Genomic DNA, 122,064 nt, shown 5'->3' with positions numbered 1-122,064 from the left:
GAAATGATTGCCTCTGGGCGAATTTTGCATTCTGGCCCTTGCAAGAAGCAGACCCCCGGGGGTCGATGTGATCATCCGTTGTGTGGGACGCCAATACTAGTGACATCTCCAGTTGGTGAACCTGTTTCATATGTTGTTTCTCAAGATGGACCTCTTTCCCCCAACGAGGCAATTCGCTGCTGCAGAGACTGCCTAGCTGCTCTAAGAAGTGCCACAATGGCAAATGTCCAACATGGTGATATTTGTCCGGAAAACATAATTCGTGTCGTTGACGAACAAGGTTCAAGAAACAGTGGTTTCTACGTTCCAATATCATGGGGCCGTGCAGTTTTGGAAGACCGGGACAGTCCAGCTATAAACCTACAGTTCTCTTCATCTCATGCACTTCAGCATGGGAAACTTTGTCCATCATCAGACGCCGAAAGCCTTGTTTACCTTATGTTGTTCGTGAGCGGGGGAACAATGCAGCAGCAGGACTCAATCGAATCTACCTTGCAATGGAGGGAGACAAGCTGGGCAAAGCGTTCGATCCAACAGCAGCTGGGTGAGGTTTCTCCTCTCCTCAAGGCATTTGCAGACTACGTGGACAGTCTCTGTGGAACACCATATCCTGTGGACTATGACATATGGTTGAAGAGATTCAGCAGGGCCGTGGACGGCGTCGGAGATAGGGGTAAAATGATCGAAGAAGTGGCGGTAACGTTGAGATTGAAGGATGTTGCTGAGTCCTCAGGAACATGTGGAGGGTCCTAGTTTTTTTGGGAGGGAGTGTTTGGTTTTGTAATTACATTTGGTAAGAGGAGATTCAGCTGCATTTTGTGTTAGGGGCTCTCCGGGATGTCTGAGATCTTTACAGATTGGTGTCGTGCATGGCACTGTGATTGGGATGGACCGAGTGCAAATTTAACTGACTTGTTTTTGTGTTCGTAAGTTCTTGTTTTGTCTTTGGATATGAGATTATGGTCAGTTTCCGTTGGAAAAAAGGGTAATAAAGTAATTGCGCACGCAAAAGTAGGAAATAAATGAGTGGCTTTTTAGCCAAAATTGTTTTTGAGATTTGTTTAACTTCTTACTTTGATCTGAAATTTGAAATCAATAGAAGTGATATTTGAGTTTGTCCACCATCAATCATTTTGATAATTTCTTGAAAAATCTCCATCAAATAAGGATAAAATGACAAAAATGTTCTCAATTTTTGTCATATCATTTTGGCCCATTGTTTGTTAAATTGAGGGTATTTTTGTCATTTGATCATTATTTAACATAATTTTTTAAAGAATGACCAAAATGATTGATGGTGGACAAACTCATAAACCACCTCTATTGATTTCAAATTTCATGAACTAAAGTGATGAGTTATGCAAATTTCAAAGACCATTTTAGCTAAAGAGCCTAAATGAGTGATGTGCCATTTAACAAGGTTCATTTAGCAAAATGACACTTTTTAATATCTACCAAAAAAAGCAACAATTTTTTTAGTAAGAAATGGGGAAATTTTTCGAATTTGCACTAGAAAATTTACCCAATTTACAACTTGTCACGTGAATTTTCATTTTTTGATTTACAAATGATATTCTTTACTAATTTATTTAAGGGGAGAACTTTGAATTCGAGTGATAAAGTTAAAATTATAACCATCAAGTCATTCCACCATTTGCATCACTTGAATTACCTAATTAATTTCAAATTTTCGTTAAGTCATGTGTGTTGTACATGATTTTTTTTTTTACGCCAATTGAGGTAACCATAGGTGGCAAATTACACCTAACTCTTTATTCATGTGACACCTCTGCTGCAATATTTTGTCAAATAGCAATTTGAGAATTTCTGTCTTCATCATTTTCCCCTTTCACAAGTAAAACTAAACCATGAAATGACCATTTTAGCTTCATCATAATCCGAACCAGCATGTCAGCATCTAGCATCCAGTACCCAATCGAACCACCAAAACCCTAAACCCCTGATCTATGTTGCACGGACGCTGCGCAATTTCGAAGTATCAAAGTGTCGGACACCTCGATAGGCAAACACACTTTAGATACGGTTTGGACAAGTCAACAATTTGGACACAACTAAACACGATAAGACATTTTTTTTGTAAATATTAAAAGGCACTTTGAGGCAATTTTGTTTTTGTTTTTTTGTTTTTTAACATATTTAAGGTTTTTTTTACTATCATCTTCCGAAAAAGTTTGAAAAATAGAATGACTTGTTTACTATGTTAGTTTTCAACATTTTGTTCAGGATGTTCCTTTTGTTTTCGGTTCGTTACTGTCGAATCTAAGAATATCTTACCAATCTAGTCGTGTTAGGTGACATGAAGTTCTGCCAACTCGTTTGGTTTTGCACATTTTTCACTGTTCCTCGAGTATCTGTAGTTATTTTTTTAGGAATCCGGATCCCTTTGTCCTAATTCACCAAGTTCGAGAATCTGGATCATTAAAATTTGATTCAACGGCTAAAATTATTATAACTTTTAAAGTGAGCCCTTGTTTGTAGTCATTGAATCAAATCTCATCGGTCCAGATTCCCGAACTTGGTGGATTCAGAGGAAGGGATCAGAGAGGATCCATTTCCTTATTTTTTAAGAAAAACTAATGAAAATGGCTTGAAAACTTTGAGTTTCAACGATAAAGACAAAATAAAGGGTAAGGTGAATAGTATCAGGATTGACTTTTTAATATAAAAATATGATTTTTCGTTAAAGTGAACAGTATTAGAAGTTTTTCGTTAAATTTCCTTATTTTTTATGTGTTGGGTTCATCTTTTATTAATCTAGTTTTGCTTTTGAATCATCAAACTTGGACTTTTTTGGTTTGTTGTTGTCACGCGACTGCCTTCAATTATTGATATTGAAGCTGAGGTTGTGCGTGCTCCATGCAGAACTCTTGACTTTTACATTGTTTGGTACAATCGATAGCGTGAGGAGTGATGACGATAAATCGAATTTAAGATCTCGGTGATAAATAATCGTAACCACTTGAATTACGATGCGCTTGCATAACTGTTTATTTGAAGTGACTCAAATGATGCGGACAAAATGGTAATCCAGTGGGGTGGGGTGGTTTTGTCGGATTGTTTATTGTGATGACTTGGCATATTTATGCGGTTTGTTCTGAAAACTGCAACTTGGCTTGAATAATGTTTGCATTATTGTCATTAACTTTTAGTCTGCAGATTCCACTGCTCGAGCGGTCTTGTTTATCTTATCTACCATAAAATAATATACTGCCGTTTGTAGTAATATTTATTTTCGCTTATAAGTTAAAGATTTAGGTTTGATTTTAGTCAAAAATATTTTGAACCTTATAAATTATAATTTTTTTTTCCTATCTCATTGGTCCTTATTTACAATATCAACATATCGATTTACGCTTAGCTTATTATTTTTAGCCTAATATTTTTTGTGTTTATGGACGCATTCTGCATAAACCAACCTTGTGGAGTGCTACGAAAAACACCATCAGATTTCAAAGTAGCACGATCTAATTCAAAAATCTCACCCAATTGAGCACGTCTAGCATATTTTTTCATAGTAGCGGGATCATAAAAATTATTAAATTAATAAGGGCATCCCTAAATTATAGGAATTGAAATAGGGAATTGAAGAAATATGGGCTTCTTGTAGCAACATGCTATGGGGTGGTGGTTCAGCTTATGGGGTCAAATCAATACGTTCTAAGAAGATATTTGAATATCAATCTTATAGATGATATACTTGTTTGGAAGTACTTTTAAAATAACTGAAAACGTTTTTTGATGAAAATATTTTTGAAATCAATCATTAGTAATCAAAGTGGATACTAAAAACGCATTTGAAGTGTTTTTTGCAAGAAGCATGTATATAATGATTTCTTCTTTGAAACCGAAAATCAATTTATTATAGTTTTTCCATAACAATGGTAAATAATAATAATGGGTCTTGATTTTGACACTTTGACCGCTAGAGCCTAGCTTGATGGACCTCTTTTAACTTAAAAAGAAATGGCAAGGGAAAGTTGTTGACAAGATTCCAAATCTTGTGACTGGTTCACATATATTCTATCATTTCACACTCACCTTCAATACGTTAAACAGAACTCAAAAGTATCTAGCATTCCACAGTGCCTTGAGTGCTAAGCAAATTACAAGGGACAAGAGAGAGTAATGGGTTCCATGGAAGTAGTGGGTGAAGATGTCCAGCCGAGAAGTTACTGGAGATGCAGCAAACAAGATTTCCTGCCCGAAGAATCCTTTCAGAATTGGAGCACATACCGAGCGGCCCTGTCGCAAACAGGCCACAGGTTCAAGAACCGTCTCCTCAGCAGATCGAATGACAACGATGAGATTCGGGAGCTTCGGAAGCAAAGTGAGAACGACATGAAGCGCTGCCTCACGTGGTGGGATCTCATCTGGTTCGGGTTTGGTTCGGTCATTGGTGCAGGCATCTTTGTGCTTACTGGCCAAGAAACGCATAAGCATGCTGGACCGGCTATTGTCTTGTCCTACGTTGCGTCTGGTATCTCGGCAATGCTCTCTGTCTTTTGCTACACAGAGTTTTCAGTAGAAGTCCCGGTGGCCGGCGGAGCTTTTGCTTACCTGCGGATAGAACTGGGGGACTTTGTTGCATTCATAACAGCAGGAAACATACTTCTAGAGAGCATTGTCGGAAGTGCAGCAGTTGCTAGAGCATGGACTTCTTACTTCACAACGCTCTTGAATCGTCCTTCCAACTCGCTACGCATCCACACAAATCTGGCGGAGGGGTTCAATCTGCTGGACCCGATAGCCGTCGCTGTACTAGCAGTAGCTGCAACAATTGCAATGATCAGCACAAGGAAGACCTCTTACTTGAACTGGATAGCATCTGCAGTCAATAACGTTATCATTTTGTTTGTGATAGTTGCAGCGTTTGTCCACGCCAAGCCGTCGAATTTGAAGCCCTTTTTTCCCTTTGGGGCCAAAGGAGTCTTTCAGGCAGCTGCAATTGTTTACTTTGCTTATGGAGGATTTGACAATATCGCCACCATGGCCGAAGAAACAAAAAATCCATCCAGAGACATACCGCTGGGATTGCTTGGATCAATGACAATCATCACCGTCGTATACTGTTTAATGGCACTTTCACTGCCTATGATGCAGAAATACACAGATATAGACCCAAATGCAGCCTACTCTGTGGCATTTCAAAGTGTCGGCATGACATGGGCCAAGTACCTGGTAGCTCTTGGTGCGCTTAAGGGAATGACCACTGTTCTTCTGGTTGGGACACTTGGACAGGCACGGTATATCACTCATATTGCACGAGCCCACATGATTCCACCATGGTTTGCTCTTGTTCATCCAAAGACAGGAACCCCCATAAACGCTACAGTTTTGATTGCCATCTCAAGTGGCTGCATCGCTTTCTTTTCGAGCTTGGATGTCTTGGCGAGCCTGTTATCAGTGAGCACGCTCTTTATCTTCATGATGATGGCAGTCGCACTTCTAGTGAGGAGATACTATGTGAGGGAAATCACCCCACAACAACACCTCTGGAAGCTAGCAAGTTTCTTGCTGATCATTATTGCTTCCTCAATGGGGACTTCAGCTTACTGGGGGCTGAATCCCAACGGTTGGGTTGGCTACGTCGTGACAGTTCCTCTTTGGTTCTTGGGACTTTGGCGATGGCGGTGTTTTTACCTCAACAAAGGTCACCAAAAGTTTGGGGAGTTCCGCTGGTTCCTTGGTTGCCATCCTTGTCAATTGCGACAAACATCTTCCTTATGGGATCCTTGGGTCCTGAAGCTTTTGAAAGATTTGGAATCTGTACTGTGGTAATGCTTATTTACTACGTCTTCTTTGGTCTGCATGCAACTTACGATATGGCGCATAAGCAAGACACGCCAGAATCCCTGAAAGTTGATGGCGGCAATATCAGAGAGAAGGCAGAGCCTTGAAATCATAGCACTCTCTGAATGTTTGTATGAATGCTGCTTCAGTTTCTTTTCATGTTATGATGCAACGTGTTCCGAGTAAAAATTGTTCTTAGTGTAACAGTAAACAAAACTATACTACTTGCAGCAATATGATGATTACTTATAAATGAGTATCAAATGTCAGAATAATGCTGGAAATAGAATGCAAGCTGAACATATGAAAAATATGAACAAATGCATTAATCTGCGTACAAAAGTTAAAATATACAAGGCTGGGTTCATGGCATCCTTGGCACAGTAGGAAGAAAGAAGGCGCACCGATACAAATAGCTATGTGGAGATTTTGTTTGGTAATATGCAATCTACAACCAATTGACAGTTGAAGTTTGTTGTTCACTGTCGCTCAGTCTTCTCAGCAATGAAAGCGGTACAAAATAGTAAGAGAGAGTTAATTCTCAGACACATTTCACCACTAACCCAACGGTGTCACTACAACGCAAATAGATATTGGAAATTCGTTATGCTAGTAAAAGTTGTTCCACATTTTAGCATTAATACATTAATAGCCATCTAGTCTTAGACACAAAATGGAACAAAAAAAAAAGGAAAAAAAAAAAAAAAAAAAAAAAAAAAAGAAGAAATAAGAGTAATTCCAGGTTCAAGAAAATCAATTACCATAACATGTCAGGCATAAGATGAAGAGATCAGTGTTCAAGTCTGTACCTGACTCCAAATTCACCTTTTTACCAACAGACATTTCAATATTCTCCAACAAGCTTATTGCCCCAGGTCGACCTGCACCAACTTAGAACCAAGGAAAAATCAAAATTTAGTTGTCTGTCTATTCTGAAGAAAAAAAAGAAGTAAATGCCTAATGAGAGATTTGATTGCAGTTCGTATTGTTTCAGTCAAGTACCTTTGTCATCTGCAGATTTGACCTATGCTGCTTAGAGGAATGAACTATTTTGCTCACTTCATAAAACAGCTGTCCAAACATCACAATTTGCAAGAGTGCCGACTGTAAGAGACCGTGAAGCAAATCCACTTTTTCAGAAGTTTCATACGAGAAAAATTTGGTAGAAAGAAACGTAAAGCAGATAATGCCATGGTAGTAATTCTAAGTACCTATGAAAGGCTGGATCACTTATATCATTAATCCTTCAACCAAAAGTTAGCCTCATTATTTCTGGTTTCCTTCTCCAAAAGAATGGACAGAAACTGAAATATGCCAACCAAATATGAAAATTATGTTGTAGAACGATCACTGATATTAAAGTAACATTACTCTACGCAGCAGAAACCAATATTGATTTTCCAATCCTTGGCATATATCCAAAGACAAATTTGTATTATCAACAATCTTCTAAGTTACAGCGTAGACCGCCAACTATATAAGGCAAGCGTACTGCATGCCAGTAAAGTTTAGATTGTAGTACGTGAGAAAATATGGGAGATTGAAATGAAAAGACATCACCTCCTATTTTTTACTCTAAAGAGTTTAGTACCTAGCTCCGACAACCAAAGTAAGAAAGAAATAGTTCCACTCACCGTCTAACCAAACTTTGATGAGAAAAATAAATAAAAGCCTTACTTTAAGACTAGCAATATAGGCTGCTCCAACATTTGTCAATGCCTGCTCTAACCTTCTTAGGCTTGCAAAGCTCTTGCACAACTTTTGTCCACACAGAGGCTTTGGGTGGCAAAAACTTTTTCAGCATTACTTCCACAATCTGGGAAGCACCTTCCATCCTGTGCTGCTTAAATAGACGGACAACAAGCTCATTTAGGAACTCCCTTCCATCTTGAGGCGGGTTGAGCTTTTCTCTCAAAGTTCTCAGGAAGATGTCACACGTAACTGAATCGGGATCACAACCCCTATCCAGCATTCTATTTAAAATATCAATGGCAAGGGAGATATTACTCTGCTTGCAGATAGCATCGAAAAGTATGTTAAAAGTGATAACATCTGGTTGACATTCAGGCTCCTGACAAAGCATTTCATTGAAAAGTTTCAAACCCTGCTCAACCAAACCATCATTGCAAAGGCCATGAATCATTGAACTATAAGCCACAACATCAGGTTTATGTCCACTTCCTAGCATCTTCTGCCACGCCATCAGGGCCTCTTTGAGTTGCCCATCCTTGCATAAACCATGAATTAGGACACTGTAACACACCTCATTATGCATAAAATTCTTGTTTGCCATTTCATTCCACAAACGAATGGCTTTTTTACTCTGACCCGTCTGAAAGAACCCCCTCATTAAGGAGCTATAAGTGAAGGAATTGGGCATGTAACCATTACTCACCATCTCACAGAATACTTCCTTGGCTTCATCTGGTTTTCCTTCTCGACAAAGGCCATCTATCAGAGCACTATAGACAACAGTGTTGGGTTTACATCCCTTCTCCATCATCTCCTTCCACAATGTCATTGCATCAACAGATTTTCCCTCCTTGAACAGTCCACTAACAAGGACCGAATAAATATACTCATTTGCATGACGCCCTCTTTCCTCCATAGAGATCAACACTCGAGCCCCATCAACCACTCGTCCTTGCTTAACAAGTCCATTGATGATTGTTCCGTATGTCACATCATTAGGCACACATTTATTTGAAATCATTCGATCCAAAAGACTAACTGCCTTATCCAACTTACCCTTGAGACACAAACCATGAATAAGGGTGTTATATGTGACTTCATTTGGAACACAGCCTTTGAGAAACATATTATCAACAAGCTTCGCTGCACGTGCCAAGTCACCCTTCTTGCACAATGCGTTTATTAACACATTAAACGTCATAGGACTCGGCAAGCACCCTCAATTTGCATTTCATCCAACAAAAAAACCGCTTCGTCAATCCTATTATCCTTGCATAACCCATCCATCAATGTACAATACGTGAAAACATCAGGAGTGCAATTCCTACTCGGCATTTCTCTAAACAATTCGACCGCTCTATCAACCAATCCAAACTTACACATGGCCTTGATAATCAGATTATAGCTGAGTACATTGGGCGAAATGTTCATGTTTGAAGTACCAACAACACGGGAATAAAACTCTATAGCATGAGAATAATGACCCTCCTGTATAATGACATTAAGAACCGAATTAAACGACTTAACAGTTCGTCTACACTGAAATTCATCCACCATTCTGTAGAACATTTCTACAGCTTTATTGGGTAAATGCGCTTTTCCAAAAGCTCTAAACATCAGAATAAAGCTCTTCTCAATAAAAACCCGCCTTTCGCGCTTCATGCGATCCAAAACCTGCTCCAAGGACCGAAAATCACCCGAATTCGCGTAATTCTCAATGAGTGAATAAAATGTCGAATCACCCGATCTGTAAGATCCCAATTTGGCACCTTTCCTGAACATTTCATCAGAAATTGGGGGCTGGATTTCGTCATTGTTTACAGGTTCGGCTTCGAGAGTTTGGTTGGATGGAATTGCAACAACTGAATAGGGAGAAAGAAGTGAAGAAGTTAACAACTCACATGGCGGGATTGGATAAAGACTCAGCTTCCAAACGCCCTGTGGGATTGAGCTGCCGAGGAGCTTCGAGTAGTAAGTTGAGCATTTTGGCATGGGATTAGAAGGGTTTCTTCTGGGTTTTGGATTGAAACCTGCATAAATCTCCAAATGGGTTGAGAGATACCGGAATCAAAATACTGGGTCTTGATGCGTTTTTTGGCGTTCCAGATAGAAGCGAACTCTCCGAGTGAACTCGCTGAGTGGTCTCAGAATATCACTCAGTCCTCTAAACCAGAGCAGCAGAAAGAAGGCAAGGTGAAGAAACCCTGGTCGGAAGAAGAAGGAGACGCCGTTAGTTAGGGATTGCATGAGGAACCGTTAGATCTCTTTCAAATGAGATCGTGCGGTTAATAATTAAACATGCCCTCAGCGATCCCATTTGAATACCAAAGGTCCAAAACTCGATTGGAAGTATTGGGGTGCATCAAACTTACCTAAACAGATTTACTGTTACGTGACGTCTCATGCTAAATAATATATTATTATGTGCAAGTTTTCTTTCACGTAATGATAAATTATTGAATAAGAATATCACGTGACGGTAAACTCATTATATTTAAGTTATTTTCTTGTTCGTGAGTTTGAAAGATATTTTTGTGATTTGGGTAAGTTGGATAGAACATTATGTTAGTGCTCTTGCATGATTGCACTTAAGTTCAAATTTCCTTATTTGTCTTGACCTTTTGGCTAAGATGAAGTGCAAGTGTCGCTTATACAGTGCATCACAGAACGTGAAAGCCGTCACCGAAGCCACCGACGGCTGCGGTGTCCAGTACAACACTGCAACCGACACTCACTTCCACATAAAATCGTAGAATATGTGAATGATGAGGATGTCGGGCAAGCAGCCGAGCGTCAGGTGGAAGGCAAAGGTGGAGGACATGACGATCAACTTAAAAAACCAACAAAGGGCAAAGGCAAGAATGAAGAATTTGAGCAACTGCTTGGCTGTTCGTGATGTCTCCCCCGAAAGCCAATTCGGCAGGGATGTATCGATAGGTTTGGGACTGTTGGTGTCCGAATTGACAAAGAGCCGGCATGGAAAGGAAGGTGATCAACTTCAGCCGAAACCCCGTGTTGCACTCCATAGGAGGCCATGGTCTCAATTCCAAGTGCGAGTTTGTAAGCAAAATGGACTGCCCAGATTGGGAGGTTCAGTTCCAGGTCTACGTCAGTGCCTTGTACAAAGCCAGAGGTGGCCACATTCAGCGGTTACGACAACAATTTAGTCAAGTTGTTCTTGGACAATGATTGGGAAATATGTCCGTACCATGCCATGGAAGCAGCCATCTCTGACCAACCCTTTCAAGCTCTGGTTGTGGTGGACTGATTGTTGTAACCTAATTGTTTCCCAACTCTTATAACCTAACAGTTACGAGGACTCGCAAATATGATACAACTCAATTCTCAATTCCCTTAATCAACCTGCAAGTAGCACAAGAAGGCTATGGAAGAAGAGGGAAGGAGAGATGAAGGAGCAGAGCTCCAAATATTTTTGTATTTAATTTCCTTTTTATCAAATTAACCCTCCCGCAAAGCCATTACACAATGGACTATTTATAATACTCCCAAACCACCGCCAGCTAGCAGAATCTAACAGACTTTCCTAATTACTTGTAATAATCCCATTTTACTAACTAATTCAATGCCTAACTATGATTAAGCTAATCAGGGTCATAACAAAATATAACCTACAAGGGTGGTGATATCCCTCTTGCTCTTTAATTATGTAAAACAAGCTTTTAGAACGCTACGGCCAAATGCGATTGTATTATAATTTATTGGGGAGTTTAGCTAGGCCACACGCCAAGAAAGGCATCATCACATATCATTCATCATGATACAAACAGCCCACTTGTTATTGTGCACTAGAAAGCAGTTCTTATTGTCCGTGTAACAGAAAAGTGTATATTCTTCGACTTTCATGCTGCTGCTTCATCAGTAGAAGAGACTTTGTTTAGGACATAAACCCGATCTCCAACCGTTACGACATTTCCCTTCTGCCCAGTAAGGAAGCTTTTGCAAACTAGGTTCTGCCCAAAGTAGACCTGGAAATCCATTTACCACATGTGAATCACTGCATGGATACTGAAGGAATATGATGCAAAGCCCTACAATTACTACCTATACTCACCTTTCCTTGCTGTTTTCGCGTCGGACGCAAAACTGTATCAGATCGGATTTTCTTAAGAGTGTTATTTGGCTCGGGCCCTGCAATGCCTGTGTCTTGATTGATCGTAGGTACCTTAAAAACACGAAAATTCATTTGTAAAGATCAGACGATTCATATTAGTCTTTCTGAAATGCTCAGCTCTTAGTATACTTTTGAGACGAGTATTAAATAAATGTTCTTATGTAATTTAGCTTGAGTGTCACCACATAGCAAAAAATGCAGAAAGGGTAAGAATCTTAACCTTACAACGAGAGCATAGCTTGACACCGAGAAATGTGAGTTTGTCTATTTTGATTTCTGTCCACAAGTCCTCAGAAAATGGTTCGCAACCATCAACAAGAATACTGTGACATGCAAGTAAGAGTTTTCAAGATTCAAAACTGTGAGTATCTATATAAATATATGTTATAACACTGATAACAATTTTGGTAGAGTAGAAAATTACTTGAGTGCTGAAACATGTCATTGAAAGTTCAGAAATTTGGATGCTTATTAAAGATTAAACAGATGGAATGATAAATTTAGAATTACTTGGGTCTAAAACGGTTAATTGGTATGGGTTCCGTCAGAAGCTGATTCAGTGCATCCATTGATCCCTACAGAATATGTAATGACAAGTTCCAGATAAGAGCTTCCCTCGTAAAAGCAAAAGGACGTACTTTTCACATTGCAACTTGACTAACCTGAGATATTAGCATGTAAGGATACATGTTGGAGAACATGGTTTTGTATCCTGGAGCATATTCGGGTTCCACAGGCCTAGTTTCTGAAACTGCATTGGAACACAGTGGGCAGATTAATTAGTTTTGTCCTAATAATACCTGTGTGCACCACACTGGATGCTATTGCATCTTCAAATTGATTTTCCTATCCAGAAATAATCGCAGGTTTTGATTGATCAGCCCTAGTTGGTGCGCTCAGTGCCTAACTCTTTGAAAGCACCATTATAAAGTCTACCTGTATTAAAGCGAACAAGTCGACTGGGTTTCCCAATATAATCTGAAAACCATTTTGATGCAGCATTTCCTTCATCTAATGCAGAACCAGACCATTCCCACATGGAAACCCCATCTGCTATTTCTCGTGGTGCACTCAACGAAACCTTAAGTACATCCATGCCAGGTGCTTTTAGTACTGCAAAAAGAATGACAGGTCGTTATTCAATTTAATAACTTCAACAGAACTCACTGAATGTTGAAAGGTAGTTAGCACAATGACCATATGTTATGAACAACTACTTTGATTGCCAGTACAGCATTGAAATGATTACTTTTCTTCTACAAAACGATTATTTTTTACTACAAAAGGTGAATAAACTTGAACCAAATCCTATACGGGCAAAGAAACAACAATAATATAAATACAACAGAAGAATGTGACTATAAGAAGGAGATTAAAATTAAGAAAAGAGTAAAGCTCCACTTCAACATCCAACTAGGCATCACTAACTCCGGAAACAGGTATACATCATGTGCGAATTTGATCATTAGTTAGGAGAAAGAAGTATGAGTTAATTACCACATCTCCTGCTTAATAGTAAAGTTTTTCGGCTCCGGAAAGCATATAAAAATAGTGAAAAAAAATGAGCAAAAACAAACTCTGTAGCAAACAGAAAATTTACTTTCTTTTTACCTAGATAAGAGCTCTTGGTAGGTTCCCAACCCTCGACAAACGCCTCGTTTGGCAGCTCTACCTCAACCAAAGCAAGCTTTGGTTCAACTTTTTGAGTATATGCCCTTCCTTTGGAGTTTACAACTAACCACTGCCGATCCCATCGAAATCCTGTACACCCAAAACATGTTGGAAAAATCAAACATGCCCTGCACTTTGCAATCTGACCAACAATCTTCATCTCAATAATTCCAAGTATTCCTTGTTACCAACTTAAGAAATATAACGGACCATCAATAGTGTAATAAAAAGTCATTTCAGCTAATATTTGCCAGTCCCTATGGATTAACTGAGTAACTAAAAGTGATCGAATTCGAGTAACAAGGTGTTTGGGCCCCAAATAATATTGTTGGACTGAGTGTAGGTTTATGCTCGGCTCAAAGTTGTTTCAAATATACTGTGGGTTGCTTGGTGATCCCGGGCCATTTAGCAAGGATGGTCGAGTCCTATCGCAAGAAGGAGTAGTTCGGATAAGCAAAGGGGTCGAAGAAGTTCTAGTGCAATTCGGATTCTCAACCAACAATGAATATAGCCTCAAAAAGGGGGTGAGTTCAAAGTCCTAATAGGGGTAGGATTGGTCGAAGCAGAGTCAGAATAGAACAAGAAGTCCTAATTCAGATATAATTTTGATTCAATCTCGAGGAGGATTTGGTGCTATAAATACAAGACATCATGCAACAATTGGTGGATCTCCAATTCAACATACAATTGCCCTGCGCAAAACCTCTCAACATCTTGAGATTTTTTCATTTTCTTTTCTCTACCGACACATCTTCAGTTTGGATAAACAGCACTGTGAAGGCAACCGGCGAACACCTTCAGTTTGGATAAACAGCACTGTTGCTGCAGAATTAGCCGACTGAGGAGCACCTTCAGTTTGGATAAACAGCACTGCGTCGAAGCCGACTGGTTACCTATCTAAGTCTCGGTCAAGAAGGGTTTCCGAATCCTTATTGGCAGAGGTCATCTTATTAGCCTTCTCGATGAAGTAAGGTGGTGTGACGAGTTACAACATTCGGCGCATTGAACGCCAAGTGATTTTATGATTGGATACTCACGAGTGAGTTTCAGAGTTCGGCATTCTGGTGGTCGAACCATATTCACCATCAAGACATACATCACCTTTGAATATTTGTGTTCGTACAGTTTGGTGTTGATTCGACGTGCTTATACTCTCACAAATATAATCACTGTGACCGAATCCAGCGCCGACAATTTGTGAACTTCGCAGAACTAGCAGCTTTGTCTTCAGGCTCAGAATTCGAAGGCTAAGATTTGTTCCTTCCTCGGCCACAACCGCAAAATAAAGAAATCAGCAACGCACTCACCGCAACATCAACAAATTTTACTTATCGATCAAGCTCGGCCGACGAATTGGCACGCCCCGCATTCAACCGAATGACGTAGTTAGCTTATTAGTTACTTGGCCTGCGCACCACGAAGGCTTTGTAATTTTTAGGGTCAACATTTTGGTACGCCTAGTGGGACATTGTGCTAGACCTTTAGAGTTCATGACCATTAAGACATGGTCCGTAAAAAAGAAAACAATCATGGGAAAGTCAACAACTGACTTACCAGTGCAAAGCCCTGGACAAGATTTGTCTCAGGCACAAAATCCCATCATTGTTGCACCACCCGAGGCTATAAATACGACACGCCGAGAAAAGGAAATTTGTCTCAACGGATAGCCTCGCAACCCAGAAATTCCCAACCAAACGGCAGGCATTTTCGTCAAAAGAATAGTGGAAGATTGTAACGAAGATGGTAGGGAAGGTTCTGATCCGCCAACTAGGTCATTTCTTCGAAGACAACTTGATGAACAATCTCGGCAGGTCGAGCAGTCGATTGGCCAGAAAATGAATGATTTACTAGACGCAATACGAAGCAATAGTGATACACAGACCATGATGCTTGAACTGCTGGTCAGTAAAGCCTTCGAAGATGGCCACATCGGCCAACCTCGACAGCCTTCCTTTAAGAATGTTCCATTACAAACCGAGAAAGGATCTGCTCGGTTACAACCAATTGACTTGGAAAGAAGAGGCGGGTCAAGTAGTAGATCTGATGAACCTGACCAGGGAGCAGAAGCAGCATCTGTCAATATGACCGATGTCCAAAGAATGATCGACTCAGTCTTAAAAAAAGGGTCGAAGTTCCTAAAATTTATCCATCCGTACCCAGCTTATGTGGAAAAGTTTGAATACCCTAAAGGCTTCAAGATCCCCAACTTCAGTCCGCTTGCCGGAGAATTATCCTTATCTTCAGTTAGAACATGTAGCTTGGTTTACGACGCAATGTGGCGACATCAATAACGACTTCCATAAACTACGGCTATTCAACTTTTCACTGACAGATTCAACTTTTGCTTGGTACATTAATCTCCCACCAAACTCTATCTAGAGTTGGGAGGAATTGGTCGAGAAATTCCATGAACAATTTTATCGACCAGGGTTGAAAATGTCCGTTTCATTGTTGGCTAGGATGACTCAAGCTTCAGACGAATCGCCAATGGAATACTTAATAAGGTTCAAGTCGGCCAGGAATTGGTACCGAGTACCTCTCCCTGAAGTTGAATTCGTCAGAATTGCCCTAAATGGCCTGGACGTGGAATACAAAAAGAAATTCCTGGGGGTAAATATTCAAGATATGTACGAACTTGCTTAACACGTTGAGTAGTATGATTATTTGCTCAGAGAGGAAAAAATATCGAAGTCCCCATCTCGGGGAACACTATACAAGAATCCCACAGTCAGCTATGCATTGGCCAAAAACGAGGACCCCCAGTACGCTAGTGTGGATGCGGCTGAAATAGTGATAGATAAACCACACGTTTGCAAGGCATTAGCTCAAGTAAGTCCCAAAGATGCCAAGACCCGCTTGGCCTCCGAAGAGATGATTAAAACATCAAAAGTTTACACTTTCGATATCACCAAAGCCAATGTAATTTTCGACCAGTTATTGATAGCAAAGATCATCAAACTTCAGGCCAAGACACAACATCCCTAAGGCTAAAGAATTGAAGGGCAAAGCATATTGCAAGTACCATAATTCAAACAAGTATGGCACCAATAATTGCGTTGTGTTCCATGACGCGATTCAAAGTTGGATTGAGAAGGGTAAGTTAAAATTCCCGGAGAAACAGATGGTGGTCGACGTCAATCCCTTACCCTCGACGACAATTGGCATGGTGGATGCTCATCTCCCTAAAAACAAAGGAAAAGGGAAGGCCGAATTCATCCCGGTGCAGCATGTCCGTTGGCAGAATGGTCAACCGAGACTTCAGATTGATTTATTTTCAAATGCACCACCCACGGAGTCTTCAGGGCCAGCCATCGTTGAACCTATGTTAGGTTTTAGTTCCGAAGAAACTGATGAATCAACCACTGTAAAACACGAATTGAACCTAAAAAGAGGGCATCTTCGGCGCCAACTTCATGTCCGTCATCTACAGCCGCAGCAAAATCGTCGAAGGAACTCGGTGCCGGCCCATGACGGCAAGTGTTTGAGAAACTCGGCCCACAGGTACAAGCAAAAGACCCAGCCCCAGTCAGACGACGTCTTGACTTTGACGCACCATTCTATAATGAGGACTATTACTCGCGCAACTTAAGCAGTTCGAGTTCACCAATAAGTTGAAAAACCTTCAAGCCACCAAAGCCACGTGACCAACGTTGGTACAGTTACAATTTTCCAACTGGCCTATATACGGCGTTATCTAAGTCTCAAAAACGTCGTCGCCAACAGATAGATTGCATAGCTTGACGACAAGAAGCGCAGACTAATTCGACTACTCGGTGGCAGCCAAAAGAGGCAGTAGAAAACGGCGACGATAGGCCTACCCTGACCATCATGGTCGAATTGCTTCAAGAGAAAAAGGCAATTGATCGCGACTTTGAGATCACCATTGAAGAGTCCGACAAACGCATCAAGCTTCTTCTTCAGCCTGGAGAGATGAAAGCTCGTCTCGAGCATTTTAGACAGAGGCTGAAAGTAAACTTCCCCCGCTATCACCTGCAAGAACCGTTAGTAAAAGTACGACGCAATTTGCACCCTCTATTCCTCGGTGAATCCTTGGAGTACATACGGGAATTTCATAAGAAATATTCCACTAATGACTTAAACGGACTACCCAAGGCATGACAGGAAACCCTTGACCTTAGCACTAACTTGCCCTAATGCTGAGCAAATTATCCAGAAAACTTCCGATCCGGCAATGAAAGCTAAGTTCCAGCATATACGTGAGGCTCGAGTCCTCGGCTTTGAGGTCGACCCATACACAGATATAGACATCGCCGAGTTACCCTTTTCACTCGAAGACCTTCAGCATTTGCAATATCATTTCGAAGTTTTCTTGGCCATATCTCTTTTCGGCCTTATGCCAATGAGGAAAATCGTGTGGCGCGTTTAGACGCATACTTGGACACAAGGAACGCCTGAATTGCCTACGAAGAACGAGCCCGTAAAGCACTACAAGAACAAAATCAATCTTCGACAGTAAACACGTTCGAGGAAAATAACCAGAAGAAAATAGATTTAGTCCACGCGCTCTAAGAGCAGGTACATACCGAAGTGCTAAATAATCCAATTGAAGACACTCCAACAACTGATACTACATCTGCTACTTTAGAAGACGACGACCAAGACCCGATGGGTCCTTCGGTCCTCGAGCATATAGAGATCAATATGGTCCATGTCCTACCGACTGAGTTTTAATCGAGAACCCATCAGTCAAATTTTTTAGATGAGGACTGTGGTTGCCGAAGAAGCAACACAAGTGGATTTCATCGCTACGGAAGAAGATGGGGAAATCAGTAAAGGCCATAACCTTAAGGCAGCCCTGGCCGAGTTGTTTCCCCGTTCCCCTTCTGTTAATCTCTAACATCTAAAGTCGTTATACGTCACAGCTCATATTGAATGATATCTCATTTCCAAGGTGTTTGTCGACTGTGGAGCCACAGTCAACATCATGCCGATTTCCATCATGAAGACATTACGCCATTCCGATGACAAGCTTATACCATCAGGGATAACGATGAGCAGCTTCATTGGCGACAAGTCTCAAACCAAAAGAGTGATCCGGTTAGAAGTCAGCGTTGCAGGTCGTAACCACATGACAACATTCTTTATAATTAACTCAAAGACTGACTATAATGCATTGCTCGGCCGCGATTGGATCCATTAAACAAGTTGCATTCTTTGATCGTTATACCAAGTTCTCATCTTTTGGGACGGTAAATCGGTCGTAGTTCATCCAGCCGATAATTAGGCATTTGAAACCAACATGATCCAAGCTCGCTATTATGACGATCACGTCGGCTACATTACCCTCCAGGGTTTTAACGAGGACGGATGGCCAACCAGAATTTCAGTTTAGAAAGCTATCGAGATAGGCGCCGAAACTGTATAGCAGGATTCGGCGAGACTCGACTTGGCAGATCTAATTACCAACGTCGATGACTGATGCCGCCAAACAAGAAAGGTGTCAGGTTGCGGTTTCATCTACCATGGAATGTCTGCTGGCTCATTGGTATGCCATTGCCAAGCAACCATACTTGAGCATAAACTTAATAGAATTTTTAGCCGAATGCGGATAACAGCCCCGTTTTATCGTTCGACAAAGTTGAGGCCGCATCGGCCAAACTCGAAGACAATCGGCCTAGGTTAAGGACCCATTGGAAGAAATAAATGTTGGCACAGCCGATGAGCCTCGACCGTTGTTTATCAGTGCGTTATTACCGCCCCCCATGAAGGTCGAGCTTTGTAAACTGCTCCATGAATTTAAAGATTGTTTTGCATGGAATTATCATGAGATACCAGGCCTTGACCGAAACCTCGTCGAACATGAGTTACGCATCAAAGAGGGTTGTAAGCCTTTCCGACAACCCTCACTGCCGATTCTCGACAGAAGTACAACTCGGCATAAAAGACGAATTAGTTCGGCTTTTGAAAGCCATGTTTATTAGGACCGCTCAGTACGTTGAATAGGTTAGCCAATATCGTCCCTGGTGTTAAAGAAAAGTAGAGCCCTCCGCATTTGCATCGATTTCCGTAATTTAAATCTAGCCACTCCCAAGGATGAATACACAATGCCAATCTCGGATTTACTAATTAATGCCGTAGGCAATCATGAAATATTGTCCTTTCATGGATGGCCATGCCGGTTACAACCAGATCTTTATCGCTAAAGCTGACGTTCACAAGACCGCTTTCCATTACCCGGGGGCACTCGGTACCTACGAACGGGTCGTCATGCCATTCGGCCTCAAGAATGCCAGCGCCATATACCAACGAGCTATAAATACGATATTCCATGATTTGATCGGTACGATCATAGAAGTTTATATCGATGATGTGGTTGTGAAATTGAAACGCCGCCAAACGCACCTAGATGATTTTTGGCAAGTATTCCTTCGTATGTGTCAACATAATCTCAAAATGAACCCGGCCAAATGTGCATTCGGTGTATTGGTCGGTAATTTTTTGGGCTTTCTGATGCGCCATCGTGGCATTGAGGTCGACGAAAAAAAGCTCGCGCAATCATTAGCACTCCACCCCCGACGACTAAGAAGCAACTCCAGTTGTTGCTTGGGAAGATAAATTTTCTCTGCCGTTTCACAGCTAATTCGGCAAGCAAGATCAAAGCATTCTCTACACTCCTCAAACTTAAGAACTCCGACAAGTTTGAGTGGCGCGAAGAACATCAAACAGCTTTCTCGCAAATCAAGGTCTCCCTTACCACGCCACCAATACTAGTATCGCCTCGTCGCGGTAATACTCTCAAACTGTACATTTCGGTAGCCGCTGAATCCATCGGTTGCCTCCTCGCACAAGATAACAATGTTGGGCGTGAACAAGTTATCTTTTATCTCAGCTGCAATCTGAATTCGCCAGAGATCTATTATTCATCCGTCGAGAAACTTTGCTTAGCTCTATTTTTTGCCGTATCAAAACTTCGGCACTACATGCTCCCATTAGTTACTTAGGTCATTGCCAAAACAGATGTTATTCGTTACATGCTCACTCAGCCTATCGTCAAAGGCAGAATTGGGAAATGGACAATGGCTTTATCAGAGTTCAGTTTGCAGTATGTACCCCAAAAGGCTGTCAAAGGCCAAGCCCTCGCCGATTTTTTGGCCCAACACCTTTCTCGTTATGGCTTTGGGGGCAGCGACGTTGACATTGGCTTAGTCAACACACGCGACACCCATTGGATGATGCATTTTGATGGCTCCAGCACCTCGACCTCGACTGGTGTTAGTATCGCTATTCAATCCCCCAACCACTACCGCTGGTATTTCTCTCTTAAGTTAGATTTTGGCTGTACGAATAATCAGGCCAAGTATGAAGCTCTTATCATCGGTCCTTTACATCCTGCATGATTTAAGAGCGACCTGTGTCCTCATCCTTGGTGATTTTGAACTGGTGATTAACCAACTCAACGACATTTTTCGTTGCATGAGCTGTACTCTGGCATCCTATTACATGGTCGCCACCTATTTGGTCGAGTCGTTTGAACGAATTACATTTGAGCACATTTCGCATGTTCAGAACACTGACACTGACGAACTAGCACAACTCATGGGGGCAAGCTAGGCAGGGTAACACCCACAGTCCTGCGATCTTACCCAGCCTTGGTCAATCAGCAATTTCTCCAGCGCAATCACGTGATACGCACGAGAGTGATGTCTTTACCATTGTTACTAGAGCGATGAGACCTCGTAAAAGTATGTGTCGTCGAGACACTACCAGATGATTGCAGAAGGGTGATTTTACAATATCTCGATAACCTCAACAGTAAACACGACTGAAGAACGAGGGTCCACGCCACGAATTATGTGTCATACCAGAATGAATTATATCGAAAAGGTGAGGATGTGTTACTATTACTGTGCTTCGGCCACAGGAGGTTGTCCAAGCAATGGCCGAAGCACATGAAAGAATTTGCGAAGCTCACCAATCAGGACGCAAAATGCGTTGGTTGCTCCGACAACAAGGTTACTTCTGACCGAGTATATTAAAGGATTGCATCGAATACGCACGGGGATGCATACAATGCCAGATTCATGGACCAATACAAAGAGCCCCGACTGAATTACTCCACTCAGTTACCAAACCATGGCCGTTCAGAGGATGGGTAATGGCAATGGACATAATCGGCAAAATCACACCATCTTCTGGAGTGGCAAAACACGCATGGATACTAGTGGCGACCGACTACTTCACTAAGTGGGTCAAGGAAAAATCATACGCCGAATTAACAGCCAAAGAAGTTTGTAGTTTTGTAGAGGAAAATATTGTGACCAGATTCGGCGTGCCAGAAACGATCATAACGGACAATGGCACAATCTTCACAACCGACATGTTTAAGGAATACACGGCGAGTCTGAATATCTGACTTGAGCAATCTACGCCGTATTACCCATAAGCGAATAGGTAGGCCGAAGCAAGCAATAAGGTATTAATCGGCATTCTTGAAAAAAGGGTAAGAAAGAAGCCTGGGATGTGGCATTTAAAGCTAAATGAAGCATTATGGGCCTATCGAACTTCACCCCGATCCGCCACCGTAACAACTCCTTACGCGTTAACTTACGGACACGACGCTATGTTACCAGTCGAGCTAAGTATAAACTCATTACGAGTGGTCGAGCAAAGTAGTTTGTTCAGTACCGAATACAGTCAAGCCATGAGACAAGAGTTAGAAGACTTGGAAAAAATTCAGCTTGACGTGCGTAATTTATTAGTAGCATAGAAGAAAATTACCGAGCAAGCTTATAATCAATGTGTCAAACAAAAAATGTTTGGCGAGGGAGAGTTGGTTTGGCAAACTGTGTTGCCCGTAGGGAATAAAGGCCCTAGGTTCGGCAAATGGTCGCCGAATTGGGAAGGACCATTCATCGTCCACAAAGTTCTCGACAAGGGGGCATATCATCTTAGAGACTGGACCGGTTTAATTCACAAATTACCAATCAATAGGAAATTTTTAAAGAAGTATTATCCGGTCACATGGGAGATGCAAAAATAGTCTATTTCATTAATAAGTTCGTAAAAACGAGTATACAAGTACAAATGGTCGATTCGCTTATAGCTAAATACCCTTAAGGTGAGGAGGGAATGAGAGTTTCAAGAACAGCCTTCAATTCTAACCACCTCACCTCATCCATCGTGACCTCGGCCTGCCGATTCCTCTTGTCCATTTTCAGCTGCTCGACATGCCGCACATTAGCCGCATATTCGGTCAGGCAGGATTTGCCGCCCGACTCGAAATCTCTTGCTAACTCGGAAGCAACTGCCGACCTTCAATTTTGAAGTTCGGCAATTTGACGATCGAGGTCGGCCAGCGCTTCCTTTTTTGTCTTCAGCATGTCGACCCGTGAACGCAAAGCTTCTTGAATGACCATCGCAGCTTTCAAGTCATCTTTGGCCCGAAGAGCTCTCTCGAAAATACTGAAATATTCCCGAGTTCGTTCTAAAGTAGAAGATGCTCTAGTAATAGCTTCGTTGCTTAAGTGACCATCAGCTGCAAGATCGTTCAGATATGCCCCTACGGAGTTAAGGCCCTGGCACTCAAGAATTTGTGACGTCGAAAGGGACAACAGTTCCTACATCTTGATGAGGGCATCTAGTTCGACCGTTGACACGGAAGGTTTGGTTGCAGTCATTGAAAAGCCAGCCGCTCTCGATGTAGTCGCAATCAAGACGTCGAGCTCAACCTTCCACGAAGGCTGTACAAGAAGAGAAAATTTGTAAGCAGAAGGAAAGTTATATGGAATGTAGAATAGAGGGAATTTGTTTCTAAACCTGCCGATGAGGAGACTTCGACCACATCCTCTGGTTCGTTGCTCGAACCTAGAGAACTTAATGGCTGAGCCTAGTGCCTAAGACTGCTTCTCAATTCACGCGGCCGATGGAGTTTATCTACATGTGACGACCACTGAGGTAGCCAGGAAATGTAGATCACACCATTCGGCTCATAGAATTGTCGGTGAAATGAACGTTCGGGCACTTGACATTTAATATTTTCCTGGGTTCAGATGCGTCATAATAAAATTAATAAAGAAAGGGGAGTGAGCCTTACAAAAGCCGAGGTAACATCTCATGGAGGAATGTTTAGGTCTTCATCTTGTGGATGGAGCGGCGTCTCTGCCGTCGCCTCAGGCTCAATCAGGGGTCTCTTGTAGGAGGATCCGGTTGAACAACCGCCTAGACCACAGGGGAAAGATTGACGGAAGTAGGTCTGGTTGGTAGAGAGTGACTTGCCAGCGAAATCTCGTCACCCTTGTCGCTTTCATCTTCCTAAAATAAAAAGCTGTTAAGATTTGTAAAGTTGATAAAATGAAGAAAGGTCATTAGTGACATAGTCATACCTCTTCCAAGATTATCGTCGACTGTTTCTTCGAAGAAATTGTCTCGACGGGTGGGGTTATTTTCTCCACAACAGGCGCAGCCGTTGGCAGGTCCCTCGACCAGCGAAGCAGTCCCTAGATCAGCCACGACCCCAGGGACGACTTGGGTTGCTTGGCAAGGTGTTGTTGGTTGTTCTTCCGTTGGGGCTGGGATGATCGGGGCAGGGGGAGAGTTGCTTGTTGATGTTGTCCCAGTAGTGTGGCTAGAAATCACGTGGATCTCTCGTTCCCCCTTCTTCGCCAAGTTCTTGACGCGTTTTGAGGGTCGGGGAGCTTCGCCGACCACTTCAGCTACCGAATGAGGCCATTTTCCTTGTGAAGGTTGCACTGGTGATTTTACTCCTCTTAGAGAGAGCATATTTCTTCTTGGTTGCAGCCACGGTGATCACGTCCGCTTTCTTCGACGACCGACCATCTAAGAAAACAAGATCACATTAGCAAGGGTCGGTGACAATCGAAAAAAGAAATAGAATAAAGGGTTGCCATCTACCTCAAGTCGGCTCTTTGGATTGGAAGGTAAAGATTTTTTTTGGTCGATCGTCGAAAATTTTGTCGATGATGTTTTCGACCGCAACCTCAAAGAAGGCTCCGATGTACTCCTCCCACCAGTCGCCGAAGGTGTCTGTGCTGTGAGATTTAGGGAGAGTTGGTCGGAGGTGAAATGTTTTGCACCAATCTTGAAACTCTTTCTCGGAGTCTCTCCACTCCCTCTCCGATGAGCCAGAAAAACGTTCTCGGCTGAGGAGGGAACCAGAAGTGAGTAGAGGTACCATACAACCTTGAAGGTATCCAAGTTGTCGGGCCGTGAAGTGAGGGTGGTAGACTTCTCAACTTGCTCGGCGAGAATCACAACCAAAGGGAAGGTCGCGTGCTAGCACGATCGACCCCCAGTTCTGGCGAAGGGTAGCATCTTCACTGTTATTCTAGGTTGATTTTGGAAGCCTGATGGAGCAAGGGTGCTCTCTACAACGACACGCTAAAAATTCGTCGTCAAAGAAGACTTCTAGGCCGAAGAGGTACTTGAAGACTTCTTTGGCCTGGTGAGGAGGCAGCAACCGAGATGCCAATTGAAGGCTGAGCGAGGTAGTAGGATGAAAGGCAGAAATATCTGGTTGAAGTGTGGCAAAATAGACTTGTAGCCAGAGTTGGAAGACCTAGAGGGGACCATTCTAGTTCGGGTCAATTTTTCCGATGGTCGCCTCGGCCAGGCAGCGGAGAAGATTGGTGAGAACGGCCAAGCTAAGTGCCACAGTATGACCACTAACCAGAGCCTCGGTCACTAGTATGTTCTCGACCAAACACTTGTTCGACCTGGTACAACAAATGAATTTGTTGTACCAGTAGAATAGGAAGGCTTCGTGCTTTCCATTCCGAAGACTTACCTCGCCTCGACCAATGAAGCAGAGGATGAGGGTGTTGTAGTTGAAGAAGTTTTTATGTAGCTTCTGAACCTTTTCTTTCGAAGGCTCTCGACCATCTTGACTCAGTGTTTCGACGACTCGATCGTCGAAGAGCGCCTTAAGGTCGAGATTCGATGGGCGCCCAAAGAGTGCAGCATCTATCGGGATGCCAGAGGGATGAGTCCCAAGAATAGCAGAAACGTCAAGGATGGTAGGGCCGAGAGGGCTAAAGGGAAGACCATGGTGTTGGTGGCCGAGCACCAGAGACTCAGTGCTGCCATGATGAGTTCTTTATCAATAGCTAGCTCCATGGTCGAGAGTTTGATGGCATCATAGATACCAAGAGCCTTTTACTTTTGGCCGAAGAAATTTTCCATTCGGACGACCCAAGCTGCCCAGTTGGCATTGGTCGTAGGCCAGGCTCCTTGGGGCTTCGATGGGTCCCATTTCGACTAGTCGAACCCTTGCAGTAAGGGTGTCAGGCAGTGAGCCTTGAAGAGGGTGGTAATAGACGAGGGTACTGCATCCTTGAAGAGTGGCTCCAGGATTTGGTGGGTAGTACTCAGGTGACTTTCGAAACGCAAAGTTTTGATGGAGCTCCGATCGATGAAGCTCTTGCATTTGCTGCATTCGTCGTTGAGCTTGGAAATAATGTTGGAAGTCATCTTGGAAAAGTTGGAAAAGTTTGGAAGAATGCTTAGGAGGATTTCTGGGATAAGAGTTTGTTTTTTGGGATTTCGAAAGCAAAATGGCAGAGAGATTTCTTTTCGAAGGTTTCTGAAAGCGTGAAATGAACGAACGGGAGGATTTCAGGTATTTATAAGCATTTAAGAGGAAGGTCAAACGTTTGATATTCAGAAGCGCTAGATTTTCAAATTTAAGGGAAAAATCGACCGGGAAATGGCCAATCATTTTGGATATCTCGCGAATCTCCAAGGATATGATCGAGGTTTTTGGGGATTTAGGATGCACGATTGCGTGCTGCGGCGGATTTAATGCATTGATGAGGAAAAGACATTTCGACGGGCGCACATTTTCGAGGGCCATGATTAAGAGTTGTTAGGGTTATCGGAGAGTCGACACCTGGTATGACATCGGGAAAAACAGAGATTGTGCAATCATATTTCATAAATGCGCATGGTAAAGGTTATCAAGGCAGTTAAGTCTAAAGGAAAAAAACGTTTTTGCTTCTTCAAGGTCGAGAATCGATCGAGGATTGGCGGTCGACGACCTCAGAAACGAAGAGGCAATGTTTGGGCCCAAAATAATATTGTTGGGTTGAGTGTAGGTTTATGCTCGGCAACACTCGGCCCAAAGTTGTTTCAAATATACTGTGGGCTGCTTGGTGATCCCGAGCCATTCAGCAAGGATGAACGAATTCTATCGCAAGAAGGAGTAGTTCGGATAAACAAAGGGGTCGAAGAAGTCCTAGTGCAATTCGGATTCTCAACCAACAATGAATATAGCCTCAAAAAGGGGGTGAGTTCAAAGTCTTAATAGGGGTAGGATTGGTGGATCTCCAATTAAACATACAATTGCCCTGCACAAAACCTTTTAAACATCTTGAGATTTTTTCATTTTCTTTTCTCCACCGACACTTCTTCAGTTTGGATAAACAGCACTGTGAAGGCAACTGGCGAACACAAGACATCATGCAATAAATACAAGACATCATGCAACAAATACAAGACATCATGCAATAAATACAAGACATCATTCAATCTCGAGGAAGATTTGGTGCTATAAATACAAGACGTCATGCAACAATTGGTGGACCTCCAATTAAACATACAATTGCCCTGCGCAAAACCTTTTAAACATCTTGAGATTTTTTCATTTTCTTTTCTCTACCGACACTTCTTCAGTTTGAATAAACAGCACTGTGAAGGCAACCGGCAAACACCTTCAGTTTGGATAAACAACATTGTTGCCGTAGAATCAGCCGACCGAGGAACACCTTCAGTTTGGATAAACAGTACTGCGTCGAGGCCGACTGGTTACCTATCCAAGTCTCGGTCAAGAAGGGTTTCCAAATCTTTATTGGCAGCCTTCTCGGCGATGTAAGGTGTGACAAGTTATGACATTCGGCGCATTGAACGCCGAGTGATTTTACGATTGGATACTCACGAGTGAGTTTCAGAGTTCGGCATTCTAGCGGCCGAACCACATTCACCATCAAGACATACATCACCTTTGAATATTTGTGTCCGTACGGTCTGGTGTCGATTCGACGTGCTTATACTTTCACAAATATAATCACTGTGATCGAATCCGGTGCCGACAATTTGTGAACTTCGCAGAACTAGCAGCCTTGTCTTCAGGCTCTAGAATCCGAAGGCCGAGATTTGTTCCTTCCTCGACCGCAGTCGCAAGATAAAGAAGTCAGCAACGTGCTCAACGCAACATCAACAAATTTTACTCCTCGGCCGACGAGTTGGCATGCCTCGCATTCAACCGAATGACGTAGTTAGCTTATTAGTTACTCGGCCTGCATGCCACGTAGGCTTTGTAATTTTTAAGGTCAACACAAGGATAATCAAAATGTTACAAAACCATATTTTCCAAAACCCAATTAAAGCCTCCTGCATAATACTCTTCTCATATGTTTTTCCCCTCCTAGAACATCAGTGGGTAAAAGAAAACTCCCAGCTTTAATAATGTAAATAGAATAATCCAACAAACTGATAACAGCACTAGAAAAAGTATAGGCGACCCCAAGCCTACAAGGCTCCCAGCTTTGCGAGGGTCGGGAGATGTCTATTGTACGCAGCCTTATCTTTGCAAAGAGACTGTTTTTGCTACTCGAAAAGGCATGGAGATAAAAAATAATTAATTTCATGTATAATTTCAACAAATAGGGAGGAAACTCAATTTGATCAATTTAATATGGATCCTTAATTTAACTTAATCATGCAAACAATTTCATTTAAAAGCTAAATGATCATTTCATTCTGGTGCCTCAAGAAAGAAACAGACTTTCATGTACTTTTCAACCATATGGTAAAATAGATTCAGCTGGTCCAACAGAAATATCACTAGTGAAATTGAAAGTGGAAGAAATGAGAGTAATAGAGAAAAGGATTAACCATTGTGAATTAATACATACCCGTTGGAGTAAGAGGAGCTTGGGACACTGAAATTCCGCGGCATGATTTTACTGGGTATATGAAGATTGATGAGACCTTGGCTATCGGTTCTGCTGCTCCTACCTTCTCCATCCTCTCTCTCTCTCTCTCTCTCTCTCTCTCTCTCTATATCTCTCTAGCATTCAAATTTCAGAAAAGGGCCTTTTGGAGTGACGAGCTATCACTTCGTTTTAGTCCTGCTGAACAGTCACTATGGCGGCTTACCAGTTTGACATATGTCCATATTTTTCTTCTTTCTTAAAAAAGTTACGTAATATTAAAATATCATTAAATGACCAAAATACCCTTATACCCCAATTCAATTTGTCCAGTCTTCTCCCTTTCCTTTCTTTTGTTCACAGGCCTCAACTTTGCTTTGTTCCTCTTTTTCGCAAAAGCACATGCACGCACCAGTTTTCATTTTCAAGTTTAAGCAAATTTAATTAATGGGTTCTTTAATTTTTATTTTTTATTTTTATGCAATGTTAAAAATACTTGTATGAAAGATTAGAATAACTATTTTAGAAAGAGCTACGCCAATTCAAAGACAATTACAAGTTATTTTAACTCAAGATAGTACAATTCAAAAAGAAAATAGTGCAACCATGGTACAATACTAAGGTTGTTTTGTTATCAATTGTATAAAAACAAATGAATGAAATTCGTAAATGCGCTTTTCCAAAGGCTCTAAACATCAGAATAAAGCTCTTCTCAATAAAAACCCGCCTTTCGCGCTTCATTCGATCCAAAACCTGCTCCAAGGACCGAAAATCACCCGAATTCGAGTAATTCTCAATGAGTGAATAAAATGTCGAATCACCCGATCTGTAAGAACCCAATTTGGCACCTTTCCTGAACATTTCATCAGAAATTGGGGGCTGGATTTCGTCAATGTTTACAGGTTCGGCTTCGAGAGCTTGGTTGGATGGAATTGCAACAACTGAATAGTGAGAGAGAAGTGAAGAAGTTAACAACTCACATGGCGGGATGGGATAAAGACCCAGCTTCCAAACGCCCTGTGGGATTGAGCTGCCGAGGAGCTTCGAGTAGTAAGTTGAGCATTTTGGCATGGGATTAGAAGGGCTTCTTCTGGGTTTTGGATTGAAACCTGCATAAATCTCCAAATGGGTTGAGAGACACCGGAATCAAAATACTGGGTCTTGATGCGTTTTTTGACGTTTCAGATAGAGGCGAACTCTCCGAGTGAACTCGCTGAGTGCTCTCAGAATATCACAGAGTCCCTTAAACCAGAGCAGCAGAAAGAAGGTAACGTGAAGAAATCCTGGTCGGAAGAAGAAGGAGACGCCGTTAGTAAGGGATTACATGCGGAACCGTTAGATCTCCTTCAAATGAGATCGTGCGGTTAATAATTAAACATGCCCTCAGCGATCCCATTTGAATACCAAAGGTCGAAAACACGATTGTTACATAAAACAAATTTACTGTTACGCGATTTCTCATGCTTAATAATATATTATTATGTGTAAGTATTTTTTCCACGTAATGATAAATTATTGAATAAAAATATCATGTGACGATGAACTCATTCTATATAAGTTATTCTCTTGTTCCTGGGTTTGAAAGATATTTTTGTGATTTGGGTAAGTTGGATAGAACATTATGTTAGTCCTCTTGCACGATTGCACTTGAATTCAAATTTCCTTCTTTGTCTCGACCTTTTGGCTAAGATGCAGTGCAAGTGTTGCTCATACGATGCATTACAAAACGTGAAAGCCGCCACCGGCTGCTGCGGTGTTCAATACAGCACTCACTTCCACATAAAAGAGTAAATTGTAGTAATGGTCTCTCAACTAAAAATTCATTACCATTGGTCCCTCAACTTATCAAAATGTGTAGTTATAGTCATTTTCATCAATTTTGTCAAAATAAGTTATGTTGGAATGACCATTTATACAATTAGGGTCTCTCAACTCATCAAAGTGTGTAATTATGGTCATTTTCATCAACCACATCAAAAAATTTGTCAAAACGAGTTATGTTGGAAAAACTATTGCTACAATTAGGTTAAAGTTAAGGGACCATTTCTCCAGTTGAATTAAAGTTAAGGGACCAATGGTAATGAATTTTTAGTTGAGGGACCATAGCTGCACGTTTTGAGGAGTTGAGGGACCAATGATAATAGATTTTTAGGTGAGAAACTATTGCACTAATTGAATTAAAATTAAGGAAATATAGCTACAATTTACTCCACATAAAATCGTAGAATATGTGAATGATGAGGATGTCGGGCAAGCAGCCGAGCGTCAGTGGAAGGCAAAGGTGGAGGACATGAGGATCAACTTAAAAAACCAACAGAAGGGCAAAGGCGAAAGAAGAATTTGAGCAACTGCTTGGCTGTTCGTGATGTCTCCCCCGAAAGCCAATTCGGCAGGGATGTATCGATAGGTTTGGGACTGTTGGTGTCCGAATTGACAAAGAGCCGGCATGGAAAGGAAAGGTGATCAACTTCAGACAAAACCCCGTGTTGCATTCCCTAGGAGGACATTGTCTCAAGTCCAAGTGCGAGTTTGTAAGCAAAATGGACTGCCCGGATTGGGAAGTTCAGTTCCAGGTCTACGTCAGTGCCTTGTACAAAGCCAGAGGTGGCCACATTCAGCGGTTACGACAACAATTTGGTCAAGTTGTTCTTGGACAATGATTGGGAAATATGTCCGTACCAAGCCATGGAAGCAGCCATCTCTGACCAACCCATTCAAGCTGTGGTTGTGGTGGACTGATTGTTGTAACCTAATTGTTTCCCCACTCGTATAACCTAACAGTTACGAGGACTCGCAAATATAACCTACAAGGGTGGTGATATCCCTCTTGCTCTTTAAATATGTAAAACAAGCTTTTAGAACGCTACGGCAAAATGCGATTGTATTATAATTTATTGGGGAGTTTAGCTAGGCCACACGCCAAGAAAGGCATCATCACATATCATTCATCATGATACAAGCAGCCCACTTGTTATTATGCACTAGAAAGCAGTTCTTATTGTGCGTGTAATATTCTTCGACATTCATGCTGCTGCTTCATCAGTAGAAGAGACTTTGTTAAGGACATAAACCAGATCTCCAACCGTTACGACATTTCCCTTCTGCCCAGTAAGGAAGCTTTTGCAAACTAGGTTCTGCCCAAAGTAGACCTGGAAATCCATTTACTACATGTGAATCACTGCATGGATACAGAAGGAATATGGTGCAAAGCCCTACAGTTACTACCTGTACTCACCTTTCCTTGCTGTTTTCGCGTCGGACGCAAAACTGTATCAGATCGGATTTTCTTAAGAGTGTTATTTGGCTCGGGCCCTGCAATGCCAGTGTCTTGATTGATCGTAGGTACCTTAAAAACACGAAAATTCATTTGGAAACATCAGACGATTCATATTAGTCTTTCTGAAACGCTCAGCTCTTAGTATGATTTTGAGACAAGTATTACATAAATGTTCTTATGTAATTTAGCTTGAGTGTCACCACATAGCAAAAAATGCAGAAAGGGTAAGACTCTTAACCTTACAACGGGAGCATAGCTTGACACCGAGAAATGTGAGTTTGTCTATTTTGATTTCTGTCCACAAGTCCTCAGAAAATGGTTCGCAACCGTCAACAAGAATACTGTGACATGCAAGTAAGAGCTTTCAAGATTCAAAACCGTGAGTATCTATATGAATATATGTTATAACACTGATAACAATTTTGGTAGAGTAGAAAATTACTTGGGTGCTGAAACATGTCATTGAAAGTTCAGAAATTTGGATGCTTATTAAAGAATAAACAGATGGAACGATAAATTTAGAATTACTTGGGTCTAAAACGGTTAATTGGTATGGGTTCCATCAGAAGCTGATTCAGTGCATCCATTGATCCCTACGGAATATGTAATGACAAGTCCAGATTAGAGCTTCCCTCGTAAAAGCAAAAGGACGTACTTTTCACATTGCAACTTGACTAACCTGAGATATTAGCATGTAAGGATACATGTCGGAGAACATGGTTTTGTATCCTGGAGCATATTCGGGTTCCACAGGCCTAGTTTCTGAAACTGCATTGGAACACAGTGGGCAGATTAATTAGTTTTGTCCTAATAATACCTGTGTGCACCACACTGGATGCTATTGCATCTTCAAATTGATTTTCCTATCCAGAAATAATCGCAGGTTTTGATTGATCAGCCCTAGTTGGTGCGCTCAGTGCCTAACTCTTTGAAAGCACCATTATAAAGTCTACCTGTATTAAAGCGAACAAGTCGACTGGGTTTCCCAATATAATCTGAAAACCATTTTGATGCAGCATTTCCTTCATCTAATGCAGAACCAGACCATTCCCACATGGAAACCCCATCTGCTATTTCTCGTGGTGCACTCAACGAAACCTTAAGTACATCCATGCCAGGTGCTTTTAGTACTGCAAAAAGAATGCCAGTTCGTTATTCAATTTAATAACTTCAACAGAACTCACTGAATGTTGAAAGGTAGTGAGCACAATGACCATATGCTATGAACAACTACTTTGATTGCCAGTACATCATCGAAATGATTATTTTTTACTACAAAGGGTGAATGAACTTGCAACCAAATTCTATATGGGCGAAGAAACAATGATAATATAATATACAACAAAAGAATGTGACTACTTCCAAGTATAAGAAGGAGATTAAAATTCCGAAAAGAGTAAAGCTCCACTTCAACGTCCAACTAAGCATCGCTAATTACAGAAACAGGTGCATATCACGTGAGAATTTGATCACTAGTTAGGAGAAAGACATATGAGTAAATCACCAAATCTCCTGCTTCAGGATAAAGTTTTTCGGCAACAGAGAGCATATACACAGTAAAAAATGAGGGAAATCAAACTTTGTAGCAAAACAGAAAATTACTTTCTTTTTACCTAGATAAGAGCTTTTGGTAGGTTCCCAACCCTCGACAAACGCCTCATTTGGCAGCTCTACCTCAACCAAAGCAAGCTTTGGTTCAACTCTTTGAGTATATGCCCTTCCTTTGGAGTTTACAACTAACCACTGCCGATCCCATCGAAATCCTGTACATCCAAAACATGTTGGAAAAATCAAACATGCCCTGCACTTCACAATCCAACCAACAATCTTCATTTCAATAATTTATTCCCTGTTACCAAATTAAGAAATATAAAGGACCATCAATCAATAGTGTAAGAAACAGTAAATTCAGCCAAAATTTGTGCTTTTGTGGATGCATTCATTTGCCAGCTCCTATGGATTAACTGAATAACTAAAAGTGATCGAATTCGAGTAACAAGGATAATCAAAATGTTACAAAACCATATTTTCCAAAACCCAATTAGAGCCTCCTGCATAATACTCTTCTCATACGTTTTTCCCCTCGTAGAAAATCAGTGGGTAAAAGAAAACTCCCAGCTTTAATAATGTAAATAGAATAATCCAACAAACTGATAACAGCACTAGAAAAAGTATGGGCGACCCCAAGCCTACAAGGCTCTCCGCTTTGCGAGGGTCGGGAGATGTCTATTGTACGCCGCCTTACCTTTACAAAGAGACTGTTTCTGTGACTCGAAAAGGCATGAAAATAAAAATAATTAATTTCATGTACAATTTCAACAAATAGGGAGGAAACTCAATTGGGTCAATTTAATATGGATCCTTAATTTAACTTAATCATGCAAACAATTTGATTTAAAAGTTAAATGATCATTTCCTTCTGGTGCCTCAAGAAAGAAACAGACTTTCATGTACTTTTCAACCATATGGTAAAATAGATTCAACTGGTTCAACAGAAATATCACTAGTGAAATTGAAAGTGGAAGAAATGAGAGTAATAGAGAGAAGGATTGACTGTTGTGAATTAATACATACCAGTTGGAGTGAGAGGAGCTTGGGACACCGAAATTCCGCGGCATGATTTTACTGGGTATATGAAGATTGATGAGACCTTGGCTATGGCTTCTGCTGCTACTGCCTTCTCCATCCTCTCTCTCTCTCTCTCTCTCTCTCTCTAGCATACAAATTTCAGAAAAGGACCTTTTGGAGTGACGAGCTATCTCTTCGTTTTAGTCCTGTTGAACAGTCACTGTGGCGGCTTACCAGTTTGACATATGTCCACGTTTTTCTTCTTTCTTAAAAAAGTTACGTAATATGAAAATATCATTAAATGACCAAAATACCTTTGCACCGCCCATTCAATTTGTCCAGTCTTCTCCCTTTCCTTTCTTTTGTTCACAGCCCCAACTTTGCTTTGTTCCTCTTCTTGGCAAAAGCACATGCACGCACCAGTTTTCATTTTCAAGTTTAAGCAAATTTAATTAAGGGAGTTTTAACGAAAAGCTTGTGATACTGTTCATTTTAACGAAAAATCATATTTTTATACTAAAAAGCCAATCCTAATACTATTCACTTTACCCTTTATTTTGTTCTTATCGTTAAAACTCAAAGTTTTCAAGCCATTTTCATTAGTTTTTCTTTTAATTAATGGGTTCTTTAATTTTTTTTATTTTTTATGCAATGTTAAAAATACTTGTATAAAAGATTAGAATAACTACTTTAGAAAGCAGCTATGCCAATTCAAAGACAATTACAAGTTATTTTAACTTAAGATAGTACAATTCAAAAGGAAAATGGTGCAACCTCCACTTCAACTTTCTATACTGCGCAAAATTTGCCAAAAACAAAAAGAAATATCTTCCAATCTTTTCTTCATGTTGGAGGACGCCAAAATAATAGGTGGATACTCCACACCTCCGATTTTCCATTTTACAAAAAATCTACAAATGAAAATCCTGCCCAATTTTCATTTTGTTTGGCTCATTCATATTGTGAAAAGGCATGGAAATTTGTTGTTGATTCCTACAAACAAAAAATCAAGCTGCTAAATATATAATAGGATCAACATTTTCTACACATCTATATTTGTTTGTATGTATTATAGTTGTCGTATATGTAATACTCACATTAAGCAGTTGAGTGAGAGATATTTTGTTGCCAACATGATTAAGAGGATTGGCATTTGTCTAAGAAGAGGAATAAAAGAAAATTTGGGGTCTGTGCGAAACAAAAGAGAGGAAGGGGAGAAGACTGGACAAATTGAACCAGGGCATAAGGTTATTTTGGTCTTTACATAATGTTTTAATATTGCATAATTTTTTTAGAAAGGAGAAAAACAGTGGACAAGTGTCAAACTGGTAAGCAGCCACAGTAGTTATTCAACATGACTTCCTGCTAACTATTAAGCAGCCAAGTTTTGTTCTTTCAAAATTACTTGATTATTCAAACGATGAGTAGTTATTTCTATTCAAAATGATTCGTTGTCAATTTATAGAATTATGTGTTTAGGATCAGAACCGTTCATAATACTAAGGTTGTTTTGTTATCAATTGTATAAAAACAAATGAATGGAATTGATAAAAGTATTACGAACCATTTATATATTTGTTATAATAGATTCACTAAACAACTTTAGTTTTAATTCATTTCTTGCAGAAATTTTTTACAAGTGTGAATTATAATATAAACGATTCTGATCATAGACACAAAGTCTATAATTAAAATACAAAGAGTTTTAAATAGCCAAACATTGTTCGAAAAAGGCAAAACTTTGTTGATGCTTCATACCATGAAAAGGGTGTGCAAAACATGTGATATAGTAAGAATGAATGTTGAAAATATGCAGACACATGTGAAAGAATGGTTCCGCATGTTTGTTGTATGTCACATTGAAAGAGCTGCCAAGTGTAGAGGTGTGGATGAGGACACATTTATGGGTGCTCATACAAGCTTTCATATGACACAATGAGTTATTCAGTTCAAGACATCAAACGAGCCCAAACTCACGTTTGTATGCATAAATAAACTTTCATATGAATGTTGTGAGTCTACCAGTTCTAGACATCGAACGAGCTCAAAATACTAAAATGTGCATGTTCTCATACTTAAATATGTAGATACATGTGAGAATGGTCCTACAATGAAGAAATGCTCAATGAGTATATTTTCTCAAGGGATTTTGTGTAAGTACCATCTGAATTTGTAAGCATGCGCGATAATACTACATGAACTTTCAATTTTTAATTTTTACCACCTGGATTCTTTTAACTATTGGAATCTATCACCTACATTACTTTCCATCCATTTTTATTGTTAAAACATGCAGTATTTACCATAATTTGGGAGTTCCCCAGCAAATTATCCTCCATCCCTCTTCACTTAGTGCCAATGTAGATGCCAACAATCAATTTCCACTTCAATTATTCAACAACCATTGCCAAAATTAAACTTGAAATCAACTTCTCATTTCTGTTCATGACTTGACTCCAACGCCACTACACAAACAATGCCTTTTGCCTTTGTACAAATTGATTCCAGTGAGCCCTGAGAACTAAATCGAAAAAAAATATACCTCCATGTGAATGGAGTATGACATGTTTTAACATCAAATAGATGAAAAGTAACGTAGGTGGTAGATTCCAACAGTTGAGAGAGCTCATGTGGTAAAAATAAAAAATTAAAAGTTTAGGTGGTATTAGCGCACATACTTGCAAGTTCAGATGATACTTATGCAAATCGTATTTTCTTATTGATAACTTGGTAAGCATTTTAACTGTACTTTCTCTTATCAATATTGAAAGAAGTTTCAAGTTCAGATAATTGTGTTTGAATTCAATTGAAGAATGTAACAAATTGCATTTAAACATTAACAAATTGCATTTAAACACTAATTGAGTAACAAAATTAGGAAAAGACAAGTGAGCACGCAAGCATAAATTGAAGGTCCTTTTATCTTTTGGATAGTTTGATTTATGAAAATCTGATTAAACAACAAAATAAAATTTTAAAATTGGTCAAAATATAATAAAAGGAAAATAAAAAAGATAAAATTCTATCAAGTGAGCCCAACCATTATCCATTCCACCTAATCCTCATGATCCATAAATTCGGACTCTTGAAATTTGATCTAACGATTAAAATTATTATAACTTTTAATAGGATTGTAATCGTTGAATCAAATTTCAATAATCCAAATTTATGGATCATGAGGCTTAAGTGGAAGGGATCCGAGGATCCCTTTCCATTCCTTCAGTACATGAACTGCGCAACTCTTTTCCGTTTTAGAACTAATCCAGTAACTGCTCCAACTGTAATAACTACCAAATGTCCTCCTCCTACACTCAACTGCTCACACCTCTCTCCGGCCCCTTACCTTCCCAACCACTTTCTTCCCTCCAAATCCACCAACCCACAACTCTCAAAACAAACACTCTAAAGCCCTCTCCTTTACTCAACCCACCCACCACCACCGCCGGCGGCGGTTCTGCACCGAAACTTGCATCCCACTCTCGCACTCCGGCCACATGGGTCGAGACCCTCCGCTCCCAAACCCGGTCCAATCATTTCCGAGAAGCCATTTCTACGTACATCGAAATGACTCTTTCAGGTGTAGCACCCGACAACTTTGCTTTCCCTGCAGTTCTGAAGGCCGTCACGGGGATTCAGGACTTGAATTTAGGGAAACAGATTCACGCCCATGTTGTGAAATTCGGGTATGGGTTATCCTCGGTGACCGTGGCTAATACCCTTGTTAATGTGTATGGGAAATGTGGAGATATTGGAGATGCGTGCAAAGTGTTCGATGGAATAACTGACAGAGACCAAGTTTCTTGGAATTCCATGATTGCTGCGTTTTGTCGGATCGAGGAATGGGAACTCGCTCTCGATGCGTTTAGGTCGATGTTATTGGAGAATATGGAGCCTAGCTCCTTTACTTTGGTGAGTGTGGCACATGCTTGTTCGAATTTGCATAAGCGTGATGGATTGCAGCTTGGGAAGCAAGTTCATGCGTATAGTCTGAGAGTGAGTGACTGGAAAACATTTACAATCAATGCTTTATTGGCAATGTATGCTAAATTAGGATTAGTTGAGTACTCGAGAGCTTTGTTTGAGATGTTTGAGGACTGTGACATGGTTTCGTGGAACACAATGATAAGTTCGTTCTCTCAGAACGACCAGTTTATGGAAGCTTTAGAGTTCTTCGGCCTTATGGTTCTTGCAGGACTCAAACCAGATGGGGTTACAGTTGCAAGTGTTCTTCCGGCCTGTTCTCATCTGGAGATGTTAGATACAGGGAAGGAAATTCATGCTTATGCCTTAAGAACCACTGAATTAAGTGAAAATTCTTATGTTGGTAGTGCTTTAGTTGACATGTATTGCAACTGCCGACAAGTTGGAAATGGTCGTCGAGTTTTTGATGCTGTCTTGGAGCGGAAAATTCCACTTTGGAATGCAATGATTACTGGCTATGCACAAAATGAGTACGACGAGGAGGCATTGAAACTGTTCCTTGACATGTATGCTGCCTCCGCGCTTTCCCCAAATTCCACCACAATGTCGAGTATTGTGCCAGCCTGTGTGCGGTCTGAAGCATTCGCGGATAAAGAGAGTATCCACGGTTATGTAATAAAGAGGGGTCTGGAGAAGAACAGGTACGTGCAAAATGCACTTGTGGACATGTACTCCAGGTTAGGAAAGACAGTAATTTCAGAAATCATATTTAACAGCATGGAGGCAAAAGACATAGTGTCGTGGAACACCATGATCACTGGTTATGTTATTTCTGGACGCCATGGTGATGCGCTTAATCTGCTATGTGATATGCAAAGAGTAGAAGAAAAGAAGAACACAGATTATAGTGGTTATGACAATGAAAAAAGGATTCCTCTTAAACCAAATTCAATAACATTCATGACAATTCTTCCTGGTTGTGCTGCACTGGGAGCACTCGCTAAGGGGAAAGAGATCCATGCTTATGCTATTAGACACTTATTGGCATTTGATGTTGCAGTAGGAAGTGCGCTGGTTGACATGTATGCGAAATGTGGCTGTATAGATTTGGCTAGAGCTGTGTTTAATCAGATACCAATAAAGAATGTGATAACCTGGAATGTACTTATCATGGCTTATGGAATGCACGGGAGAGGGGAGGAAGCATTAGAACTACTTAGGGATATGGTGGATGAAGGAAGACGAAACAAGGAGGTAAGGCCTAATGAAGTTACGTTCATTGCACTTTTTGCAGCATGTAGTCATTCTGGGATGGTTGATGAAGGCCTGAATTTGTTCCGAAAAATGAAAGAGGACTATGGAATTGAACCTGCACCAGATCATTATGCTTGTGTTGTAGACTTGCTTGGTCGGGCTGGTAATGTGGAGGAAGCATATCAACTCATCAACTCTATGCCTTCTCAACTCGATAAAGCAGGTGCTTGGAGTAGCTTGCTTGGTGCTTGTCGAATTCACCAGAATGTAGAGATTGGAGAAGTTGCAGCTAATCATCTCCTGCAATTGGAGCCTGATGTGGCTAGTCACTATGTTCTACTCTCTAATATCTACTCATCTTCCGGACTCTGGGAAAAGGCAATGGATGTTCGGAGAAAGATGAGGGAATTGGGAGTGAGAAAAGAACCTGGTTATAGTTGGATTGAGTTTGGCGATGAGGTTCATAAGTTTTTGGCTGGAGATTTGTCACACCAACAAAGTAAGCAGCTCCATGAATTTCTCGAAACCCTGTCAGAAAAGATGAAGAAGGAGGGTTATGTGCCTGATACTTCTTGTGTACTTCACAATGTTGACGAGGAGGAGAAAGAAACTCTACTCTGTGGGCATAGCGAGAAACTGGCAATAGCGTTTGGCATTCTCAATACCCGTCCCGGGACTACCATTAGAGTTTCCAAGAACCTTCGAGTTTGTAATGACTGCCACACTGCGTCAAAGTATATCTCCAAGATTACGGACAGGGAGATCATTCTAAGAGATGTAAGAAGGTTCCATCACTTTAAAAATGGAACTTGTTCATGCGGAGATTATTGGTAAGAAAAATGTTCGTTATTTTGTAAATTTGGTAGCATTCCTTTGATTGTATAAGTTCCCAGAAGCTCTTGTATACATGTCAAGCTTGATGCTCGAGAATCCTTTTCGAAGGTTTCGTGATAAGAGTGATTATTTATGTATCTTGCCATCGCTTGATTTTCAACGAGAGTTTTGTTTGTGTCATTTTTCAGCCCGTACTATCGTTAATTCCTGATTTGGTTAACATCACAGATAAGTAAACAGGTTCAAAATTCATTGCTCAAGTATCGTCGACAAACGAAAACGGGTTGAATTCTTAAATCTTCTTGTATCATATCAGCTGAAGCCTGGAAAATGTTGGATGCCAAAATGTTTGACTGAGCAATATATTGCCCGCATATAATAGTTACCATCGTTACAAAAGTGAAAAATGGAACTTGAAACAGAATTTAAGGAACAAATTGTTACAAGATGTCTAAATACTAGTAGTCTCTTCTTATTCAAAACGCTACTCACGAACCAAATCCAACATGTCAAAATACTACTTTTTGTTACGCTTGGCAGCACGCCTTCCTTGACCCTTCTTCGGTGGTCCTTTTCCTCGACGTTTCAACATTTCAAGCTTGGATAAGCGCCTAGAAAGATACCAAGTAGAGAATCATCAGGACTATTAGTCACCAAAGGCTACTACCAGTTTATGATACAAAATCATGAAACCAGCACAAGTTACATTCTGCTAACTTGGATGTAGAACAAAGATGAAATACATCAATCAAACGCTAAGTTGCAACACTTGAATGAGAGGTGGAAAAAGAATATCGTGATCTGTTACGGAAATCACAAGTTTGGCATTGAAGAATTCAACACTTAACATAAAAACAGACGTTTAGTAGACATTAGAGAGAGGGAGGGGTAGAGAGAGTACTCTTGTTCTTCCATAGCCATGATTCGGGGGTCATCTTTCTTGATGTCATATGGGTACCACTGGGCAACTTTCTCACCAATCAACTTCTTGCGCAAAATCTTATGGGCAGATCTCTGGCCCGTTGGGTTGATTATGTGCCCAAATATCCTCGCCCTAGCCTCAGTCACCCCAGTACTGACTGCCGCAACCAACATGCTCTTTAGACCACCAGTAGCCATCTCGCTTTACCTCTCCAATTCAAAAAAGATACACACTTTCAGTATTTGAGGAATATTTGTGGGGTTCTACAAATTTCCTTACGAGCACAAGGAGAAGTCCAAATCTTTCACAGTTACAAGACTATCCAAAACAATTTGACACTGCAATTGACACTGCCATTGTTACCTCATCAGTCACCAGATTGACATTTTATCAAACACCTAATGTGCAACTCAATCAGCTACTATACTGATGCAATTAAAGAGCGATACATAGAAAACCCACAAATCAAACTGATCTTAACTAGTGTTTATCAAACACCTAATGTGCAACTCATCGGTCCACCGAATTGAAATTTCATCAAACATATGGTGTGCAGCACAATCATCTGGTGTAAGACACCCACAAATCAAAATGTTCCTAACTGTTTTCACGATTCAACAGTAATGAACAAACCATTCTTGTTATCTACTAGAACCGGAGAAAGAGAGAGAGAGAGAGAGAGAGAGAGAGAGAGAGAGGAGAGAGGGATACCTTTAAATGGGAACGGTATACGACCGGTGCGGTGCTGGAGTCCGTCGCTTTTACGATGGAAGCCTTTATGCTGCCTAGCTCGTTATGTTCTTAAATAAAAGTTGAAATATATAAATTAAATTTTATTTGATTAATTTAATCTCAATGGATTCAATTTTTTCTGAAAAAATGAAGTTGAATTTTTGTGCATTCGGCAAAATATATTATGTTAACTGTCACATCCCAGCTCGGGATCCATCATATTTCGAACTCGACTCTGCCGGTTGAACTTTCCAGTGGATACCTATAGCTCATTATGTTCTTAAATAAAAGTTGAAATATATAAATTAAATTTTATTTGATTAATTTAATCGCAATGGATTCAAATTTTTTTGAAAAAATGAAGTTGAATTTTTGTGTATTCGTCAAAATATATTATGTTAACTGTCACATCCCGGCCCGGGATCCACCATATCCTGGGCTCGACTCCGCCTATTGAACTTCCGGTGAGTCACCCATCATGAGATTGCTCTCGCAATAGAACTCGCTTAATTTTAGAATTCCAATGAACTCCGAAGCCAATGAGCTCCAAAAAGGTCTCGTGCTAAGTAGAGATAAGAATATACATATAAGGCTTACAAGATCCCCTCTCTTATGCGATGTGGGATGTTACAATCCAACCCCCTTAGGGGCCCGACGTCCTTATCAGCACATTTCCGGCCAGGGATTAGCTCTGATACCAAATTGTTACATCCCGACCCGGGATCCACCACATCCCGGGAGCTCCCAGTGGGTCACCCATCATGGGATTGCTCTCGTGTGAGCTTGCTTAACTTCGAAGTTCATCAGTGAGCTCCCAATGGGCCAACCATCATGGGATTGCTCTCGCGCGAACTCGCTTAACTTTGAAGTTCATTAGTGAGCTCCCAAAAGGGCTCGTGTTAGGTAAAGATGAGAATATACATATAAGGCTTACAGGATCCACTCCCTTGGGCGATGTGGGATGTTACATTGACCGACTTAGATTTTTGTCAAAATAGCTCTAGAGCAGTGTGCTTCTATAACTGTGTGACAAATTGCATCAAAACGCCTTTAAGTTCATTTGAAAGTGTTTTTAAAATAATTAAATACACTTTTGGTGAATAGCACAATCTCTTATAAACTCTTACAAGGTTTCTCCTTTCACTAATGTGGGATACGTGAACAACCCGGATTAGGTGACATGGAGGGGCAACATATTCTGATATCATGAAGAAAATTGAAATTCCACCATAAAATCAATTGACAATACGGGAAATAGTCCAATCTCTTATAATCCCTTACAAGGTTTCTCCTTTCATCAATGCCGAACTCTTTTACCTTCACATTCTCACACTTGTAATTGCCGATCCTTGTCTCGTGACCTTGTAACTAAGCAAAACATTAAAGTGATTTGCTATGTGGTGAAGCCTACCAACCTGAGAGTTTAAGCTCTGTTTAATTTTATTTTACAATGTTGGATTCTTGCCTTGCATATACAGAAACACAAGTAGAAGATGTCGAACTAGGTTTATCATATAATCGTTAATCCGTAAAGTAATTTTTCTACAAATACATTAGAACTTAATCAGCCACGATTTGGGAAGAAAAGACATACTAAAAATAAATATAAAAATCTTTGCACAAACTACATGTTAAACATGAATTAACTCTGCTGTAATCAGCAGAGTTTTGGTACAATTGAATGCCACAAAATTTTCCTAGCCTTCTAAACTCGTAAGCTTTTTATCAGAACAGTATCCGCTCTTGGTATATATCCAGTGCCTGCATGACCTTCTCTACGAACAATTTCCGGTGCAATCTATACCTGCATAGGTGGAGATCAGCAGTTAAATCATCGACAGTGGTTTCAGTTTGCCATAAATTTCGGTTCAAAAAGCTCCGGTATGAATCATGTCGTGATCACATACTTGATTGCAGCTTCAAGCGTCCTGCTAGCATTTGGCATTGAATCTACAGAGGGTATGATGGGAAGAAACATAAGTTTCCAGTGTCAAATTAAAGTTCATCTTACCTATAGGTTACAAGAAAAAACACATGGCAACTCGGTTTCACCTTACCTAGGATTTTTTGGTCTTGCTTAGAGTTAGTAGGAAACGCTGCAAGTATCTGTCGGCATTCTTCCTGTAATTCCTTCACCGATTTTCTTTCCATACTTGGGATCGGAGGCACATCCCCATCGGACCACGTCGGCAATGTTCTTGCTGCTGCTATGATCGCTCCGTCAACAAAAGTATCTCCATCATTAGCTAGTCGACCTGCTACATTTTTATACAGATCCTTTAACTACGATGCTGTTAGGTTTGAAGGACTACAAATCTAAACAGAACAAGCCACAGAGAGAATTCAAATGCCTCATACTGTTATGGTAGTACTCTCCGTGAAGTCCGGATATATTGAATACTGACAAGAAGGAATCCAAATGAATACGTGCATTTCCAGAGAACGGAATCACATCCCAAGGATTCTGCAGTTCCAAGCCAGATAAAGAGCACTCAATTTTAGAAAAGTACAAATGACACCATGATGCTTCTAATTACTGAATCTATATATTCAAATATTCATCATACTTAACCTAAACAGAAAAATAATCTGAAGCAAGAGTTTTCGGGTACATTATGCATTACAGTCAAGAATCTTATACGTAAAGTCAGCAGACACAGCTTTTAGTTGTGCCTTTCGGTGTCTAGATTTCATTTGTGCTTCCATATCCATTATATGTGCGGTCATAAATCATGACTCTCGTCTTCATGTCTACAAAAACTGATACTCAAAAACTAATCACGCATGATTCAGTATTCCAGAGCACCGAGAGTGCCATTACAGTACATAAGTGTTGTACTAATCTAAACTATCAACCTTAAACACAAATTTCGTTCATGGAAAAAAAAAATATTCCTCCGCTTGACCAATAGCTCTATTTCTATTATGTTACTCCAATTAACTACACTGACAATTCAAATCAGTAAATAAAGTATATATATACGCACACTTCTTTTTACTAGGCAAGAGAACATTACCACAGGAGAAGAGAATCCATATCTTTGCATCAACATGTCATTCTGTTGTCCGCTCATGTAATTGACGGTCATCTGTAATACCCGTCCAAATTAGTAGCAGATCATCTTCATATATGTGCTACATTAATATTATGGATAACCAATCGTAGGCTTTATCATGGCATTAAATTTGTTATTTGATTTTGTGGGTTAACGGTAACTTGAGGGAGGGTGAAATATTGAAATAAAAAACCGAACAAGAAAGAATTTGAATTGGGAAGGATGGCTGAACACAGTGCTAAGGAAGCACAAGTTACTCATGACAACTGTTAGTCAGGTTAACAAAAAATGAAACTCGTCCCTGCATAAGTATCCTTGCAAGCATTTAAATTTGAAAGGAATTTATCAAAGCCAAATGATAAAATAGAATAGGCATTACCTCGTCACCTTTCTTAATCCGTTTTCCAGCATTTATCATCACTTCAAGCATGCGATCTTTAAAACGCCAATGAAAAAAGCAGTTTGGCTCAAACGAATGGTTTAGCATGTCTGCAAATTGTAGCAAATTGATTAGACAGCCACCTAATAACATAAAAGGGAACATAAATTGTAGCAAATTGTACCAAATGAATGGTTTGGCCACTGAACACGGTTGCTTCTTCACCAAATTAACATGTTACTTGAGCAAATTAACAAAGAATATAATATATAATAACAAAGATAAGTTCTTGATTCTCCCCTCACAATTGCAATATTACATCTAGTTTAATATATACTCACGAGAGCGAAATTATAATCAAACTTGGAAGATTTGAAGAGAATAGAAACTTACCTGCATAAGGAATTAGCATATTTGCATCTTGAACAAGTGCACCAATTCTCATTTGCATGCCTATGCATCGTGTTTGTGCCATACTCAGAGCCCAAATGAATCTCTCAGAATCACGAGCAAGGCGTTTAATTTTTAGTGGTACACCAGAGTGCTGATTGAGGTTTAGCACACATACAAGCATGTGTATAATGAGTTAAAACTGAGGGTAATCAATTTTTTCTGCAGAATATTGATGACTAGAATGATTGATGATGTACAAGATATACAGGCTGATAATTACCCAATTCTTTTCCCAAAATTCCAGGGCTCGGCGTTGCTGTTCCCTCATAGTCGAAGCAAGATTGGGATCTTGCAGTTCTGAAAGCTCCTCCTATAACATTTATGGAGCAGAAGCAAAGAAAAACAAGATTATTTGGATCTAAATCTCAAGAGGCCAAAAGCTGTGGATGCATTCTCGAAAACTGTATCACAGCTATGGATGTGCCTTCAACATCAGGCACACTCAAGGCCTTGGATCCAAATCTTATTTGGATCTAGTCAAAGAAAATAAACGAGAATAAATTACGCAAATGTTTAGAAACAATGAAGAAGAATTATGTTCTGTAAAGTTATCCACCTCACTAGCCAGAAGCAAGTTGGGGCACTCATCAGCGCTGGGTAGAAAATCACCGTACAACTGCCAAAAGTTATCTTCCTTGTCAAATGCGTACAAAAGAAGGCATGCTAACCTCAGATCCCAATCTGTCTGCCACAAAAATGAAGGCAATAGAATGAATGTCATTTCATAATTTGAAGAAAATGCTATTGCCCATTAAACAAATTGAAGAAGTACTAGAATACTTGATAATCTTCTCCAGTAAATTCTTGCTATCTGAAATGAAGTCAAACACGCTTACCTCTGGATCTGTTGAGTTAATGATATCGAAGATTGGATGACCCACTGGTACTATATCTGGAAAAAACATCCATGGCAGCTTTTGGCTTACGGTTAACATCAGTTCTAGCGGATTTCCATTATTACCTAAGGAAATTGAGAACAAAAACACATTAATACCAAAAACAAGCCATCGAAACCTAAACACTTAATCAACAACTAAGGACAGTGAAACCATCATAGACACTGACACTGACACTAAATTCAGCGTTGTGCATCTAACTCGACAGACTGCAATGAATTAATAACTCACTCTAGCCCGGCGAAGTGGTTCCACATCCTTGGAAGCATAAACCCCAAACCCATCTGGCCCTTCCTTAAATTCGATTCCATACTGCTCTCATACTTCTAACATACCCTATCTTGTAGAAATCAGGGTCCGCTGGCTCCAACTGCAGGTATTAAAAGATAAGGCATGATCTTTCGTCTTAGTAATGAATCAAAAACAAGAAAATCAATCCTTATTTAAAGGGCATACGTAGAACAGAACAATATAGCTCCATTTGGATTGAACTACAAACAAAATATGCTGTTCTGATTTCTTATGAACATAAAGCACTTGAACATACACATATTCTTACAATTTAAAACTTCAGAAGATTCAGTTATCAGTAGCTAACCAAATGAAACCTTAAACAATCTGAAAATTGCTGAAGTTTCTAATTTCCATCTCTACACTTTCTTAGCAACCAACAGAAAGTAGTGGGAGAATGCGTAGATTACCTCAGAGGGAGAGTCCTCAGTCTTTGGGAGGCTGAAAGAGAGAAAATGGAGGAGCCTCCGTGGCTGCTTTTGCTTTGATGGGTTGAAAGCGAACGCCTTTTTCTGTGTCTTTTGTGGGGAAATAGCTTCTGGGTCTTGGGGAGCATCCATTGTTGGAACCTCTAAACTGCTTCTTCACATATACGTCAAAATTAACAACATAGAAAATTTTGAAAAATAAGAGAGAGAGAGAGAGAGAGAGAGAGAGAGAGAGAGAGAGATTGGGACCTGTGGATTGGAGATGAGACAGTGGGAGGGGTGATGGAGAGGAAGAGAAGAGGCCATCGGAGAGAAGAGACGACAGAGATTTAGGATTGAAACTCCAACGACATAGTTGATAGCAGCAACTGGGAAGCGAAGGAGCAGCAGGAACAAGAGTGAAGTAGGAGTCTGGGCAGAACGTTATCCACTTTGACAGTCTCCTCCTCTGTTCTAGTGTTTTTACTTTTAACCGCACAGAGTACGAGAAAAGACATGTTTTGCGCTCTCTTTTATTTTTACCGTACCATCTTTGTTTTTTGTTTTTTTTTTTCTGGTCTGGAATTATTGGTAATTTCTTCCAATTTGGTTCTGAAGCCCCTATTCTTTTTTAACGTGCCAATTTGCCTCCGGTCGTGAATTTTATCTAATTTTCAGTTGGTTTTTAAAACTTAAATAGGCAAAAATAACATTAATTTGACGAAAAAATTGACAAATTGTTGATAAGCGTAAATTGATATGTTTTTATATAAATTAATGAAATTGATATGAAATAATTAAATAATTGGACTCATCCTCAAAAAACCATAGAACTGGACTTAAAAATGGAGGGCGTGGAATGATCATCTCAAATTGGGGGGAGTTGGAATCATAATTAGGAATGATCGGGGTGGTTTTGTGGCAGCAGCAACGATAATGTGCGATCATATTTTTCTCATCTTCGAGCGGAGGTGACGGCAGCCAAATACGATTTAATTTTGGCGATACAAAAGGGACTTCACAACTTCACTGTTGAAAGCGATTCTCTTCAGATTATTGTCGCTCTTTGTGAAACTTCTCCTAATTTGTTTGTGATTGGGAATATCATTGAAGACACGAAGACGTTAATAGAAACGGTTGCTGGAGTTTCTTATACCCATGTCCATCGTCAAGCCAATGGCATTGCTCATTGTCTAGTGCGTACCACTTTTCTCTCGGGAAACAATTGTAAGTGGGATGAGGTCCCTCTAGATCTCATTACAGATTTATTAGTTGAGGGAATGGCTTCAGAAGAATGAGGGAGGAAGCTGGAATTTTCGAGAAAGTTTTTGAATGTGAGGTGTTTTCATAAAATTGTGGGATGTGTATAAAATAAGCCTAGCTACCAAATGATATTTTTGTTTTTGTGTGTATATATATATATATATGTGCATGTGTGTAATTCTTAATTTCATGCTTTATTTGTCAATTAATTTTCATGCATTTGGTATTTACTTTGCACGACAATTGTTAAGCATATGATCGTTATTCATGAATACAAAACAATCCAAAACCTTCACTCACAAGTCACAAGTATATGATGAGCTATTGATTTTGTAAATTATATTTAGAAGAAGAAATACACATTACACACACAACTTCTCCTTTTCTGTCTTATTTTATTTCCCTCTTATATATGTGTGTCGTTACAATTTCATATATATATATATATATATTGATCCTTGTTTTTCCTCAAACCAAAATTTACATCTGAGCACTTTTATCTACACACAGTAAAGAGTGGTATGTGAAGAAAATCTCCTGCATACGTACATACAGATATCTCCCAAATTCATCCTATACTATCGTGTACTGTATCCGAACGGGACCTTTTCCTGATTTACCTATGAGCTAGTAAATGGAGTTGAGTATCCGCAGGGAGCGTTTGCATGAAAACAGTCCGGCTCGCAGATGCCCTTGACCGGAATAGGTTGTTTAGCTTGTGTTTCTGCAGGTAGCAGTAGCAGTAACATTTTTAAGGACAAACTGTTAACAAGAAAGAAGACTGCTTATAAAGGCAAAGAATTAGTTACCTTATACTGAGCCTCGTCGTAGAGGTTCTGAGTCGGCGGTATGTACTTGACTGGCCTGCTGGCCGTCCAGAGGCATGTATTGCGACATGATAGCCATGATCTCGGAGTCCATGTAAGACTGCAAGTGAAAGCGAAATTTTGTTACAAGTGTAGAGTTCGTAATTTAATAAACAAATTAATCAGTACAGATATACAGAGCTCGCCAAGGGAGAACATACTCGAAGCCTGTATTTGTAGAAGATGTAACCAGCTAGGCCAACAGCTGACACAGCCGCAAGGACCATGAAAGTTAAAAACCAGGCAAATCTCGATCCATGTCTCTCTGCATTTAAATGGATGAACAATTATTAAGACATACGTCTTGCAGGATTGCAAACTTACCCACTATTAACGTTGTGGGGTGCCAATCAACAATTAATTAGTGATTACGACTCAAATTTGATGTCTTACCAATACAAGTATCCTGCTCCTTCATATACAGCTGGCCTCCCTTACATTTGCAGTTGTACCCGCCCCAAGTGTTCTTACAGCTGCAGCCATCACACTGACAAGCACTACGCACCTTGCATTCATCAATATCTGATGCACAGTAAAAAGGAATGGAAGAAGGAATGAAAACATGATTTACGAATACAAGTCACACACGAAGAAATTAATGACCATCCCCTGAAACAGTAAGAAAATTATTCTTTGATAGTTATTGGTCACACTGGAACTCAAATCACCTTCGCATTTATGACCGTCCCCATGAAAGCCTTGTGGACATTTGCAGCCTGATAACTCAGAGTTCTGTTTGTATACCGAAAGGGAAAAAAAATCAATTTTGATAAGAACAAATGTGGAGTTTTGTGGTCTAAGCACTTGAAACAGAAAGAGAACTCTATTCAAAAAATGGAGAGAACTACTAATAAAGTGAAAGATTATGATAAAGATCACTGAACTGAGCATGCCGAGAAATGCAATCCATTTCTAGATTCTGACCAGCAACCTCCATTGTTTATCGCACATCTTGCAGGTCCGAAAGCTGCCAAGAAAAATGTAAATGTTTTAGGAGTAACTCTCTTCCAAAACCACACTGTTTTAATAAAGGGAAGAATTTTGCTGCATTTTTAATAAATCGAGGATCTACCATCACAAGATGTATAACCATCGCCTTTATACTGAACACCGTTCACTAGAGGGCACTCGCAAACTCTTCCCCTAAATGTGTCCTGAGAAAAGGAACCAATTAACATGGAGTTAAAATTTGTGACGCACATAGGAACTTTTCATAGGTGGCATCAACCATACACGTCAAATGTAAAATTTTATGTATACCTTGCAAGCAGTTATATTAGATTGGCTGTCCTGCCAACAGCCACCATTCCTCTCAAGGCACTCATTTGTCTCAAGTTCTGTTGAGATAACACGGTTGATTGGGAGGGAGAAGGGAGAGGAACACGAAAAGACATCAGTACGTTATTCAATCATCAAGAAGCAGATATGAAACGGAATAGACTGGAAAGTGAAAAAAGAAAACTAACCTCCACTCAAACAAATAGGAGGATCAGTCGTCTCCTTAAATCCAGCACATATGGCCTTTAGCACAGCAGTTCTATCTAATTTTCCTTCAGATCAGTTAAATGACAAACTTCAGGATTCTGATTTAGTGTAAAAAAATTTAACGAATGAAATGAATGGTTTCTGGCAATAGCTTAAACGAAATCAATCAAGATTAATATTTATGTCCATGAGTAACAGGACGAACTGTAACAAGGAAGTCAATACACAATGGCGCGAAAGTTGTGACAAACCTCGAAACTGAGCATTGTTAATAACCAATGTCGGCAAGATGGTAATGTCACCACGAGATCCTCTTCCAACCTAAATATAACAAAAAGAAAAGGAAAAATGAGATAACCCTGTGGCCAAATTAAAAAAGCCAATTGTACAAATCCATTTTGCCTATGCGTCTCTGTAATGTATGACCTGGATTTCTTGTTCGGCTTTGAGCACTGCATTCTCGACATCATCTTCAGGATTACCCATACATTTTTTTATCTTGTCAACAGGCAAATCTGCAGCAATCAGATTAAAGCTATTAAGGCCATAAAACAATCATTTTCCCATACACATTACACAGAAATATCAAATCATGCGATTACCAAGTGATTTCATGACATCCTCGGCGCAATCTTTGCTATACTTCTTTTCTTTCATGGAACATCTGATATGGAAGTCTGTCACATAATCCCACCAAACCCATGACCGGCCACTCTCATTGGCAACTCTATGCACACAAAGCTGCCTCAAGTTCTCATATACCACATCCTTCCCTTGGTACCCCTCTCCTAAATCTCTCTCAGGATCTGGTGCACAATATCTTCCATGGTTTATGCATTGAGACTTGCACTGAGTTGTGAGGACAAATGCCCGAGGACAATACCAAGTTATATAATGTGGAGTGAAGAGCGTGTAACCCCCTCTCTCCAGAATTTGAGCATGACCCTTGAAATTTTTCACAAAAGCCATTTGCTCATCACAACGAGCCCCACACTCGTCGTTGCTGTTTGTCCAGAACTCGTATTCAACTCTTTGATCGGGGTGTGGCACTGACTCTCTCCAGTCTAGTTTCATCACAACATCTTCCTTGTTCTTTAGTGCTTCCTTCAAGCTGTCACCAAATGCTTTGTCTATCAAAGCTGACGGAATTCCAATCTTCTCTATGTAACCATCTGCATCAGTGCTCTCTTCCGGGGAATCCATTGTTATTAGAGGCTCTTCAATGTTATCTGCCACTAAAACGGCTGAGGCTCCAGCCTGTTGAGCATTCCACACCTTCAAAGCAAAGTAGCAACCTACAAGTGCAATAGCAAAAAGTTCAAACTACAATCCCAATAACATGGTTTTTTTGGTCAAAATAAGACTCGGTTAGAATTCAGTCTGTCACTTACACACAGTATCCACAAGATTAAGTTTGACGAGAGATTCTACCATACAACCGGGGTTATATACCCACTTCTCTCAATCTCTCACATCACGTGATGAGAGAGATAGACCTGGGTTACTAGAATTTGCCCATCTTGGCACAGAGGGACTACTAAATACAAAGAAGCCAATATCTATTTTACATCTATTGAACAGTTAAGCTAAAGCCAACAAGGAATTTAGAGGAAGACTGGTAAGAGACTTTTGATAAGTCGATTCAAATAGAAGGAAAGGTGGAAGAACAGGGGACAAAGCAGAGCAAACACAAGAAAGTATGCTCAAATCCAGTCTCCAAAAAAGCATCCGAATTCCGAAAATTTAAAAATATGCGTTTTCATAAGCAAAATTGAGAAAAATTTAAGTCCAACAAGCAAATTAATCATCATCCTTTTGCTATATCTATTTGCTTTTTAAAAAGAAACTCAAAACACACATCCAGAAATGAAATTTAACTATTAAAGGAAGCCGTTGCCAAAAAAAGACAAATACCAATTTCATTTCTAGGCACACTGATAGAATGATGTAAAGTCAACCCACTAAGACATTACTTTTTTTTTTTTTTGGCTACAAATTGGAAGAGGGGATTCGAGCTCACTGACTCTATAAAAGCTCTTAATCACTTGAGTTACAAACCGTCCTCGGGCTTTTTGATTTAATAAATGCGTAGAGAAATTATAGATTGATTGATTTACCTCCGCGATCAAGAAGAACAATGGTGGAGCGAGAATTTTTCGACTTGAAAGGCTTGTCACCCTCAAAAGCTTCACAGCCGGAAGACCCTTTTTCAGGATAGACAACAGTGCCCACCAAGGAGCCGCCATAGTCCGGCAGCCCAAAGTTGCCGATAGCTCCGTCGTGCTTCGAGCGCAGGCTCATTGGATACAGAACCCTAACGCTTCCCGTCTCCACCACAAACCTTGCATGCACATGGTTCTCAAAAAATGATAATAACACCACGAAAAAAGCTGCGAGCTTTGGGAGAAAAGCCATGCAAGCAGAGATTTTTCGCTTTCCTCTGTGTTTTTTTGGGAAATAAGAAGCGGGTTTCTGTGTTTTGGGGGTTTGAGAGCTAGATAAGGTGGAGGTGGAAGAAATGGGGGCGTATCTTTGAATGAACCTCGCAACGGTCTACGGGTAGAGGGAGAGTGGAAGACTAGATAATAAGAAAGGTTTTGGTTGGTTTGGTTCAGAGAGAGAGAGAGAGAGAGAGAGATTGTTTGTCGTGTAAGAGGAGGGTTCAACTTTCTCTTTCAATCCGTAACGTAAAGGAAACGACTGGTGAGAGGGAAGGAGGGTGGTTGACTGCGTCATTGGAACCACTTCCACGAAACCACTTCTACTGCTAGGAATCTTGGCATGGTAGAGAAAAGACCGGGAAAGAGAAGACATACAAATATTATCATGAATTTTAAGTCGTTAATTACTTAATTCTTTGATTGGACAAAAATGTGTGTTGGTTGATAAATGTTTATTTGAACTTTATTTACTTCATTTTGAAGGTACTTATTACACATCCTCTGATAGTAAAGATTAGAACTTTTTTTAATGAAATGATGATAATGAATTAGGTAAGTCGAACTACACATAAGATTTAGTCATCAGATTACATTATGGATGAACGATAATTTATTTAATTGGTGCGGGTAGAATTCATATAGGAACTGTAAATCTATGACCTTTCTCTTTTATATAAATATGGACAAATCTGTGATATTATAGACTTTTGTTGAAATTGGAATTTGTATGATTGTATGATGTTATGAGGTCACGTCTTATAATATAGACGAACGATAAATTTATATTTTAAAATATATTTTGAATAAAATATATGTAATAATCGAATTAGTAACATGCGCAGCAGTTAATGCCACCCCATATGAAAGGAAGTGAGATTGAAAGATGTGATCAATACTTTATATAATTAGCAAGTTTCACTTATGTAGCCAAAAAAATGCATGACACTTGCATGCACGAGTTCAACCTCTTTTATATAAATATATAATTATCAATGTTATCATTATATATTTAACTATAAATCTTTTGTCCTTTCAAAACTAATCTCCATTTGGAACTTGCATTTACGTGCCTTGAAAACGTCAAGATTCAACAATGAAAGCACACCAAGCTAAGCAATGTATATGAGACAGACTTCCCATTAATTAATTAATTAAACTAGTTTTATATGAGGTAATCAATGTTAGACTTTTTTAGCAGTATGAATATTCATATTTAAAGCACAGTGAAGCAAGCAGATTAAATTTTTTTATGTGTTAGGTGCAACTATATTGGATGATGTTTTGAATTGGAATTGTTATTAGCACTCTAAAAATTTCATTTGGCACTCTAAACTTTCTATAATTAGAAAGAAAAATCTATTGTGAGAAATGTAGGATGAGATTTTTGAAGTGCTAATAACAGTTCACTTTTGAATATGTAATCACACTAACGTGTTTGTAAAATTACTTTAAACTTTTAGTATCAGCTTAACTAAGTCATATTTAATGCGGGGCAAGTAAAGGCTGAGTAGAAAAATAAATTGACATTTTAAATTGGGAAGTGTTATTGACGCTCAAAAAATCTCATTCTACATTCTTCACAAGTGTATTTTTCTTTTCTAATATAGAAAGTTTGGAGTGTAGAATGAGATTTTTGGAGTACTAATAACAATTCCCTTTAAATTTGAGAATGATTTACGTATACATTTTGTACTTTTCGCACGCGATTGGCTTATGATTTGCCTAAACTAATGCCTAAAAACAAGTGTACAAAATAAAAATAAAATTTGCAGAAATTATTTCTCGAATTTACTTTAAGCCCTCGATCCAATATAATTTGTTACTCTTCTGTTCTCATTTTGATTATCTTTATTTTTCACAAATTTCTGGATGTGATTTCTCATCTGTATAGAATCATAAAAACCTAATTTTCTAATCATTATTTCTCTCAATTGAAGCAAAAATAATGTGACAACAATTTCTTGTTCTAAATAATCCATTTCCGTAAGTCAAGTTTGTAACCATATTCTCTGCAGAACGGGTCAATTGGACAAGGAGAAGGAAAAAAAAAATATAGAGTAAGAGGAAGACTTGACTTAAAAATTGTACATCTCAAGTCTTCTCTAGAATGGTCAAGAAAAATGGCTGACTTAAGAAGGCAAGTTAGAGTGCTTAAGCGGGCAAAGAAGTTAAAACACATAATAAGCATCTTATTAGATGAGAAGAATAAAAGATCATAAAATTCTATGAGCCTATTGGGGGGAGGTCAGTTCCAACGATTGTGATGTACTCTTATCATAATTGTATGTATAATCCTTTTCTTCTTTTCTACTTTACGAAGTCTAAGGTTGCATATCAAAGCATAATTAAATTAACTAAGCCACATAGGTGCCATTTTAAATCTTCTTCCACGTAGTTTAGATTATGAGAGTTTTAACGAAAAGTCTATGGTACTGTTCACTTTAACGAAAAATTATATTTTTATACTAAAAAATCAATACAGGTACTATTCACTTTACCCTTTATTTTGTCCTTATCATTAAAACTCAAAGTTTTCAAACTATTTTCATTAGTTTTCCTTTAGATTATTTTGTTTCCAACTGTTGAACTTTTCGGGTTTCTTCAGCCTTTCCTTTGCCTTTTTTTCGTTTATTTGAGTAATATTCTAATCTAACACAAGAGGACTCTTGCTCGAGTCGAGTAGTCACGAGCATTCACAACGCTACAAGAAGAAAATAATCTCAACACAGGAGAATGATAATTCAACATAAGATCGTCCATAACAACTCCACTCAAACTCAAAAGTTAAAAAATATGACAAGGGCTCTAGATTAAATTTTCAGAAGGTAACTCTCATATATTCTATAAAATAAACCCTAATTACAAGACAACCTTAAAGATACTGTTATCCTAATAAGCTACAATCGGGCAATATTGATGTTCTCAGAGTTAAATGTGACGCTTTTTAGCCTTCTTCTCCCACCAGCAGGTTCAGTGCAGCTATTCTTTGATTGATCGCATCCATGTCCATTTCTATTAGAACAAGACAACATCCAGATGGTTAAACTTGAAAACCAACGACAGATAAAATAATTGATCGATGCTGAGTAGCAAGAAAATGATATGCCAATGAAATTGCTATGCATAATATGATCATAAAATGTGTAGGCATCCAGTCCTCATCTATTTGTTTGATTGTCCAAGTTCCCATGGTATTACGAGCCTAAGTTCCGAACCATATATTCTGCAGAAAATGGTCAATTGCTCAAGGAGAATAGTACTAAAGAAAAAGCCAGGATATAGAATAAGAGCATGACTTGACTTAAAAATTTCTACATCTCAATTAATTCTTCTCAAGAATAGTCAATGGGAAAGAAATTACAAGGCAACTTTGAGTGCTTAAAGGGACAAAGAAATTAAAATAAAATCATTAAATATAGCCTACTTACCCATTGCATGCATCTCATTGGACAAAAAGATCGTTGTTCAACTTCATCGATCGATCGTGATGTTCTTTTTTTTTATTTATTTTTTATTTATTTATTTTGTGTGTGTGTGTGTGTGTAGAGATCATGCTGCAACTATAGCAGTCATTTATTCCAGATGCAACAAAACCAAACAGTCCAACAAGGCCTAAAGTTGCCCGTAATCAAGTTGACGACGCTAAGCGGCTTGGTTCCTCCTTTGCACTTAATTTAGTTCAGAATAAATTGTAGTAATGATCTCTCAACTTTTATCAAATTAGACCAATGGTCCCTCAACTAAAAATCCATTATGGTCCCTCAACTCATCAAAACGTGTAGTTATGATCATTTTTGTCAACTTCGTCAGACTTTTGTCAAAACGACTTATGTTGAAAGGACCATTGCAACAATTGGGTTAAAGTTGAGGAACTTTTGGTAATGAATTTTTAGTTAAGGGACTATAGCTGCACGTTTTGATGAGTTAAAGGACCAATGGTAATGAATTTTTAGTTGAAGGACCATTGCTCTAATTAAGTTAAAATTGAAAGACCATTACTACAATTTACTCATTTAGTTCAAATTAGATTTGAATATCACTCGAAGAAACAAAAGCAAAGGCCGAGGCAAGGCCAAAGAAGCCCAAAAGTCCAAACTGCTAGAACCAAATTTAAAAGGAAGTGGTATCTCAAGTGGCTGCGAGCATTCACTGGATACACTTCGATTCCCTAGAGTCCAAATATGGCTTGCCTTCAAAAACTAAAAACAAGAAGACTACTCCAGTGATTGTATACGGGATTGCATAGCCAAAAGTCGAAGAACAAAAACAAACAGGGCATGGTCATACCACCTCGGCATCACAAAGTTTACGCACAGCGGGATCAATTACAGCATACCAGTCCGTCAAATGGCAACAGAACAAAATGGCATTAACAGTTTGGATCCCCAGAGAATAAGGTAATTTCAACTGAAGGGCATCCATAAATGCTGCTTAAATCCAAAGTTAACATGTAACATGCGCTCGATTACATTTTCAGACGATAACCTCAAATATCTATAAAACAAAACCCGAACACAAGACGCCCTTAAAGATAATGTTATCGCATTGGGCTACAACTGGGCATTCTGATCTTCTCTCAAAGGGTTAAATATGACGCCTCTTTACCTTTCCTCCCTTGCCGTGGCGCCTTCTTTTGCCCACCTTGAACACCCTTTTAGATTTCTTGCCTACCCCACCAGCAGGCTTCAATGCAGCTATCTTTCATTGACAGCATCCACGTCCACATCTATTTGAAGAATGCAACATCCAGATGGTTAAACTTGAAAACAGCTGACAGATAAATTAATTGAAGCTGAGTAGCTAGAAAATACTATATGTCAACAACAATGCGAATTGCTATGCATCTCAACAAGAACACTCAAACTTCATAAATCAAGTCTTGCCTGCATAATATAAACATAAAAAATGCAGGCATCATACAATTTCATTTATGAATAAGAATATGCGAATACAACCTAAACAATAACAAAAAGCACTCACTTAAATTCTTCGAAAAATGAGCTAGCCAAATGCGTGATCGAGTATATTATTAATTAATTATGCTACAAACCCATGGTGCCAATAATTCCCACCAAATGACCTACTCATTTATCTCGCTTAAGAAACTTTCTGAAGAAACGAGTTGGTTAAAGTTAGAGCAGATATCCAACACCAAGGGATGCAGAAACAAAAATTCCACGTAGCTTGAAATAAACTGTTGAAACAAGGCACCCCTGGCCACCATCTAATTCTATTTGTTTGTTTGCCTATTTGTTCATTTTACGTTAACATCCACTGTGAATTCAGACTACCTGACCAAGCATCGGAATCATGCTGTAAACGGAAATTAAATTCCAAGAAAGTACCATACTAAAAGCTTCTGCCTGGTGTTTAAGCAAGTTATCTCACTTCTCAAATAGTATCTTTCGGAAATATAAACCTAGTCTAGTTATTTTTCCAACCAAAATATCACTCTTCACAAGAAGTCCAATTTATAGACTTTGTAAAGAAAGTGTGGGACTGAAAAGAATTTTTTTTCTCCTTTTGTTGCTGAATAAATTTCAGTTTTTTCCCCTAAACTATAATTCCATCAGAAAACATGTACTATCTGTCAATCTTTGGATGCATATATGGTAAGAGCTAGCAATAAAAGACCTTTTTTTTTTTTCCAACCAATATATATCGAAATATCACATTGCAAGAGCAGGGCATCACAAAAAGCAAGCGGATTGATAGAAATTTAAGCAAAACTAGCAAATGGGTATTTAAAACATGAAGAAAAATGGGTGGAACCACATAATTTCCAACAAATTAAGCACAACTTAGAACATAGGTAAGTGAATTTAGCACAAAATTGAAATGGGTATCGAGCAAAAGAGAGCATACCCATGTTGCTAGTGGATGCGGAGGCGCCGTCAGTGGTGGTGACCTCCATAGCAGAGGTGGATTTAGGCGGGGGCCGTACGGGCAGCTTGGGGGCAGCGAGGGCAGCTTCCTGGGCAGCGAGCTTAGCTTCGTCTTTCTTGTCGTAGTAGGGCTCCACCATCTCTCTCCGTATGGCTCTCAGCCTCTTCTCTCTCTTGCATCTCATCGACTTCGCCATTGTTTCTGCACCGCCTTTGCCTCTCTTGATTTTGGGTTTAGGGTTTTGCGAAACGCGAAAAGGGCAAAATTCGGATTTTACGTTTGATTTTATAGCTTCGGGAGAGCCCTATCGAGTTAGTTCCTTAGTTGGGGGTGGATTGCTGTTCTTTTGAATTTTCCGTTTTAACCCTGAGTTTATTCATCAAAATGAAGTGATTTTCGCACTCGTTTTCTCCTATGCACTCTTCGCTTTTTCTTAGCTTTAGGATTGAATAAGAGAAATTATTTTCACACACCCATTTATCCTATATGCCCAAGTTTATTTATGTCTCTTGAGTGTGAAAATCACTACTCACTTAAAAAAAAATGTCGATTTCAACGTCTCTACACCAATTCCTAAATATATCCTTACAATTTATCAATAATAGTGTGCCCGAAATTCGGGGATGAATGAGATTTGGTGATGTCTCTCATGATCTCATCCGAGTTGGTTAAGGGCAATGCACTAACAATTTAAGGAATAGTTTTTTCGTCTGACCACTACACCGCCATATAATATTACAATCTACCTATGTTATAACTTGTGTGTATTATATTCTGAAATATAAACTTGTCGCTCACTAATACTATAACACGTAGGCTAATGACAATGTTACAACTACAAACAAAATTTTCTCCAATTTAAAGTGAGAACCAAAAACGAATAAAACTTAGATGATCGGTTAAGTGAGGAGTAGAAAGAAAGGGGAAGGGAATTGCGAAGTTTATGGTGTTCAATGGCCATAAATGTCGTAGTCTTCTTCTTTATCTACAGAACAAAAAATACACACACAAGAAAATTACACACCAGAAATACACACCATAAATGTCGTAGTCTTCTTCCATTTTACCACTGAGGATTAAAATTATTTATTAAATTATAGAGTTAATCTCAGTTTACTACCCTGAAATTTCGTGGTTTTTAACATTTGGTACATGAAATTTTTTTCATCCCAGAGTCATACCTCAAGTCTTAATTTTGGAACAGTTTCATGCAACCATTAAGTTTTCCGTTAGAATTTCTGTTAACTGACGTGTCAATATAGGCCTACTTCAATATTTAAAAAAAAAAAAAATGAATAACCCACCCTCTTCTCCCCCAACCCCCTCCCTCTCTTCTTCCCTTTACAACCCGCACCCTCTCCCCCAGCCTTCCTTCACCACCAGTCTCCCCCAACCTTCCCCCACCTTCCTTCTTCCCTCTGTAATTTCTTCCCCATCCCCCTCTTTCTCTCTCTCTCTCTCTCTAAAATCCCCACAAGCCTAACCCATGTGGATATTTCTCCTCCTACCACAATTTCTTCCCCATTCCCCTCTCTCTAAAATCCCTCTCTGCAACCTCCTCTAACACACACAAATTATAATTTGTAAAATCTTAATTCTACCCATTTCTCGCTCTCCGCTGCTCCAGATTAGAAAGAAAGAAAAAAAAAAAAAAAACCTAATTTCCATTGGTGAAGGGACGAGAAGAATCAGGGTTGTGGAGGAATCGAAGATCTAAATAGGGGAGGCGTAGATGCATGTCGCAGGAATGAAGGAAGGAAGGTGGGGGTTCCTACATTTGATATTGTAGGTTGCCCAGAGAGAGAGGGTGATGAAGGGAGGTTGGGGGAGGGGGGGGCCGCTTCATGACGTGGGTTTTGGTCTTCTGTTTCTTGTTACGCGGGTCGCCAGCAAGCCCAACATAGAAGACGAAAGGGAGGGGGTTGGGTGCGGGTTGCAGGGGGTTGGGTCAGGTAGAACACGAGTGGGGCTTCTTTTTTTTATTTTTAGTGTTTTTGTTTTTTTTATTTAATTTTTTAATATTGAAGTGGGTCATATTGACATGTGACGCTCAGTTATTACCCATGTGGGCACCACGACATCAGTTAACAGAAATGTACCAAATGTTGAAAACTACGAAGCTTCAAGATAGTAAACTAAGATTAACTCTAAATTACATAACAAATAAATAAGATGTTATATTAAGTCGGATTACATATGCTTTGATCAATATTAGAATCTATGGATTATCAAACTGGAAATCTCAATTTATATCCAGTTAATTATATTGAATTCGGATCGGATCAATCTGAATCCATATCTACGTGTCATATGAAGATATTCCAAACTTCCCCCCGTACACCAAGCTTCCTTCGATCTCCCGACCTCCCTCTCCCCAGCATCTCTCTCTGCTTCACCTCCCACTCCCAGGGATACAAGATTTCAGTCCTGTAGCATGAGAGCTTGTTCAAGGTGTGTGCAGTCCATTATATTGTTTTTTTATTTTTTTTCTGGAGTTCCTGTGTTTGTTTGTCAAAGATTACCCCATATATATCTGTTTATGCTTTTTCATCAGTGAATAAATTAAATCCCTAGAAACTGAGCCACCTGCTAATTTTAACGGAATTCTTTAAGCAATCTTTATTTTTATTTCAGGTGATACTTTGCAAATCAGTAAAAGTTCAGGTGGCATTGGTATAAAATTATAAATTTCCCCAACTTTCGTTCCAGTTTATGTTTCTCTGATCTTACGAAAGTCGAAAACCCTAACCCTATCAGCGTTCTTTGGATATTGCTACCAAAAGTAAATATTAACGCAGCAGAATGGTACCAAAAAGATATCACCACCAAGTTGATCGCTCATGAAGAATTGTATTGATGATCTTCCTGACCCGTTGTTGGTTGAAATCCTTTGTCGACTTCCTTGCAGTAAAGTTGTTCTTCAGTGAACAAGTGTGTCGAAGCGTTGGTTCCATCTCATCTCTGATCCTTCTTTTGTTCGCCATTTTCTATGTCTCCAAAGCAATCGACATAAGCCCCCATTCCAAGTACTCTCGTTGTATTTGCCTTTAGCGATAGGGAGGAGCGCAAAACTGAAGTCTTTACAACGTCCAACCCTCCAGTGTTCCAAACAAGCAATCTCTCTTTAAGTTTCCTTCCTGGTTTTGGTGACAACGAAGACGGAGAACAAATTGTTGTAGCTACCTATAATGACTTGTTTTATGCTGTACAACAGGTTGGGTTTAAGGGGATTACTACATCTGCAATCCATACACCAAGCAATGGGTTGCTCTTCCTCCCACCCCTCCAGTCCACAATGGTAAGATTGAACCTCTGAGAGTGGGATTCATGTATGATCCATATTATAACCACTCCTCTGAAGAAGACAGTAGCGGTACAAGTTTTGATATCATACAGCTTAATACTGAGTATAGGTGGATGATTGTATGATTAATTCGGAATTGGTCAGATGGCAGCTACCATGTGGAGACGATCTCTTCTGAGACTAGTGGTGAATGGAAAGAGTTGGCTATGTCATTTAGCCCACAACAAATAAAACACATACGCGACAACGATGGTTTGGAATTTACGTTATACACAGCCGTTGCTCACAACAGAATGTTTTATTGGGTGCATAATTTATCTGAATGTAAATTTGAGTTGAATCCATTCCTTCGTAGTAGTAGTGGTGATAATATTGCTAAATGCCGTTTCATTAAGGAGCCTGCGACTTTTTTTGGTGGACGAGTAAAGAATTGGTATCTAGGTGTCTAAGGAGGCTGTCTGCGGATGTGCACGGTCGGATTGGGTGCTGATTTTCCCATTCAGAGTTGGGAGCTGAAACTACAAGAGGCACGTGAGGGAGATGGGAAATTTGAATGGTTGTTCGACATAATTTCCCTGCCTTTCGATGATATTCCTTTGTTTTCTGAACAGGTAAACAGGAGCGGCATCAGTTGAGATTCTAAGTTTCCACCTAAATAATCAAGATATCGTGTATTTCAAGTTCAATGAACACATTGTCATGAGCAACCTCCGTGAGGGAATGTTAGAGTTAGAGATAGCTGCAAAGACTCCATATGATAGCTGTTCTTGGAGAGAGGCCTACGCATTTGCACTCCTATGGTGGCTGACACCAGTTCCTAGACTCTAGGAAATAGTCTTTTGGTTACGTTTGGTTGTTTGTGGGCTGTGCCGGCCTTTGTCCGTCTTGGTGGGTGTATGTGGTCTGGTTGTTTCTACTAATTTTAGCAGTCAAATTAATAAAGGATGCAGATGAGTGTAATTCTTTTGATCACATTGCGGTATTAGTGAAGAAACAAAGATATATAGAATATGTAAACTAAAACGACACTGGATCATTTCTGCAACTAAACGTCAAAATATGATCATTCCTGCTAATTGCCTTTTACTTTTTCCCTGATAACTAATACAATATGGACACTAAAGCAACAATGATTGCCTTTATGAATGAAAAATTGTGGGAAAAAAGAGGGTGGAAACAGCAACAAAGTGGTCTGCAAGAAGGTACAAAATGTAACTCCTACAGTACATTGAGGAGACAAATCCGATCAACCGTTTGCACGTGATACAGACAGCTTAAATTTGATCAATGTGCCGGAGGTCAATGTTCATTTACCTGGAAAATTAGTATCGATATCAGTCAGATTCTATCCACCATCTCATCAGTATTTGAACTTATAACAATCAAATCAGACAATGTTATTTTCCGAACAACGTATTATTGTCGCTCAAACAAGTAAACCCTGTAATAATATTGAAAGCTCACCCCAAGTTAGGACAATCCAGGTAGATTTCATAGCTTGCCCAAGGACAGATGGAATGTAAACTTTCTGCTATCCACTTCTAACAAAACTAGATGCTCCGACCTTCCTCACATGTTGGTTGTTCATCAAATTCCTCACTCTTTCTGCATCATCCCACTTCCCACCCAAAGCATACAAATTCGAGAGGAGAGAGTAAACCCCACCATCGTTCTCTGGTTTTACCATCTTCATGACCTGCTCAACCACTCGTTCTGCCATCTCAAACTGTTTATGCTCCTTACAAGCAGATAAAAAAGCAGTCCAAATAACGACATTGGGCTCTAGACTCATTTTCATAATAACCTCATAAGCTTCCTCTAACAGTCCTGTCTTGCCGTACAAATCAACCATGCATCCGTAATGCTGTATTCTAGGCTCCAAGCCACTTTCTTCGATCATCTTGAAATATTTCCGGCCCTCCTCAACTAGTCCTGTATGCACACAAGCGCTCAGAACTCCAGTAAAGGTCAGTTCATTAGCTCTTACACTGGCTTTTTGCATCATCTCAAACAAAGACAATGCTGCTTTGCTGTAGCCATGTTGTGCCGATCCACAAATCAAAGCGGTCCAAGTCATGACATTCCTTTCTTGCATCAATTCAAAAACCTGTGCAGCTCCCTTCAAAAACCCACACTTAGCATACATGTCAACCAATATCGTACCAATTTCCACATTCAATTCCCACCCGTTCTTGGCCATCAACCCATGAACTGATTTCCCCACCAACAAACCAAGAGAACCCAAGTGGGCACAACCCGATAAAACTGAGCCCACACTCACTTGGTCAGGTTTCAAACCTTCATCCATCACCATATCCCGAAACAACGATAAACCACGCTCGTGCTTGCCATTGTTCACGTACGCAGCTATCATGGCGGACCACGACGCAACATCTCTCAACGGCATCTCCTCAAAAACCAAACGCGCTCTTTCCACATCCCCCGACCTCGAAAACCCCGCAATCATCGTGTTCCACGTGACCGTGTTCTTCTCAGGAATTTCATCGAACAGTAGGCATGCATCCACAAACGACACAACAACGTACGCATGGAGAAGCGAAGTGGCCACATATACATGGGAGCAAAACCCAAGTTTGATTACATGGGCATGGAGGTGTTGAATGATTGCGTGGTTCTTCAACTGGGTACACGATTTTAGCGTAAAGAGGACGGAGAAGGTATCGAAAGGAATCGAATTTCGGTGCATTTGAGAGTAGATGTGCAGAGCATTGTGGGGGGAAGAAGCATTTCGGATAGCGGAAGCCCATGAATTGTAGGTTTTGAGAAAGCAATAGAAGGAGGCGTGGTATTTGCTTTTGGGTTTTATAAGATGGTTCGAGAGAGAGATGACGAGGGATTGCATGGCTTTGTTTGTAGATAGCGCGCGCTCCCTTGTGCATGCGGTATTGCCGCGTTTTAGTTGCTTGCAATTTTTTTATAAATTGAAACTAATCACTAGCTAAAAAAAATACATTGCTTCGGAGACACTCGTCGATCAACCATAAGCATCACAGTACGGCGTAAATTTGATTAGAGATAAAATATTTAACATTTGCCTTGTCAAAAATTCCTGTGAAAGTCCTAAGAATCCCTGTGAAAGTCACTTCATTAGACTCCACACCGGTTTGTTGCATCTCCTCATACAAAGGGATTAGGATCCTCTCCTAATCTAAGGATGAGGATCCTCATGACCAAGGGATGTAGGTCGTTAGATGAAAATCCAACGGTTATAATTATTATAACTTTAAAGAGACCTTCTATTTGTAACCGTTTGATTTTCATCCAACGGTCTACATCCCTTAATCATGAGGATCCTCATCCTTAGATTAGGAGAGGATCCTGATCCCATACAAAGACAATGCTGCTCTGCTGGAGCCACGTTCTGCTGATCCGCAAATCAATGCATTCCACGACCCGACGCGACATTTACACTAAGAATAGGAGAGATTTTCTATGTATCCAAAACACGAGGTAATAAAATATGTATTATTACATATGTAGTAAGATATTTAAATTAAAATTTTAACTTCTTAAAAAATAAAACTTTTCTCGATTTATATAATAACATGTAATGTACTACCTGTCCTTCAGACACATTGAAAATTTTCTCTTTAACCTACATGTCAACCAATGTAGTACCAAGTTCCACACTGAGCTCCCATTGGTTCTTGACCATTAGCCCATGAACTGATTTCCCCAGCAACCACCCAAACAAGAGGATAAAACAGAGAATGCAATCCCTTGGACCTTCTCATTTACCATAGTCCGAAACAGCAATAAGGTACGTACGTGCAATGATCATGGCAGACCATGCATGAAGTTAGAGTTTGCATATTAAATCATATGCCTCGTTTACTAATCCGTAATTAGAATGAGAGAAATTGAATTGATGAAGAATTGAATTGATGAGGAGTTAGAATAGAGAGGAGTTAGAATTGGATTCTTGTTAAAGCTGTTTATTTAAATTTTCTGGAATCGGAGTAAAAAAAGTACTGATTTTATTCAAATGTTTACTAATTCATTAGAATCGGAATATAATTTAATACGATTACAAAAATGCCCTTATTCAAAATCTATATAACAAAATTTTATATAATAATTCATAAAAAAAAAGTGAATATGTATTTATTTAAATAAAAAATAACTCAACCCCAAACCAATCTTATCTTTCTCTTCTTGAAGAACCCACGCCCCACCGCCACCTCTCGCTATCTCAATCCATTCCATTATGATATCAAGTTTATCTATTTCAAGTCTTGGGCATTTGATGGCAAATAAACTCCACTGTAAGTCCCTGATTCCCTCTTTCTCTTATTCTTCTTTTCTCTCTCTCTCTAACCCAGTGCATTTTGATTTCAAAATTTTCCTGGGGAAACATAGAGATATGGCGGGAAGTGGGAGTAGTGGGTTTGGGTTGCGTGCTGGGCATTGGTGGTTGTGGTGTTGGGAGAGGGAGTAGCTCTGGACATTATCGTTGGACAGCAGTAGGTGGATCTTCTGTGTTAATGCAAAGGGTAGTGCTACAATTTTAAAAATAAAGTGAGGGTATAAGTGGTAGAAAATCTGTATTCTAGATTCCCCACAACAGGCGGAATTGAAATACCTCATAGATCTCAGGAGTCCAATTCCTCCAAAAGAAGGAATTGAATTTCAAAATTTTTTAGGGTCCCACCACTTTTTCAATTCCTTTAGATTTAGTAAACACTGGAGTACTTCGTAATCGGAATTCAATTCCTCATTTTGATTCCGATTACAAGTACGTAAACGCGCCAATAGAGTTGTTAATGGGTATCAAATTAAACGGATGTTAACACCATCATCACCATTACATGAAGTTAGAGGTGGCAGATTAAACCATAGAGTTGTTAATGGGTATTCATTAAGACTCATTTAGTTTGATTTCACCTAACACCATCATTACCATTACAAATATCTCATATTTATGATGGTGATATCAAATTAAACGGATCTTAACGAGTACCGATTAACAACCTAACGTGGTAATTTATCACCTCTACGTGAAGCAATGTCACTCACTTGCATCTCCTCATTTTGATTCCAACACCCCACACAACCCCCCCCCCCCCCCCCCCCCAAAAAAAAAGCACCATCGCTGCCTAAAAAAAGGTCGTCAGATAAAATGCAACACTTAACTTTAGGTTCTTCTTCCAATATATCAACTGTGCAAACAATCATTCAAACTGAAAAATGATAATTTAACAAGCGATAAGTGTATATATTTATTTTATTCTTTCAACGTCTTAGTGGGTGTGTATATATATGTATGTTTTAATTAAATTCACAAAGTCAATCTACTTCAACATTGCTATCATGAAAAGTGATTAAGTGATAATTTCATTAATAAAAAAGAAAATGCAATTTATGGCAAGGAGTACATGAAGCCTAACCATGGCAATGAAAGAAGGCCATGAAAAACAAGCAAACAAAATAATGTCAATAAATGAAAACCTATTGAAAAAGATAGCTTGGAAGACACACATAATCTCCATAATAATATGAAAGAATAAGAGTAGGAGGAGAATCCCATCAAACAAGATCAGTTGAAGAGGTGCCATGATTTGCTAGAGCATCAGCAACTTGATTACTTTCCCTACAAATGTGAGAAGATCCAAAATGAATTTGGGGAATTCGATGCAAGCAGTTTCCCTACTCACCCTCAATTGCCAAGGCACCAACTGAGAAGAGCGCAAGAAATCAATAATCAAAGCAAAATGTACTTCCAACCAAATAATTAAGTATTTTTAATGCAAACGGTCCCGAACTGAAGCCAAACCAATACTGCTAGTATTTTTTTACTTATTTTTTAATGTTTCGGTTTAAAAATTAGATAAAAATTGCTTATGTGACTTAATGAATGGTAAAACTATTTCAAAATAAGTTGTAACATTTTTCTTTATGAGCAAGCAAAAAATCTTGTGAAAACTCAACAATCTCATATTTCACAAGAAAATATTACTCACACTATCTGCAACATTATGTGCATGGTTGTGAGGAAACTAATCAAGTTACATCCAATAATCCAAATGAATCAATCTATCAGTTGGAGTACCATTCTTTTTTCCATGGCTAGCTGTAAGATAGCCATTACACGGTAGCTGTAAAGAACCAAAACAAAGCGTGGCCTCCTCAAAAATTCCAAAAAGTGGAACAACGTATACTATAGAGACAGATTAATGTAACTAATAATTATTTTAATGGATATAATATATGTCAAGCAATCAATGGCTACTTGTCAAATTAGACAACCAAAAGCATACATTCTCTTACAATATCTGTATATAATTAAGGTGTATTTTCGCATACAATATCTATTAATTAATTTGAAGTGTAACCAATTTGATTATTCACTTGAACACTTCATATCCTTATCCTTTTTCCTTGTTTCTTCAAAGCTGAAACTATCATAACGTATTTCTATCCTTTTAGTAGTTGTATCTGCCACTTCTGAGATCCTCTCTCTCTATCTAAAACCCAATTAGTGTAGAATATGTATCCATATATAAAAAATCATTGTATATGTCAATCAGTATTTCATGAAATTATTCTACAAGGCTTCTAGGTTTTGGGTCATGAGCTGTGATGTTTATCATTCAGAGTTTTGTTAATCATGTTTACAAGACATTGGCAATTGCCAACATAAGAAACCTACCTGCATGCATGCATGTCTAAAATATAGAGCAAACCTTGATGATATATATCAAAAGATTCAAAACCCATATCATATAAATATAAAAGCATTAATCATAGGCATTCCGATCTTATATTCTCTTGGTGTTCTTGTGGTACACTTGTTTAGGCCAGTAAGTCACCTCTACGTACCCAAATTGTTCACTGCATCCAATTGATGGGCAGTGCAATATTGAGAATTCTTACCTAATCGTGAAGATTAATTCTAAATAAGAGGTAAGCTGCACATATTTTCCATTTTCCTTATTGGCATGTGTTTTGACTTTTGAGTGCATAGATTATGTTTGTCAAGGTAATGTAATTGTATTTGGTCACAAGGTTTCCGTCCATACAACCCCAAAAAGGAAACAAGTTGGCAGAAGCACATAACAAGGGGACGCAAATTTTAGCCAATGACACCTTGAAATAATATATTGGGTAAAAAGAAGGTCACTAGAAGCCCTTAGAGTTAGCCCGAGTGGTGAATAAAGGTGGGATCGATAAGGATAACAATAAAATAGGTTTATGTTTGATTCTTGTTAAAGGTGAATTTGAATCATATTATTGTAAATTCACTGTGAGGCTAAGCCCACCTCTTCCCCTTAACGTAGACAATATTGTTTGTTTTATATATAAATGAAACCTTTAAGGAAAGGGATCCCCATTTTTTTTTTTTTTTTATAAAAATGAGGATTAGTTGTGGAGTCTACACCACATCAAACTTTAATGATCCGAACTGTCTATTTTTCATGTTGCACCTTAAGAAACAATGAAATTTTATCTTGATAATTAAATAAGCAAATAGTTTCGGATTGAATTGAATTTTTGTACGGATAATCTATGAAATAAAACTTACAAAATAGACGATTTAGGTTGTTGAAATTCAATGTGGAATGGGCCCCACACCTAATCCTCATTTTTTGAAAAAAAATAGAAATCCCTTTGAATAAGATGCTTGTATATATGTGTCTATATATATATATATATATATATATATATAGTGTAATAAAATAAAGTCATTAAAATAGTGATATTCAAAGGGATAATTAAGTAACAAGATAAAGAAAGATAGCAAATGACGCTTTATTACTGTTGCAAAAAATAATCGTGTATGTATTATGTGCAGGTTCAATCACACCAATTCCTTTCCTTCTTAACAACTAATTACTATTTAACCGACTAACACTATTCGCTCTACTAAAAAAGATTAAAAATTAAATACAAAAAGATTATGAAAAGGAGCAAGGGCAAGAAATTTATAAATTAATAATAGGAGTGATGAACAGTAATATATTACATTGATAATTTTACTAGTGGGGATAATCAACTTGTTTTGCCTTTTGCATAACTTTCTTCAAAGTTATGATCATCAAAACACAAGGCTAAAAAAAGAAACAGATGATTATAGAAACTGTCGGTAAGATAATCTTACTAAGATTACTATATGCGCAGAAAGATTATAATGGACTACTGGTCCATATCATTCTTGTTAGATATTAGTGACGATCATAGGATATTTCATTTGACTCTTAAACATGGGATCTAAAAAGCTTAATCTCCTTAATTACCCAGCTTGAGCATCATTCATATCTGTGCAACTCCAAAAGTTAGACAAAGAACAGTGGGTGATGACTCAACACATGACAACAAATGAAGAAAAGGGAAAAGTTGGGATTGGACTTGGGGAATTATGATGGAAGAGATTCTTAATTTTCAGATATATCCTTATGAATCTGTAACACTCATTACTAGCCATGCGAAAACATGCAGGTTATACAACTATTTGGTTTTGATTAAATTATAATGTGAATTATATGTTCTTTTGATCTCTGAGTTGTTTAATCTAATCTTTACATATCTCTCCTTCTAGCTAGCAAACCTTTCTAATTTCTTGGCTACTCATGCAAACGAATTTCTTTCACCCTAATGAGTCTTGTAGGATCAGTATTATATTACTCAAGCTTAATTTGGTTTATTAAGCAGACTAATTACTTCACTTTAGCTTGGTGTTCTGACATGTGCTATTTCATGTTCGACAAGACAAAGGGACTTTTCCAATTTCTGTACTAAACAAGAAAAAGTTATCGTTGCCCTCAGTGTAATGGTCTCTTAGGGGGCCAACGGAGACAATTTTAACAATAATAGAAGGTGGAAAGATATATTGGCTGGTTTAATATAGTATGTTTGTTCTTTAATTTTTTGCTTTTCCACGTGATTTCCTCCTAAAGAAAATTAGTTTGAAGGAAAACGATTAATTAATTAAGTTTTAAACAAAAGGATAATTAGGGAAAGTAAGGTAGCAAGGGACAGGGGTGAAAGACGCTGAAAGGAGACATATCCAATCATCATCTTCTTCGTTGATACCAAGAAATTATGATTGAAACCTTCAAGCAACGGTTGAGTGAAGCAAGGATGTATGTCAAATGCGGCCTATTCCGATTTACAAATTAGAAGACGTAAATGGCATAAAAATGTATACATATATAGAAATGTTTGTGTGGAAGGAAATGATATAGTTACCTTTAAATCATTAGCCTTCCCACTAACGACCATTAATTATATATAAATCTATTCATTCCAAATAGTATGATTCAATTATATATGTTTCTATGTTTGATAAAGATGTGGTTACATCATATCGTTTGGGAAAGAGAGTTTGTCAAGATTTCATTATAAAATTTAAAGAAAAAAGCAAAGAAGATCAAAATCAAACGTTTAATTAACCTAGGGGTAAAGTAATTACTTTATGTATTGTTTTTCACTGTTTCTTAAACTTGCATCTTTTAACTATGTTTGCTGGGAATCACTTCAATCCTTCATTCAATAATTTCTTTATATACAGAAATGATGATATTATTGACAATTTAAAAAAATCGTTCCGCACTCTTCTAGGTGTTATTCCTCTCTTATAATTTTACACATTTCGGGTGTAGAATGAAATTTTGGAATTCTAATAACAATTTTTCAATAGACAAAAAATATTCTCATAATATGTAAGGCACTTGAAGCTTAATGATCAAAGAGCCTTTAGCCATAAGGTCGTATATTCCATTTCCTTAGATACATAATATATATATATATGTATATATCATACTTTGATCACATTATACCACAATTGATGTGTATTTGAAATATATTTACGGAAGTGATTTCCTCCGTATGCTTTTATTCTTCTTTCACACTTTTATTTATTTATTTGTTTTTTTTTTTTTTGAGAAGAATTACATAAATATGCATGCGCAGAAGAAGAAGAAGAGTGTGGGAAATCATTTTTCTGTATTAGTGTGATTAGAGATAAAATATGATCCTTACTAATTGCAATATTACTCCACAAATCAAACAGTTCATTTTAAGGAGGACCATGCTTTGTAATTTCTTAGTTCATTTTAAGAAGGACCATGCTCTGTAATTTCGTACTCATCAAGTAAGATTCAAACTATTATTAAAGAAAAGTAACAATCAAGTTAATTGAGACCCATTTAGTTGAATAAGACAGGCTAGGAAGCTACCAAAACACTCAAAGAGAGACTCAGACTCAGTGGTCCTCTCTCTCTCTCTCTCTCTCTCTCTCTCTCTCTATTACAATAAGATGTTAACCTTTTTCTAAAATTGGATGTTTAAGAAACATATTTAAGGTAAACGAGCCACATCCAGACTAGATGACAATCAATGGTGTGTGTGCTAATTAATATTGAAAGAGCCTGAGGATCAACAGAAAAGGATGGGCCATAACTGTTGCAGCAAACAGAAAGTTAAGAGAGGACTGTGGTCTCCTGAAGAAGATGAGAAGCTATTGAATCACATCAACACCTATGGTCATGGTTCATGGAGCTCTGTCCCACAACTAGCTGGTACGAATATTTCCGTAGCCATTAATTACTTTTATCAATAATCTCTCAGCAGAGATATGGGCGCTTAGCCAAATTGACTAGAGTGTGTTTCCTTCTCCACATACCAGTTTGAAAACTCTATCCTCATAATTTCAACAACGTCGTTTTGTGATCTTGTTCCATTGTTAATTGCAGGTTTGGAGAGGTGTGGAAAGAGTTGCAGATTGAGGTGGATAAACTATTTGCGACCAGACCTCAAGAGGGGTTCATTTTCTGAGATAGAAGAGAGAACCATCGTAGAAGTTCATAGGATTTTAGGCAACAAATGGGCTCAGATAGCCAAGCATTTGCCAGGTAGAACAGACAATGAGGTCAAGAATTTTTGGAACTCATGCATCAAGAAGAAGCTCATTGCACAAGGTTTTGATCCCAACACCCACAATCTTCTCCCTTCTTCCAAAGCTAACCCTAGTAACATCATCAACAACAACAACAATAATAATATTCATGCATGCAATATGTTTTCTCCATCTTCTGTCTTCTCTGTAAATTCTTCACATGTCTCAGCAGATACTTCCATAGACATATTGGAAGCATCTTATCTCACATTACCTTCTACTTCACCTCCAAATGCAAATCACGAAAGCTCAACCATATCAACCTATGAATTCCAAAACCCTAATATTGTTTGGAGTACTACTCCAGTCCAAGAGCAAATTAATCCAATTTTTTTACCAGAGTCCATGGGGATAAATAGTGTCCCAACAATCTCCACTTCTCACTCATATCCAATATCAGAGCTTGAAAATATTGTAAATGAGAGCTTTCAACCCATAACTAAATCCACAAACCCAGAAGACATACAATTGCAGTCTCAACAGGAGGAGGCTTGTGAAGTGGTGGAAGATGAGGAGGCCAATGGATTGGATGGTGCGCAGACAAACATGGATGTTTCATTTGGGAGCTCTAACTTTGATATGGATTTTATGGAGTCTACAGTATTGCCTTGTGGAATGTATAATTACCAACTGAGTCCAATGGATCAACTTGCATGGAATGGTTAGAAATTCTGGGACTCCTCTTTTTAGCAATTTGACTTTTCAATTTTTTGGGTTGGGGGTCTTTTACATTTTGTTTTGTTTTTGTAATTTTATTTTGAGACTACTGGGTGATAATTTTTTATATAACGCTATTTTTATATTAAGGGAGTGAATGAATAAATTAAGGGAGTGAATGAATGAATTAGTTTCAAACTCACAAACCCTATATTTACACTAAGGGAGAATGAATGAATTAGTTTCAAATCGCAATTTACAAAATTCTACTTTAAAATCTCCCACTTACAAATAAAAATGAATACTTAAACAGGAGTGTTAGTTGACTCTATTGTGCATATAATAATTGTTGACTTAAGAGTACTTTTCAAAAAAAAAAAAATCGTTGCTAAAATCATCGTGCAGTTAGCCAATGAACACCATTATTATGTTGACAAAATGTGAAGGACGCACCACCAATATATGGACTGCATTCCACTCGAGTTTGGACAATGCTGTATCTAAATACTATAATTAAACTGCCTTTAATTTTTTTTGTTTTCTAATCATTTCATGAGTGGAATATGAGAATTCGAGCTTAAAATTTATTTAAAAAAGAAATATCATTAGACTGTAAATTAGAAGCTTGATTGGATGTGCTTTTAAAATGACTGAAAATATTTAAAGTGCTTTTGATGAAAATATTTTTGGAACCAATTTTCAGTAAAAACGTAAGTAAATCCTGAAAAAGCACTTAAAGTGCTTTCTGGAAGAAGTACATAATTGGTGCTTCTTACAGAAAGCACTTAAAGTGCTTTTGGAACCCAAAAATACTTTATCAAAAAACGCTTTTAGCCATTTTAAAAGTAGATCTAAACGAACCCTAGTTCATTAACTTAAAATATTTGATTTAAGTGATGAGGGCCTACTGCTTGGAGGAAATTAAAGACCTGATCTAGTTGATCCCATGGAGCCATTGCCCTGGAGCATGCAACATGGCTGCCCCATCGAGTGGCTCGCGCGTGCTGCAGTTTCTCTCTCAACCATTCCTTTTATTGGGTTCAAATCTAACCGTACGTCTTGGCTTTCTTCAGTTCTTTTTGTAAGTAATAGTTGACAGTTGAAAGGGGTGTGGTGCTTTCTTCTTTGCCTTGGGTTTCTTACATTAGGTTTTCCCAAAATAAGGTTTTTATGCAGCTAGCTAAATGACCCAAATGTTAGTTTGGTTAGTCACCACTTTCAACAATACTAACCATTTTAACTTAAGTTAAAATATCTTAATATTAATTTTTCCTAACAATCCAAATCTTTTTTATTCTCTTGAAGCCCACAATCAATGTAATTTTATAATTTTAATGATCAACCAAAATTTAACTTTCTCTCTTCTCCTAATTAAATCTAATTGGTTACTGTTCATCATCAACTCATTTTTAGAAGAGTAATGCTTCACTTACCATATATTTGTATCATTTTTCTAATAGAGAGCCCACCAATATATGTAGGTCTTATATCTAACAGAGAGATAATACAACTATGTAGTAAGAGTATCATTTTTATTTTTAAAAACAAAAAATAAAGATTGCCACCTACTGAGGCTTCGGGTGGTCATCATCTTGGATACTTCCTTGCTAATGTTTATCGCTTAAAACATCTTTCATGTTTGTAGTGGCGGATTTAAGATTTGATCATTGGAAATTTGTAGTGTTAAATGTCTAAGTTTTTAAATATAAACAGAGCGCAATGATAGGCTTAAAAGCACACCACAAAGTAGCATACAAATGTCCTATTAATTTTCCTTATTAACAATAAGATTTATCAATTGTAGCATATGAAAATAAGGGTCTTTTCCGCAGAAGATTGTTTTATCTAACTACTTAGAATGTCACAAAAACTGGGCTGTTGTTCCTACTGACCAGCCACCAAAAAATAATCATTAGACCGACTTACACTTATCTAAAGTCTACGAAATTTTATATGCATATACTAGACACACAGAGCTATACTCACACAAATTTTGGGATTTTTGGAGTTGATTTGATATTTAAATTAAATCGAACAAAAACAAGATAGAGACAGATTTTTAAATAGTTCACAAATTAAGAAAAACGAGTTAGGGGAATTGCTATCCACCACCAAATAATCATGCAAACATGTTATGTTTCATTCAAATTCCTTTCATTTTTGGATGAAGATGCTCAAGTTCACATGTTAATCACAATTAACAAGTACTACTCTAGAACATATGTAGGTCCTCATTCGACAAGGGCAGGCACACACATATTCATAACATTAGAATCCTAGATATGCTTACTAAGTATGCATCCGTAGAAAACACGTAAAGAATTCATCAATGAGACAAGTAGTGAACCAATTTTCATCCATTCGTAAAAGTAATTCAAACGAAATGTCATAACAAACTTGCAATCATATTAGGGGCTTCAAAACAGCCTCTAACTACTAAAAATTAGTTACACATAATTCTCAAATTAAACCAAAAGAAAGACATGAGTTTGAGAAGATAGAATCGAGAGAAGAGAATGCCAAGATTTCCTCCTTCCTTTCCTTCCTTCCCCAACGCAGCAGCCTTGCCTTTTTTCGTTGCTTTCCTTCTTTTTTTCCTATCTTTTTTTCACACTTTTTCTCTGATACTTGAATAGGTGTCAGCTGGTTTGTTCTTGATTGCATCAGTTTTGGCTGCTAGTCTTATTGGATTTATTGCTTTCAATGCTTTCTTGTCAGTTACAAACTGTTCAGCCTGTTAGGAACCTTTCAATGTTAAAACGGCCATAACTTCTTCTAGAAAAATGATATTAACAATCCGCAAAATGCTCCATAAAATAGACATCGGTAGCTTTCCAAGCATATAAGGCTCATTCTCTAATTCATTCTGAGCTGTCCGCAACTTAATTCCAAAGTCAGCTGACGTGCAGAGGCAGTTTTGACGAATTTGTTACTTAAAATCCCATTTGTGCTATTTTTCTTTTCTTTGCTTGACAAATCCTACAAAACACAAAAACAAATTAAATAGCTCAAAAATATAAGGAACTAACTAAGAAAAGACAAGTGAATTTGATAAAAAATATATATAAATATGAGCTTGTCAAATACCCCCACACTTAGCTTTTACTAGTCCTCGAGCAAAACAATTAAAACATGAAAAAGTAGCAACATGAAAAACATTAGCTTCCCCCTATGTGACCCTCATGGAATTTCATTCAAGGAAACAAATCATAAGAGCCTTAGCTAGCACCAAACAAGTTAATCCAAGCTCATCTTCCTGATTCAAATGTTAACAACGACCTTTTAATCATCCATGAAGTGTAGTGTGTGACATAGCCATGCTAATGCAATTTCAAGTTTTTTTTTTTTTTTTTAAACACCACATGCAAACTAGTGACCTTCTCATGGGACATATACTCAATCACACATATGTTTAGTTTAACGTGTTTCGCTCAAAGAATCAAATGTGAAAGATCCACCATAAGCTTGCATAAAGATCTCATCTCCACAATCATAATTGCAACACTAAAATCAAGAGGACTTTTATTGGATATAATGAGGCTTAGGGAGAGGGTTATAAAAATGAAAGGATAGGTAAATACAAGTTCCAAGCTACATTGCAAGCAATTCTTTTGTTGAGATTTATAAGAGTTCAACCTCTCCAACCACTCTACTAATACCTCCAATCACACCCCTAAACTTTTTATTTGCTTTGTATACAATTTTTTTTTTCCCTTCTTCTTCTTCTTCTTCTTCTTCTTTTTTTTTTTTTTTTTTTTTTTTGAACCAATTTTCGTACATAACTAAATACAAACATGAATTACCCCCACACTTATTCTTTTGCCAAACTCCTTCACTTCACAAGCATTTCTCATAAGACAATCTCACATTACTCACTAGCTAGCTTGGAAAGGGTAAGGAATAATGTTTAAGGTATAAGGGTCGACATATCTGGTGATAAGAAATAAAAGGCTCAACATATACGGCTCAAATTGGCAATCTAATGATATCATTTTTCTTTAGGAAACATGCTTATTTGGGCCATGGTGATAAACCTAATGCCTCTATCCTTTTCAAGTTCATGCAATCAATGACAAACATTTCAAAAGATCATTACGCAAGTTCTAGAGATGTAAGTCACATAAGTTCATCACACATGAAAGAATAGGAGTGTATGAAAAATGCACACATTTTCAATAGGCTCAAAAACTCACATAGGTTGTATATGGTCACTATGTTCGCATACGAAGCTTTAAATCATGCTTTAGTTTCACATCAACAAGGCTATGTGCTTTTGGTTTTTCAAAGATGATTAAACATGTACAAAGCTAACAAGAGAAAGGAATTTCACACAATACATGCTTACTAAGTTCTTGATCACCGTCAGTTCAAATTCAATCCAAATATATCATTGGGTCGGGAAACTAACAAAAATGTAATTCAAAACAATAAATAAAACAAGACAATATTTTTGGATTTTCAAATTTTCTGAATGTTTTCTTTTTTTTGGATTTTTATTTTTTAATTTTTATTTTTTTTTAGGGTAAACAAAACTAATTAAGAAAACAAAAAGTAACAACAAGGAAACAAATTAAACCAATTCTTAGTCAAAGGGACGAAAATTTTCAATTTGGTCATTTTTTCAATCCTTACCCCCAAACTTAAACTGGACATTGTCCCCAATGTCATAAAACACAATAATGTATAAAATAAAAATAAAATAAAATAGTAAGAAACAAAATAAAGCATTTGGACTGAAAACTTTTCCAATTTGTAGTAAAATCAAACGAAGACCCCCAAACTTCAATTCTACAATCAACTCCAAGGGTGGACATAATCAAATGTTCCTACAAAGAAAAGAAATAATTCAGTTTAGCATGCAAGAAAACTTAGAAAAAACAAACGAAAAATTGAAAATGATATAAAAGACAATGAATAGAAATATTGGGTTGCCTCCCAATAAGCGCTTGCTTTTACGTCTGCAGTCGGACGGTACTAAGAGTAATCATCCAAGGGCAGCTGGTTTTTGGAGGGGTACAACCTCCACATCATGCTCCCGCAAAAGACTCATAATGTAGGGCTGGTTCTTGGACTTTCGAGTATGCATATACTACCAAGAGTATCTGAAAAAAAAAAAAAAAAACAAAAACAAAAACACTAATTAGACAAGAAAAGAAAACAATAGAAAAATAAGTAATTAGAAATAACAATCCCCGGCGACACGGCGCCAAAAATTTGGTAGGCTTAAAAGCACACCACAAAGTAGCACACAAATGTCCTATTAATTTTCCTTATTAACAATAAGATTTATCAATTGTAGCATATGAAAATAAGGATCTTTCCCGCAGAAGATTGTTTTATCTAACTACTTAGAATGTCACAAAAACTGGGTTGTTGTCCCTACTGACTAGCCACTGAAAAATAATTATTAGATAGACTTACACTTATCTAAAGTCTACGAAATTTTATATGCATATACTAGACACACAGAGCTATACTCACACAAATTTTTGGGATTTTTGGAGTTGATTTGATATTTAAATTAAATCGAACAAAAACAAGACAGAGACTGATTTTTAAGTAGTTCACAAATTAAGAAAAATGAGTTAGGGGAATTGCTATCTACTACCAAATAATCATGCAAACATGTTAATATGTTATATTTCATTCAAATTCCTTTCATTTTTGGATGAAAATGCTCAAGTTGGCTCAATGTTAGAACTCAACCTATTACTCTTTCTTATGCAGTATGTTAAGAGAATGGCGTTTTCAACTTAATTTAGTCCCTAACATGCAATCTCGAATGGTGTGTTCATAGATTTAACAAGTAGAAATCATTAAGAACGAAAAGAGTTTGAGTCATCACAAGGCATCGTAAGTACTAGCGTTGTCTTACTAATCCTAGAAATTGGTTCACATGTTAATCACAATTAACAAGTACTACTCTAGAACATATGTAAGTCCTCATTCGACAAGGGCAGGCATACACATATTCATAGCATTAGAATCCTAGATATGCTTACTAAGTATGCATCCGTAGAAAACACATAAAGAATTCATCAATGAGACAAGTAGTGAACCAATTTTCATCTATTCGTAAAAGTAATTCAAACGAAATGTCATAACAAACTTGCAATCATATTAGGGGCTTCAAAACAGCCTCTAACTACTAAAAATTAGTTACACATAATTCTCAAATTAAACCAAAAGAAAGACATGAGTTTGAGAAGATAGAACCGAGAGAAGAGAATGCCAAGATTTCCTCCTTCCTTTCCTTCCTTCCCCAACGCAGCAGCCTTGCCTTTTTTCCTTGCTTTCCTTCTTTTTTTTCTATCTTTTTTTCACACTTTTTCTCTGATATTTGAAAAGGTGTCAGCTGGTTTGTTCTTGATTGCATCAGTTTTGGCTGCTAGTTTTATTGGATTTATTGCTTTCAATGCTTTCTTGTCAGTTACAAACTGCTCAGCCTGTTAGGAACCTTTTAGTGTTAAAACGGCCATAACTTCTTCTAGAAAAATGATATTAAGAATCTGCAAAAATGCTCCAGAAAATAGACATCTGTAGCTTTCCAAAAATATAAGGCTCTTTCTCTAATTCATTCTAAGCTGTCCGTAACTTAATTCCAAAGTCAGCTGACGTGCACAGGTAGTTTTGACGAATTTGTTACTTAAAATCCCATTTGTGCTATTTTTCTTTTCTTTGCTTGACAAATCCTACAAAACACAAAAACAAAGTAAATAGCTTAAAAATATAAGGAACTAACTAAGAAAAGACAAGTGAATTTGATATAAAATATATATAAATATGAGCTTGTCACGCGAAGTGCACAAAAAAAATTAGTTTATCTAATGACGCATTTCGTAAAACATTGGGTTTGTTGTCGTTAGTCGAACTATGTTGCGCACATGTCAACAGATATCGACATATGCCGAAACAATTTGATGAGTGTTATCGGGAGAATTTGTCGAGTGTTGTCGACGCCCGAGTGTTGCCGATATATATGCCTAGCAGATATTACATCAAACACTTAGTGAACACAAAAAGAACCATACCAAACATTTGAAGGATCGTCAAAAGAACTTTCACATGTATATTTCTCAGGATCTAGATGGTCCTAGGACCACCTTGATTCCAATGGACATCCACCACTACGTGTATCACCTAGTATGTTATAGAGTATCTTATACACATAAAATAACTTATAAATCAAAGCATAATAAAATTTTCTCATTCCCTAAAAAAGTTGGGTTATGATCATTTAATCTATCGCATCACTTCTTGTTCTAATCTGTACCCAGCTCATCTTTAGAATTTTCTTTTTGGAGGTTGATGATTGACTAATCCAGTTGTTTGTGTTAACCAAGATAAAATGAATTGATGATGAACAATTGGTCGTTTCTGTTTTTCACCTCATTTTGTTATGAATCAATGAAATTGACATGAAAAAAGTTGGTAGGTGCAAGTCACGTGATCAAACATACCAAAATTATGGACGAAAATTTATGTAAGTGACGTATTGTCCAAAGATTTTAAGTTTGAGTAATTAACCGTAATTTTTCTAGGGGTGGTGCTATCTGTATTTCTTTTTTTACGTCTCGTACATTCTCTATTAGTTTATGTTATTTGATCATTTCTAATTCATTTGATTCGATGATAAAAAATTAAACAACATGTGTAAAAGATAAAAAAAAAAAAATTATGTTAATAGCATCAACTTTTTGCACGTACATGTGATAAATTAAAGATGCACAAATCCATTCTTTTATGCATGCTCACTTTTATTAGAGAAAATCACTCAATATTTGGATGACCCGACCCAACTTGGATTTGGGTGGACTAAAACAACAACCTTTGGTCCAGGGCCCAGCCCAGTTTAATAGAATACCTTAAGATTTGAAGGCACATGGGACGTCCAATCTTCCGAATGAGGATCCTCTCCGGATCAAAGAGCATCTCGGAATCTTCCAATTATGTACGGTATTGTATATTATAAGGTCAGTTTTCGTCAGAGATTTTTTATATTTAATTTTAAATAAAAAATTTATAATGATTTTTAACTGTACAATGTATAATGAACAGACGTGATTGAAAAATTCTGAACAAAAAGAATCCGAATGCTCATTCAATCTTCTGAATGAGGATCCTCACTCCAATCTTCCAACATTTTGCCTGCGCCACAGCGCCACCTCAGCAACCCGGATACCAACGGTTTTGGTAGGGACTCGTGACCATTTCCATTAAGCCCTCCACCGTTTCGACACTTCCACTACCCTCCCTCCTTTTCTGCGCTAAACAACACAAAACACACACCAGCTTCAAAGTTGCTTTTCTCTGCAAAACCACGGCAGGAGGTACTACAAGATCTCACCCCTTCAACTTTTTCAGCTTTATTTTTGTGCCTTTTTTTTCGAAACACTGATCAGATTATGAATTCGGGCTCTTCAGATCTTCCTGGGTTTTACTATGATGGGAAAAGAACAGGTACTTCCCACTCAAAGGCCCCATCCCTGCTGTCGTCGTATGATTGCTTCTGCTTCTTCCAGCGCTCGGACGCCGGCCAGGGTACGCTGGTTGTTCTGCATTTGAACTTTGAACCCAAATTTTGTCCTTTTCCAGGTTTGCATGTTGTTAGGAGTTTTTCCTGTTTCAAAGTTTGTATCTTTGTTGTCTTTACTGTTTTTAAGCTTGGCATTGCTCTGGATGTTTCTATTTTTTATGGGTTGTCACTTGAATTTATGTTTTGTTGCTACTTGTGTTTTGGTTGGGGAGTTCACTTTTGTGTTCCAATTGCTTTGTTGAAGCTTTTTAGTTACGTATAGTGAGTTTTTCATGGTATACTAATGAGAGGTTACTTACAATTGTGATTAGAATCAAGCTAGTTCGCAAAAATTTATGGCTTGCTGAGAATTTTGTGTATTTAGTATTTACACCTTAAAGTTAGAGAATTGCTATTAGCACTCCAAAATGGTATGCCAAGAATTTCATGTCATACTGGATGACTATTTTGGTTTGTCAACTGCAGCTCCCATATTAGGACTTTGATAAATGGAGTGGTTAGCGGAGTAAAATCTGTTGGTGTTTAATGAGTGCGATAGCCGCAAGATCATGTGCTTGTAATGATAATTTCCTTTGCTTTGGTTAGCATATTAATGACCTTAATCATAGATTTGTGTCCACTGTTGTAAGGTTGCAATTAAACTAGTGATTTTCTAGGCAGGCATCCCGTTTATTTTATGTATTTTGCATCGTTTTACGTGTTGAACACATAGATGCAAAGTAGTTGTTTCTTCTCTGAGATTACCATGGCTTCTTATTCTCTGTTTTGTTATGCTTTTATATCGGTGATTTACATAATTGTCAAAATACTTGACACTGGCTCTAATTCATATTGTTGTAGGCAAACAACTCATGTAGGCGAACAAGTGTAAGCACTTCTAAGATGCTTCAGGCCAGGGAGTTATGCGGTAATCTCATTCTTTCTGGAGGTGTAACTTCAATGAGGAATTCCAAAAGGCGCAAGCATGCCATCCTGTGGTATGTTAATATAGGCCTTCAGTTTAAGATTTTAAAGTTAAGTTTACCAATTACCACGTTATGATTTCCACCAATTTGTTTCCAGGTTTTACTTTCAGCTTGATTAGTGCCCTAATTCATACTGAAATTTTTTTTTGTTCTTTTTTTTATATTACGAATAGTATATCGTTATTAGACGTAATAGCATACATTTAATTTTCAAAATTTTACTGTAAGCCTCTGTGGGTCTCTATTTGGCATGCAGGGCCAAGTTTAGAATCCAGCAACATATAGGTTGCAGCAGGAAACTTGCAACGTATAGGTTACAGCAGGAAACTTGCAACAAATGACGGCAGGAAATTGTAATTTTGTTTTATTTAGGTGTTCTATGAATTGCAGGTTTGGAAGTATCAGGAAACAAAAGAGTTAAGTGATGATGCTATGGGGCGGATTCGCATGAATTGCAGGTTTGGAAGTATTAGCATCTTTTCTTATGCTGCGTAAGTTATGGTTAAATGGGTAAACGGTTATGGGTATGGATACAACTGTTTATGCAATTACCCAACGGGTAAACAGTTATGTGGGTGTGAACATAAACAGTTATGGGTAAATAACCACAGTTACCCACCTGTCATAACCGTTGCCCATCCCTATGCGTAACACAGGCATTTAGATATGTAACACTTGACAATCATTAATAAGAACATGAATGTTTTTAACGGTCCTTGCTTGAGCTGAATTCATTGTCATCTATACATTCCCCTGTTCCTCTCAACACATCAGATATCTAGCAATCAACTAAAATTTTGCATTCCATGACTAGAGGTCCAATTTTTTTAAAGAAAAAGAACTGGGTTGATGCCTGGGTAGTAAGTAACCTCAGGGAAAAGGCGAAAGCATCTAGATATGGTTTTTTTTCTAAGGTTGCTGCTGCAACGATTTTGGTCAATGTCATTCTGATTAGTTCTTGTTTTTCCAGGTGAAGCTTTACCACCAACGGCTAATCCAAAGAGGAGCTGTACAATCTTACGAGGTGCATGTGAATTCCGATACTCGTTTGCTGCTTGGAGTTGACCCATCTGAGAGATTTGTCATGTCAGGTGAATATTATTGCTTATGCAATTTATTTTGGGCAAGTTCTAGCCTTTGACGTTTTCTTATATATTTTTCTTTTAGGCCGAGAGGACCGCAATTTACGACTTTGGAGTATTAAGTCTGGTAAACTGCTTTTCGAGGATAAATTCTGTAACACAATCCCCTCAACCGTGTGCTGGCGAAGAGCTGAAAGTACGTACTCTTTACTTCTCTTGTGCTCTCATTCTTCGTGCCATTCTCCCCATTTTATTGACCTCTAATTTTCTTCTAATCCGTAGGGTTTAAGGGAGATCAGGATGACAGGCCAAATTAGGAATGCCTTGATTCCAAAAGTGATGGTTTGGATCACAGGAATGACTGTTTTACATGCACTGACAAGTGTGAAGGGTGGAAAAATGCTCTCACGAAAATTTTACAAATGTGCAAAGCTTGGGATTTCTTTCTACAGTGATGCTCGAGTGTAGCAAACTTAATGCTCACCATGCCGAAGGCATTTATGGGCTCAAACGCAAAGCAACGCTACTGTGAGGAGAAATAAGAAGGCGCGATTGTTGGTCTTTGCCTTCCGAGGAGTTTTGTTTTTATTTCCTTAGTAAAGATACAAACAGGTGGATAGTGAGTCTGAAAATAGTACTTGTGTCGAGGTCTGTATCTCAGTTGTTTAAGAGTATTTACCGCACACTTAGGCCAAAGTTTGAATCCTCACTCTTTGCCTTTGGTCTCCCTTAACACCAAGTGTAACAAAGAAAGTACTTCATAAAATGATTGTGAAATTTAGTAAAGTGACAATGGTAATTATCATTATTTTTCTGAATTGTCTATTTTAGAACCAAGGAATTAAACTGTGACTATTCAATGTTCATTTCGTGTTTATAGCTCTGTATAATGAGAGATTCTCTCGCAATCATTTTATAGTCTAAATGGTGTCAACAACTAATTAATATTTGTCACTTGCAAAAAAGTGAACCACTCGCTTAATTTGATGAAATGTTTGCAAGAGAGAACCTTTTTTTGTCATGTATTAAAAAAGTAAAGCACTCGTTTACTTTGGTGGAATGGTTGCAAGAGAGAACCTTTTCGGTAGAAAGACCATAGGGCAGGGATGACTTGCCAACTCAAAGATGGAAAAATCACCCACCAAAGTAACACCAGCAGTCAAGTCATCCAATAAAGAGATGAAAAGAATTGCTTGTCTCCTTTGAAAGAAGGAATTGCTTGTAATAAAGAAAGGTAAGAAAAGACTTTGATGACTTTGATCAAAGGAGACGACCAATTCTTTTCATCTCTTTATTGGATGACTCGACTGCTGGTGTTATCTTTGGTGGGTGATTTTTCTATCTGTCTTTTATACCCAAGATTTTTGCATAGGGCAGGGGTACACACACACATACATATATATATATATATATATATATATATATATAAGTGTATATATAGGGTAAGGGTTGCTTGAGTCTTGGACACAAAAGTTTTCTTATTAAAGTGATAAAAAATGTGATAATTAAGAACTCACTCAAAATCAAAAGTGAAGGCAGAATTATGCTTTGATTCCAAAGGGGAACCGCCGAATCTTTCTCCTCTAGACAATGACACTATCTCAGAGAGAGAGAGAGAGAGAGAGAGATGGGAAGAATCATTAGGAAACAATTATGTGTCTTTGTCTGACTTAAGCATGCTTTCTCAAAGGGTTCTTTAGGATGATGGAATATACCATTGCAGATATTTTCCCACATTCCATTATATATTTCTCGTTCACATATATAAAATAGCCAAATGACAAAAAGAGATTAAGAGATCATCTGCATTGCACAGAGAAATAGAACTAAGCCCAACCATATCCATCCATTGAACAAATTTAGAATTGATTAATTTTTGAGTAGTTTTGATGGAAGAGCAAGGAGATTTGAACTTAGAATTACCTCGTCTAACATTTCGTTCAAAGGTAACAATAAACTGATAGTTAAATGATAATTTATGAGTAGTTAGTTCAAACTTGAGATCTCGTAGTGGTTCATCACATAAAAACAAATATGAAAAAAAAATGAAGTTTCATATGTAACATGGACCACATGCATGACCACATTTTATGAAATTTTGAGCAACATGCAGAGTTTGGTCAATCTTTTCCATGATTATTGAAGATCATGTAACCTTATTGCCAAAGTGCCAAGCAGCTTCACTCACAAGAGCAGTTCCACCGTGGGAAAGGCACCCCCAGGTTATTCACTATTTAATCTATCTAGTGAACAGTAACTGCCCTTAATGAATAGTAACAGCCATTTGAATCTCGACCCCTACACTGAATAGCCCTGACAATAGGCAAAAAATATTAATATTTTATTTATTTATAAGATAATACAAAATAATTTAATTTGTAATTTCGGATAAGATTTTTAATCGTTTTCGTTGCGCCACGTGTCATTATCCGAAAAGACAATTATTGGTGATGGATTTCGAGAAGATTTTTATCCAATGTTGTCGTGCCACGTGTCGTTACCTTTTCAGAATAGTTGATGATAGATTTCTAATAATATTTTTAACCAATCACGTTGCGTCACGTGTCACAATTTGTTTACAATCTTTGAGAATAAATTTTGATCAGATTTTTAACGAATGACGGTATGCCATGTGGCATTATCTACAACTAATCTTTTTTGAATCCTCCATATAATCCACCATCCATCCTCAGAAATCTCACACCAATTTTCTGAAGATCTCTATCATTATTCATATTTTCTACTCCCTTTTTCACCAAAATCAAAATATGTATCATTATTCATAGTTTCTGCTTCTTTCTTACAATGTCTTCTTCTTCAAGGATGATGTGGGAAATCGATCAGTAAGAGGAAGAATTGTTTAACGAATTAGAAGGAATGTTCAATCTCCAAGTGGCCCAAAATGAGAGAGAAGAGGATGAGGAACGTAAAAGGAGAGATGACGAAGTAAGAATAGGCAGAGCCTCACATTCCGTTGAGTCATCCAAGCTGTGGGTTAGATCTGCAGGCCAGCCATTTTGGAAACCTTGATAAAAGCAAGCAACGACGAGGTATAGAATTCTTAGACGATTATTTTGTCTGTAATAATGCATTCCCTGATATGTACTTTAGACATCGTTTTAGATGGAACGACATTTGTTCAACAAAATCATAATTGATGTTTGCAACCATGATTCTTACTTTGTGCAAAAGAATGATGCTTTTGGTGTTATGGGTCTCATTCCTGAGCAAAAAGTTATTGCTGCTTTGCAGATGCTTGCATATGGAGCATCCGCAGGCCAAGTGGATGAGATAGTGAGGATGAGGAAATCAACCATTCTTGAGTCCCTGATGAGGTTTTGCAGAGCAATCGAATCTATCTACACCGCAGAGTACCTTCGGAAACCTACTGACATGGACTTGAAAAGGCTTCTGAAAAAGGGTGAAATGCGAGGTTTTCTTAGGATGATTGGAATCATCGACTGTATACACTGGACCTGGAAAAACTGTCCAAGTGTATGGCAAGGCGCGCTTATGGGGACAGAAAATGAGCAAAAAGTATAATTTTGGAGATGGTGGCATCTTTTGATACATGGATTTGGCACGCATTTTTCGGGGTTCCGGGAGCTCAAAATGACCTCAATGTCCTTCCCCAATCCCCAGTGTTCAACGATGTCCTGCAAGGAAATGCACCAAAAGTCACATATTGGGTCAACGGACATAAGTACGATGGACCATACTACCTAATAGACGGCATTTACCCAAGGTGGTCAACATTTGTCAAAACAGTGTCACATCTGCAAAGTTCAAAGGAAAAACGTTTTGCAAGCTGTCAAGAGGGGTGCATGAAGGATGTGGAGCGTGGTTTTGATATCCTCCAAGCTCGATGGGCGATTGTCAGGGGTGCTGCCAAAATGTTTGATGTAGAGTCACTTCGATCCATCATGATGACGTGTCTCATTCTTCACAACATGATTGTGGAAAATGAGTACGATTATGATGCCGTTGATGAATATGAGCCAAACATGATGAATAATTCCAGAACATAAATAAATTGTGCTCATGATGCCACCGAAGAACCTGTGCAACACGAGCCATTAGAAAGGGATGGACGTTACAATGAAAGGCTCATTCAACGATATACTGCGCTTCAAAGGCCATATATGCACAGTGCCCGGCAAATTGACTTGATAGAGCACCAGTGGGAATTGAAACAAGCTCAAGATACTTAAGTTCATTTAGTGTGTTTGTTTTTATTTGGTATATTTATTTAATTTTATTTGGTGTGTTTTTTTTTAGTTCATTTAGTGAGTTTTTTTTTTTTATATATATTATTTGGTATGTTTATGTAATTTTATTTGATGTGTTTATGTCATTTGAATAAAAATTCTCTTAGTATAAATAAATTACCAAATTAAATAAATTTACTCTCACTTTAAATAAAGTACTAAATTCAATAAATTGGAATCAACACAAAGTACTCTATTCAATAAATAATAAATTACAACTCGAAGTGTTTGGAAAATTATGAGCGCTGATTACAAAAAGTACTCTATTCATCACCACTTAACCAATTTGTGGTGCTAGGATGATCTCCTCTCTAGCCTTTTTAGCCTCAAATTTCACCATTTCCCGCACCAAAATCAATTCACCTTGGCGAGCAAGTTCTTCCATATACTTTGCATAATCATTCTTGGAAGCACTCCCTTTTCTCTTTGAAGCCTTCTTACCTTGAGGCCTAATTGGATAACGGGTCGACCCCGACGCTTGTTCAGGGGGGTGTTTCGGGCACTTCTTCTGCGTTATTTTCATGAACATGCGAGGCATGATCGAGTGTAGAGTGTAGAGGGGTGCTGTTCATGAAAAATTCTGGATCGACAGACACAACTCTGAATTTAGGACAATCTTTGACAATATTCCAACATTCCCACTGGTTGAATGATTTGTTTTTGCTTTTGGCTTTGACATTATACCAAGCTTGTGCTTGAAATTCCTACACAATGCAGGAGAAGAAATAATTATAATGAAAGTAGGTAACAAATAAATAATACAAACAAATAATTATAATGAAAGTAGGCAACAAATAAATAATACAAACAAATAATTATAATCAAAGTAGCTAACAAATAAATAATACAAACAAATAATTATAATGTAAATTTGGGTATTGTACAAACAAATAAATAATATATTGTTACCTGATCCGCTAAATTTTCCTCACTTCGAAGATTACTACTAGCTTGTGCCAAAACGTCTCTCCACATACTAAATGATTGGCTAATTATCTTCCAACTACTGAACATCGATTCTTTGGTTCTTTTCCCACCAATTTTCTCAAGAAAATTGGTATGAATAAGACTCCACATTTCTTGCAATTGCATCTCATTACCTGCAAGAGAATCATGAGTAACTTCAATCCAGCTAGTACACAACGCAACATCTTCAACAAGTGTCCAATTCGTACCTGCACCAGTAGTCATTTTGTTGAAAAAAATTGGATTGAAACTTTGAGAGAAAAATAGGAATGTGGTTGAAAGTAGTTGCGAAAATATGAAATTATGGTGTAAAATAGAAGATAATGAGAAGGTATTTATAGAAAAGTAAAATCATTTTTTTTAATTTTTCAAAATTTTTTCTTCTGATTTTTATTAATTTTTTACATTTTTTTAAAATTTTTATTCACATAATTAATCTCTGCTGTCGGATTAAAAAAATTTTGAATTCCAACACTCCAGATTGTGCCACGTGGCACAATGATAATATTTCAGAAATTTAAACTTAATTTATAAAGCCGAATAACGTGGACCGTTGATCTCAGATCCAACGACTGAAATTAATGATAGTTTGAATTTTTTTTCGTTGGAAATCCAACGGACAAGGATCTACCACGTGTCATCCAACGGTAACATTGTGCAACCTGAGCCGTCGGCCGCAACATATGAAACTTGTCGAGGACGTGCCCCTAGGCGCGCTTGTAATGCACGTGCCTAACTAAAAAAATATTAAAACCGGGCTGGCATCGCCCTGACGTCAGCGTTGCATCATACCCACCTTGGACTCTCGGACCAGCAACTCTCGCAGGGCCTGTTGCTTAGGCCGCTCATGCGCCATAGCCGGGATATGATGGAGGGTGTTGCTCGGGCTACTGCCCATTGTTTTGGGGCTTGTTATTGGGGCTACTCCACACGGTGAAGTTGCTCTAAGCAAACGAGAGCAAGTAGAAGAGGAGAACTGCATGAGGTGCGTGACAATGAAAACCACCCTTTCATGGTTTTGGTTCAGCAGCTTCGGCTTTTAAAAGGAAAAGACTATCAGAGACTAATAAAGGGTATCGATGTAGTTCCAATAAAGCAACAAGGGTTATTTAGGGATATTACCCTAAACTTAAGGAGAAACCTTACTTCGTTCTTCACCATTGCTTTGGATGCCAGGTCTGTGTAACTTTACACGCAAAACAATGGGGGTTTTGGGGAGTGAGGATCCGGATGATCTTTCAATTACATTTATTTATCGTATATCATGTGATCAGTTTTTGTCAGGTAGTATTTATATTCAATTTTAAATAAAAAAATTTACAGTAATTTATAATCGCACAATGTACGACAAACGGATGTAATTAGAGAATCTCTAAAATCCCCACAAAAAGGATCTGAGGTTTTGGGGACCTTTACTTTCCTTTTAATTTTCCCTTTAATTATTGCATATATTTGCAGTGAAGTCTAGTCTCTCAAATAAAAGCCTCAAACCCCATCGCAATTTGTGAATCATTATGTCCCTCCTCTGTGTTTATCCACAACAGGGGAACAAAATAGTTATGTGTAGCTAGCTCTAGCGAATAAAATGACATATAATCCACTCACATAAGCATTCTCAAAAGGCAAAAACCAATTATTTTTTCTTACCTTTTTTCTCTTTTGACAACTGATACAAAGCAAAAAAGCAAACCCCACATCAGCTGCCTCAACTACAAACATGCTTGTATTTTTTTTTTCAAAAAAGAAAAGGGAAAACCCAAAAAAAAATTCTTCAAATAAGAAACATTTTGTCCTAGTCCTATGTAGTTCATTCCATATTCATTCTTCCAATTAGTAATCGATGATGGTTGCTTCATCCTAGTGTTATTTATTATTATATGCATGAATCCATTCGAAGCGGGAAAAGAGCAAAATACTAATAATTATTTGATAGGCAACGCTAGATTACGTTTTTGAACAATAATTAATCAACCACATTTCTTTTATTATGTACATCCAAAAGAAAAGGGAATGTGGGTGGCAAGAGAGAAGACAATTGTGCAGAAAACAAAAATAGCTTAATGATGATGACCATGAAGACCATTACTACTTGAATATGATCATATACATCCTACTTATAATGGCAAAATGATTGTCTGAAAGTTCCAAATATCTAACATATGCTATGGAATAAATTAAAAATAACATATGATCATTAAGCTATAATGACATTACAGCAGCGACATATAAATTAAATGGCAGAAAAGACAGGCCACAAAGAAGGAGAAAATCACAGACTATATGCTCTTTGTTTTTATTAAATTTCTTTCTCTTGATCATATATATCTACTTTGATCACGTTTGTTATGCTAGCTTCCTCAATATTACTCCTCACCTATTTGAAATGGGATTCGGACCACTTGGAACTTCATGTGCACCGGCTCTGAACATGTTTTCTTTCCATGGGATTGGCTGCCTCCCACGACGAATCCGAAACTCTAGTCCTCTCCTTCGTGCCGATTCGCCTGTAAACTCGTGATCATCCTTTGAATTGATGATGCCGTGTGACGGTCTTCTTGTAGAAGATTCCACAATAGCATTTTTCTTAGTGATGACTCCAACTCCAAGTGATCTCGAGGAAGTACTACTGATAGTTGGGATTGGCAAGCTATGCTTCTTTTGAGCCACGGTGATTTGAAATGTGATGAGAAGAAAGAAGAGGAGGGTTGTAATAGTGGTGGTAGATGATTTTGCATTACTAGCCATGCAAGACGATTTTTTGCTTGTATTCAAATCATTCAGCAAGTTCTAGAGTTGGCAGCTTCTAGGTTGGTGATGAAATGAAGGTTTGGATTTGTAGACTAATGCTGCTCATAGCTCAAGATGGAAAAGAAAAAGAAATGGTACAAGATTTGAAATCCTTGTAGGGTTTATATCTGTGAAAGTTTAAATGAGAGAGAGACCTAACAAACAAAGGATGGTGTATCCACACACTTCTTTTTATCTTCCACACACACCTCTTAATTTTTGACTATCGAGTTGAATAAATTAAAGATGATAAAAGAACATAAATTAACATAGAATGTGTGGAAAGTAAAAAGAGGTATGTGAATAGCACCGTCCAAAATAAAAAGGGGAAAGCAAGATGTTTGTGGACTACTTTCCCATGTCTTTGAGGATGATTCATTTCTTTAAGAAATGAACAAATAAACAAAACAAAACATCAAATGTAATCTTTCTGGCTTCTGCATTACAACATATTCATTTCAATATATATTATACATAAATATAGATAACTAAAAGTATGATTTAACTCATAGTTTATGAAGTTTAAGATAAATTAAAAATGAATTTGGATTAGATGTAAGATGTTATTAACGGGACAGTTTGCTTTTTCTTTTATTTGCCTGATAAAGGGACAGTTTGCTTGGTTTGACCTTTCTGACACAGTGAGGGCGCGCCTGCAAACAACCCCATAGTTCCTTGGGAAGAGGACAAAATAGAGCCCACAGAGCATGAGTCAGAGACTCAGAAATGCTTGCTAAACCCTAGAGGATAAAGGTGTCAAAGATTGCTTGTTATTTAGGTCGAGGATGATTCAATTAATACAGAGCCCTTCTTTTCTTTTCTTTTATTGCATTTTTTTTCAAGAACCATATAAAGTTTCTCATACTGTGACCACTACCCAGCCAATAGGAGAAGGAAAAAAGGAAAATAAAAAACAGGCCTTGCGAGACTAAAGAGCCTCTTTCTCATAAACCCATTGTTTGTCCATCAAATTAGGGTTTGGGTCGTCTTGTAAGCTACATGTGATAATGATAGAAGGTTGGATTATCTCGCAGACTCAATTTGTTGAGGATTTTGAGTTGTAATCGAAGTGTGTTGCAATCGAGGAGAGCGGGAAGACAACATTTGAAACTGGCTTGGCTGCTGACCGGGCTTATCAGCCAAATATATCAAATGAGGTTGTTTTATTTTAGTCTTTTAATGCATGAGAAGATTTGACCGCTTGTGTATAGTTATCTACCTATATATCAATCTTTCTAAATATATGATCGAGGGACTAGAGATATAAAACAAACCAAATACACTTAATTAAGTTCTTCTTTCTTGAGATATGCTAAGCACAATATCTTGTAGAGAGAGAAGAAAGGACATTGAACATGAGCGAACAAATGATTAAATTCATTTATATCATATGGTTAATTAAGCAAAACATGGTAAGCATTTGAGACTGTTTCTTATTATAATTAAAGGTCTTAATAAGAGTTGACAAAGTTGCAATTGGTTCGAATTTCGCCTTCATTTTGACCCGTGAGGACTTGAACGTTCCCTAGTTTGGCCATGGATATTCCAAACTGGTAGTGGAAGACTGACGGCTGGGAAGCAAAAGCACTGACAAGAGATTTAGTCCTTGGATCAGAATACAACATTTGATCTGTGGATAAAAGTCCCATATTCTTCTGCAGATTCATGTAGTATGCAGTGTCAAATTTATGTGGAGTTACAGCATCAAGATCAGCATAGTCTGATGCCCATCTACATTTTCTTTCCAAATAGCTCAAGTACTGCGCATCAAGGGATGGATCAGGTTTGCCAGTTCCACTGAAGTTAAAGAGCCTGTGTTGTACGGATTCACATGAAGACCTTCCTATGGTGTGTGCCCCTACAGATGAAAACCTTTTATGTCAATAAAAGCAACCAGATTTTTGTTCGAGTTGTAGGAAAACTTAGCATTTTTTGTTATCACACAAATTTGAATATTATGTTGTCAGACTGTCAATCTAAATTCTTAGTATTAGGTTTGGTTCATGTTTTAATGTGTTGTCCAAAGTAATAGTGTGGCAATAAAACATGTATGTAATGTGAGGTCTAAATTGACAGTGTGACAACATAACATGTTAAATTAATTGAATGAAAATACATATGTGATTGAAATGCAAGCGGACTAGATGGTTCACCTGAGAGAACAACCAAGTCAACCACATTCAAGCCCTGTGATTGAAAATTCTCAAGTAAACTAGTTATGTCTTCGTGACCCATGGGAACCATCTCAGTTTCCTTAGCAATCGAAACTCTTCCATCTTTCCTCCCATAGGGGACTGCCCAATATGGACCTCCAACTTGAACAGTAGCATCTCTTGCAGCCGCAGTCAAAATGTCTGCACAAGAAACTATTTTTGGGCACTTCTTCTCAACCTCTGCCTTGATATCATCAATCACTTCAAACCCTCTCAGTGTCTTGCTGGCCTTGCCTTCCCTCTCACTTCCTTCATGGTTTAATAAGATGGAGGCATCACATCCCTACATGTGTTTCAATTCATTATAATTGTGATTAAAAGAAATCAAATACCAAGCTTCAAAAAACTAATGTAATAATTTAGAGACACAAAATTGACTACATTACTAATCCATTCTTCAAATAATATTATGAGTCATGTACAACATATACATACATAAAATGTTGGGGTGCCAACCTCTATTAAAGGCGATGATCAATAATGTGGTTAGTTTTCTGTGTCTAAGTAGAATTAGTTGATAATTAATATATAATATGAAGGTTAAGTCATATTCTTACCCTGATGGCACAGTCATGGAAGTGCAACCTCATGACGGCAGCTGCTAGGCTGTAATCCTCCTTAAGCCATTGCTTCACCTTCCTACTGATAATACCTTCAAGGTCTGGACAACTCTTGTGATAGTAGGAATTGGAAAGAAACTCTCCAAAGGGCAAGTCGTCTGATATTGTTGGAAGTGTTAGAGTTAGAGTTGTGGCTCCCTCCCAGGACTCATCTGTTTCTTCATCATGGCGATCGTGATTGTGTTCTGGGTAAGATGAAGAAGCATTTAATTGAACAACAAGAAGAAGAACTAAGAGCAAGGAAACTATGGAATTCATATTTCTTTTGCAGAAGTGTACAGACTATATGCCCAAGGTTGAAAAACTACGCTAGCTGCTTTGCCTTCCAATGAAAGCGTGTTGACAAACTTTGTATGTATGTGTGTGTGTGTATATATATATTGCATATGGTATTGGTGATTAGAGGATCAAATTGGAACAACAATTAGGTTAATCATTAATTAGTTGAGGACTACGTGGGAAACACCCCCTGCAAATGGAGATGACATGCTAGCATGTATGTAGAGCTTGACAATGATTGCTTTAATTATTTAGTTTGAAAAACATTGACTTTCACAAAACCTAATGCAATAATATTTCTTCATTGTTCAATGAACTAATGTGATGCCGCGTGTCAGCATGATATGGTTTCATCCTGATACATATGATTTTTATTGGATTTTGAGACGATTTTTAACTACAATTAGAATTTTCACTTTTACTAGCTGTTTTCTTTCAAAATAAGGAAAAGTTCGGTAACTCTTTCACAAACCAATATTCTAAACTAGGATGATTTATAAAAAGTAAAATAAAAGAATTTGAACTTGAATGTAACGGGATGGAAACATTATCATAACTCATATGTGCAAAGTTATGTGTTCTTAAGATTAAATAAAATAAAGCCTGCACAAATTGGTAGTAAATCGGTTTGCACTTCAGGCTGAAAAGAAAGTTGGCCTCCACATAGAGTAAGTTGGGTCACAAAACCTAAGCCCAATTATGGCTTCAAATGAATTAACTCAAAGTTTTTAGGGCCAAACCCGTTCAAACCAAGGTCCAAGAATCATTGTGCTCCAACGACAAAATTTTCAGATCCATTTCTGTCAAAATTAAAAAAATATATATTAAAAATGAGTTTGAAAGCAAAGAAAAAAAATATTGATAGAAAAGGTTTGACAAGAAAAGATAAGATAAAAACTAAGTTAATGTTAGCTAAAGTGCTCCAGTTAGCTCTTTCTTGAAGGGCAGGGATCACGTTTTTGGTCCGTCGTCTCCATATTACTCACAAATCGCAGAGGCAAAGGGTTAAAACTTGGGTTTGTCTAATTACTTTTTTTGCACCGTTTACACATTAAACCTCTTTTGCACTGTTTACATATTAAGTGGTTGGAGCCCCACATCGGGGAATAGTGTGATGACACCCTACTTTATAGGAGTTACATTAAACTTTATGATTGCCAAGCCTAGTAGCGTGAGCTTATGATTAAGTTGGGCATTAAAGTGATTGATTGTATGATGAGATTAAGTCAAAACCCAAGCTTTGAAGGTAATTTAAGGGCACCATACCAACTATGTGTAGGTAAGCAAATCACTATGATCAATTGAGATGAATTTAGCTTGCAGATGAAGACCAATGCCCAGAAAATCACCGTGGAATCCAAAACTTTGCATATCTTGAACTCTTAACTCGAAATGTTACGCTATAGGGTAGGCCAACTTACTCTTAACTCGGAATGAACATTTTTGTTGACGCCCCATCCACTATGGGTAGGTGGCAACAAAAAAACAAATCGACATATAAAGGGAGTTTTAATGAAAAGCCCATGATACTGTTTACTTTAACGAAAAACCACATTTTTACACTAAAAAGTCAAATCTGGTACTATTCATTTTACCCTTTATTTTGTCTTTATCATTAAAACTCAAAGTTTTCAAATCATTTTCATTAGTTTTCCTTATAATAAATTAGCCTTGTAGGTGAAGAAGACCCTAATCCCACAGGGTGGCGACCTTCCCTTGGCGTTTGGCCCAACCCCTCGTCCATAACACTTTTTGTTTTGCCTTACTATGACCCCAAATTTCTTAAGTTGGTGAGTATCACAGTTACCTAGCACAATTCATGAAATGCTTATGATGTTAAAATCCCATTGTTTATGGTTAAATTAACCAAATATATTGGCACTAATAGCATAAAAAAGTTGCAGAAAAAACTGTTCATTTGTTGCGATAAAATTGAGAAAGATCAAATCCAATATTGAATGCTCGAAAAGTTTCGAGTGGTGTTGAGATTCTCTCCGAATCTCACACTGTGGAGTTTATGGACTTAGCAATATGGATCGTTCAAGAGAGAGATATTTGGACATTGGAGAAAGATTGTGTGTGAGGTGCAGGCAGCACAATTCATTAAATGCTTTTGATCATGTTAAAACCACATTGTTTATGGTTAAATTAACCAATTATATTGCCACTAATATCATAAAAAAGTTGCAGAAAAACTGTTCAATTGTTGAGGTATAAGTAAGATAGATCCAATCCAATATGGAACGCTCGAAAGTGTGGAGTGATGTCGGGATTTATGGATTGAGATTCTCTCTGGATTTTACACTTCAGACCCTACAGATTGAGCAATACAGACTGTTTAAAAGAAAGATATATAGGTTTTGGAAAGAGAGATTGTTTATGAAGTGAGTCAATGAGATGAGCTAATAAGAACCACAAAATTTAAATTAAACGATCCAGATTAATCAATTGGGCTCCAGAGTATGATCGAGAGAATCTCAATCCGGGATTTATGTACGTTTGAAGTAGAACAAAAGCTAAGCTCAATCAGACAAAGCTAAGCTCGTCTACTTCAAATCCTTAAAATAATGATATAAGTCCCTTTATCATGCATGTTCATACTTACCCCTCATTTGTTCCATCCTCATCATTTGACATTTAATTTGCATGTCAAATATTTTCACATAAATTTGCAAAAGGCTTGAAAGTTTGAATCATGTTACCAGAAAGTAGACTTCAACGGATGCTTGCAATTATACAAGCAATGAAGCAATGCACAATTTTGGCAATACAACATTCTAAAATGAGGTATAGGCGTATTTTTTTTTTTCTGAACTTGCAAGGAGCTGCTAATTTCTCCATGAACTTTAATTCTATCCTCCTAAACTTTTATAATTGGCCAATTTCTTCTTGAATTTTAGTTTTAGCCAATTACCCCTTTGAACTTTTATAATTAACCAATTTTTCCCCTCAACTGTAATTTCCCCTTAAACCCTAAAATTCAAACAAAAAGTGTAAAGAGTGAACTTGCAAAAGAGAAGAGAAAAAGAGAAACAATATGTTGTCCACATTAGCGATGAAATCACCTTTTTGCAATTATAAAATTAAAGTTTGGGGGAAATTGCCAATTATAAAAGTTTAGGAGGTAATCTGCTAAAATTAGAGTTCATGGAGAAATTGGCCAATTATAAAGTTAAGTGGGAAAATTGGCAATTATAAAAGTTCAGGAGCAATCAGCTAAAATTAAAGTTCAGGCATAAATTGGCCAATTATAAAGTTCATGAGAGTAAATGACTAAAATTAAAGTTCATAGGGAAATTGTCAGCTTCTTACAAGTTTTTTGGGGGAAAGGGGGAATCGACAGATACCTGTTCTAAAATTTACACGAAATGAGAATTTCAACTTAGTGTGAAAGAGAGGTTACACTGCTTAAGCCAATTGGCCTAACCCATATTTTGCAATAGTGTACAAATTTTGCAATCGGATATTAATCAAATATTGATCATATAATATTACGAGTCAACAAAGAAGATATATTGTGAATCAGGTGAAAATGGGTTTAAGTAGTCTATTAAGTATCATCGTCTCTGTCGTATTCTCTTGGACAAAGAATATAAGCATATAAATTGTACAAGACCATTTTGTAATTGTCTAACCACTCGTTAATTCGTCCAAGCTTTCGCCCTCCTAGTCAAGATTCTAGCGTATGCACAAATACAATATAGATTACTTTATAATTAATACTAATCTGTGAAGAATATTGGCATGCAGATCCAGGCTTGCTTAATTTAGAAATAATAATTAATCGAGTGAAAAGTTAATATTCTTCTGATCTTTACGTAATTTATAGTCCATTGCAGATATAGTAATTAAGCCTATTTTTTTGTATGTATTACCTCAGCATGCGATCACGGGTTTAAACTTTAACATTTGATTGATAAGCAAAACGATCATTTTCTCTTAATTTAGTGAAGCCAGGACAACATACTTGTTGTGAAATTCAAGCTAGACTTTTATCAGTGATCAGTCCAGGCCCATTTGGGATTGTATTGGTCGCATTTTTTTTTTTTTTTTTTTTAATATTCTTACTGAGAATGTAAACTTATTAATTTGACTTGATTGAATAAAATTTATCATTTGACAATAATAATAATAATAATAATATATCTTGTCCGAGTTTCTATATTTCAAGATGTCTACATATCCAAACGACAAAATCTTATCAAGATTTCATTCTTTTATTACAGAGTGTATTTTTTTTTTTATTAAGAAAGGGGAAATCAATTGTAAACCTTAATAAATAATAAGAAAGCAACGTAACACTGATTATATATCTTACTAGAAAATCTTATGACATAAAATACCAAAAAATATCCTGACCTACAATACACACCAATTGCTAAATTTTCCAACATGGTTAAGAGTAGATGCTGTTTGAGGCTCACACCATGCAGCAACAGTCCGTCGGCATCAACGGTAACAATCAGCCTGGCAAGTTAACAACAAAACTAGCAATGCTTTTACTAGGAAAAAAAAAAAAAAATTATCTTACGCTTTGAGGTATCCTATAATTTGAGTTTTTAGTCGTTAAATATTGTTGTATTATTGGCAAAGAATTTACGGCCTAAAACTCTAAAGTTTAAGATACCTTGGAGTATACTATAAAATCTCATTTTATAAGAATATATTAGAAAGTAATATTGTCTCATTTAGATTAATATATAAGAAATGAACTGTCTGATAGAACACGAACTTAATTACCACGTAGGTGACTCCATGCATGCAACAACTATTAGTTGTACACATGTCAATAAAATAGCACTCGATCTTTTAAGAGGTTGATGGAGGTAACAGAGGGGAAAAAGTTCACATGCATGGTATTCTTGCTTGTATATTTTATACATCAGTAAATATATTTAATGAATGGAGTTTGAATGTTATCAATTACCATGAGTTATTGGAGGTTAAGGTGAAAACAAAAAAAATGTGAGCTTGCTTTGAATCAGACTTTATCGCAGACAGATAAATAATCGCAAACGCTGCACAATAGACCAAAACACCGTGTCAGTTATACAAAAGATATCAGCAGCTTTTGTGGCTGGAAGAAGAATGTGTATTGAGTCGTTGCATGCTGACCAAATAAACACATCTTATCAACTTCTAAGTAATATACACTTTCGTATAAACTGACAACTGCGTTTTTGGTTTTATTTTCAACTTGATGAAATTATTGATGTAAATGTGCATGGAAGTCTGGAAGAGCATGGCCTACTATATGAAGAAGACTATTCATGACGCTATACTGATTAACTAATAATTAAGATAATGTTCTGAAAGAGGTTTTCTCCAAAGAGTCGCGAAAGCTAGAAAAAAGGGCAAACAATAATGAAACACGACTATGTGGTTAATCTTTGTAAAGTATTTATAAACTCGTCATTCACTCATACTATAACACATGAATTGATTTTGAGGATGCATAGTATCGTTTCGTATAAAAAAAAGTTAAAGAACCTTATATGTGCTTATGTAGGCTACCTTCGTATCAACAATTAATTTTAAGATAAAACCTTAATTTTCTTCATTAGTTACGTCATGTAGCTTTGTTCAAGTACCACATAATAATTTCTTTCCAAATTTATAAAAATCCGTATCAATGACAAGTACAAGTATTGAGAAATCATTATCAAACAACTATGATTATTGAGTGGGCAAACAAAACAAATAATACACACAAATTGGAGTAAAAATAGGGTTTAGTATATTACATGCAACCAATCAAGCTTATATATCAAACAACTATGATTATTGAATGGACAAAAGGACATGAGGATTTGGTATCTCAAACCCAATAAGCATGACATAAAGTATATGGTATTACATTTCTATCATACATCTAACCCTTAAGCTACCAAAACATGATTAATTAATCATTAAATTATATATATAAAGAGTAGGATGGAACTAGAAGTAAGTTAATTGGGTTACGTAGGGAATGACTAGGGTTTCGGGGAACTCTGTTGACTTTGTAAAGCTTGCAACTTTCAAGTGCATAAATATTATATATTCTTCATAGTTTGGTTGATTAAAATTTAGAAATTTAACCGCTCACTTTCGGAGTAGGGACTGAGTCATTTTTGAGCTAATACACCAGTTTGTGAAACCCACAAACATCGTCCTTTGTCGGTCACCCAACCACTGTATCTCCTCCCGTGTAAGCCCATATCTTCACCGTCAATCTGTTTTTTCTTCTGTTTTCTTTTTCTTTCACTGCAAATTGCATAAACACTCTGACCTTTGTGTACCCAGTCACATTTATATTGGATAATAAAGCCATTTTTCTTAAATATAAAAATATTCTCTTGGTGTTTCTCTGACCTAGTTTGACCTTCTCAATTCTCAATCCAACTTTTTCCCATTATTTAAGACTTGTGTTGTTTTCACATTGATAGGAATTTGCAGCTTGCAGTTGCAGTACAGCTGATAAGACACTTGTAGCCTCATTTATTCTCTCTCTCCCATCTCTTTCTCTCTCTAGATTTGCACTCATTTTTAGGCCTCCATCATAAACCCACTCCTGCAAGAAAAAAGAAAACTCAATTTTCCAGTGCATGCAATTACCGCCCAATTCAATCTTCCATGCACATTTGCACGTGCAAGGACTCAAACTCCAAGACCAACTTTCAACCACCCAAACTAAAGATGCAAGCTTTACACTTACCCATCAATGAAACGGTAGATTGCAACCAGTTCATCATCTAGCTTCGAGCTGCTCTGTTTTGGTTCTGAGAAAAATGGCTTTAGTAAGAGATGCAATTTTGGCACTTTTTCTTGCTCTGTTTCTGCATCTTTCATTAGGGTTTATGTTCTGCGAGGGGAAGCTCGATGGCAATACAACTTTGAGTGTGCTTTTGGAGGTGAAGAGGGCAATTGTGCGAGACCCAGAAAATGTTTTGCATGGCTGGTCCGAAAGCGACCCAAATTTCTGTACTTGGAGAGGTGTGACTTGTTCGCTTGACTCGCTGGACAACTCGGTCCAAGTGGTAGGGCTCAACCTTTCCGGCTCGTCACTCGCCGGGTCGATATCGCCCTCACTCGGTAGTTTGCAAAACCTGCTCCACCTTGATCTCTCTTCTAACCGCCTCTCGGGTCCCATCCCACCAACCCTCTCTAACCTCACGTCCTTGGAATCTTTGCTTCTCTTTTCAAACCAGCTCATTGGGGACATCCCGACTCATCTCGGCTCGCTGACGAGTCTCCGAGTGATGAGAATCGGCGACAATGGACTCACTGGATCCATTCCCGCCACTTTTGGCAATCTTGTCAATTTGGTCACGCTTGGTTTGGCCTCATGCAGCCTCAACGGTCCAATACCTCCCCAACTCGGCCGACTCGGCCTACTCGAGAACTTAATCCTGCAGCTCAATCAACTCGAAGGTCTGATTCCTGCTGAGTTGGGGAACTGCTCCAGCCTCACTATCTTCACAGCTGCCAACAATACCCTCAACGGAACAATCCCCGCGGAGCTCGGCCGTCTCGGTAACCTCCAGCTCCTGAACTTGGGAAACAACAGCCTCACCAGCCAAATCCCGAGTCAACTCGGTGAATTGAGTCAACTCGGATACATGAATTTCATGGGGAACCAACTTGAAGGTCCAATACCAAAGTCCATATCTCAACTGGGAAATCTTCAGAGTCTTGATTTATCGGTGAACAAGCTCACAGGAGGTATTCCGGCCGAATTTGGCACCATGTCTCAGCTGGCAACCTTAGTTTTATCAAACAACAGTCTTTCCGGTGTCATACCAAGAAATCTATGTTCCAACACAAGTTTGGAGCTCTTAATGATTTCTGGTTCGGGACTTGTCGGCGAGATCCCTGCAGAATTAAGCCAATGCCGATCAATGAAGCAGCTAGACTTGTCCAATAACTTGATCAACGGGTCAATCCCAGATGAGATTTATGGACTAGTAGAGTTGACCGATCTGTTGCTCCACAACAACAGCTTGGTGGGTTCGATTTCTCCGCTGATATCAAACCTCAGCAATCTGCAGTCACTTATTCTGTACCACAACAACTTCGTGGGCCCTCTGCCTAGCGAGATTGGAATGCTTGGGGAGCTCGAGATTCTGTATCTCTACGACAATCAGCTCTCTGGAGAAATCCCAATGGAGATTGGCAACTGTTCGAGCTTGCAGATGATCGATTTTTTCGGAAACCGGTTCAGCGGGAAGATCCCGGTTACTATTGGGAGGCTCAAAGATTTGAACTTACTTCATATCAGGCAAAATGAGTTGGTGGGTCAGATTCCCGCTACACTGGGGAACTGTCACAAGCTAACTATTCTTGATTTGGCGGATAACCGTTTATCTGGCGGGATACCGATAACTTTCGGGTCCCTTGGAGCTGTGGAGCAGTTCATGCTGTACAACAACTCACTTGAAGGTAATCTTCCTGATACATTGGCTAATATGGTGAATTTGACTAGAGTGAATTTATCGGGAAACAAGTTGAATGGAAGCATTGCTGCATTGTGTAGCTCGAGTTCGTTTCTTTCGTTTGATGTCACTGACAATGCATTTGATCATGAGATTCCTTCCCAGCTCGGAAATTCGAAATCTCTCCAGAGGTTGAGATTAGGGAACAATCAGTTTACTGGAAAAATCCCACACACATTGGGGAATATCAGTGAGCTATCACTGCTAGATGTGTCCGGAAATTCGCTTACAGGATCAATACCGGACGAGCTTTCATCGTGCAAGAAACTGTCCCACATTGACTTGAACGACAACCTTCTTTCAGGCACAGTTCCGCGGTGGTTTGGAGGTTTACCTCAGTTAGGAGAGCTGAAGCTGTCCTCAAATCGCTTCACCGGGTCTCTTCCGAGTGAATTGTTCAATTGTTCTAAACTGCTAGTGCTTTCTATGAGTGAGAATTCTCTCAATGGAATCCTCCCTGCTGAGATTGGTAACCTGGAATCGCTTAATGTCCTAAACCTCGACCACAACCATTTTTCAGGTCCAATCCCTCCTGCCATTGGGAAACTAGGCAAGCTGTATGAGCTTCGGCTCTCGCAGAACAGATTTGATGGTGACTTACCTTATGAGCTTGGACAACTCCAAAATCTTCAGAGCATTTTAGACCTCAGTTACAACAATTTGAGTGGTCAGATTCCGGCCTCTATTGGGACTCTGTCAAAACTTGAAGTGCTTGATCTATCTCACAATCAACTAATTGGCGAAGTCCCTTCCCCAGTTGGTGGTATGATTAGCTTGGGAAAGCTTAATCTGTCTTACAACAATCTGCAAGGAAAGTTGAGCAAGCAACTCTCGCACTGGCCGGCTGAGGCTTTTGCGGGAAACTTGCATCTTTGTGGAAGCCCTCTTGGAAGCTGCATTGGCAGAAAGCAGCAGTCCGATCCAACAGAATTGGCAGTGGTAGCCATTGCTGCAATATGTACTCTATCAGCAATTGCTCTACTGATATTCGGAGCTGCTTCTCTCCTGAAACACAAGCAAGAAGCTTTTCAAAAAGCCAGTGAAATGAACTTCTTGTGCTCGTCCAGTTCTTCCCATGCTCAGCGAAGACTGCTTTTCTCAAATGGTTCTGTCAAGCCAGATATCAAATGGAAAGACATTATGGACGCCACAAAGAATCTGAGCAACGAGTTTGTAATTGGCTCAGGAGGGTCAGGAGTAATCTACAAAGCTGAACTGCGAAACAGAGAAACCGTGGCAGTCAAGAAGATTTTGTATAAAGATGATCTTATGGCGAACAAAACCTTCACGAGGGAGATTAAGACACTCGGGAGGATAAGACACCGGCATCTGGCGAAGTTAATGGGGTACTGTAGCAACAAAGGAGCAGGATCCAATCTGTTAATATACGAGTACATGGAGAACGGAAGTGTGTATGATTGGATACACCAAGAGCAAAGTAACAAGAAGAAGAAAAGCCTTGATTGGGAGGCACGGCTAAAGATTGCGGTTGGATTAGCTCAAGGAGTGGAGTATCTCCACCATGACTGCGTGCCAAAGATCATCCATAGGGACATTAAGTCGAGCAATATTTTGCTAGATTCAAATATGGAGGCACATCTTGGGGATTTCGGCCTTGCCAAGACACTTAATGAGAACTACGAGTCTAATACAGAATCTAATACATGGTTCGCTGGATCCTACGGCTACATAGCACCAGGTATTAATCAGTTATGCTTTGAATTACTTCGGATACCGAATTTAGAGTTTTATTTTGACATGAATGATCTATGCGTTTGATTCTAACTGTAATTTCATATGATTTCAGAGTATGCTTATTCACTCAAGGCAACAGAAAAGAGTGATGTCTACAGCATGGGGATTGTGCTAATGGAGCTTGTAAGCGGGAGAATGCCGACAGATTCATCTTTCGGCGTGGAGATGGACATGGTGAGATGGGTCGAGATGCATATTGAAATGCAGGATTCTACTCGTGAAGAGTTGATAGACCCTGCACTGAAACCACTCTTGTCCGGAGAAGAAAACGCCACGTTCCAGGTTCTTGAAATTGCACTGCAGTGCACAAAAACCAGCCCGGCAGAGAGGCCTTCGTCACGACAAGCGTGTGATCAACTACTACATGTGCTTAATCGTCGGTCTGTGGAGTTTGAGAAGACGAATTTAGATTCTTACACATAAGTAGTGAACCATATTTCAGAAGATTGATGAAACTTCGTTGTTAATACAAATATACCACCCCGTCTCAGAGAGTAACTAGGACCAATTCAGTCGCGTTTCCATTCATTTGGTTTGGTTTTGGTTTGGGCTAGCAGCTGTAATGCAGCATTTTGTTGCAGGGTGCCATTGATGCGAATAGGGTTTTTGCTTGAGGCAATATTATAAGATTGTTTTGTGAAAGTTTATATTATCACCTGTGAATCAACCGTCGAGTTTGAATTCCCCCGGTCGGGCAGGGCAACGTACCTGCCCCTTTGTACAGAACTTCTAATCCCGAATCTCGTAGATTAGAGTAATTTAAAATATAGCCTTGTCAAAACGGAAAGTGAATGGTTGTGGAACTAGTATCTTTTCGTCACAGTTGACACATTAGAACAAAAACCTAGAAACAAACACGAGTTGGTCCAACTGTTCCTAAAAACTCTAACTAAAAGACGGATTCATTCAGGTTTGTGCGTGATCAAACTTCACAAAGGAAATATATAACCAAACCACTTTACAAACAAGAAAGAGAACCGTTGCAACCAATTCGAAGGATCCGCAAAAGACGGATTTGTACTTGCAGCTAGGAGAACAACTGAATTCATTCCGTTTGTTATTAAAGAAACGCCGTTCAGCTTTGCAATATGAAAGTATTTCAAAGCTTATGCTTCACAAAAAGATCAGAAAATTGGCAAAGTTTTACAGCAGCCTTGCAAACATATCAGCATTAATTTCAAAACAAAAAGTGCCTAAAACTTTAAGGCCTAAACCGTCTCGTAGAACATGGAGCCTTTCTGAAAATGCCACAACACATTGAGACGCGAGCTAATCATCGTCTTCATCTGCAGATCGAGGAGAAATATTAAGCAGGGGAAAAAAACCATACGATATGCTTGCACAGATTAAATCACAAAACACTGTCTTCGTCTTACTTCCTGAACTATACAAGAATGATAAAAAGAAAGGAATACCAATAAAATTAATTCAATCATAAAAGTCAATTAATGGGAAAAAAAATTATAATCGACCAACCAAGGAGAACTGTTAATGCTAGAGACTACTTATGCACCCAAAAAGAAAAAACACACACACAAAACTGCTAAAGCAATTCAAATTCTAGTGTAACACCAAGTATGCAATAAGTTACACGCCCTTGGCATTTCCTCATATTTTTACTTATCAAACCAGAAGATACAAGAACGAAAGCTTGTCCCAACAAAATCCACAAACTGTAATGGCTTGGTTGGAGAAAACATTTGCTATCAAGTTTTCCATGCCAGATCACTTCCACATTCAGAACTGTACACTGTACCATTTATTCAGTGATGAGTAGATTATCTTTTATATTACCAAAAAGGAATATCTTTTATACTTCCGAAAGCAAGTAATCATATCTTTTATACTTCCGAAAGCAAGTAATCCTAGGGGTGCTTAGTAAGTCTGGAGCCATAGGGATATAATTGAGAACTTAAAGCTTAAGATAAACTGAAACATAAATGATGAAGGGATCTGACAGACAAAAGATATGGAAGACCATGAAGGGAAAAAAAATCATTCGATGGGGACAGTGCTTGAGGATTTTCTTATAGTAATATCCCCCAATTTAATTAGAGGAAAGCTAGAAGGGATGAAGGGAGTTGAAAGCAGGGGTAACACGAGGGCATAAAGTAAATTAAAAATGGCCTAATGTAAATTCAAAGCATTCAACCATAGTCTAGTAGAGTACAACACAGCTTAAAGTAGGGACCAAACCAGAATCCAAACCATTAGCAAAAGAAGAACTCCTAAAATATAAATAATCCCAAGGATCAGTACATTCCCTCACAAAAGTTTGTTTTGACCCATAATCATTTTAACAATTCAGAAAAAATAAAATTTGCTTATTAATAGTATCCTTCTTCATAGTTTGTCAGTTAGGGGCGGGGTAAATGTTGGGGTCAACAAATGGAAAATGATTCACTGACAATATTTCAGATCTAATATCAGTTTGATGATTCAAAACGATCCCAATTTTTCAGCTCACCATATAAGATAGGAAATTAAGAGGAACACCCAACAGTTACATGACAAACTAATTAGGGACTGCATGCACAAATTCTTTAGTCTTTGCCTTTAAAGCATATAACAAGACACACGATGGATTAGATGACTGTAATAAAAGGAAGAAAAAAAAATGATTCTTCTCAATCATCCTTACCGTAAAACAAAAGTAAAGCTAATTTAAAGAAGAAAAAAAATACTACAGAATTTATAAACAGTAAGATTATCTAGTAGACTGATAGGCCAATACGACCTTGGCATCACGTTCAGAGATAGGTAGCCCCGTATCACAAGGACTGGGATTTCCTGATTAGGAATATCAAAATTGTCTTCTTAATTCACATTTCTATAAAGATCCCACATTTTTAATGAACCAACCTTGAGCTAGAGAGCAAGGAGGGACAGGAAAAGAAAAAAGAAAGAGTGACAATAAGTTTATATCCAACAAAATTTCACCTAAAACGTTTTAATTCAGCATTCCCACAATATCCATACCACAATTACAGGCAAATACCATCTGAAAACAGTATTCTGTTCCATCAAACGACACATGGGGTTCTAAGATTAATCATAGCGTGTTTCGAAATTTAGCAAATCATCTAAAAAATGAACTTATCAAAATCAAGCTCAAAAATTGAGACGCCAAAACACAAATGGGATTGTTGGGTTGTCGAAAGATACAATCTTGAATCATGAGAAATTGAGAAATAAACCAATTGTTAAATTGGGTCGGAAATGTTTACCTATGTAACGGCGTTCGTTGGCGGCCTTGGCCTTGTCGAGCATCTTATCGAGGTCCACCTTGAGCTGTTCGTCCCATTTGACGAGCTGGTTAACAAAAACTGCGCCCAATCCCATGCCCAGAACGTGCTCCCAAGGATCTGAATCGGATCATTAGACAAATTGGGGGGTTAGGGTTCATGAGTCAATTCAATCACCTGAGAAATGAAACGAAAAATTGAAAGAGATAGAGAGAGAGAGATGAAATTTACGGCGCATGTAAGGGAGCTTGCGGAGGGCGTTGGAGTACATCTGGGTGCCCAAACCCAATAGGGCTCCGACCATCGTTGAAGTAATCGGCATCTTCAAAACTTTTCTTTCACTGCTCACTCTCTCTCTCTGTGCGAAGCTAAAATATATGAATACTTTTAAATTGGAGAGTTTTAACGAAAACTACGCGGTATTGTTCATTTTTAACGAAAAATCATATTTTTACAGTAAAAAGTCAATTCTGTTACTATATACTTTACCATTTATTTTTTCCTTATCGTTAAAACTCAAAGTTTTCAAACTCTTTTCATTAATTTTTCTATTAAATTGTCACCCCTCCTGCCAAATTACATTTGTCACCTAAAATCGAGAAAATCTATCAAAACGCCCCTTTTGAGAATTAATTTTAAAGGTAAAGTACAAAAAATTACCTCAACTATTAATCTTACGACACTTTCATACCTCATTTTTTTTAAAATGACAATGTCATACCTCATCTTACGAATTTGTGTCAATGTCATACCTTCGTCAGTTTTTCTGTTAAGTGCTGACGTGGCTAGATACAGAGGTCAATCACTAATCCAACTGGATTAAAATATAATTAAATATATATTTTAATAATTAAAAATTAAAAAAATTATATTAAATCTCTCTCTCTCTCCCTTCTCTCTCGCCTCTCTCTTCTCTGCATCCCCAAAACCCCTTTTCACCCGTCCCCTCAACCTTTCTCCACCACCCTCCCTCTCCTCTCTCTCTCGCATCTCCTTCTCCTCTCCACCGTAGTCTCCTTCCTCCCCACTTCTCTCTCTCGCCGTGCCCATAACCCTCAAACCCACGTGGATTTTTTCATCCGCCCTCCTTTCTCGAATCTACCTGCAAGCTCCGACACGCTTCCCTCTCCCACTTTATTGCCCACCGCCGATCCGCTATCGTTGCCGTCTCCGAAGCTGTCAAGGAGAAAATGAGAGAGGGAAAGCTATCAAGGTTGGGGCCGATGAGGTTGCCGTCTTCCCTTAACCCAAATCCAGATCCCACCCCAAACCAACCACTCCTATTCCCACCAGGTGCCTTTCTTCTCTTCCTCCGCCGCTCTCTCTAATTCTAACCTACATGCATGCATCAAAAACAAAGCACCCACCAATCCTGAGAACACATCATTAACAAAAGTTCAAAAATCCATCTTCTAGTTTACCTCACTTTTCTAAGAAAATGGAACCCTCAGAATATCAAAAAAATTCATTTCCTTTCTCCCACATTTTCCGAGCAACCAAACAAAGCAAAATCATTTATCCCCCCCCCCCACCCCCCCCAAAAAAAAAAAAAACCTAAGTTGTATTCACGAGAGACTCGGCAGCGATGGTAGGCGCAGGATTGATGCTGCGTTTTGCTGGGCTTGAAGATGGTGCTGGGCTGCGGGAGCAGAGGGAGGTGGCAGAGGTGATCCTCAACTTCTGCAAACCCGACGACGAAGTCGATTACTTGGTAATCGTGGGGCGACAAGGCTGTCAAGGATTTGCAGCAGTATTCGAACCTATATGGGTAGTTTGGTAAGGAAGGGGAAGAGATCAATGGAGGGAGTGGGTACCCGGAGAGGGATGAGGTTGGTGTGCCAGAGATCGGAGACTTTGATGTCGTCAATTAGAATGGGGAAGAAGGTGATGGTCGTTGGTGGATGATGGATGAAGTCGACAATGAAGAAGAGAGAAGGGAGGGTGAGTGCGAGTTGCAGATGAGAGAAAGGTGGGTGGGGTTGCAGATGAGAGAAGGGATAAAGGGGGTGGATGGGGAATAAAGGGGGTGGATCGGATTTGGGAAAAACGAAAGGGGGAAAGAGGGTGGGCCCCCATGTAAAAAAAATATTAAATGATTTTAATTTTTTTAGTTTTTAATATTTAATTAATTTTTTATTTTTTATTTTAATTTTTTTAAGCCACGTCACTATTTAAGCCAAGTCACGTCAGCACTTAACAGAAAAACTGACGGATGTATGGCATTAGCACAAATTTGTAAGATGAGGTATGACATTGTCATTTTAAAAAGATGAGGTATGAAAGTGTCGTGAGACCAATAGTTGAGGTAGTTTTTTGTACTTTACCCTAATTTCAATTTAGCAACTTAAATTTTTCACCAAATAGCATGTTAGTGACCATTTCAATCTGGATACTCCATACTCTAGACTGTAAAGGGAAAGGGATCATCTCTGGATCCCTTTCCACTAAATCTACCTAGTCCGGATCTGAACAGTTGGATTTTGATTCAAGGGTTACAGTTATTATAATTTTTAAAAATATCCCCTATTTGTAGTCATTGAATTAAATTTCAACGGCCTGAATCTCGAACTAGGTGGATGTGGTGGAAAGAGATTCAAAGTAAAGAATATAAATTATCACTAAGATCGAAATAGTAAGTAGTTACCATATTGTTTTATTGTTAAAAATATCTTGTGAAACTTTAATAAGATAATTTCACTCGACTCGAAAAATTAATAAAAATTAGGGTGATTTTGGATGCAGTTTCTATTTATCAACGTTCTTTTATTGAAACCTTATTGGTTTTCGGTTTTTTATTAAAGTCCCTGAAATTAATGCAATAATGCATTTCCATGTAGGTTATTATAATTTTTAAATTAAAATTTGATATTTGTAGTTATTTATATTAATGAGATTTTAAATAAAATCCATGATTTGTTGAAAATATTAAAAAAAATTATACTTAAATAAAACTCATGATTTGTCATTATTTATATTAATGACATTTTACATACAAAAAATTGGTAATTTTATACAATACATTTTACATACAAAATGACACACCTCGACCTAAATCAAGGCGTGCTGCCTAGCACGCCTTGATTTAGGTCGAGGTGTGTCGGTTTGGTATCAGAGCATAGGTAGCCTAAGTGCAGTCCATCAGGACAAATACTAACTATACAATACTAGAAGGATGGTCCTACATTAAATATAGTCTATCAGAACCGCCGAAGTCTCATCGCAAGCCACCAACAAGCACACCTACCTAAAACCTAGAAGGGCGCAAAACAGAAAGTGTGAGTGGGCAAAAACAAAGCTTTTCAAAACCATTTCATTTATCAAAAGTAGTAACCTTTCGCTGTAAAACCCGTATAATTTCCCAGAAAATAGAATACATATCTATATCGAAACCATACTCGTAATAGCCAAATCCACAAGTATGTCATGCCAAATATCTCAACATAATGAAATAAGTAAGGGGACTAACACGAGAACTTCCCAATGGGTCACCCAGAAACAAAATGTTGAGGGCGTGGTCGGGGCCCAAAGCGGACAATATCGTGCTATGGTGAAGTCGAGCCCGGGATGTAATGAGGGCTCGAGCTAGGATGTGACACAAAAAGTTGGTATATTTTATACAAAAAAAGGTGATACGTTTTATATAACGGGTACATTTCATGTAACATCCCACATCGCCTAGGAGAGTGATCCTTATATGTATATTCCTATCCATACCTAGTGCGAGGCCTATTGGGAGCTCATTGGCTTCGGGTTCCGTAGGAACTCCGAAGTTAAGCGAGAAGGGGGCTAGAGCAATCCCATAATGGGTGACCCACTGGGAAGTTGCTCGTGAGTTCCCAAAAACAAAACCGTGAGGGAATGGTAAGCCCAAAACGGACAATATCGTGCTATGGTGGTGGAGCGGGCCCGGGAAGTGATCCGTCCCGGGCCGGGATGTGACAATTGGTATCAGAGCCGAACCCTGGTCACGTGTGTGCCGGCGAGGATGTCGGGCCCCTAAGGGGGGTGGATTGTGACATCCCACATCGCGCAGGGGAGTGATCCTTAAATGTATATTCTCATCCTTACCTATCACGAGGCCTTTTGGGAGCTCACTGGCTTCAGGTTCCGTAGGAACTCAGAAGTTAAGCGAGAATGGGGTTAGAGCAATCCCATGATGGGTGACCCACTGGGAAGTTGCTCATGAGTTCACAAAAACAAAACCGTGAGGGAATGGTAAGCCCAAAGCGGACAATATCGTGCTACGGTGGTGGAGCGGGCCTGGGAAGTGATCCGTCCGGGGCCGGGATGTGACAATTTGGTATCAGAGCCTAACCCAGGTCGTGGTGTGCCGACGAGGACGTCGGACCCCTAAGGGGGGGTAGATTGTAACATCCCACATCGCCTAGGGGAGTGATCCTTATATGTATATTCCCATCCCTACCTAGCGCGAGGCCTTTTGGGAGCTCACTGGCTTTGGGTTCCATAAGAATTCCGAAGTTAAGCAAGAAGGGGGCTAGAGCAATCTCATGATGCGTACCCATTGGGAAGTTGCTCGTGAGTTTCCAAAAACAAAACCGTGAGGGAATGGTAAGCCCAAAGCAGACAATATCGTGCTACGGTGATGAAGCGGGCCCGGGAAGTGATCCGCCTCGGGCCAGGATGTGACATTTCATATAAAAAAAATAACGGGTACATTTTACACAAAAGAGATGGTACTTACAAAAAAAAAAAATTGGTACATTTTACATATAACAAAGTGGTATATTTTTAAAGACAAATGGGTACATTATTAATAAAATATGAGTACAAATAAAAGGTAAAAAAAATATGAGTACAAATACAAGTTTGAAAAATATGGACACAAAAAACAATTAATATATGGGTACAAACTAAAACTGAATAGAAAATTGGCACAATTTAATAAAAAAAGGTTGCAAATTAAAATGGGTACAAACTAAAAATAAAAATATATGGTACAAAATTTAGCCATAAATGCAACGTTTCTAACACTAAATGAATAATTTAGAATAAAATTTAATTATCTTGATATGTAAAATATTTTATTATTGAAATAATTAATGATGTTTATTAAAATCAAGGGATCTTGATTAAAAATTAAAAAAGAATAAGGTTTCAATCAATGGAATTGAAAAAAAAGGGATGGGTACCTAATTTCTCCTAAAAATTATAATCAAACATCAATATTAGCCTAAGAGTAAAATGGGAACTAAACAATGGGTATTAGTTGTAGATTACTGGATATTACCATATGGCTCGTTTGAATGTACTTTTAAAATGACTGAAAACGTTTTTGATGAAAATGTTTTTTATACCAATCCTTAGTAAAAATCCAAGCACTTTAAGTGTTTTTGAAACTCAAAATCAATTTAACCAAAAGCGTTTTTAGACATTTTAAAAGCACATCCAAATGAACCCATAATCATTATAGGAAATGATGGATGAAAAAAATATTCGTCACTGCACCGATATTAATGAAAACATTCAGTGTATATGCTATCGATATTGATAAAGATATGAACTATTTTTAAGTTCGGATAGTAATGACAATATGTCGGCGAAATTTTTTTTGTTGATTATTAATATTAACATAGTCATTGTATGAAGTTAATTGATATGAGTATATACTTCCTGGCTACCTGCTGATAAGCTCGTCATCTATTTGGTAAGTGAATAAGCATTTTACTTTCATCAATGGTTTGGCGATGATATAATATTACGATATGAAGATTACACTAAATTTTTAAAAATTACGAGTAATACATTGTTCTAACTAATTTGACTATTACCAAACTAACACAGTAAAAACAATATTTGAGTAATAGTCTTTTTTTCTTTCTTTCGAATGATGTTAGTCATTAAATGTCATTAAATTTAAAATAAAGTTATCACTCAAGCATTGTAATTTTTGGCTATATAATGAATATGGATGGTGACCCACTGTCTACTTTTTTTTCCTTAATCATGAGAGATTTTTTAGTGTGTTCAGAATATGGACAGTTTTATTTTTTTTTAGTATACCATATGTTATTATACAAGTAAAAGGAAGTTTTTTTTATTTTTTATTTTTTAAAAAAAAACCAAACGATAGCCATTGTATTATTCAAATGAGTTTTAATGAAATACTTCCGATACTGTTTATTTTTAACCAAACGATAGTAACATTCTATGTTATAATATTGCATTGGACTTGCTAGAATGTCACAAAATCCAACCTAAAAAGGTAAGAAAACACCAAAAACAAAAAATTGGATGGAGTGTTGACTCGAAAAATGGCATTGAAGGTGTAGCAAACAGAATTCAAAGGCTAGTGTGTTAATATGGTAATCTAATCAATGCAATTGTTAATATGCTAAAACCAAAAATTTATAACCATGGACTCCAATGGATCACCGTTACAACAAATAAGGACACGAATTTAGTGTTTTGGATTGTTTTTCAAATTACTTACTTTTAATCTCGGTCCTGTATTCTAAATCGAATCAAATATTATTGTTCCTTTTTATGGGGAGTATTTTTGCTCACCACCCTATTTATCATAGTTTGAATTTTGAGATTTGTATAATAGATAGGCACAAATCTTAAAATTCAAACTCATCTAATGGTGATAAATAAGATGGTGAACATATATCATACTAAATGATGGTGCGCAAAAATACACTCTTTTTTATGAATATAGGTAAAAAAATAAGACAGATGATTGGGCGTAACCACTCTGCAAAAGAATAAAGAAACAACCATATGGCCCTACATTCCCAACGGACTAAAAAGTAAAAACCAACGTCTCTCTCTCTCTTATTCAATCCCTATTTTTTCACACCAAATCATCTCATTGTTTTATCAGTGCAATTCTGTCCTCCTCTGTTTCCATCCTCTGTTTTCCCTAGAATCTCATGATTTGATTCCCTAACCTTCAAATTTTCGCAATCCAAGACAAACCCACATAAAAATACACACAGAAAATTTCAAATTTTTTATCTTTTCACTGTTTTTTTTTTTTTCTGTTTTTTGTACAGCAACAGGCCAACTCTGTTTGTTGTGTCTGTGCATTTGTGGCGGTTACCAAAAAGCGTGTCTAAAAATAGGCAAAAATTGCAAACAAGAATGAGGTATTATACGAGCGGATGACAAATTGTTTTGTTCCTAAGAAAGCTCCTCTGTTTTTGTGTAAAATTAGCGGCTTGTTTCGCTCCTTTCTCAGACTCTTTGGGATCTTCCATTTTCTTCCTCTCTTCACATACAAGATTTTTCTTGTGAGGTTGGATTCTTTGTTTTCAATCCCCCCCCCGCCCGTCGAATTTTCAATATGGGTTCTTTAATTTCCTCCTTTTGGTTTGGATTTCAGGCTCCTCTGAAAATTCTGTAGTTCTATGTAATTACAGTAATTGCTTCAGACCATTTGAATTCTGAGATGGCATCATCACAAGTTGAAATGGCGTCTTCTGCGCCTTTTGGGTGCGTGTTGAGGGATCACAACCGGCGAGACAGGTGCCGAGAGAGAAATGCCAGGGCCACGCAGGCCGCTTTTCAGAAGAATCTGAATAGCTTGGTGAGGAATCACCTCACCACCTGCATTTCTGTCTCTTCAATATCTGCCTCCAGCGACAAGGAAAGCAACAACTCCAAAGACCGAAACATTGAAAATATTGAAAAAGATGGTGGTTGTTCGACAATGAGCCCGAGGCAGTCTCGAGTTCTTGGTCGACAGGCTGCGAGACAAGGAGGGAAAGAAGGAATGGCAATGATTGAGAGGCAGAGCCAAGAGGCAGAGCTCATGTCAGTGCCTAACTCCGCACCTTCATCATCGAGGACATCAACATCTATGAAGGAGACTCTTTTCAGAACGGATAGCTTGGCGAGAATTTACAATCTGGGAGTTGGAGCTTCCTCGTTGGTTCAAATATGGGAGAAGAGGCTGAACCAATCAAACAGCTTCAAGATGAGTTCCAATGGTAGCAATGGCAGCGCAGAGACAAGCAGGTCTAACTCTGGATTCAGCTGCAATGAGAATGAGAACATATTCAATGCTTCCAATGAATCCAGTGCTTCCAATGAGTCCGTTGGTTCGAATGCACCAGTTTTCGAGAAACAATCGTCGAGAGGGTCTGAAGCAGGGGACTCTGTTTGTGTTGATGAGAGGTATGACACCGGCCCGGTTGCTGAGGATTCATTTGAGGACACACATTCTGAGGAAAGCACCACAAGTGATGCCCTGAGTAATTTAGATGCAAGGGAAAGAGAAAGAGAAAGAGAAAGAGAGAAGGTTCGTGTTACGGATATCATTAGAAGGTTGAAAATGACAGCGCAATGTCCATTATCTTCTAGTGATGACAATGATCAGCAGTCTTGTACCAATGCATCTCCGTCTAGAGAGCGCGATCGTGAGAGGCTTTTCGGGTCTGATCAGACAGAGCAGCTGCACAAAGGGTTCTCTCAGGTTATAAGTTCACCGAGGATGATCAGAGGCAGGCAGGCTTTTGCTGATTTGCTGATGCACTTGGAGCGCGACCGACATAAGGAGCTTGACACGCTTGTAGACCGCAGAGCAGTTTCAAGATTTTCACACAAAGGACGAATTCAGGTGCGTTAATTATTCATTCATTTTTTTAACTCAAGTTTTCTTAAACAAGCTTAGTTCTTAGTTTACAGTGCACTGAATTATATTTAACCCTTTTCTTCCTTATTTTCAAATTGCAAAGCAATTACATATTTACTTAGCATATTATGCTTGTTTGCAGTCAATGCTTCGGCTTAAACTGCTACAACGCCGCATGGCAGTGGCAGTAGGTCAAGATGTACCATGCCGGAAACCGGCAACATCTCAAGTGAACAAACTTCCACACGGGTCTGCCATCATGCATCTCAGGTACAGTGATCATTGAAACATGCCAAGATACAGTTCTGATGCTAATTTGCACTTTGCTCTCTGAATGCAATTTTTCTAATTAGTTTAAACCTTAAATTAAGTGAAGTTAAAAGTTTTAAATGCAATGTTTCCATAGATGGTATAATTAAATCTTCCTCACACAGTGAGAAATGCAGTTGTTCAGAAATAAATAAATTCTGAATTTGGAAATGCTTAGTTAAAGAAAAAGAACTTAATAATTGCACAAAATTGGAAAGAAATAAAATCCTTCAACTGTCATCAGTTGTTCCTGAATAATATGAGGGTTTGTTTGGTGCTTCAGATTGTTTGATTGGATTACCTTGAATACAATGAGTTATCCAATCCAAGCCTAGGCACCAAACGAATCGTTAATGGACTGTGTGTGATTGGAAAAACGAAGTAACATTTAGATCATTTAATTTCAGGGAGAGATTTAGCACTGGTGTGGAGCAGGCCTCAACTGATCAGAGTGATGCAGCTATTCCAAAAGGCCCTCAAAAGGAGGTTGTAAAGAACACCAGTGTACTACCAAAAAACTCCTCCACTCCCAATAAGCCTAGCAAAAACACTCTTAATCGTGACGTTGATAGAGTTGAGCAGAAGAATGTAACCGGCGTGCGGGCCTCATTGCCGCATGCTAGCGAAGATATTCGTGAAAAAGTTAGCATGAGTTCAAAAGTCACCTGTCAAGAAACAAGTTCAGTGGCTACAAACACCTCAACGCAAGCTAGTAACGATCTTCATGAGGAAGGTAGCCCAAGTTCAAAAGTCACCTCGAAAGGAACAAGTTCAGTGGCTACAAACAATTTGCCAAAAGCTAGTGAAGATCTTCGTGATGAAGCCAGCCCGAGTTCGAAAGTCACCTCTCAAGGATCGAGTCCAATGGCTAGGAACACCACAACTCATGCTAGCAAAGGTCTTCATGAAGAAGCCAACCCGTGTTTAAAAGTCACCGTGCAGAGAACAAGTCTAATGGCTAGATGTACCTCCCCTCATGGTAGTGAAGATCTTTGTGAAGAAGCGAGCCCGAGTTCAGAAGTCACCTTGCAAGGAACAAGTCCAATGGCTAGAAACACCTCGCCTCATGTTAGTGAGGACCTTTATGAAGAAGTCAGCCCGCGCTCAGAAGTCACTTTGCAAGGAATAAGTTCAGAGGCCAGAAACAACTTACCTCATGCTAGTGAACATATTCATGAAGAAGCTAGCCCGAGTTCAGAAATTATCTGGCAAGGAACAAGTTCAGAGGCCAGAAACAACTTGCCTCATGTTAGTGAAGATCTTCATGAAGAAGTTAGCCTGAGTTCAGAAGTTATCTGGCAAGGAACAAGTTCGAAGGCTAGAAACCTTGATGTGCAAGAAAATGCAGATGCAACCACATCCTTGGTTGGTTGGGATGAGAATGAGATAGAAGAACAACTAGAGGATGACTACCAGTACTATGGAGATTATACTTATGACTGGATCAATGAGATTTCTCGCCCACGTAGCTACTGGGAAAACCTGAGAAAGGCATGGTACCAAGAGATGCTTAACTCCAACTCAGGCAAAGGGGAGATACGCCAACTTATCGAAAGGTACACCAGCATTGCTTCAACTTTTCGTGTTTTGGTTTCGTTGTAAGCTTCTGTAATATTACAACCATATTTTTATGTTTTACTCATCTGAATTTCACATTGATCTATGCAGAAGAACAGTATCAAATTGTCTTGCAAGTGATTTCCGAGACAGAATAGACAGATTGATGGAATCTCGCTTAGAAATACAAGCGCAACCAGATGGCAGTCAAGAAGGAGAAGACGATGATATCAGCCACAATAGGATGAATCAATTGATGACTTTCTTACAACAGCATCACCAAAAACAACAACAACAATTGCTGCCAGCATGCAGTCAAGAAGAAGAACAACAAGTGCAAGAAGAAGAACACCAAGAAGAAGATCAGAACATGACAGAAGAAGATGATGATGAGGAAGAAGATGATAATGACAACGACGATGAAGGAGGAGAAGAAAGAAGTCTAATTAGCGCTCGATATCAAGAAGCAAGTGATGATTTTTACCAATGCACATCATTGCAGCCATCGCCATCTCACATGACAGCGTGGAGCTATCAAGATATAGAAGTGGGGGATGATTCTAATCGAGCTGCTTCTACATCTCCACCCCGACATTTGCCATCTCATTCTTACTGTTCAAATAGTCACCATGGTTCACCATCACCACCTCCATCATACCATCAAAATCACCATCACTTCTCTTCCCCTATAAGTCATCCTTCAATTGTGAGTTTAACTTTTTCTCCTCGACAGTTACGTCAACTTTGAGTTCTTAATTTATTGGTCAGTAAAGAATCTAAGATAACACTTCTGAACTTGCAGGAAATGGAATTCATATATGACATGAGAGGGCAGATGGAGCAACTCTATCGTGAGATGTCAGAGCTACGAAAAGTAATTAAGAGCTGTGTAGACATGCAAATGGTAACGCAACAATCCATGAAGCAGGAAGTTCATTCAGGTTCGTGTTGTACTACTCATTCGTTTTCTTAAATTAGGGCCTCTGTCAATTTAAAATGAATACCATAATTTGCACAAATGTATCAACTGAAAAAGTCTTTAAAAAACATCCTTGCTCTTGTTAATTTGTTTTTTTTTAGAACAGTTTTAAATACTCTTTCAAAGCAAAAATAGCGATAATCAAAGTGTGAGTGTCTGCATTACTCCTTATTTTCGATCAGTTTCTTGACAGCACACTATTCTGTATGTTACAGGTCAAGCGGAGAGGAAAAGGTCTGCAAATGGATTACCAAAGAAAGGAAATTGTTGCATTTGCCACGAAGTGAAAGTCGACTCACTTTTGTACAGGTAACTTGTTATCCAACCAAGGCTTCTCATGTGAGTATAAATCTTTTCATTTCAATTTTTTGTTGGCTATAGTACTCATCTTGTGAGACGCCATTTCTGAAATTTACAGGTGTGGCCACATGTGCACCTGTCTCAAGTGTGCTCATGAGTTGCAATGGAATAGCGGAAAATGTCCAATCTGTCGAGCTCCAATTGTGGATGTCGTGAAGGCACAGATGGATTACTAGACTCTACCAGCACCTGGTGAACGAGTTCTTGCTTCAGAGGACCGTCTTTCTTTCGAAAAACTCAACATAGTGAAGCATACAACATTGGAAGAGGAAGCTAATTTTGTTCATCTTTGCCTATTTACTTATCTGCTTTTTTTAACATGTCAAAAGTCATCATGGGACATCATACATGGTTTCTCTTTTCCCACATATACTCGTGTGTATGTTTTTTTAGGAGAGACCCACAACTAACAAGCTCTACTATTTGTTATTCATCTTGCTATATACAATTTGAGAAAAGGTGCCTCTTTTTGGAAACATGTTTTGCTTCATATCGAATCTATATTGTCATTCACTCATATTAAAACATGTGAATCAGTATTACAATCTAGCGGCATGACTATTGCAGCCAAATATTTCCGTAGTTACAATCTAGCGGTAAGATACCAGAAGTAAAGCTGTGGGAAAGCGGCTCTCCTAGTCATAATGTATTTCAAATTAGAGTCAGTAAAAGCAGGTAATCCCTTTTTTCAGCCAAAGACAAGAGTTGGTGTAATTTTACTGTTCTAGTGCAGGATTGTGATGTGAAGGGTTGTTTAACAGTTTGCAGAAACAAACAGATATCAGAATTATTGGATCTTGTTGGGGGACTTTCCTGTACATAGCAATCAAAGAATATATATATATATATATATATATATATATATATGTGCGCGCGCGCGCGCGCTTTTTATTTTGTTTTCTTTGTGGTGCTTTAGATAATAGTGCAGCTATGGCCCTATGTGTCACATCCCGGTTTGGGCCCCCACCACATCCAGGATTCGATTTTACTGTAGCACAATATTGTCCATTTTGGACTCCGATCACGCCCTCACGGTTGTTTCTGGGAACTCACA

The 122,064-nt window shown here is 38.3% G+C and overlaps 14 protein-coding genes and 2 long non-coding RNA genes across 22 annotated transcripts; 7 read left to right on the top strand and 9 right to left on the bottom strand.

Moving 5' to 3' along the window:
- Window positions 1-4,146: 4,146 nt before the first annotated feature.
- On the top strand, window positions 4,147-6,067 carry LOC103932404 (cationic amino acid transporter 5). The gene is given in 2 exon segments (XM_009341993.3): window positions 4,147-5,629; window positions 5,632-6,067. Coding segments are annotated over 2 exon segments (1,770 nt in total). The 3' UTR covers window positions 5,919-6,067.
- LOC103932405 (pentatricopeptide repeat-containing protein At4g20090) lies at window positions 5,732-9,715 on the bottom strand. The gene is given in 7 exon segments (XM_048573897.1): window positions 5,732-5,873; window positions 6,216-6,386; window positions 6,573-6,701; window positions 6,814-6,915; window positions 7,023-7,115; window positions 7,489-8,724; window positions 8,727-9,715. Coding segments are annotated over 2 exon segments (1,998 nt in total). The 5' UTR covers window positions 9,496-9,715; the 3' UTR covers window positions 5,732-5,873; window positions 6,216-6,386; window positions 6,573-6,701; window positions 6,814-6,915; window positions 7,023-7,115; window positions 7,489-7,495.
- Window positions 9,716-11,190: 1,475 nt separating this feature from the next.
- On the bottom strand, window positions 11,191-34,236 carry LOC103932403 (mitochondrial amidoxime reducing component 2). Of its 5 annotated transcripts, XM_048574144.1 has the most exons (10): window positions 34,064-34,235; window positions 33,103-33,252; window positions 32,443-32,619; window positions 32,169-32,257; window positions 32,018-32,082; window positions 31,728-31,830; window positions 31,448-31,558; window positions 31,222-31,361; window positions 14,893-14,896; window positions 11,191-11,345 (listed from the first exon to the last, which is right to left on the bottom strand). In XM_048574144.1, exons 1-8 carry the CDS (start codon window positions 34,173-34,175, stop codon window positions 31,236-31,238), a joined length of 933 nt encoding a protein of 310 aa, XP_048430101.1. In that variant the 5' UTR covers window positions 34,176-34,235; the 3' UTR covers window positions 11,191-11,345; window positions 14,893-14,896; window positions 31,222-31,235. The 5 variants fall into 5 exon arrangements, with proteins under 5 accessions (XP_048430101.1, XP_048430102.1, XP_048430104.1 ...); XM_048574145.1 differs by lacking the exons at window positions 14,893-14,896; window positions 31,222-31,361; window positions 31,448-31,558; ... (4 more) ...; window positions 33,103-33,252; window positions 34,064-34,235 and adding exons at window positions 11,576-11,686; window positions 11,856-11,958; window positions 12,146-12,210; ... (2 more) ...; window positions 13,247-13,396; window positions 28,195-28,358 and having other exon boundaries at window positions 11,191-11,489; XM_009341992.3 differs by lacking the exons at window positions 11,191-11,345; window positions 14,893-14,896 and having other exon boundaries at window positions 31,077-31,361; window positions 34,064-34,236.
- Window positions 34,237-37,264: 3,028 nt separating this feature from the next.
- LOC103932402 (pentatricopeptide repeat-containing protein At3g57430, chloroplastic) lies at window positions 37,265-40,246 on the top strand. The gene has a single exon (XM_009341991.3). The coding sequence runs from the start codon at window positions 37,352-37,354 to the stop codon at window positions 40,064-40,066; it is 2,715 nt and encodes a 904-aa protein (XP_009340266.2). The 5' UTR covers window positions 37,265-37,351; the 3' UTR covers window positions 40,067-40,246.
- A 109-nt stretch (window positions 40,247-40,355) lies between these two features.
- On the bottom strand, window positions 40,356-41,850 carry LOC103932401 (28S ribosomal protein S33, mitochondrial). Of its 2 annotated transcripts, none has more exons than XM_048574099.1 (3): window positions 41,700-41,850; window positions 40,968-41,195; window positions 40,356-40,677 (listed from the first exon to the last, which is right to left on the bottom strand). In XM_048574099.1, exons 2-3 carry the CDS (start codon window positions 41,183-41,185, stop codon window positions 40,584-40,586), a joined length of 312 nt encoding a protein of 103 aa, XP_048430056.1. In that variant the 5' UTR covers window positions 41,186-41,195; window positions 41,700-41,850; the 3' UTR covers window positions 40,356-40,583. The 2 variants fall into 2 exon arrangements, with proteins under 2 accessions (XP_048430056.1, XP_009340265.2); XM_009341990.3 differs by having other exon boundaries at window positions 40,968-41,189; window positions 41,700-41,800.
- Window positions 41,851-43,214: 1,364 nt separating this feature from the next.
- On the bottom strand, window positions 43,215-47,749 carry LOC103932400 (protein PLASTID TRANSCRIPTIONALLY ACTIVE 14). The gene is given in 16 exon segments (XM_009341984.3): window positions 43,215-43,524; window positions 43,628-43,670; window positions 43,778-43,978; window positions 44,079-44,184; window positions 44,738-44,809; window positions 45,156-45,265; window positions 45,549-45,699; window positions 45,829-45,918; window positions 46,165-46,293; window positions 46,445-46,557; window positions 46,560-46,569; window positions 46,736-46,816; window positions 46,818-46,874; window positions 47,206-47,223; window positions 47,225-47,377; window positions 47,473-47,749. Coding segments are annotated over 16 exon segments (1,470 nt in total). The 5' UTR covers window positions 47,530-47,749; the 3' UTR covers window positions 43,215-43,445.
- A 1,028-nt stretch (window positions 47,750-48,777) lies between these two features.
- LOC103932399 (vacuolar-sorting receptor 6) lies at window positions 48,778-53,240 on the bottom strand. Its single transcript, XM_009341983.3, has 13 exons — window positions 52,934-53,240; window positions 51,419-52,111; window positions 51,243-51,331; window positions 51,068-51,137; window positions 50,798-50,881; window positions 50,592-50,668; window positions 50,404-50,485; window positions 50,216-50,298; window positions 50,000-50,063; window positions 49,725-49,853; window positions 49,493-49,596; window positions 49,275-49,392; window positions 48,778-49,189 (listed from the first exon to the last, which is right to left on the bottom strand). The coding sequence occupies exons 1-12, from the start codon at window positions 53,229-53,231 to the stop codon at window positions 49,276-49,278; spliced, it is 1,890 nt and encodes a 629-aa protein (XP_009340258.2). The 5' UTR covers window positions 53,232-53,240; the 3' UTR covers window positions 48,778-49,189; window position 49,275.
- Window positions 53,241-57,605: 4,365 nt separating this feature from the next.
- Window positions 57,606-59,531, bottom strand: LOC103958059. The gene is made up of 2 exons (XM_009370282.3): window positions 59,123-59,531; window positions 57,606-57,983 (listed from the first exon to the last, which is right to left on the bottom strand). Exons 1-2 carry the CDS (start codon window positions 59,337-59,339, stop codon window positions 57,952-57,954), a joined length of 249 nt encoding a protein of 82 aa, XP_009368557.2. The 5' UTR covers window positions 59,340-59,531; the 3' UTR covers window positions 57,606-57,951.
- A 674-nt stretch (window positions 59,532-60,205) lies between these two features.
- On the top strand, window positions 60,206-63,418 carry LOC103958060. The gene is made up of 2 exons (XR_007254497.1): window positions 60,206-61,594; window positions 61,778-63,418. It is a non-coding gene; the product is annotated as an uncharacterized LOC103958060 (long non-coding RNA).
- A 42-nt stretch (window positions 63,419-63,460) lies between these two features.
- On the bottom strand, window positions 63,461-65,479 carry LOC103958061 (pentatricopeptide repeat-containing protein At5g66520-like). The gene is made up of 2 exons (XM_009370284.3): window positions 63,912-65,479; window positions 63,461-63,761 (listed from the first exon to the last, which is right to left on the bottom strand). Exon 1 carries the CDS (start codon window positions 65,308-65,310, stop codon window positions 63,979-63,981), a length of 1,332 nt encoding a protein of 443 aa, XP_009368559.2. The 5' UTR covers window positions 65,311-65,479; the 3' UTR covers window positions 63,461-63,761; window positions 63,912-63,978.
- Window positions 65,480-72,679: 7,200 nt separating this feature from the next.
- LOC103958062 (transcription factor MYB86-like) lies at window positions 72,680-74,177 on the top strand. Its single transcript, XM_009370285.2, has 2 exons — window positions 72,680-72,985; window positions 73,160-74,177. Exons 1-2 carry the CDS (start codon window positions 72,856-72,858, stop codon window positions 74,026-74,028), a joined length of 999 nt encoding a protein of 332 aa, XP_009368560.2. The 5' UTR covers window positions 72,680-72,855; the 3' UTR covers window positions 74,029-74,177.
- Window positions 74,178-82,158: 7,981 nt separating this feature from the next.
- LOC125472586 lies at window positions 82,159-85,407 on the top strand. Of its 2 annotated transcripts, XR_007254502.1 has the most exons (7): window positions 82,162-82,349; window positions 82,444-82,614; window positions 83,413-83,532; window positions 83,777-83,978; window positions 84,491-84,611; window positions 84,688-84,798; window positions 84,885-85,407. It is a non-coding gene; the product is annotated as an uncharacterized LOC125472586 (long non-coding RNA). The 2 variants fall into 2 exon arrangements; XR_007254501.1 differs by having other exon boundaries at window positions 82,159-82,349; window positions 83,413-83,978.
- An 8,666-nt stretch (window positions 85,408-94,073) lies between these two features.
- Window positions 94,074-95,752, bottom strand: LOC103958063 (peroxidase 7-like). The gene is made up of 3 exons (XM_009370286.2): window positions 95,394-95,752; window positions 94,777-95,119; window positions 94,074-94,481 (listed from the first exon to the last, which is right to left on the bottom strand). The coding sequence occupies exons 1-3, from the start codon at window positions 95,712-95,714 to the stop codon at window positions 94,075-94,077; spliced, it is 1,071 nt and encodes a 356-aa protein (XP_009368561.2). The 5' UTR covers window positions 95,715-95,752; the 3' UTR covers window position 94,074.
- A 5,974-nt stretch (window positions 95,753-101,726) lies between these two features.
- LOC103958125 (LRR receptor-like serine/threonine-protein kinase GSO1) lies at window positions 101,727-106,646 on the top strand. The gene is made up of 2 exons (XM_048574285.1): window positions 101,727-105,908; window positions 106,017-106,646. The coding sequence occupies exons 1-2, from the start codon at window positions 102,506-102,508 to the stop codon at window positions 106,385-106,387; spliced, it is 3,774 nt and encodes a 1,257-aa protein (XP_048430242.1). The 5' UTR covers window positions 101,727-102,505; the 3' UTR covers window positions 106,388-106,646.
- Window positions 106,647-106,992: 346 nt separating this feature from the next.
- On the bottom strand, window positions 106,993-109,598 carry LOC103958064. The gene is made up of 3 exons (XM_009370287.3): window positions 109,441-109,598; window positions 109,192-109,329; window positions 106,993-107,250 (listed from the first exon to the last, which is right to left on the bottom strand). Exons 1-3 carry the CDS (start codon window positions 109,529-109,531, stop codon window positions 107,234-107,236), a joined length of 246 nt encoding a protein of 81 aa, XP_009368562.1. The 5' UTR covers window positions 109,532-109,598; the 3' UTR covers window positions 106,993-107,233.
- A 6,458-nt stretch (window positions 109,599-116,056) lies between these two features.
- On the top strand, window positions 116,057-121,504 carry LOC103958126 (probable GPI-anchored adhesin-like protein PGA55). The gene is made up of 7 exons (XM_048573728.1): window positions 116,057-117,790; window positions 117,948-118,075; window positions 118,522-119,670; window positions 119,783-120,377; window positions 120,474-120,612; window positions 120,866-120,959; window positions 121,069-121,504. Exons 1-7 carry the CDS (start codon window positions 116,621-116,623, stop codon window positions 121,184-121,186), a joined length of 3,393 nt encoding a protein of 1,130 aa, XP_048429685.1. The 5' UTR covers window positions 116,057-116,620; the 3' UTR covers window positions 121,187-121,504.
- The last annotated feature ends 560 nt before the right edge of the window (window positions 121,505-122,064 follow it).

The sequence above is a fragment of a genome, unplaced genomic scaffold, assembly GCF_019419815.1.
Source record: "Pyrus x bretschneideri cultivar Hongxiangsu unplaced genomic scaffold, Pyrus_bretschneideri_v1 Contig7, whole genome shotgun sequence".
Classification (NCBI taxonomy): Eukaryota; Viridiplantae; Streptophyta; class Magnoliopsida; order Rosales; family Rosaceae; genus Pyrus; species Pyrus x bretschneideri.
This window is presented reverse-complemented; position numbering and strand designations above follow the sequence as displayed.

Coding starts and splice junctions, on each gene's coding strand:
- LOC103932403 (XM_009341992.3), bottom strand. CDS start 34,175: ATGGAGAAGGCAGTAGCAGCAGAAGCCATAGCCAAGGTCTCATCAATC. Junction 32,258..32,442: donor ACTTGTTCGCTTTAATACAG/GTAGACTTTATA, acceptor GTTCCAATGCAG/TTTCAGAAACTAGGCCTGTG. Junction 31,559..31,727: donor AGCTATGCTCCCGTTGTAAG/GTTAAGAGTCTT, acceptor CGTGTTTTTAAG/GTACCTACGATCAATCAAGA.
- LOC103932402 (XM_009341991.3), top strand. CDS start 37,352: ATGTCCTCCTCCTACACTCAACTGCTCACACCTCTCTCCGGCCCCTTA.
- LOC103932401 (XM_048574099.1), bottom strand. CDS start 41,185: ATGGCTACTGGTGGTCTAAAGAGCATGTTGGTTGCGGCAGTCAGTACT. Junction 40,678..40,967: donor ATGGCTATGGAAGAACAAGA/GTACTCTCTCTA, acceptor GTATCTTTCTAG/GCGCTTATCCAAGCTTGAAA.
- LOC103932399 (XM_009341983.3), bottom strand. CDS start 53,231: ATGGCTTTTCTCCCAAAGCTCGCAGCTTTTTTCGTGGTGTTATTATCA. Junction 51,138..51,242: donor AAGCCGAACAAGAAATCCAG/GTCATACATTAC, acceptor TGTTATATTTAG/GTTGGAAGAGGATCTCGTGG. Junction 50,064..50,215: donor TGCATTTCTCGGCATGCTCA/GTTCAGTGATCT, acceptor GTATACAAACAG/AACTCTGAGTTATCAGGCTG.
- LOC103958059 (XM_009370282.3), bottom strand. CDS start 59,339: ATGGCGAAGTCGATGAGATGCAAGAGAGAGAAGAGGCTGAGAGCCATA. Junction 57,984..59,122: donor CGCATCCACTAGCAACATGG/GTATGCTCTCTT, acceptor TTCTTCAAATAG/ATGTGGACGTGGATGCTGTC.
- LOC103958061 (XM_009370284.3), bottom strand. CDS start 65,310: ATGCAATCCCTCGTCATCTCTCTCTCGAACCATCTTATAAAACCCAAA.
- LOC103958062 (XM_009370285.2), top strand. CDS start 72,856: ATGGGCCATAACTGTTGCAGCAAACAGAAAGTTAAGAGAGGACTGTGG. Junction 72,986..73,159: donor CTCTGTCCCACAACTAGCTG/GTACGAATATTT, acceptor TGTTAATTGCAG/GTTTGGAGAGGTGTGGAAAG.
- LOC103958063 (XM_009370286.2), bottom strand. CDS start 95,714: ATGAATTCCATAGTTTCCTTGCTCTTAGTTCTTCTTCTTGTTGTTCAA. Junction 95,120..95,393: donor TCCATGACTGTGCCATCAGG/GTAAGAATATGA, acceptor AAACACATGTAG/GGATGTGATGCCTCCATCTT. Junction 94,482..94,776: donor TGACTTGGTTGTTCTCTCAG/GTGAACCATCTA, acceptor TTTCATCTGTAG/GGGCACACACCATAGGAAGG.
- LOC103958125 (XM_048574285.1), top strand. CDS start 102,506: ATGGCTTTAGTAAGAGATGCAATTTTGGCACTTTTTCTTGCTCTGTTT. Junction 105,909..106,016: donor CTACGGCTACATAGCACCAG/GTATTAATCAGT, acceptor ATATGATTTCAG/AGTATGCTTATTCACTCAAG.
- LOC103958064 (XM_009370287.3), bottom strand. CDS start 109,531: ATGCCGATTACTTCAACGATGGTCGGAGCCCTATTGGGTTTGGGCACC. Junction 109,330..109,440: donor CAAGCTCCCTTACATGCGCC/GTAAATTTCATC, acceptor GATCCGATTCAG/ATCCTTGGGAGCACGTTCTG.
- LOC103958126 (XM_048573728.1), top strand. CDS start 116,621: ATGGCATCATCACAAGTTGAAATGGCGTCTTCTGCGCCTTTTGGGTGC. Junction 117,791..117,947: donor CACACAAAGGACGAATTCAG/GTGCGTTAATTA, acceptor GCTTGTTTGCAG/TCAATGCTTCGGCTTAAACT. Junction 120,960..121,068: donor GTCGACTCACTTTTGTACAG/GTAACTTGTTAT, acceptor TGAAATTTACAG/GTGTGGCCACATGTGCACCT.